Source organism: Rattus rattus, chromosome 3, assembly GCF_011064425.1.
Source record: "Rattus rattus isolate New Zealand chromosome 3, Rrattus_CSIRO_v1, whole genome shotgun sequence".
Classification (NCBI taxonomy): Eukaryota; Metazoa; Chordata; class Mammalia; order Rodentia; family Muridae; genus Rattus; species Rattus rattus.
Window position 1 is genome coordinate 37,197,666 of NC_046156.1, and position 108,465 is coordinate 37,306,130.

Sequence of the window (108,465 nt, forward strand, 5' to 3'; positions counted from 1 at the left end):
GTGGCACATGACAGTGTCGTGGGTAACCACAGGTTGTGTGTTTGATGGTGGTGCCCGTAGGGCGTTTCTCAGAATGCGTGCCCACTATTCGCTTACGGTTGTTTAAGTCCACTCTTTACAATGCTTCCCATTTCTGAACCTTGAATTCCAGTGGTAGCTCTGTGGTTTTTAGCTGCTAGATTTGAGAACCGTGAGGAAAATGTTTATTCACAGCGAGTTATTCCAACCAACATTCCTGAGGATGCCTTGCATTAGAGATGACCTAGGTGACATATAATAAACGACCGACTCCCTCAGAAATATCTAAGATCTGAGTTATATTGGTTTTGAAATGAGAATCAGAATCTCAGCTAAAATGGCTGGGAACACAACCCGGTAGCAGATTGCTTTCCTGTTGTGTAAGGCCCTAGGGTTGAGCCCCAGCCAAAAACCCTAATTCAGTTTGAATAGAGGACATGTGAATTGTGGATGAGGAGTGGTACCTCCCCCTGCCACTCCCCTCCACCCCCCAAACATTCTCTCTCATTCCAACCAGGGCAGCTATACGGAGCCTTGTGCTCCCTAAAGAGAACAACTCATGCCAAGTTACAGGTAGAACAAACAAATAAAAGCGTATTTATAGATGAGAACGCAAGCATGAAAATTAAATCAGCTCTCCAGAGCAGAGGGAGGATTGGTGTGAGTGTCAGGTTCTGGTGTGCCATCCCCTCCCCTGTCTGCCATCCCCCCCCCCTGTCCCCATCCCCCTCCCCATCCCCCTCCCCTGTCTGCCATCCCCTCCCCTGTCTGCCATCCCCCTCCCTGTCTGCCATCCCCTCCCTGTCTGCCATCCCCCCTCCCCTGTCTGCCATCCCCTCCCTGTCTGCCATCCCCCCTCCCCTGTCTGCCATCCCCCTCCCCTGTCTGCCATCCCCCCCATCCCCCTGTCTGCCATCCCCCTCCCTGTCTGCCATCCCCCCTCCCCTGTCTGCCATCCCCCTCCCCTGTCTGCCATCCCCCCCCCCTGTCTGCCCCCCTCCCCTGTCTGCCATCCCCCCTCCCCTGTCTGCCCATCCCCCCCCCCTCCCCTGTCTGCCATCCCCCCCCTGTCTGCCATCCCCTCCCCTGTCTGCCATCCCCCTCCCTGTCTGCCATCCCCCCTCCCCTGTCTGCCATCCCCCTCCCCTGTCTGCCATCCCCCTCCCCTGTCTGCCATCCCCCTCCCCTGTCTGCCATCCCCCTCCCCTGTCTGCCATCCCCCCTCCCCTGTCTGCCATCCCCCTCCCCTGTCTGCCATCCCCCCTCCCCTGTCTGCCATCCCCCCCCCTCCCCCCCTGTCTGCCATCCCCCTCCCCTGTCTGCCCATCCCCCTCCCCTGTCTGCCATCCCCTCCCCTGTCTGCCATCCCCCCCCTCCCCTGTCTGCCATCCCCCCCTCCCCTGTCTGCCATCCCCCCCCTGTCTGCCATCCCCCCTCCCCTGTCTGCCATCCCCTCCCCTGTCTGCCATCCCCCCCCCTGTCTGCCATCCCCCCCTGTCCCCCTGTCCCCTGCCATCCCCCCCTCCCCTGTCTGCCATCCCCCTCCCCTGTCTGCATCCCCCCTGTCTGCCATCCCCCTCCCCTGTCTGCCATCCCCCTCCCCTGTCTGCCATCCCCCTCCCCTGTCTGCCATCCCCCCCCCCTGTCTGCCATCCCCCTCCCCTGTCTGCCATCCCCCTCCCCTGTCTGCCATCCCCCTCCCCTGTCTGCCATCCCCTCCCCTGTCTGCCATCCCCTCCCTGTCTGCCATCCCCCCTCCCCTGTCTGCCATCCCTCCCCCATCCCCTGTCTGCCATCCCCCCCTCCCCTGTCTGCCCCATCCCCCCCTCCCCTGTCTGCCATCCCCCTCCCTGTCTGCCATCCCCCTCCCCTGTCTGCCATCCCCTCCCCTGTCTGCCATCCCCCTCCCCTGTCTGCCATCCCCCCCCCCTGTCTGCCATCCCTCCCTGTCCTGCCATCCCCCCCCCCTGTCTGCCATCCCCCCTCCCCCTGTCTGCCATCCCCCTCCCCTGTCCCATCCCCTCCCCTGTCTGCCATCCCCCCTCCCTGTCTACCCATCCCCCTCCCTGTCTGCCATCCCCCTCCCCCTGTCTGCCATCCCCCCTCCCCTGTCTGCCATCCCCCCCCCCTCCCCTGTCTGCCATCCCCCTCCCCTGTCTGCCATCCCCCCCCCCCTGTCTGCCATCCCCCTCCCCTGTCTGCCATCCCCCCTCCCCTATCTGCCATCCCCCCTGTCCCCATCCCCCCTCCCCTGTCTGCCATCCCCCCTCCCCTGTCTGCCATCCCCCTCCCCTGTCTGCCATCCCCCTCCCCTGTCTGCCATCCCCCCTCCCTTTCCCCCTTCTCTGGGTGGTTTGGGATGGTGTCCTTTGTGGAACAGGCAGATGCTTTCTCAATGAGGGGTTCACTGCCCTTGAAGTTGGGAAGTTTACTAGGGGAAAGGGCAGTGGTCCCTTGCACCTGCTGGGGATGGAGTTGAACTGCGACTTCAAATCAGAACACCGTCCTTTCTCCTATCTGGCCTTGGCTATCTACCCAGTGACGTCTCACTACCTTCTGCACTATCCCCGACTGCTCTGTCTTAACCCTAACTTTCATTTTAGCTCTAATGCTTGTTTTCAGTACACCATATCATTAATGTCCACTAAAGAAATGGTCAGGTATCTACTTAAGTGGTCTAAGATTTTGACAAGAAGGATGCACTATTGTGATGTATAGTATTTTGGGTTTATTTTAGTGTATGAGTATTGTATTTTAGTGTATGTGTATGAGTGTTTTACTTCATGCATGCAGTGCCCAGAGAAGCCAGAGTGCATCAGAGTCCCTGGGGCTGGAGTTACTGGCACTTGTAAGTGGTCACAAAGGTGATGAGAAGAGACTCGAGATCTCCTGAAGAGTGCGTTCTTAACCAGAACCATCTCCCAAGCTCCTCGATTCATGATCTTAAGTAAATTAATAATATGTGATCAAATGACAATTAATCACAGATGTTAGAACACTAGTAAGAAGCAAGGATTGAACTGGACCTGGTGGTCCATCCAGTGATTGCAGTAATCACAGTACTCCTTGGGCAGCAAGATCTGGAGTTCAAGGCCAGCCTAGGTGACTTGAGATCCTCTCTCTCTCTCTCTCTCTCTCTCTCTCTCTCTCTCTCTCTCTCTCTCTCTCACACACACACACACACACAGAGATGAAAATATGAAAGAGAAGCATGGGTTGTCATAATGTAAGGAAAGATTCTGTTAGAGTTGAAAGAAGATTGTAGTCTCTCAAAGCTGCTAGAGTCTGAATGTATCTCATGTTTGTGTTGGAAACAGGATCCTCCATTCAATAAGTGGGAGGCAATTAGTCATTAGGACTCTTCGCTTACCAGTGAATTAATATCACTAACAAAGGAATGGGGTAGTTAGTATGAGGGTGGGTTTGTTATGTAAATGAGTTTGGCCTCCTTCTGATCTCTTGCTTTCTACCATCCTGACACAGATGGCATAGCAAGAAGTCCTTTCCTATAGAACTGTGAGAGAGAAAAAATTGAATCTTTATAATTTCCCAGTCAGGGCTACTCTGTTAGAGCACCACAAACACCCAAGATGGAAAATTAGCAGGAAGCGTGGCTATTTGTATACCAAGTGCTCTAAAGTGAAGAAGTAGCTTGGATCAGGCAATGGATGGATGCTGGGCAGATTGGAGGCGTACGTCAGAGAGGTCCAGTCATGAATGGATAGTTGAGGGTGATTCTCTTGAAGGCTGAGAAGCCATCTGTAGGGAAAGCCTGGGACTTAAGGAGCCCATTTAAGTGGCCGTGGAAATATGAGCAGTAATGGCCACCCTAGTGAGGCTTTAGATTGCATTGAGGAAAAGGAATTGAAAACTGGAGCTTGGAAGCTGGAGTGACAGACAGCTCGATGGTTAAGAGCATTGGTTGCTTTTTTTTTTCCCCCAGAGGAGCCATATGATGGCTCACAACCCTTTGTAACTACAGCGTTGGGGATCCAACCCCCTTGTCTGGCCTCTGGGACGTGGCACACATGTAGTAGAGTAGTAGCAGTCATATACTCAGGAAACACACACATACACACACATAAACACACATATACACATACACACACGCATACACATACATGCACACACATGCACACATACACACACATGCACACATACACACACATAAACACACATATACACATACACACACGCATACACACACACGCACACATACACACACGCACACATACACACACATGCACACATAAACACACATATACACATACACACATACATACATACACACACATTCACACACATGCACACACATAAACACACATATACACATACACACACATACACACGCATGCACACATACACACACATGCACACACACACACAAATATAATAAAACACTCAAGACCATCCTTGTTACACAGTAAAGGACACGGTAGAAGTCCATTTATTTCCTGGATTTTAGGAAAGCAGAACTCAGGAGCAGTGAGCTAGGACATCTAACCCAGGAAATCGCTAAGCAACACAGTACTGAAGAGCTGCAGGGCTGCGTCTCACCACCCACAGCAGGATGAGCGTGGAAAAGAAATGATTTAAAGATGAGATTTATATAGCCAGGCACATATTCTTAATCCCAGCGTTTTCAAGGAGGAGGAGGAGGTGGGGGCTGGAGGCTCTTGAGTTCAAGGCCAGTCTGAGACAGTGAGTGACTATCTCTAAAGATTCGGCGGGCTGGGGGGTGGGGGGAACGAGGGCCGCTAGGGATATACTTAAATGGTGGAGTGGCATTTGCCTGGCATGTGCAAGGTGGGGTTCAATGCTCCACCCAAAAGAAGGTATTTATAATCTTACGGGAAGCAGGGCAGAGAGGTTTGGACAGTTCTTAACCTGGTCACGTGTCTTACTTTGTTTTCTGTGGCTGGAACTGAATACCACAGGTTAAGTCAGAAGCCTGTTGGTTTTTCCGCTCTGGTAGCCGGGAAGTTCAAGACAGGAGCAGCCACATCTAATGAGGCCCTTCCTGCCAGTGTTGACTCTGCAGAGTCCCAAGGCCATTCAGGGCATGGCATGGTAAGAGGGAGCAAGTTTGTTTACTTGGATTTTCTCCTCCCCTCCCCTCCCCTCCCTCCCCTCCCTTCCCTCCCCTCCCCCTCATTTTCCTTCCTTTTTTAAATCACATTTATTTTATGTGTTTATACATGTGTAAGTGGGCGCTGAGGCATGAGAGTGGAGGTCAAAGGACAATTTTTTTTTCTGTTTCTATGTTGTGAGTTCTTGGGATTGAACGGTTATCAGACTTAACCCTGCGCCATCACAGCAGCTTTCTCTTCTTAAAAAGTCACTAATACATGCGTGTGTGTGTGTGTGTGAATGTGTGTGTGTGGGGGGGGGGTGGGGTGTGTGTGAGGGTGTGTTGGGGGATGTGTGGGTGTATGTGTGTGTGTGTGTGGTAGGTGTGTGTGGTGTTGTGGGGGGTGTGTGTGTTGTGTGTGTGTGTATGTGTGTGTGTGTGTGTGTATCTGTGTGCGTGTGTATGTAAAAGTGTGTGTGAGTGTGTGTGTGTGTGTGTGTGTCTGTAATCTCACTGAGCCCCATTACCTCCAAAGATGCCACCTTCAAATACAACAATTGAATTAAGTTTTCATCCTTTGAGTACAATGGAGATTGCATTTCAACTTGAACTGTGATGAGGCATTCAAACCACAGCACCATGTAAACAAGTTTTTAAAAGCTGTCGTTTAGTAGAGAACATGAAGTATGTGGTCGAGTGACCATTCACCGGAGATTGCAGTGGGTAGAAAAAAGCCAGGTTCTATTCAAGGCAGTGAGAGATCGACCCTTACCATTTCGGAGGTCTTTCGACCTGCTCCTCCTATTCCCGGCCCAGAGCATCGGTCAGGGAGGATGGTTTGTCAGGCTGGGGTGAGCTAGGACCCTCTTAGGACTCTCTTCCATGCATTCCAGTGCAGTGCTCCTCAGCTTCCTCAGCTAGGGAGGGCTCAGGCAGGCCCTGGCATAGCTCTTGCCACTGTCCTACCAGACACAGAGGTGAGCGGAGCCTCGGCGGAGTTCACAAGGCATGAACTCTGCAGACCTGCATACTGCAAGAGCTGTAGAGCTATGATGGCATCCACTTAGATTTCAAAGAATGCCACAGACAGCCTGGAGTCCCAGGTAGAGACTTGTCACGGGTGTCGAGCTCCTGCTGAAAGCCCTTAGAGCGGCAATGTCCAGTGGAGACGAGAACCATTCACCGTGTCACAGTGAATTCTATCCTCTGAGTATACCAGCCATCGTTGTCATCAGAACAGCTGAGATTACTCACAAGAGAGCCCTGAGATCCGCCATGACTGCTGACTTTCCTCAGAAGAGAGGAAGGGTTGAGGAGGGCCACTGGACCCTCATCTGAGATTCTGGAAGCTCCCTCTGTGCTCCCAGACATTTATATGTCGTTCTGTCCAAATTACACATGGCCTAGTGGGGTCAGAAGGTGTCAGGACATACGGATGATGGATTGGCAGTGGGAGCCAGGGAGACACGGAGGGGATGTCTCTATACTGCTGTAGCTGGTTAAGATGTTTTAGTGTGACTAGTTTAACTAGTTTTAACCAGCGGGGGTGGATGGGGGTGGGTAGCCAGTCCTGTAAGCAGTAACTCCTCACCCATGCCCTGTGAGGGTTCACCAAGTTGGGCTTTGGTGGAATCAGACACTGGTTTGTCTTGTCATTGGGGTTTTATAAGGAGGAGTAGGTGTTTGTTTACATTTCCCCAGGGAAAAAATGCTGGCACCAGGCCACCCATGTGAAACGCCAGCCTGGGAATCCTACAAGTGGAGAACATGAACCCATGAGAGCTGATGAACAGGCCAGGCTGAACTAGGCCTTAGGAACAAAGTCCTTGGCAGCCATCCTGCGTGCTCAGCATGTGGAACATGGAATTAGAAGGAATCCCCCCACCCCCAGCTTTAAGACTCATTGAAGGGCCAGTGGGATGGCCCAGTGGATACGGGCACTTTCTGCAGAAGCCTGACAACCTGAGTTTAATCCCTGGGACCCACATAAAGGTGTAAGGAGAGATTTGACCCCATGTAGTTGTCTTATGACTTCTGCGTGCAGGCTATAGCATGTTTACCCACACGCATCAAACACTCGCATAGACATTAATTAATAAATAAAATTAAAAATGTAAAAGAGACTGACCGGCATCTTCCATGTCGAGCTTTGGGTAGGCTAGACTCTGTTAGTCCGTTTCCTGCCTGCCCTCCCTTTCTGAGAGAGAGAGTCTGTCTTGTCCTTAGCTCAGCAGATTACTTTGGTGTCTTCGTGTTTTGATTTCATACGATCACAGTTGGAGGAGAATCTGCCTTGGAATAAATCGCACGGCCTGAACGTAATTTTGGGGGCCAGAATGTTATTGTTTAATGTTCCTCAAAGTTTCTGTTAGAAAGTTAGACACTTAATTCCAAGGCAGGTGTTGCTGTTCGAGCCCGCAATCCTAGCACTCGAAACGCACGGGGCCTACCAAGAGTTTGGAGCCATCTTGGTTTACATAGTGAGTTCCAGGCCACCCTGCGCTACAGGGTGAGGCTTTGTAGGAAAGAAGAAAGAAAGACAATAAATTCCTGTAGGGAGAATCTCTTAGGGACTGTGTGGAATCCTCACTTGTCAATAAGAAGTTGATGGCCTGCTAGCTGAGGCAGGAACTAGAAGGCGAGACATTCTAGGTGACTTTCCCAAGATTCTGGGAAAGAGTAAAGATCTGGAGATTTCGCTCTGGGCTCTGGGGAAGGTGGACACATGAAATCAAGGAGATGTGACAGACAAAGATTAGAATAAATGGGTTATATAAGTTACCAGGTAGGCAAGAAGCCAGTCAAAGCCTATGGTCTGGGCATTCATTCATAAATAATTAAGTCTCAGAATCGTTATTCTGGGAACAAAGAGGCCGGGTAGAAAGGCTTGATACAAATTCCTAGTAACTAGTGCTGGTCTCAGTAGCCCAGGCTGGCTTCCAGCTATGTGGCTGAGCCTGACATTGAACACCTGATCCTCTTGCCTTTGCCTCTCAAGTGCTGAGACTGCAGGTATGTGTGACTATAGCCAGCTCCGACTGGATTTCCTAAAAGGAACACTGAGATCTATGTGTTGTTTTTGCAAATTGATATTCATACCTTAAAATTTGCCAATATAGATTATCATCAAACGAGCCAACAGGTAGGAGCAACCATTGGCGTATTTTCGTTACTAACCGGTGGAGGAGCTGAAGAGATGGCTGGATGTTTACAAGCACCTGGTGCTCCTGCAGAGGTTCCGGGTTTGGTACTCAGCACCCACTCAGAGCCACACCTGGAACTGCCTCTAACTCCAGTTTCAGGAGACTGAATTGCCATCTTGTGACCTCCAAAGGTACCAAGTGCATACATACATAAAAGCAAGCATACATGTTACATACACACAAGCAAGCATACATGTTACATACATACAAGCAAGCATACATGTTACATACATACAAGCAAGTATGCATGTTACATACATACAAACAAGCATACATATTACATACATACAAGCAAGCATACATATTACATACATACAAGCAAGCATACATGTCAGATAAAGTGAATCTTTAAAAAAAACATCCAACTTGTATAATTTTAAACTACTTTACGAAACTATAATAAGTGTCCAAAAATGGTAATATCTATTCAGGAGAGAATGTACATAAATATTTAACTTTTAAATTTTCTAAAGGTTATTTATTTTATTTTATATGTATTCATGTTTTGCTTGCATGTAAGTATGTGCATGCCTGGTGCCCAGAGGCCAGAAGATATTTGGTCCCTTGGAGCTAGACTTACTAATGTTATAAACTGCTCTGTGGGTGCTGAGAGCTGAACTGAACCAACTTTACCTGCAAGAACGCCTAATGCTTTTAGCCTCCTACTGAACTGTTTTTAAAACTGCACATTCTGTCATAGTATAGTCAAAAATGATAGACAATTCATCATAGATGTGTAGAAGCAAGTCACCTCTTTAGATAGACCTAGTCATTTTGATTTATATAATTCTGTTTGTTCTTCCTTCCTTCCCTCCCTCCCTCCCTCCCTCCTTCTTTCCTTCCTTCCTTCCGTTCATTTGATTTATTTGAGACAAGGTCTCCCTGCATCACCCTGGCTAGCCTGGAACTTACTGTGTAGATCAGGCTGGCCTTGAACTTTCGATGATCCTACGGTAATTCTCTTGCCTCTGCCTCCTGAGTGCTGGGATGGCACATGTACATCACCACGCAGGTATGGTTTTTTCCTTTTTGCAAAGTTTCATTAGGATCATTACAGGAGATGCTTTAACTGCATTTAATAATGGAAAATAGAATTTCCAGAAAGCAAAACATAGCCTGTCTATGCACCTTACTCTCTTTCTTCCCGTTTTTCTCCTTTCTCTAGGGAACCACCTTAAGCCATGCCCTTGAAGTTTGGATGTCTTCCAGTTCTAGCAATAACAGACAGTAGTGACGACTATTAACTAGCTACTGCCTTTCTTCCCTTGGCTGGCATGGAATCAGGGGCCTAGTAAGATTCTTCTTGTGAGTGCTCCATTGGCAGCTTAAAAAGCTTTTGACATTCTTCTTAATAAAGTTTTAGCTTGATTTTCAGGCCTACTGACAGACAGGAATTTCTGTCACCGCCTCAGTAGGGTTTTGTTCATTAATTTAAACAGGGTATCCTGCAGCTCAGGCTGGCCTCAAGCTCCTGGGTAGCCGAGGAGGACTTTGAACTTCTGATGCTCCAACTTCTGCTTCTGGAGTTGGGGAACTATAGGTGCATTCCATCTTGCACACTTAAAAAGTTTTCAGTTCTAGAAGACAGCCTGAGTATTTCTAATGAGAAGAGGTCAGTTGCTCCTTGCACTGTTTGCACTTTGGGTGGTAGGAATGGTGTATGATATTCATTCAGGATGGGACACTGACACATACATACTAAAGGCGGCTTCCCATACTCCAGACACCGAGTTGACTGAGGTTTTGTTTCTTCCTTGCAACCAAGGGACTGGAGGTTGGAGTGCTTGAACTAGTGAATTATTACATATTCACAATGCAGCACTGAACAACTGTGCTTTACACACGACTTTTTTTTTTTTTTTTTTTTTGGTTCTTTTTTTTCGGAGCTGGGACCCAACCCAGGGCCTTGCGCTTTTCCTAGGCAAGCGCTCACCACTGAGCTAAATCCCAACCCCTACACTAACGACTTTTAAAAAGCCACAATTTATTCAATGAAATTAGAAACTGGAAAGGGCAGGAGATCAATGTTTACGATGCGCTGGGATCACAGGGGAGCGTTACTTTGTGTTAGTTGGAAATAAAAACTTTAGAAGCCCACTCAGTGAAAACAGAACTTATAAGAGAGGCTTGTGTTTGAATAAATGTGTGATAAAAGAAAAAACCCACAACAGTTCAATGGTTGGTTATGGACTGGAGTTCAAAAAAACTGCACTCAAAGTGTTCCCCATATTGGGAAGGAAACAGTCTGTCAAGGTGTTGGCATCTCAGCCCTTCAGAGGCAGAGGCAGGATAACCAGGGGTTCAAGCCTTAATTAAAAACACACTCCTCAGAAGTGTTTTTCATAATGAGAAAGAAACAGTGTATCAAACTGCAGTAGCCCACCAGCCCTTGCGAGACTGAGGCAAGAGGATCATGAGTTCAAGACAGCCTGGTCCACTTTTTGGATGTCATTATGGCCTGTATAAGACTTCTTTTCTTTTCTTTTTTAGAAAGAAAGAATGAAAGAAAGAGAGAAGAGAAGTAGAGTAGGAAGAAAGGACAGAGTAAAAATGATTAAAATTGTAAAAGTGCCTTTGTAGTAACGTTTTTATAGTTTACTCATTGGAGTAAATATGTAATTTTTCCCTTGATTCTTAGTGTCACTTAGCTTCAAAATGCTGCAGTACGAAATAGGAACCATGATTTGGTTTCCTGCCAGTAGGTTAAGTAGCACAAAGGTACTGTTGACAGGAGTTTTGTAAAGTTTAGGCTTCAGGTAGAGCAGGGACGCCATCCAGAGCATTCAGAGTAGACGATGCCCTTGCTATACTAAAAATATTCACAATCGGGAGTTGGATTATGAATATGTTAATTTAACTACTTAAAAATGACGATGAAAAATTCCAAATAGCTTAACTGGTGTGATGTCTATTCCTGGTTGTTGACTTGACTCTATCTGGGGAACGACAATCCAGAATTGGGAGGGCTCACCTGGGATCCAGATCTTGAGGCTGGAAGACACAAGTTTCTGATCTTGCCATGGAGAGCTTGAGGCAAAGTGGCCATGAAAAGCTTAGGCCCAGACAAGGCCTTTAATCTCAGGAGACTGAGGCAAGGAGATCTCTGAGTTCAAGGTCAGCCTGGGACACAGCAAGTCCCAGGTCCAGGCATGGTGGTGCACACCTTTAATCTGGGCCATACCTTCTGCTGGAGGCCTCCATAAGGACACTGGAAGAAGGAGGAGTCACTCTTCAACTGCTTGCACTTACTTGCCAGCACATCTGTTGAAACCTATTCCTACAAAAGATAAGCTTAAACAATTAACCCTGTGGGACTGAGCAATTACTAGACTCTTGGACTTCTCATCCACAGCTGCCATTGTTGGGTTAGTTGGTCATCACAGTAAATTCCCTTAACATATGGAGACATCCCATAAGTCCTGTGACTCTAGAGAACCCTGACTAATGCAGCCTGCTATGCTGGGCTGCTGGGCTAGCTCAGCAGGCAAAGGGGACAGCTGTGCAAGTCTGCAGGCGTGCCATTGATCCATGGGACGCACGCACAGGGGAAAGAGCTGGCTCTACAGTTGTCCTCTCACCTCCACGTGCACATTGGAGCATGCACCGCCCACTTCCCCTCCTGTACACTGTGGTGGTTTGAATAGGATTGGCCCAGGGACTGGCAATATTAGGAGGTGTGGCCATGTTGGTCATTGTGAGTGTGGGCTTTAAGAGCCTCGTCCTAGCTGCCTGGAAGCCAGGCTTCTCCTAGCAGCCTTCAGATGAAGATGTAGAACTCTCAGCTCTGCCTGCACCATGCCTGCCTAGACACTGCCATGCTCCCGTATTGATAATGGACTGATCCTCTGAACCTATAAGTCAGCCCCAATTAAATGTCCTCCTTATAAGAGTTGCCTTGGTCATGGTGTCTCTTCACAGCAGTAAAACCCTAACTAAGACGCACACTTAACACACGATAATAATAAAACCCAAAACACCCCCAACAAAACCTCTGCGATATAGCATTTGACTGCATTACTCTTTGTGTGTGTGTGTGTGTGTGTGTGTGTGTGGTGTGTAAAACACCTTGTATGGCTAAATGTCAACTATTTTAGAGACAGGGATATATAGAGTATATGTTTTGAATTTTGATTAATATTAGAATTTAAAACAAAATATAATAGACACATTTATTTTTATATTGTAAGAACTTGCTCTTATTTTTGTGGTGCCCAAGATGTTGAGCATGGCAGACAAAGCTGCAGTAGTTAAAACTGATGATGTAACTAAGAAGAATTAGACCATGTGGCACAGGTGTGGCCAGCTGCTCCGGTTGTAGCTAATTCAATTCTAGGGTCTTGCAGTCTGTTTTGTTGTTGTTGGTGGTGGTGTTTTTTCAGAACTGGGGATTGAACTCCAAGCAAGGCCCCATCCATGCCAAGCAAGTGCTCTACCCATATCCTCAGCTCAAAATCCATTTTCACTTTTAAGACACTAAGTTGTTTAAATTTTGAAGTCATATTCAGAAGTTTTAGGGAAAACAATGACTCAGCTTGGAGACAAAACGTTATGCTTTATTGGGGAATTTTGTAGACAGTATAGCTTTAATGTGACCAATAATGGCTTAATTTACTTTTGTTTGAGACATGGCATGCGTAGCCCTGTCTGTCCTGGAACACCACATGTAGACCTGGTTGCCCTTGAACTCAGAGATTCACCTGCCTCTTCCTCTAGAGGTGTAGTTTTAGTTTGAATTATGGCCCTTATGTCTTTCTTAACTTACATGCCAGAGCTTCGGTAAGCTACATCTTAGCACTGGAATAGCTCTAAAGGAGACAGCCATTTATTAAGTACGTCCCACTACTAATTAGTTTAACCGGTGATTGCTACATAAATTCATATTATCTAGAAAGTGAGAGTGAGACCGGAGAGGTGATTAGCACTGTTAGAAGACATACTTTGAAAGAGGCAGGCCCCTCTTTCCCGAGGATCAGAGGTTTGAAACAGAGAAATATAGAAAAATATTGGAAAGAAATTTATTGCTTCGGATAACATTCTCTCTCACCCGGTCCCTCCCCTCCTCTCCAACCTCTGCACACTCTGTAACCCAGGCTAGCCTCCAACTCCTGTAGTTACGCCTTAGCCTCGCTGGAGCACTAAAATTACAGGTATGCGTCACCACACCTGGCTTCAGAGACGTTCAAAGAGCATTTTCGAAAACCGGCTTTAACCTAATTAGAAGAGAGTGTTCGTTTGCTCAGCCTACCTCAGAAAAGGACAGCAAAGACTTTGGTGAGTGGTGGCTAGACTGCCTGCAGAGCTCTGGCTACTTGCCTGGACTTCAGCGGGGAGCAGAACTAGGCAAACAGGAAGGTTGGGGCGGAAGAAGCTGGAACACCTGTGCCTGTCCTGTAGGGGAGGAGTTTCAATGCTGATAAGAAGTCTGTTGATGGGATGGGGTGGGGGCTTGAAGCATTCAGTTGTCATGACTCACTGAAGAGTACTCTACTAGTTATAGAATGAAAGTGTGTGTGTGTGTGTGTGTGTGTGTGTGTGTGTGTGTGTGTGTAGCGACAAGCAATTAATACTAAAGCATATGCTAGGGAGTTACTGAGCATACTGTACTCGGTATCTAGTAGCACCAGCCAAACTTGGTGACTGCCAGTGGAGGCAGGCTGGGGAAATAACTCAGCAGAGATAAAATCAAGCGGTGGTCTGCGTCCAAGATTCCTATCGGAGGCAAGAGATGCCCCAGGCTCTGAACAGGTTGTTTTGCACAGTGAGGGAGAGAACGGCGCCTGGAGGTGCCCAGCAACCTAGAATTCGGGCAAGCTCAGTGTCTCACCTCCTGCAGGTGTCAGTCGGGTTCGCTTTACACCAAGTCTTTTACCATGGCAACGTCCCCAAAAGATTACTGGATCGTCTGCCTCTTAAAAAAAAAAAGATTTCCCGAAAGAACTTACAATCAAATCAAAATGCTCTATTAAAACAGACACGTCGTGTGACACGTTGCATTCACTTTGGACGTTTGACCTCTACACACGTTTGTGATTCCCGAGGATCAGAGGCTGAAGCGCCAAGCCTGGAAGGAGAAGTACCTTAACAAGAAAGGTTTTTAGCTGAACACACGCTCACACCCCTCTGCTCAAACGTCTGGAGAGATTTTCTTTGTCAGTGGTCGGCAGGGACCGCTGACGTGTGGGGTCGCCTTTGAAGGGTCTCAGAGCAAGGCAGGGGCAGTGGGCGTCCTCCTTCGCTCTCCATCTTGGAGTGGGAGTCTGAGTGCGGCTTTCCCTGAGCCCCGCGGCCGGAGCGGACACCGCCGAGGGTCCGAGGAGTGCGGGAAGAGCAGCTTCGAGGGGACCCCGCCAGCCCCCGCGCGCGCGAGTGCGGGCCCGCCCCGATCCCAGGGTGCACCGCGGCCCGCCCCCTCCCCGCCGTCCCGCCTCCCCTCGGCCCCGGCCCCCTCCCTCCCCGCTGCCGGGAGGCGGGGACGCGGCGGCAGCTCGCTTCAGTCGTGTCTCTCTCACTCACTGGGGAACCCGGTGGTGGCGGCAGCTTTCGAGGCAGACACTTGCCGGTCCGGTCCTGAGGAGGGAAAGTCGGGGCGAGCGGACAGCGGGAGCAGCCTGCCGGCGCGAGTCGCCTTAGGTTCCGCCATGAGCTGGGGCACAGAGCTGTGGGTGAGTGTGAAGAGCCGAGAGGCTCGCGCCGTCGGCGGCGGGAGCCCCGGGGTTGGCGCGGCGCGGGGTTCCGCGCCTCTTTGTGCCGCGAGAGCCCGCTCGACTGCGGGGAGGCGACGGGGCGGCTGCTCTGTACTCCCTCCAAGGGGCCGGGCCGCAACCCTAGACGGCCGCCACGGTCCCCTCTCCCGCCTCCGCCTGACTTTGCAGACGGGCGCCCGGCCCCGCGCCGCGCCTTTGTACCCCGCGCCCGACGGCGGGGGAGGGAACTATTGTCCCGAAGGGGCGCCGCTCGGATCCCCGCGCCGCGCGCCTGGGCGACGCCCCAGTTCCAGGTAGGGGGAGCCGGGCGGCTTTGTTCCCTGCCCGGCCTCGGGCCAGCCAGGCCCAACCCACACGCCCATTTCCCTCTCTTGCTGCCTCCTTGCTCCGGACCGAGGGCGCCCGCGACTCGGCGCCGGCCAGCTCCGGTTGCAGCCTCTTTGGGCTGGCGGGTCTGCATTTGTGACCCGAATTAGGTAGAGGGATCGAGGAAGGGACGCTCATTTTGCCGAAAGGAGCGCGCGGCTTGCCGATTGCTTGATTTCCCTCTCGATTCTCACCTCTCTCTCTCTCTCTCTCTCTCTCTCTCTCTCTCTCTCTCTCTCTCTCTCTCTCTCTCTCTGTGTGTGTGTGTGTGTGTGTGTGTCTGTGTGCGTGCGCCTGTCTGTCTGTCCGAGCCCCCCCCCTTTTGGTCTTTCTTTCGTGCCTTTCCTGGGCGCTGGAGGCTACAGACAATACCCAATGCGCGACCAAGGTGCAGGCGGAGGGTTATAGGTCGGGGAATTCGCTCGGGACGCGGCCACCTGAGGGTGGAGGTGTGCAGGGCAGTGATTTCTCAGGTGCGGCCAGGAACCTTGGCGGCGTGGGGGCGCTGTCTCGAGCGCCGCCTAGCCTCTGCCACTCCCCTTTTTATCCCACCTGTGCATATTTTCCGTGCCTTTGTTTGGGAAAATCTCGGAAAATCTCTGTAGCGGGAGAGGAGAAACAAGTTTTGAGTATGTGCTCTAAACTGGGATTCGAAGCAGATCGTTTTAATCGGAAGGCCGAATGTTTTCTCTTTTCCCACGTGTTTTGTAGATTGGGGATTTTAGAAGCGACACTTAAAAGCTCATCTAGTCACCTACTTAACCCAGCCCCAGGAATCTGTCCTGTAACACTCTGCACAAGTGTTTGCCCAGTCTGCAAACATACCACCAAGACAAAATACCTCAGGAGCCTCTCCACTGATTGTTCTTATAATACTGAGCGTCATTTATAAACAAATCATGTAACATCAGTTAGATTTCCGGGCATTATTGGTCCTTTCCCGTTTGTTTTCGCGTTTGTTTGTTTGAGATAGTCACACTATAAACATGGCTGGCCTGGAACTCGACATGTAGACCATGCTGTGCTTAAACTCAGAGATCCACCTGACTCTCCCTCCAATTGCTGCTTCGATTAAGGTTCGCCCCCTTTTATTTGTACATTTTATGATGCATTACAGTGTCATCAGTGAATGGAGATGGGTATAGTTTTATTTTCCACTTACAAAATTTATTATTTATCTATTTGGTGTTGGTGATCGAACCCAAGACCTCACACACACATACTAGACAGGAACACTGCCATCAAGTCTTACCTCTAGCCTCTTATTTTAAATTTTAAATCATGTATTTATTCGTGGCTGAATCTGGGTATATCTGGCAAAGGAGCCAGAAGAGGGCATCAGACCCCCTGGAGCTGTAGTTCAGAATGAGGCTAATCACTAATGCTGGGAACCAAACTCAGGTGCTCTGCAAAGGCAGCAAGTGCTCTTAGCCATTGAACGAAGCATAAAACCTGGTTGGACTTTGTAGTCTTTTAAAAACAGTTATTTTTTAGTCTGTGTGTGCATGTGTGTATGCATGTGCATGCATATGAATGGGTGCCTAGGCTAGGAGGACGCATGATTCTTTGAAGCTGGAGTTACAGGTGCTTGCGAGTTGTTGGATGTGGGTGATGGGATTTGAACCTAGGTTCTCTGCAAAAGCAGTAAGTGTTCTTAACTGTTGAGCCATGTCCTCTAGTCCTTGTTTACAGCTTTGAATGAGGAGATTGTGTTTTCCGGTAGGTTGCAGTATAATACAAACACCTATACTGTCTGTGGTCATTGGGAATTTGATGTTTGGAAAATTTGCATCAAAGTTTAAATATAGAAAACAGTTGTCACATTTTATCTTTAGGGTCACATGACTGTCCTAAAGGTTTAATTATTGAAAATTCATTTTAAGAAAAAATGTGATGATATATAATTACATGCTCAAACTTGAGTCGTTTGCTGTAACTGGTGGTTTTTGCTGTTGTATCTTTCCTGTGTGTGTTTGCATGTGTGGGTATGCATGCATGTGGAGGACGGAGGTCAACCCGGGGTTTTTGTGGAGCCCTCCACCTTGGTTTTTTCTAACAGGATTTCTCCTCTGTTTTGAGCTTGCAGATTAGGTGAGCCTCATTGCCAGGGAGCTTCTGGCTCCTCAGTGCTGGGATTATGCCTGGGTGTTTTACTTACCCATTCCTTTGTGGATTCAGGTCTTTGGACTTGCCACTTTATCAACTTTCTTTTCAGCCCCCTCCCCCTTTGCCATTTTAATCTTTCTTCTTTAGCAGGGTTTCACAGTAGAGCCCAGGCTGGTCTTGACGTCCTGGGGATACAGGTGTACACTACCATAGCTTGCTTGTTTTAATGCTTCTTAAAGTTTTATGTTAAATTTTGAAATAAAGGTAGTCTATAAAACTGTTGTATTTGTGGCACTGGGTTTCAGAACTAACAGTAATTTGCTAAATGAATTAAGTCAGGCTTTTGTTGTGTATTTTTGAGGCTTTTTGCATTAACTGTATTAACTGTATTTGAGCTGTGCTTTAAGAGACTTCTAGTTTTAAATGAGCATTTAAGTGAGGTGGTGGTTAGAGTCAACAGCCTGCATTTTTTCCCAGGATGCATGATTAGCTGTGTGTGACATCTTGTGCATTGCTTATTATGTTGACTTCTTTATCATACAAAGAATGGAGGATCATAGCTAACTATGAACCAGTGATTTCACAAAGTATAGATTTTAAAACTTTTATGTAAATGAGTGCTTTGCCTGCAAATAAAGGTAGTCTATTCACCATGTGTGTGCCCGATGCCCTTGGAGGATGCTAGATCCTCTGGAACTGGAGTTACAGATGGTTGTGAGCCGGCCTTATGGGTGTTGGGAGTTGAACATGGATCCTCTGCAAGAGCAGTAAGTACTCTTAATTGCTGAGCCATCTCTCTACCCCCAAGCATAGATTTTGTAATTAATACCCCCCTTTTATAGCTAATGGAGTCAGAGAACTCCTTCATTTAGTCAGTAAGTTTGACTTGTCAGGAGGTAACATTTTAGCTTTCTGAGAAGTCAATTAAAGTTCAACAGAAAAAATATTTGTAGTGATAAACATGTATGTATATATGCATATACATGACAGAAACAGGTCAGACACATCACATGTATATGGTCTATTATAATTTTGCTACCTGGGTCAGGGAACATTGCTTAGTGGATAAAGCAGTTTGTTCAGGTGTGAGGACTGGAGCGAAGATCCCCAAGAACCCATGCAAAAGTCAGACAGGTATGGCAGCTGTTTGAAGTCCCAGTACTCAGGAGGCAGTCACAAGTTTCCTGAGGAAGATAGCTAACTAGACTGGCCAGAGTTGGCCATCCCCGAGAGACCCTACCTCAGTAAATTAAACTGAGAGCTGCCCTGTATTTCAGTTGAAGCCATGTGTATTAGCTCTCATACTAAAGGATGTGGAAAAGACTGGTGTTGGGCCATCCAACAGATTTTAATTTTGTGTTCATATGGTTTAAACAGTAATCTAGGCTTTGTGGATGTATACTACAAGAATCAATTGTATAGAAATATGAATCTCTAAGAGCTCATGTGATTAAGACTTACTCTTTTCTTTTCTCTATGTAGTTTGTCTGTACACCAGGATGTGTGCCTGGTATCCTGTGGCCAGAAGAGGGTATCAGATTCCTTAGAACTGGAGTTAGAGATGATTGTAAGCCACCATGTGGGAACTGGGAACTGAACCTGGGATCTCTGGAAGAGCAGCCTGTAATCTTAACCCCTGAGCCCTCTTCCCAGCTGTGACTTAAGGCTTTAGGAGTAGCACTAAAAGGAGTAGAAAGTGACAACTGAAGGTTAAAACTAATTTTTTAAAAAATTGCTTTTTTCTTCTGTTCATTGTAGGGAAAGTTTTAGGAAGATTGCGTCACTTCACCTAGGTTTTAGAACGGGAAGGGTTGTGCTTGTGGGAATTCTCAAGTTCCTAGAGGACAGAGATCATGTCTTACTCATTGCTCTTTCATTGTCTGCTTCATTACTGTTTCCTCAGTTATCAGCATGCTTTTGACAGAGCCTGGCACTGATGGACGGTGAATAAATGTCTTCTGGGCCGACCTGATCGTAGTGGTTAGGTTTGACTTGTGTTAAGTGTAAGAAACTTGAAAGCAGTGAGTCAGAGATAGGGACCAGGTACAGAGGTTGGTTTGGCTGACTGCTTGATTCAGGAACATGGTATTTGTGTGTCTGTGCACGTGTAGCTATGTATTAGCATAAAGTCAACCTAGTTTTTGAATCATTAAAAATCCACAGAAGGAAATCTTAATTTGCTTTAGTAGCAGAAATTACTTCTCCATTCTATGGTGAAAGGAAGAGGTATTCTTTTACATTTTATTTATTTATTTAAAATTTCTATTTTTATTTTATATATATATATGAATGGTTTGCTTGAATGTATATATGTGCCTGGTGCTTTTAGAGGTCAGAAGTGGGCACTGGATTTTCTGAAATTGGAGTTAAAGGAGTGACAAGTAGTTGTGAGCTGGGGTATGGGTGTTGGGCATTGAACATTGGTCCTCTGGAATAGCAGCCAGTCCTCTTAACTGCTGAGCTGTGTCCTCTAGGTTTTGGAAGATAATTGCATGTGCTTCATCACTCATGCAAAAACATTTGAAGTGTTGGTTCCTTCAGTACAGTAGTATGTTACTAGTTCTGAAACTGACTGTGTCTTCTTAACCTGAGTTATTACTACAACTTGTTCATACTGTTAACCCCTCCCTCTCTCCTCATCTGCCATTTGGTATTTTTGCTTCTGTATCACTTTAGTTAGCAGAGCTGTTTCTGGAAGTGAAAGACTCCTCAATGGAAAAGGTAGTAGGCTTGATTGTGGTACTTTGCTCTGTTTTGAATTTTGAGAGCTGATTTATGGACTAAGAATTTTCTCTTGTGTGTAATAAAATTGTTTTTTAAGTGAGACACCACTTTCTAATTAATGATAGAATGATAAATCATTTAATTTGAAAATTGTTTTTTGAAAATAGGGACTACAGATCTTTTTAAAATTGTCATTTGTGCTTGTCAGCATTTTCTTTTGTTTCTGAAATAACATTGTGGTAAAATTTGTGATTGCTTTTGCATAATTTGCTCTAACTAGTTCTTTGAAACCTCGTTTACTATATAAAGGAATGCTTTCGGGCATGATGTCTGATTGCTTTGTTAATATGGGATTCAGCACTTAGGGTTTGTATGGAGCTTTTGAGAAAGGCATAGTGAAAAATGGTTTATGTAAGATATTCCCACTGAATCCAAACTTATATTAAGATTTAGGGCTTAGAGGCAGTTTTTCCTTATGTTCTTTTTTGTTGTTGTTGTTGTTTGGTTGAGACATGATCTTGTCCCCAAATTGACCCTAAATTTTCTATGTAACTGAGGCTGATTTTGAATTCTAAATTCTCCATCCTCCAGTTCCCAGGTGCTGGGACTGCAGGTGTGAACTGCTCTGCTCCGCTTCTCTTTAATTTCCTGATAGGACGCTAATCAGAGTCTTTAAAATATTCAATGAGGGAGGGAGAGAGAGATGTGGCTCCCTGGTCAAGTATTTGCCTCATATCTTGGGTTTAATTTCTAGCACTTGGTGTGAAATCTTTTATATGCTTATTGCTATTATTGCAATGTTATTTCAGCATATATTTATAGTCAGATATCCCCAATTTTTGGCACATTAGCATTTTATTTTTAGGAAGTGAGCATACTTGTTTTGTTTCTGCTTTTCTAGACAAGCAGCTGGCTGTAGTGAGCTCTCAGAAACTCCTTGATTTTGTGGAGTAATCAATGTATGGCTGTGACTTTGTAATTGAAATATGATTTGGATACTAAGGTAGTTTTTCAATGGATTGCAATAACTTTGTAATTAAATTATGCTTTAGATACTAAGATAGTTTTTATCTCCTGGGTGTGTAATTAGTTGGCCTTCTCTGGGTTCTGTACCAATGTAGTGAGCCATCTGTGGTTTGAAAATATTTCAAAAAGATTGTATCTATATGGAACACCAAGAAACATTACCTTCACCCTCCTCCCAGGTTATTATTCCCTAAGCTATATAGTAAAACAGCTATTTACATGGCATTTATATTGTATTAAGTATTATTAGTAATGTAGAGATGTTTTAAAGTATGTGGGAGCATTTTCAGGGTGTGCCTGGGTTATACCAGATCTGGTGCCTTCTTGTAGAAGGGGCTTAAGCATTCATAGTTCTTCTTTCTGTGAGCTGTCCTGGATTCATTCCCTCTTGGATTCTGAGTAGCGTTATCTGTTGTATCTGTTTTAGCCTGAGGTATCTTTTTCATAACTTGGTATTGAAACCAGTTGTCTCTCTTTATATGAAAATGTTCTTGGCTTCTTTAGGCCCGGGAGTCTTGTTTCCTGAGTATTTGAGTACAGCTGATTATCTTTAATAGCATATTTTTGGGCCCTTCAGATTCTAAGGAGACCTGTGAGCACCCAGTTTTTTGTTAGTGCTCCTACGGCTGATGGATGTTAACTGTAGGGAAGGTCAATATGAATTAACTTAGTGAGCTGGGAAACAAAGGGTTGGTTTTCATATAAGTGCAGTGTGTCCTCCTGCATTTTTGTCCTTTTCCATTTTGACCAGACATCTATGAGAACTATCCGTCTATGGGCAGTTGCATACCTAGGAATCTTCTTTTGCTCTGTGTTTAAGATCACCACTAATCTGGAACCACCGTGAACCATGTTTAAGGTTTGAGAATTTACTTGTGGTTGTTAGATTTGCTTTCTCTTTCTGTGTTGTGTCTCTTGCTATTTTATTAAAACAGATGTAAAATTTCAAAATTGTCAAACTTCCTAGAACAGTGGTAGCTTTTTTTTTTTTTTTGCATCATACATTTCTGGATATTCTTTTTTTTTTTTTTTTTTTTTTTTTTTTTTTTTTTGGTGCTCTGACAAAGTACCTGACAGAATCAACTTAAGGGAAAAAAGATTTGTTTTGGCTTCTGGTTCATAAAGCACAATCCATAGGAGGAGGGAGGGCATGGTGGCTGGGGCGGCTCTTGTCAGTGGTGCTGGGAGCTTATGGTTTGCATGGTTTCTTTTACATTTCTGGCTCAGTACGCAGTCTAGCTGGAACTGGGGCAGGCTGGAGCCCTCAAGACCTACCTCTGACTGACAGACACACTTCCTCCACTAGACACTACTCCTAATGGTCTCTACTGTTTTGCCAAACGGCACTACCAGCTGGGGGCCAAGTTTTTAAACACACGAACCTGCATAGGGCATTTCACACTTAGAACACCTTGGTTTGTCTTTTGTTACTTTAGCTTATTTAAGATATATTTTATCCAGATTTTAATCTAGACTATCCTGTAGAAAAGTGACATTGATTTAAATAACCTAATTTGTCATGATTATGAAACCAGGATTTTCTTGTATTGAGATTTTAATATTTGTTACTATGTTCTTAATAGGTAAAAGCTGATTTATTGTGTGTGTGTGTGTGTGTATGTTTGAAATATATATATATATATATATGTATATATATATGAATGTGCTTTTTTGTTTTTTTTTTGGTTTTTTTTGGTTTTTTGTTTTGTTTTGTTTTGTTTTTTGATTAAGATCTCCTGTAGCTTAGGCCACCCTCAAACTTGCAACATTGCAAAGGCCTTGGACAGCTGATCTTCTATTTCCTGATGATGAGATGACCGTATCCACCATTACTTTTATTTGTGCTATGCTGTGTGTGTATGGAAGCCAGGACTTTGTGTACTCTGGGCACGCACTCTCCCAACAGACCTTCATCACCAATAGTATTGTCAGTTTGTATCCTGGAGGATATTTTCAAACACTCCTGTCTAGATCTTTGCTTCACAACCTAATGCTGCAGCCCTCTAAGACAGTTCCTCATGTTATGTGACTCCCAACTATAACATTATTTTTGTGGCTATTTTATAACTAATTTTGCTACTGTTATGAATCATAACATAAATATTTGTTTTCTGATGTTCTGAGGTGACTCTGTAAAAGGGTCATTTGACTTCCAAAGAGGTTTTGACCTACACATTGAGAAACACTGGTCTAGATCAAAGATAGGTTGTTTTTGTTTGTTTGTTTGTTTGAGAAAACCTCACTAGACCCTTACTTTCTACCATACCCCACCAAAAAAACCTAAACACTAAAAACAATAAAACTAAATGGAGCAAAGACCTAAATGGAAGACCTGGAACTATAAAAATACTAGAAGAAAACAAAGACAAATTCCATGACATTGGTCTTGACAAAGATTTCTTTTTTTAATATGACCCCAAAATTGTTGATAGCAAAAGCAAAATAGACACAACTCTACACAACAAAGAAAAGGTCTGGAGTGGGAGGATATCTTTTGGAAACTTATCTGCTAAGGGATACAGTACCAAGATAATACACGACCTGATCTTAGAAATAGACATACAGGGCTGTGGAAATAAATGCTTCTGTGCACTGAGGACTTGAGTTTGAATCTTAGCATGTGAAGTATGAACCTGAAGTCTCAGTGCTCTTATGGGGAGATGGGGGTGGAGATAGAATCTCTGAGCAAGCACAAGGCACATAATGTGGTATATGCAGAAAAGAACAACTCAGACCTCGCCTCAAGGTAGAAGGCAAGGACTGACACCTGAGGTTATCTTCTGACCTCCAGGTGTGTGCTGTGGCACATGTGTGCCCACACATGCACATCATTACATTACATACTTGCACATGTATGTACACTAGGCGATTGACCTGAATAAACATCACTCAAAAGTCTAGCACAGATATAGAAAAATGTTCAATGTTTAGCTATTCATCAGTAAAATGCAGACTGGAAACACAGTGAGATAATTACCTTGTATCTCATTAAAAATGGGTTTTAGCAAAATGATGAAAAAGTAAGGGTTGGTGAACATGGAAGTGTACCACTTTTGGTGGAAATGAAAATTAACATAACATGTAAAAATAATATGGACGTTCCTAAAATATTTAGGACTAGAACATCATATGATCCAAAAAAAAAATCTCACTCGGGTATATATGTGAAGAATATGACAAGAGATGTTAAAGAGATAACTGTATTCTGTATTTTACAGAATTATTCATAATAGCCTAAATATAGTTGGTTGGTATTTCCCTCCTCAACTTCTGATCTCCCAGTGCAACAGTAGTGGAGGTGTGATCTTTAGGAGATGACTGGGCCATGAGGACGTTGCCCTCATGGCGTTGGAACTCTTATGAAGGACTTGAGGGACAAGAGAGTCTCCTCATTGTGCCTCCATCTTCACCTTGTGACAGTACAGCATGGAGAGGCCATTTTGGAAGTAGAGAGCAATTTCAGCAGGCACCAGAACTATGAGAAATCAGTTCTGCTTTTTGGGTTTTTTCTTTTTTAAAAAGATATATTTTATTCATGTATATGAGTGTTTTACTTGTATGTACATGTGTTTTGGTGCTTTTGGAGGTTAGAAGAGAGTGTCAGCTCCCCTGGGACTGCCCCTGGGACTGGAGTGACAGATGGTTGTGAGACACCATTTGATGGCGGGAATTGACCTTGGGTTGTGTGCAGAGCGACAAGAGCTCCTAACCACTGAGCAGTCTTCATCTCTCGATTCTATTTTTATATAAATCACTCAGTCTGCACACCCATTTCAACCTGTAACCTTCACACTCAGACAGGAATTTGTGTGTACATGCACTTGCTTGACCTGCTCCCTTCCTCCCTCGGATTTTCCCTTCTGTCTATCCCTCTCTCTTACTCCCTCCCATTTTCCATGTGCTTTTATCTGTCCATTGCCTTCCCTGTCAGTGCTCTATTTCCTATGCTTTTTTGTCATGCCAGAAGAAAAGATATTTATTAAAAGTCAATTCTTTATTTTCTCCTCTTCACCTACCGACAGCCTTAGGAAACCATTCAGCTTTCTTTGCAGATTTATCTGTTATGAACAATCTATATAAATAGAATCATAAACTATGTGGTCACTACTGATGGGCCATGTTTCATTTAGCATAATGATACCAAAGGTCATCCACACTGTAGCATTTATCAGTGAGTGTTTCATTCTTTTTATCAAATAATATTAATTATGTATATATGCACATTTTATTAACCCTTTCATTGGACATTTGAGCTTCTTTGTTTTTCTATTATGAATAATACTGCTGTGAAGATGCTAAGTTTTTGAGTGGATATTTGATTTTATTTTATTTTTTTCAAAACAGGGTTTTTCTGTTGTTTCTCTTTAGTAGAGTTATAGAATCATTGAGTAACTGTTACCTGTTTCAAGAATCTCCTGCTTATTTACATTTTACATTTTTACAAACATTGTGTAAAGGTTTAAATTTCTGCAATTTGAAGATTGAGATTCAGAAGTAAGTTGGTTCTCTCCTTCCACCATGTGCGTTCTGTCACTCAAACTCAGATCCTCAGGCTTGGTGGCAAGTGTCTTTACCTGCTGCTAAGCCATGTCACTGGCCTTCATCTGCCTTTTTTTTAAAAAAAAAAATACAGTTTCGTTTAAGATCTTTTTATTTTTAATTATTTTTGTCTGTATATAGGAGTGTAGGTGCCCATAGAGACCGCTAAGAGGATGTCAGAACTGGAATTTCGGGGCTGGAGAGATGGCTCAGTGGTTAGGAGCACTGACTGCTGTCCCAGAGGTCCTGAGTTCAAATCCCAGCAACCACATGGTGTCTCACAACCATCTGCAATGATATCCAATGCCGCCTTCTGGTGTCATGAAGACAGCTACAGTGTACTTGAATACATAAAATAAATCAATTAATAAATAATTCTTTAAAAAAAAAAAAAAGAAAAGAACTGGAATTGCAGGTGATTTTGAGCCATCCAATGTGGATGCTATGAACTGGAGTCCTGAAAGATCAGTGTGCATCCTTAACTTCTAAGTCATCTCTCTAGCCCTTCATTTGCTTTTTTGATTATAGCCAAACTATCACAGTAGGTATAAAGTAGCACTTCACTGAGAATTGGATTTGTGTTTATCAGGTGACAAATGGTGTTGAGCATCTTTTTAAAACTTTGTTTTGATTTGTTTATTTCTATTTTATGGGTATGGGTGTTTTACCTGCATGTATGTGTCTGTGCATGCAGTGCCCATAGAGGTCATCAAATCTCCTGGAAGTGGAGTTATAGATGGTTGTGAGCCTCTGTGTAGTTATAGATGGTTGTGAGCCTCTGTGTAGTTATAGATGGTTGTGAGCCTCTGTGTAGGTGCTAAGAGTTGAGCTTGGTTCTTTGGAAGAGCAGCCAGGTCTCTTAATCATCAGACCATCTTTTTCTGTTCCTGTTTCCTATTTGCATTATTTCCCCCCAGTGCTATGACTGGAACCCAGGACCTTGGAAACACTTAAGAAGTCACTGGGCTATACCTTCAGCCCATTTGTATAACTTTGGAAACAATATCTGCTCACTTCAGTTAACTTTTAACTATGTGAAAGTTTATCTTAAATTCTTGTGGTAGTGTGTATCAGTATCAGGAATATATTGATAGAAAAGTAAAATGTGGATGAAGAAGTTTGAAGATCCTTGGAGAACCTTGACAGCATACTAAAGTCAAGAAAGAGGATACATTTGTTCTTGGTAGCGTAGCAGTGTGTCAGTTTACTATAAAATAGATACTGATAATACTGTCCACACTATATTGAGACCCATGGGAAACATTTTTCATTCAAAAAGATTTACTTATTTTTATTTTATGTGTATGACTATTTTGCCTGTATGTGTATGTGCACAATACATGTGTGCAGTGTCTATGGAGGTAGGAAGAGGGCATTGAAACCCCTGGAACAGTAGGTGTAGATGGCTGTGAGCCGTCCAGTGTAAGTGCTAGGAACCAAGCTTGGGTCCTCTGGAAGAGCAGACAGCACCCTTAGCTGCTGAGCTATCTCTGCAGTCCTAGAATGTCTTGCATTTTGTTCAGCATATCTTTGAACACACATTTCTGTTCTGCATTAGTCATGGAGCTGGTAGGAAATAGCACACTTAAAGGGCTAATGAAAGAACATTTAATAAAGAGACATTTTAGGTTTCTTGAGATGGTCATGTTACTCTGGCCTTAAACTTACCTTGTAATCTGTTGAGTTTTTCATCTTCTTGCTTTCACTTCAGAAGTACTGACTTTGCAGGAATGCACCACTATGCCTAACAATAAAGAAAAAGTACCAACAGTATAGTTGTCATGGTAACAATGTGAAGCTATTAGTACTTTAGTTTTTGGAGGGTTTTTGTTGTTATTTGTTCCTTTTGTTTGTTTGTTTGCTTGTTTTGTCTTTGGTTTTTGAGACAGGGTTTCTTTGTGTCACTTTGGCTGTCCTGAAAATAGATCTGAGGACCAAGATGGCCTCCACCTCACAGAGATCTGCCTGCTTCTGCCATCTGAGTGGTGAGATTAAAGGAATGAGGAAACAGTTGCCATGCACCTACATTATTTTGACTGAAGGGTGCCTGATACGACTTCAGTAGAGGAACATAGGAAGCTTGCAGATTCCTGATAGGCAGGTCACCAGAGGAATAAGAACCTTGACCTCACTTTTATCTTATCTCTCCTATAGCCCAAGCCCAAGGATGAAGAAGAAAACAAGAGAATCCACTGATGCAGTCTGTTGGGGTTCAGAAAAGCACAGTTGGAGAAGGGTTCTAGAGAAGATGGTGCAGACCAGAGACGTTGATCTGGAGGAAGTTTTATAGGGAGGGGAGGGAAGGGGAGGGGAGGGGAGGAGAGGAGAGGAGAGGAAGAGGAGAGAAGAGGAAGAGGAAGAGGAAGAGTGTGTGCTGCCTCAGTATTTGGAATGTATAAGGAGCAGCTACTGAATTACCTGTTAGAATAAAAACACCAAGGCAGTTAGTTATCTTACATACGTGGTGGAAGCCTCTATGTTAGTACATACATGGTCTATATACTGACAGGCTCTGTATGTTCATCCTCCAAACTTCTTGGTACTCCATACTTTAAATAATTCTAGTTCTCATTAAGCCTTTAAATATACAAAGCAAGTTAAGTATGAAGCTGGTAAAGTTAAGTATAGACTTCTAGATATGAGAGTAAAGGAAGAGTGCTCTAAATGTAAGTCAATTAGAAACTGAACATTTTACTTAGTGATAAAGGTAGATAAACAAGGAGACATTTTTTGTTTTGATATGAAAAATCATACTTCTATTTTAGATATCCTATTGTAACCTTCTCCTGTTTTAATACATTTTATGGTTAAAACATTTTATCTTATAAAGCTAAAGTTGAAAACGTTAATAATTTTAGTATTCTACGTCATCTGCTTCATCAATTTTAGTCCTTCCTTTAATTCTGAATACCATTCTAAGTAGAGACCATCTAAGTATTTTATTTTCAGAAATAAATTTCCCTTTTTCTGGTACTGGGAATTGAACCCAGGTTCTTATAAATGCTAGATAAGCACTGTACCACTGACCTACACCCCCCCCCCATCTGCCTTTTACTTTTAGAGAGAGAGAGGAGAGAGAGAGAGAGGAGAGAGAGAGAGAGAGAGAGAGATTGATTGATTGATTGATTGATTGATTGATTGATTTAGCTTTTTACTTTGCCTAGCCAGGTCTTGAACTTGTGACCCTCCTACCTAAGCCCCTGGAATAGCTGAGATTGCTGGTGGCACCAGACTGTTACAAACATATATATAGTTTGTGTGAGTGCATTTTTACTTTTGAAAGTTTCTAGGACATATACTAATTCACTTTGGTTTCGAATTAGCAAATGGTTTAATTAAGAATATTTTCAGTTAGAGATAAGTGGGGGGATGTGAAACAGAATCCAAAGTGAGTTGCAGGACTTTGCTCTTGTATTTTACCTTCTGAGTAGTTGGAGTGAGATTGTACACAATGTCAGTTTCCTCACAGAGTCAGAAGAGGTGATATCCTAGATCAGGGGTTGAGAATGTGAGTTTTGAGGACATCAGGAATGGGGAGTGGTAAGCCAGGGCCCAAATAGAGAATAGGATGGTTTCCACAGGACACTGTTAAATCAGACCACCAAGTCAATGACTGACTGAATGAGAGAGTCTAAGATATATAACCATTGTTGTATATTGGAGTCCAAATAGAGTAAGGAAGGCATCCGTACATGAGGGCAGTCAGCTGCAGGTAGTGGAACCAGCTGATGAGGGAGGGAAGTGTCCATAGATGGATGGGGGAAACAGTGACGATAGACTGATGGAAGAGGCCAGAGTAGCTGCACCATGTGACCCAGTACAGGGAAAAGGTGGCTGAGGGGGAGTGCCAACAGTGGCCCTGACAGATTGGTTATGCACTGGGGATTGCTCAAGTGAGTAACTGTATCTGAGATAAAATGAGCCAGAATTGTTTTCACTTCCGGAGAATGGTATTAGCAATATTCAAAGTATTATTAGATTGGAATCAGAGATTTTGCTGTAAACACCTTTTATACTTTTATATACATATACATAGGTACAGCAATACAATAAAGAAGTAAATAAATGTGTGTTGTGTGTTTATGTGTACTCTGATTATTGACAAGCCTTGTAAAAGAGATGTCCCAAACAGCAGTGAGCATACCTAGCATTAAAATCTTGGCTTCTGAAAATCTTCACTCACTAAAAGAAAAAAAGGATTCTTTTGTTTTGTTTTGTTTTTAGATATAATTGATGTTAGGTTAGTGCAGGGAAAAAAAAATGCAAGATGAACCTAAAATGAAGAATCTTATTTCAGGAAGTAAGAAAGTACTTTAAAGAATGAGGGAGATGTGTGGGTTTTGTTTGTTCTTAAGGTCATCTTAAGATGGCTTCCTAATCAAGTGATCAGTTGTGACAGGATGGTTGAAATCGTTTGCCACCTCCCTTGATGCATGCAAAGACACAGGGTGTTTGTGGCCCAGGAAACATGATCAGGGTTAAATGGGCACCAGACAGCCTAAAGTTGTTGGCTACTTTACAGAAATGGTAGTTTGTAAACTTTAAAAAAAAAAAAAAAAAAAGGAAGGCTACGAGAGTTAGGAAAGACAAGAAGGACTTCAACAGGACAATAACTGTGACATAGTCTAGATCTCATTTTTGTCTTTTTCCTGTGAAAGGTATTACTAGTCCAGTTGGCAAAATTTGAATTGATCTGAAAATTAAGTGGTAGGATTATATCAGCATTAATGTCTTTATCTTGATTACATATTTGTTATATGGGAGAAGGTCTTTTTGTGTACACTACACTATATTAGTTACTTTTCTATTGCTGTAATAAAATTCCATGGCCAGAAGAGCTTATAAAAGAAAGTGCTTACTGGGCTTTACAGTTCCAAAGGGTTAAAGTGCATGATGTCTCAGTTGGTCTTGCCACTGTGCCTTACTCACATCTCAAGCACAAACAAGAGGTAGAGAGAGCACACGGCATGATGCCAGGCTTTTGAACACTCAAAGCCTACCTCTAGTGACATAGCTCCTACAAGGCCTCACCTCCCGAGGCTTCACAGATAGTTCCATCTGTTATTGAAATGTGTGGGCCTATGGGGGCATCCTCACTAGGACCACCAGGAAGGCAACTGGAGAAGAAAAAAATAAATGCAAGGTATAAAAAGAGTGAGTACAGAAAGATAATTTATTGGAGAAAGTTGCTAATGAAGGAGGCAGAAGAATAAGGCTAGAGAGGAAAGGAGTTTACTGGTTTTATTATCATGGAAGACATTACAGGTCTGTTTATGAATGAGAAGGATCTAGAGAAAAGGGAAGATGATAATGCAGGAGAGGGAACTTGCCAGCGAACCCCGAGTATTGTCTGCCTCTTCCCTAGCACTGGCTTCAGAGTCTCAGACCTGAGTCTGAGACTGGCTTTACGTGGTTGGTCGGAAGCTGAACTCAGGTCCTCATGCTTGCAAAGTAAGCACTCTACCCACTCAACCATTATCAGCCTTTAAAGAATTTATCTTAAGAGCTAAGTAAAATTAATGCAGAGTAGAGGTTGGTAGCTTACTGATAGAAATGCATATTAGCCTTCCTCTGTAGTGACAAGTGCCTGAGATAAATCAAAGGGAGAGTGAGGTTTAGAGGTTTCAGCACAGAGTTAGCTGGCCTCTGGCCAAGTAGTGAGTAAGTGCATCATGGATGGAATGCTGGTGAAGCAAAGCTGCTAACCTCAGTTGGTCAAGAAGCAAAAATGAACGAAGCAAGAAGGAAGAAACTAGAGTCCAGTATTTCTTTCAGCGTATGGGCCTATGGGAGCATGCAAAGTCTAAATCACAACAATATGATTATCAATAAATTGATTCAGTTTTCCTAGTGAAAATAGAATCTAATTTACCAGATAAAAATGAGCAAAGCAGAGCTTTAGTGAGAACTTTCATGAGGAAAAGGAATTGACTTGTGTTTTTTTTTGTTTTTTTGTTTGTTTGTTTAAATACAGGTTTCGTAGCCCAGTCTGGTTTCAAACTCAGTTCTGTCGACTTCTGCCTCTCAAGTGCTGTGATTAAAGGTATACACCACCATGCTTGGCAATAAATACCCCATTTTTTGAAGAAAATAATCTGGGCTTTTATGAGATGTAAGATCCTTCCACTTGTTCAGGGCCTGGTAGAGTCCCTTGTCCCTAACCTCATTCTTTTGATTGGCATAGAGTTGAAGCTTGTTGTGTCTTTTCTTTATTGGTCAGCTTTGAACTTGAACTTTTACATGACTGTTAAGCACACTTATTTTTCAAGTGGGAAGAACAGAAAAAATGATGATAGTTTTACAGCAAAAAACTCCCATCAGCTTCTATTAGAACACTGTCATAATGGACAGCATGCTTAGTTTGTTACTGAGCAAGAGAATTCATTGACTTGATTGTGTCTCTTTCATTTGATGTCTTCAACCTTTATTGCAATCAAATTAGGTCCTATAAGAAAGGAAAATAGGGCTGGAGAGAAGGCTTGAATGGTAAGAGCACATGGCCACTCTTTTAGAGGATTCCCAGCACATATGACAACCTACTACTGTCTAACTCCAATTCCAGGAAACCTTATGGTTTCTTTGGGTTTCCTTAGGCACTGCATGCATGTGATACACATGCAGATAAAACACGTATACACATGAAATAAAAATAAGGTTTAAATAAAAAGGGAAAGTATTAGCTAAAACATGCATATATTTCTGTTTGGGGGTCATGAAGATGTTCCTAGGGAACACAGGATCATGATTGTGGATTCTTAGTCTGATAGATTAAACAAAAAAATTAAAAATGGACCCAGAAGGATGCTTGAGGACAGTTTATTGATTTTAGAAGAAGCAAAACAAAACAAAACCTGATGGGACAGGCAAAGTAGAAATCTGTTCAGGTCGCCAAAGGAGCTAGATGAATAGTAAGAGTCATGCTTTTGGAATAGAGGTTGAAAAAGCAGTTAGGTTTGGCATGCAGGTTCACAAGAAACTGCATGGCCAGGGATAGAGAGGAAAGGGAGAGCACAAGAGAATGAGAAGACATGTTCAGCCTATGGGGCAAGCAGCTTCTGATTCTGACAGGTGACGTGTTCAGCTGTGAGTGTCTTGTTAGAAACTGGATCAGGGAGGCACTACTGTGGTCCCAGTGTCGTTAAGGGTGTGCTTACTCTTCTCAGTGTGTCTTCAGGTAATCTTCAAGCTTCTGAAATAGACTGTTCTCCCAAGGGCAGGCTCCTCTTCAGGTGGTTGCTCATTTGAATTGACTTTTAAAAGGGGGGACAATAGTGTATTTTTGTAATCTGAGAATATTCTTTTGGATATTTTAGAATATCATGTGTTTACTCAGAGCCAGAGGTAGAACTCAGGTCTCATTCTTTGTATCAGAGTGAGTAGGTTAAAGAAAAATTTTAAAAAATATATAAAATAGATGTGATTGTTAATCTTGTCAACTTGGTAGTATTTAGAATTACCATGGAAACACCTCTGCATTTGACTAAAAGGCTATTTCCCCAAAGGCTTAGCTGACCTGTCCTAATGTGGACAGTGCCTTTTTGTGGTTTGGGTTCCCAACTGAATGGGAAGGAGAAAGTGCATGGAACACCAGTTTTCACTACTCTGCTTCCTGACACTAGATCCAATGTGACCAGCTGCCACACGTTCCTGCACAGTGCCTTCCTGGCCTTGAGGCGCTATAACCTCAAGGTTGGAGCCCAAACTTCCTTGAGTTGTTCTTGTCAGGCATTTTACAGAAATGACGCAAGTAACCATGTTAATAAGAATAATAGTGGTTATTCTTAACCAGAAGGAACAAACCTTCTCCAAATGAGCTTCAAAAAGCTGACTGGATGTCTTGGGGGTGGGGGTGGTGGTGGTGGTGGGGGAGTTGGTGGTGGTGGTGGTGGTGGTGGTGGAGGAATGGGGTGTGGATAGGAAGGCCAGTCCAACTTTTGATAACTTTTAAGCCTGTTAATTCTGACCAACTACCTAACAGACTCATCGGATAGATATAAATACGTGTGTATATATCCTCTGATACAATTTGTTAATGATAATTTCTTAATTGGAAATGTTAAGGCCTTCTAATAATACTAATGGAAATAATGCATAAAGTATTGTGTGGGTTAACTCTGCTTCTTCTAAAATATAGCAGCATATATGGATGGATCTCAATTATCTCAGCATTTAACCATAATTATATGGTAAGAGTAGCATGAGGTCACTCCTTGGAACTATTCCCAAGAATATACTAACAGCTAAGTATCACTTCAGATTAGATTAGCAACAGGAAGCCTATTTGATTTCTAAATAATACATGTAGCTTAAAAGTATTTATTTAACTAAATGAACTGAGTTGAAGCAAGAAACGGGAAATTAAGACTCCTAGATCTTTGACTTGGTTGTATTAGCTCTGTTACTGTGGGCAAATAGTTTCTGTCCTTAAGTTTTCTTATCTACAAAGAGTCTGATATTTAAAGGTTTTTCTAGTTATTAAAGGCCAATGATTAGATTTTATACTTACTTTCCACTTACCAAGGAGATTAAGAAACTCCTTTGAAAGGGAAAAAGGGAGAGGCAGGCCAGAGTGAAAAAGAAAATGAACCTAACAGAGAATGTCACAATTCAAAGAGGAGCCTGGAGAAGGAAGCTAGCACTGTTCTGGAGAGTTTTCATGTTAAAAATACAAAGTATACGCATAAAGAACAGCTCTGCTCTTGGCTTTTCTGTTTGCTAGCTAGTCTCACGGTAAAATGTCAGCTCCAGGGAAATGATTCAGTAGTCTCTTAGTGTTTGTGGTTTTATTTTCTGCAATTTCAGTTCCCAAGGTCAGCTGTGGGCTGAAATATTAAATGGACAAACTCCAGAAATAAACTATCTGCAAATGCGGAGTCGTGTGCTGACCCGCAGGGTAGTAGTCGGGGGCATCCTTTGTTTAGGAGAATGTCTATGCTACATATGCTGCCCTTCCCCGATCTCCCAGCCTCTCAGTGAGGTCATACTGCCTTTGTGTCCCAGTGCTTATGTTTATGTTCAGGGAAACAAAAAGGAGTGATGCTGGCGAGTCATACATACCAAAGAGAATCTAGAAAGTGTGTTCTTTAGGGGAGAAGGTAAAAGTTTTCAGTAAGGAGGTAGGGGGAAGTGAAGCTTGAGGTTGCTAAGATTTAGCACAGTAAGATTTTTCTTTTTGAGACACAGATTATATTCATAAATTTTGTGTGTGGGTGCACGTGTGTGTGCATGTGGTGGTCAGAGGACAGTCTCAGGTGTCATTCCTCAAGTTTTCCACCTTTTGTGGGAAACACTGTCTCTTTCATTAGCCTAGAACTTTGCCATGTCACAGATCACACACTCAGCTTTGTCTTGTGTGTGGGTTCTGGAGACGGGGCTCAGATCCTCCGGCCTTAAGCTTTGTGGAATGAACCGTCTCCCTAGCTCTGTCTCCAGTTTTGGAATCAGCCTCACTTTGTAGCCTTGAATTTATAATCCTCCTGCCTCGGCCTCCCAAATACTGAGATGATAGCCATTACAGACTAGTTGTGTAACTTTTATAATATTATGTTATAGTACTGTAGTTTAAGTTATGTGAAAACACAATTGAGTTTGCTAGAAGATATAAGACCCAAATCTTGACTGAGCTTGAAATACACAATCTGACCCCTAACTATTGTTAGTTAGCTATTGGTATTTCACACATTCTAGAGATACGAGCTAGTAAAATTAAATTTACAATTATTTGATTAATAGTGCTTCCTTTCACAGTGTGTTTGCTTACATCTTATGTGTTATGCCAAGCTCAGCATTATTTTCTTTTGATGATTTAAATGAACTAAACATCAATACCAGTGCCAAGTTCTATATTAAATTTTTTTCCCTTTAAAGCCATGTAATTGCTATAGTTTTGTAGATGTAAAATCTGAAATTCAGAAATCAAGAATAGGTAAGTGGGAACACAGAATTAGCAATAGTTCCTGTGAGCTTGGTGTGGGGGTACATGTCTGTAATCACAGTACTGAAGATAGGTCTGTGCGTAGGTCATTTGGCTGGAGCAGCCTATAGCTGAGGTGTTCAAATGTTTAGTTTGCAATAGAGCTTATAGAGATTGTACCTAAGGAATGTTTTCGCCACATGTCTTTGGTGGAACCTGTAGGATGATGTCATTATGCAGCAAGGCAGGTCCAGGATAAAGCAAAGCCTATCATTGGATGAGAAGGAAGGGTAGGCGGGGAAAAAGTCTAGGAAAGTATATAAGCCTAGGGATTTAAATGTTTTAACAGCTGAACTTGAGACTGCACTAGTTTCCAGGTAAGCAGAAGATAGGGAGTGTGCACAGCTGATCCAAAGAGGTAGACAAGACATGGGTGTTTGTGTTGGCGGTGAAAAGTCTTAAATGCCAGCAAAATGAAGCAGGAGCTTGATGCAGCTCTTGTTCTCTTCAGAGACTTCTGCTCAGACAAAGCTAGGGTTCTTGACTTTGATGCAAAAAAAAAAAAAAGAGAGAGAGAGACAGACAGACAGACAGACAGACAGACACAGAGTGAGACAGAGTTTTGGGATGAGCCAGTTTGAAGAGAGTTGACTTTATTAGGAAGGGAGATTAACATATGTTTAAACAGGAGGGAGTATTCTAAAGAGAAGCATTCAGGGAAAGGATAAAACACCTCCAAATGTGGGCATGCGATTCTTAAGTGTCCTAGGTGGTTTGGTAGCTTTCAAGTTATATTTCAAAGGCTGTAGGATCCTCTCACCTTTGACAGGTGAAATTATAGGACTGTTCTGGAGGTACTTGGATAGGATTTGTGTGTCACAAAAGATTGCTGAGGGTTAAGACACTTTTTTACTGTAAATGCAGTTCTTTATGAAATTCATATATATAAATGTGCATGTGTGTGTGTGCATAGCCCTTTAGCATGATTCACTGCTAAACATCTGCATCTCCATGTTGGTAGTTCAAAGCCCATGTTATTTTGCTAGCTTTCTATCTTTCTAACCTACCTCAGAATAGAAATCTTCAATTGTTCACTCTTTTTGTAAAGTAGGAAGTAAAGTTGTCTGTGAGCTGAATGGGTGGTTTAAATTTAACATAAGAGGATAAGATTATGAGATAACTGATTAGGATAAAGGGATAGTGAATGAATGGGCTTGAGCTAAGTAGCATTAAGGAGTCCTTACTTTAGCAGATGGGCATTTCAAAGTTTGACCAGTCAGCATGATTCTTGATCTTTACCTTTCTACAGTAGCATGAGGAAGGGTTTGTTTGTAAAACAAAAACCCCAACTGACTATAAGATAATCGTTAAGATTTGACAGTGACAAGGACAATGAGCAGTGTCTGCAAAGAGCAAATAATGATGACTTATGGAATCCAGCCCGTGTAAGATGGGATGAGGGTGAAGGGTAGTAATAGTACGTTAGTGCCGGTGGCTGTGCAGCCAAACAGTAGCGCACTAAAGTTTTGAGGGGAGGCAGGAAAAAGACACGCCTTCTAAGTTAGATTCTTGAATTCCCTTGTAGGTGTGGAGCAGGAGGGTCATGCAGTAAGTGTTACTGACAGTGGAAATAACCGTGAGAATGAGTAGCTGAGACAGGTAAAGGTTTGGCAAGGGCTAGGGAGAGAAGTAACAACGCAAATTATGGCAGGGATAGTTTGTATTGATACTGAAGTCGCTGTGAGTTTACTATAAAATTGAGTTGGAATTTGTAAGTTAAAAGATGCCCGAGTTGTCCAAATATACACTTTTTAATTCTACCTTAAACATGAAAGTAATAAAGTTATTATACAAAAGTACATTATTATTTAGGGTTTTTGTTTTTGTGGGTAAATGTTATTGACTGACCCTGAGCTGTAATTGCTTTCTTAGTTCCATGAGACATAAGCAAAAAGAAAATCTGCAGTCCATAGGAGTTAAAGAGGAGAAAAGTCAGTTGTGTCAGGTCTTTTTAAATGTCTTTAGTGGTAGTTTGGTATTCAGAAGTGCTGGAGGAACTCTGGCAGGCAAATAGAGCCATAAAGTACATCTAAACTAGGACAGCAGAGTGATTATTCAGCTTTCACTTAAAAAAAAAGTCTTCTTTAAATGGTGATGTCCCTTGGTACTTTACCAGAGTACTTTATTAGGACTTCATTTGGATGCAAGGCTGTATCAAAGTAATTGTAAAAACAAGAATTGCATATTTAAAAGTGACTTCTGAAAAAAAAAAGATAACATTTTGTAATAGGTGTTTTATACCGAATTGTATTTAAGGTATCTAGGTGAATATAGATTAAATAGATATCTTTATGAGCTAGCACATGTTATAGTAGATTATTGAAGAAACAAACATAATAGGAGTTACACTGCAGAGTGTGGAATATTTACATTGATGCCAATTCTAGCATTTAGAATATTTTCCTCTTATTCTGAGGTAAATTAGTGTGAGATATTTTAGAAAATTAAAAGAAGTACCAAAAAGAAGTAGAAGAGCTTTCTTGCACTTCATATGAGATAAGATTAATTTATTAATTTAGGGCACACACTAACAGGTGATTAGTGGTGTGTTTGAAAGGAAGGAAGAATGACTAAAGCAGGAACAAAGTCAGACTCAGCTAGTAATGTAGAATGGGATGTGCTAAGACAGCAAGAAGGGAGTGTGATAAAGTGCCCACTGTGTGGATTCAATAGTCTTAATTAAAAAATTATTTACAGATGTTTGTGGATGGACATGAGAGTGCCACAGTTTTCCTGTGAAGTCAGAGGACAGCTTTGAGAAGTCAGTTCTTCACTTCCATCACATGGGTTCTGGGGATCCAATGCAGGTTGGCAGGTTCGGTGTCAAGCACCTTTACTGGCTGAGCCCCGTCATTAGCCAGGATTCTTATGTCTAGCTTTAGATGTTTTCAGAGTGGCTTTAGCCATTTTTTATTTTGTCTCTATCCTTTGCCAAGTGTATTTGCAAGCTCAGAGTTACCTTACATCAAAATGAGAAGTCTGAGACCACCATGTACTAATAAATGCTAATTTTTAACCTTAACCAAATAATGACGTCTTGTAGTAGAAAGAAAATGTGACTTAGTGTGAAAATTTTTCAATTTTAGAAGCTTGATGGCCACATTTGTGAAATGCCGTGTTTGTAAATAAAGGCTTTCTAAGTGACATCTAGTAATATATACAAAAACGTAGTAAATTCCAAAGCATTTTGCAAACAAAGTGATTATTTAATTAGCAATTAAGTGCCTTTCATGTGCCAAAGTTTCAGATGAACTTTATTTTGTCATCTCTTTTGGTTTTATCATTTGCTTTTTAATTAGAGGAATGTATTAAATTATTTGATTGAACACTTATATAGCAATAAATAATAATCTTTGCTATTATTAACGTTGTTGAATTTAAAATAACTAGATCAACTTTGTAATTGGTACTATGTTTCTGCAAACTTGACCTGTGAGCTGGATTTGGTAGGGCATGCTGAAAATCCCAACTCTGGGAATGCTGAGGCAGGATTGTGAGATCTAGTTTCCAACTTCCATAAATCAGTTTCCAGCAACCACTGTGTTTTTGGTTCTGCTTAAAGATGATTTAAGTAAAATAATTAATAATAATTTTAAAAGACATTTAAAATGAGTATATTTATGAAACACTTAGGATTTGTGATATTTATGTTTGACCCATTCTATGTCGGTGCTGCTCCCACCCCCAAGACAGGTCTTGCTATTGTAGACCTGGCTGGCCTAGTATTCCTTATATACTTGGGGCTGACCTTAGACTCATTGTAATTGTTCTATATTATTTTCCCAAGTGCTAAGATTATAGGTTTTGTTTCTTTTCTTTTCCATCTTTATTAAATTGGGTATTTCTTGTTTACATTTCAAATGTTATGCCCTTTCCCGTTTTTTGGACCAATATCCCACTAACCCTTCCCCCTCCCTTCTACATGGGTGTTCCCCTCTCCATCCTCCCCCCATTACCACCCTCCCCCCAAGAATCCTGTTCACTGGGGGTCCAGCCTTGGCAGGACCAAGGGCTTCCCCTTCCACTGGTGCTCTTACTAAGCTAATCATTGCTACCTATGCAGTTGGAGCCCAGGGTCAGTCCATGTATATATAGTCTTTGGGTAGTGGCTTAGTCCCTGGAAGCTCTGGTTGGTTGGCATTATAGTTCATATGGGATCTCAAGCCCCTTTAGCTCTTTCAGTCCTTTCTCTGATTCCTTCAGCAGGGGTCCCATTCTCAGTTCAGTGGTTTGCTGCTGGCATTCACCTATGTATTTGCCATATTCTGGCTGTGTCTCTCGGGAGAGATCTATATCTGGTTCCTGTCACCCTGCACTTCTTTGCTTCATCCATCTTATCTAGTTTGGTGGCTGTATATATATGGGCCACATGTGGGGCAGGCTCTGAATGGGTGTTCCTTCTGCCTCTGTTCTAAACTTTGCCTCCCTATCCCCTCCTAAGGGTATTGTTCCCCTTTTAAAGAAGGAGTGAAACATCCCCATTTTGGTCATCCTTCTTGAGTTTCATGTGTTCTGTGCATCTAGGGTAATTTGAGTACTGCTCGATGAGTGCATACCATGTGTGTTTTCCTGTGATTGGGTTACCTCACTCAGGATGACATTTTCCAGTTCCCTCCATTTGCCTATGAATTTGATAAAGTCATTGTTTTTGATAGCTGAGTAATATTCCATTGTGTAGATGTACCACAGTTTCTGTATCCATTCTTCTGTTGAAGGGCATCTGGGTTCTTTCCAGCTTCTGGCTATTATAATAAATAAGGCTGCTATGAACATAGTGGAGCATGTGTCTTTGTTGTATGTTGGAGCATCTTTTGGGTATATGCCCAAGAGAGGTATAGCTGGGTCCTCAGGTAGTACAGTGTCTAATTTTCTGAGGAACCTCCAGACTGATTTCCAGAATGGTTGTACCAGTCTGCAATCCCACCAACAATGGAGGAGAGTTCCTCTTTCTCCACATCCTCGCCAGCATCTGCTGTTGCCAGAGTTTTTGATCTTAGCCATTCTGACTGGTGTGAGGTGGAATCTCAGGGTCGATTTGATTTGCATTTCCCTTATGACTAAAGATGTTGAACATTTCTTTAGGTGTTTCTCAGCCATTCGGCATTCCTCAGCTGTGAATTCTTTGTTTAGCTGTGAACACCATTTTTTAGTAGGGTTATTTTTCTCCCTGCAGTCTAATTTCGTGAGTTCTTTGTGTAATTTGGATATAAGCCCTCTATCAGTTGTAGAATTGGTAAAGATCTTTTCCCAATCTGTTGGTTGCCGTTTTGTCCTAACCACAGTGTCCTTTGCCTTACAGAAGCTTTGCAGTTTTATGAGATCCCATTTGTCGATTCTTGATCTTAGAGCATAAGCCATTGGTGTTTTGTTCAGGAAATTTCTTCCAGTGCCTATATGTTCGAGATACTTCCCCACTTTTTCTTCTATTAGTTCGAGTGTATCTGGTTTGATGTGGAAGTCCTTGATCCACTTGGACTTAAGCTTTGTACATAAGCATGGATCGATCTGCATTCTTCTACATGCTGACCTCCAGTTGAACCAGCACCATTTGCTGAAAATGCTATCTTTTTTCCATTGGATGGTTTTGGCTCCTTTCTCAAAAATCAAGTGACCATAGGTGTATGGGTTCATTTCTGGGTCTTCAGTCCTATTCCACTGGTTTATCTGCCTGTCTCTATACCAATACCATACAGTTTTTATCACTATTGCTCTGTAATACTGCTTGAGTTCAGGAATAGTGATTCCCCCTGAAGTCCTTTTATTGTTGAGGACAGTTTCAGCTATCCTGGGTGTTTTGTTATTCCAGATGAATTTGCAAATTGTTCTGTTAACTCTATGAAGAATTGGATTGGAATTTTGATGGGGATTGCATTGAATCTGTAGATCGCTTTTGGTAAAATAGCCATTTTTATTATATTAATCCTGCCAGTCCATGAGCATGGGAGATCTTTCCATCTTCTGAGATCTTCTTCAGTTTCTTTCTTCAGAGGCTTGAAGTTCTTATCATACAGATCTTTCACTTGCTTGGTTAAAGTCACACCGAGGTACTTTATATTATTTGGGTCTATTATGAAGGGTGTCGTTTCCCTAATTTCTTTCTTGGCTTGTTTCTCTTTTGTGTAGAGGAAGGCTACTGATTTATTTGAGTTACTTTTATACCCAGCTACTTTGCTGAAGGTGTTTATCAGGTTTAGTAGTTCTCTGGTGGAACTTTTGGGATCTATCATATCATCTGCAAAATAGTGATATTTTGACTTCTTCCTTTCCAATTTGTATTCCTTTGATCTCCTTGTGTTGTCTGATTGCTCTGGCTAGAACTTCAAGAACTACATTGAATAAGTAGGGAGAGAGTGGGCAGCCTTGTCTAGTCCCTGATTTCAGTGGGATTGCTTCAAGTTTCTCTCCATTTAGTTTAATGTTAGCTACTGGTTTGCTGTATATGGCTTTTACTATGTTTAGGTATGGGCCTTGAATTCCTGTTCTTTCCGGACTTTTATCATGAAGCGGGGTTGAATTTTGTCAAATTCTTTCTCAGCATCTAATGAAATGATCATGTGGTTTTTATCTTTCAGTTTGTTTATATAGTGGATTACTTTGATGGTTTTCTGTGTATTAAACCATCCCTGCATCCCTGGGATGAAGCCTACTTGATCATGATGGATGATTGTTGCCATGTGTTCATGGATTCGGTTTTCAAAAATTTTATTGAGTAGTTTTGCATCGATATTCATATTGGAAATTGGTTTGACGTTCTCTTTCTTTGTTGGGTCTTTGTATGGTTTAGGTATAAGAGTAATTGTGGCTTCATAGAAGGAATTTGGTAGCACTCCATCTGTTTCAATTTTGTGGAATAGTTTGGATAGTGTTGATATGAGGTCTTATATGGAGGTCTGATAGAATTCTGCACTGAACCTATCTGGACCTGGGTTCTTTATGGTTGGGAGACTTTTAATAACTGCTTCTATTTCTTTAGGAGTTATGGAGTTGTCTAAATGGTTTATCTGTTCCTGATTTAACTTCAGTACCTGGTATCTGTCTAGGAAATTGTCCATTTCCTCCAGATTTTCAAGTATTGTTGAATATAGGCTTTTGTAGTAGGATCTGATGATTTTTTTTTTAATTTCCTCTGATTCTGTTGTTATGTCTCCCTTTTCATTTCTGATTTTGTTAATTTGGACACACTCTCTGTGTCCTCTCGTTAGTCTGGCTAAGGGTTTATCTATCTTGTTGATTTTCTCAAAGAACCAGCTTTGGTTCTGTTGATTCTTTCTATGGTCCTTTTTGTTTCTACTTGGTTGATTTTAGCTCTGAGTTTGATTATTTCCTGCCTTCTACTCCTCCTGGGTGTATTTGCTTCTTTTTGTTCTACAGCTTTTAGGTGTGCTGTCAAGCTGCTGATATATGCTCTCACCTGTTTCTGCAGGCACTCAGAGCTATGAGTTTTCCTCTTAGCACAGCTTTCATTGTGTCCCATAAGTTTGGGAATGTTGTACCTTCATTTTCATTAAATTCTAAGAAGTCTTTAATTTCTTTATTTCTTCCTTGTCCAGGTTATCATTGAGTAGAGGATTGTTCAACTTCCATGTATATGTGGGCGTTCTTTCCTTATTGTTATTGAAGACCAGCTGTAGCCCGTAGTAGTCTGGTAGGACATATGGAATTATTTCTATTTTTCTGTATCTGGTGAGGCCTGTTTTGTGCCCAATTATATGGTCAGTTTTGGAGAAAGTACCATGAGGTGGTGAGAAGAAGGTATATCCTTTTGTTTTAGGATAGAATGTTCTATAAATATCTGTTAAGTCCATTTGGTTCATAACTTCTGTTAGTCTTTCTATGTCTCTGTTTAATTTCTGTTTCTATGGTATGTCCATTGATGAGACTGGGGTGTTGAAATCTCCTAGTATTATTGTGTGAGGTACAACATGTGCTTTGACCTTTAGTTAGGTTTCTTTTATGTATGTAGGTGACCTTGTATTTGGAGCATAGATATTTAGGATTGAGAGTTTATCTTGGTGGATTTTTCCTTTGATGAATATGAAGTGTCCTTCCTTATCTTTTAGGATGACTTTTGGTTGAAAATTGATTTTATTGGATATAAGAATTGCTACTCCAGCTTGTTTCTTCAGACCATTTGCTTGGAAAGTTGTTTTCCAGCCTTTTACTCTGAGGTTGTGTCTGTCTGTGTCTCTGAGGTGTGTTTCCTGTAGGCAGCAAAATGCTGGGTCCTCATTTCGTATCCAGTTTGTTAATCTGTGTCTTTTTATTGGGGGAATTGAGTCCATTGATGCTGAGAGATATTAAGGAATAGTGATTGTTGCTTCCTGTTATCTTCATATTTGGAGGCGAGATTATGTTTGTGTGCTTGTCTTCTCTTTGTTTTGTTGCAAAACGATTAGTTTCTTGCTTTTTCTAGGGTGTAGCTTGCCTCCTTCTGTTGGGCTTTACCATTTATTATCCTTTGTAGTGCTGGATTTGTAGAAAGATATTGTGTAAATTTGGTTTTGTCATGGAATATCTTGGTTTCTCCATCTATATTGATTGAGAGTTTTGCTGGATACAGTAACCTGGGCTGGCATTTGTGTTCTCTTAGTGTCTGTATGACATCTGTCCAGGAACTTCTGGTTTTCATAGTCTCTGATGAGAAGTCTGGTGTAATTTTGATAGGTCTGCCTTTATATTTTACTTGACCTTTTCCCCGTACTGCTTTTAATATTCTTTGTTTTGTGCATTTGGTGTTTTGACTATTATGTGACAGGAGGAGTTTCTTTTCTGGTCCAATCTATTTGGAGTTCTGTAGGCTTCTTGTATGTTTGTGGGCATCTCTTTCTTTAGGTTAGGAAAGTTTTCTTCTATGATTTTGTTGAAGACATTTACTGGTCCTTTGAGTTGGGAGTCTTCACTCTCTTTTATACCTATTATCCTTAGGTTTGATCTTCTCATTGTGTCCTGGATTTCCTGTATGTTTTGGGCCCGTAGCTTTTTCGTTTTACATTATCTTTGACCGTTGTGTCAATGATTTCTATGGAATCTTCTGCTCCTGAGAGTTTCTCTTCTATCTCTTGCATTCTGTTGGTGATGCTTATATCTAGGGCTCCTTGTCTCTTCCTTTGGTTTTCTGTATCCAGGGTTGTCTCCCTTTGTGCTTTCTTTATTGTTTCTATTTCCATTTTCAATTCCTTCACCTGTTTGATTGTGTTTTCCTGTAATTCTTTCAGAGATTTTTATGTTTCCTCTCTAAGGGCTTCTACTTGTTTACTTGTGTTTTCCTGCATTTCTCTAAGGGAGTTCTTTATGTCTTTCTTAAAGTCCTCCACCATCATGATCAAATGTGATTTTAATTCTAGATCTTGCTTTTCTGTAGTGTTTGGATATTCAGTGTTTGCTTTGGTGGGAGAATTGGCCTCTGATGATGCCATGTAGTCTTGATTTCTGTTGCTTGCGTTCTTAGCTTTCCTCTCACCATCAGGTTGTTTCTGGTGTTACCTTGTTTTTCTATTTGTGACAGTGGCTTGACTGTCGTATACGCCTGTGTGTCAGGAGTGCTGTAGACCTGTTTTCCTGTTTTTTTTTCAGCCAGTTATAGGAACAGAGTGTTCTGCTTTCAGGAATGTAGTCGTTCCTGTCCACTGGTCTCCAGCTGTCCCTGTGGGCGGGAATCAGGAGTGCCTGCCCCTACTTCTCCTGGGTCCCTGTGCATAGAGGGCCCATATGGTGTTAGGCATTTTCCTCTGGAGTCAGAAATGTGGCCAGAGAGTAGTCTCCTGGTTTCCCAGGTGTGTCTGCCCCTCTGAAGGTCTAGCTCTTCCTCCCACGGGATTTGGGTGCAGGGAGCTGTTTGACTGGGTCCATTCAGATCCGGGCACAGTCTGGACCACAAGGCTCCTGCAGCTTGACTGCCCCTATCTTCCTGTGCCTAGAGGCCCTATACAATTTCCTCCTGTGCCAGGGATGTAGGCAAAGGTGGGCAGAAGTGGTGGTCTCTCCTGCCTTGCAATTTCAGGATTGCCCACATGTCTGGGTGTTCAGTTCTCTCTCCCACGGGGTTTGGGAGCAGGGAGCTGTGGGCCTAGATTAGCGAGGTTTGGGCGTTAGGTAGAAACCAGAAGTGTCCAGTCCCAGAGGAATTTTGCCTTTGTGTGTCCTAAGTCCACCAGGCAGGTCACTTGGAGCAGAAAAGTTGGTCTTACCTCTGATCTCAGGTCTGAAGTCACTCCTCAGTGCTCGGTTTCAGCTCTCCGTGAAGGTAGCAACCAGAAGGACCTGGCTCTCCTTTTCCTGGGTCCCTGTGCACAGGGGCCCCAGGTGGCGCTAGGCGTTTTCCTCTAGAGTCAGGAATGTGGGCAGAGAGTAGTCTCTTCTGGTTTCTCAGGTGTGTCTGCCCCTGTGAAGGTCTAGCTCTCTTCTCCCACAGGATTTGGGTGCAGGGAGCTGTTTGACCCGGTTTGTTCAAATCCGGGTGCAGTCTGGACCACAGGGCTCCTGCAGCTTGACTGTCCCTATCTTCCTGTGCCCAGAGGACCTATACAGTTTCCTCTTGGGCCAGGGATGTAGGCAAAGGTGGGCAGAAGTGGCGTTCTCTCCTGCCTTGCAGTCTCAGGATTGCCCACATGTCTGGGCGATCAGCTCTTTCTCCCACGGGGCTTGGGAGCAGGGAGCTATGGGCCGGGATCAGTGAGGTTCGCCAGCCAGCCAGAAACCAGCAGATTTCATTTCTTGATGTATTGTAATTAATATGCCTATTTGAAGATCAAGTTATTAACTATCATTATGATATTAATTCAGTGGATTGCATGAATTTTACCATAAAAATGTTTTTTGCAGTTTAAATATAGTAACTTTTGATTTTCAGTTTGTAGATTTACTGTTTGAAGTAGAAGAAAACCTTTATAATTTGGTTATAGCATAGTTAGAATGTTTCTATCCCACACTGTCCCTGTCTTTCTGCTCTACTCTGATCTCACTCTTGCTTCAATGGTTATAATGCAAAGTCTGTTTCACTTAGAACCAACCTCATGTTTCTTACCTTCGTGCTGCTGTTTCCCACTGATTGCTGTTTTGTTGTTTATAAAGTTGGCTTTTATTTGGGACCTATTTACTTTAAAAGTGTAGTAAATCCTTAGAATATATTCAATTATTGCACCTTTAATAGTCTTTACTTGTTAGATGTCTAGTACCTTTGCTGCTATTTTGATTGGTCTGTGGTTTTAAGATAGGGTATTGTTGAGTCTAGGGAGATCTTGAACTCACTGTGTAGCTGGTCTTTCTTGAGCTCTGATCTTCCTTTAGTCTTCAGGTCCAGCTCTACAGTACTAATTCTAGGTATTTGCATGAGTAGTGGAAAGTTGTATGGTGAGGAATCTAGCTCGGTTGGTAGGTGCTCGCTTAGTGTGTGTGAAGCCCTGGATGCAGTCCTCATGGACATGGATTACATGGTGACATCACCTGTAATCTCAGCACTCCGGAGGTGGGAACAGGAGGATTAGAAATTCAAAGTCGTCCTCAACATAGTGTGTTTATCTCACTTGAACTATATGTAACTTTTTCTAGAAAACAAATTAATATCGTATGCATATAAATTTTTGTAAAAATTAATGTGGGCTAGAGAAATGTCTCAATGGTTAAGAGTATGTTCTGTTCTTAGCTCACGTGTGGAGGGCCACAATTGTCTGTAATTCCAGTTCTAGGGGGGATTTGATACTTCTGGCTTCTCTGGGCTCCTGTACTCACATGTACATACATCCCTAATTAAAAATAGTAAGTTTTACAAACTGGAAAACCTTATAAAAGGAAATTATAAGGTTCTAAAATTAGAAGGTTTTATGGCTTGTAAATTTAACCGTTAAAGGTGAGATGTGACCATGTTTTCTCAATAATCTGATTAGTTTAGTTTTAAAACTTTCATTTTTAAATATTTTAACATGATAAAGAACTCAAAATACCTTTGAGAAAGCTGGTGCTTCTGAGATTTGGTGTGGATCAGGCAGGTTCAGGGTTAGCACTGATGAGGGGAAAACTGATGATACTTACATCGAAAGACCATGGCTCTAGCTAGTGAAACTCTAGTGACTCTGACTATTCAAGTACATAATAATACATACTTTAAAAACAGTTTTGTTTGATTGTTGAGACATGATCTCCCTATCAGATTTATTAGCTTAGGCTGGCCTCAGTCTTGGTTGATTCTCCTGTGTCAGCCTCCTGAATGCTGGAAAAACCCAGTGATGTTTCAGTAGAGGAATAATGACTATCCACAGAGCAAACAGGCATAGCGTATATTTAAAGCAGGAATCTTAAGAAAAGAGCATACAAAGTGATCCACTAGAATTCTTTGTGTTGTCTAAAGCTCTACTAGTATGTAAAGCATGAATTGACATCAATGTCTTGGATTTAAAGAGATGTTGGGTAAAATTTAATACCTAAGCATAGGCAGACAATAGGAAATGGCCAACATAATGCTTGCTATCTTATTATATTTTTAGAAAAAAGTTTTGTTTTTTTTTTTTAAATAAAGAAAATGACTTACAAGTTCAAGGGCTTACCACTATAGGACTGACCCCACTTTAGTTGCTGTCCAGGCCTCTAGTACTTGAGGAAATGCGTTGCTTCTACGTCCTCCTCAGCTTTCATAATTCACTCTGCTGTCCCACAGGTCTCAGAGCATGTAACTGTTGCTTGATAATAACACGCAGATAAACATCCACATGAAGAAGTACATAAAATGAGGTCCAGAAAGGCTCAGAGCACAAGTATGACCTTTGGTCCCTGTGGCACATGGCTATGGTCAGCAACCAAGCCACTTTCCAAACACATTGTCTAGGGTTTTCATGGAAGTTCCATGGCAGACACCATTGAGTAAATCCTTGGTTATTGGTTATTTTAATCAATCCCTAGCCCCTCTTATTAGGAAGCTGAAAGTTTCAATCCTGTAGTAACAGGTTCCTTTGGTAAATAACCTCCAATCCAGGTCACCTCATTAGCATAAAATCGAGTATGGTTCGAGGGGGACTAGGAGTTTAAAATTTCATGAAGATAAGAGAAGCATGCCTTCTGTCCCTCGGGGAGTTATAAAGGTTTGCACTTCTTGCTTGCTCTCTTGTATTACAGATACAGATATCTCTAACACCACATATCAGCAATGTGGCAACAAGCTAAATACTGAAGAAGATGATTATAAAACATCTCTAAACAATTTCTGGGCCCAAGTTGTTCTTCTGCCTCTGCCTCCAAAGTAGCTGCTGTGAGAGGAATGCGTCATTTTTATTTTTTATTTTCAACAACAATAACAAAATATATAACAGTGTCGTCATATAGTTGACCATTTACTTTGATTAAAGTATAGACACTTGAGTATTTCTCAGCTTATGATGTCCGTTAGGTTCTGTCTCAATATACAAGTATATTTAGAACATCTTACTGTGTGTGCGAGCCGTTAAAGAAAAGATGTGTTGGACATTTCTTCTCAGTAATAAAAGACTCCAACAAAAACAATATTGTGTGAGATGACTGTGTTAGCTACCAGTAAAGCTCTGGTTTTTTTTTTTTTTTTTTGGTTTTTTTTTTCGAGCTGGGGACCGAACCCAGGGCCTTGCACTTCCTAGGCAAGCTCTACCACTGAGCTAAATCCCAACCCCAGTAAAGCTCTGTTTTGACTGGGATTTTTCTATTCTGCTACTAGACCTGTGCTTTGACTGGAAGTTTAAAAAGGAAGTTGAAATTTATTCATTTTGTTATTTATAGGTAAGAAGAAAATGAACGAGAGAGTCCATAGAGCATTTAGGTATATTGTTAAGTTGACCTCACAAAAATAATATTTTCATAGTATATGGAAGACAAGCTGTTTTCAGTGCTCCTAGTAGGAATTGGGAGGGACCCTTGAAAATCTGTTTCTCGTAAATTCAGTTTATCTTTTGAATATTTTAAAGTTGTTACCCTTTTAAAATAAGTGGTTGTCAGTTATATTCTCAAAATATGTAATTTTGAAAAGAGTATCTTCAAAAGATAAAGGGAAGTTTTAATGGTTAGTGATTAGTTGCCTTTTTAAAGAAATGTGAATTATGGAGAAAATATTTTGATAGTGAATGTTTAGAAATGTATCTATTACTTAACAATATCACCCATAAATTCCACTATTTATTGGAAGCAAATATGTCAAAAGACTAAAAAGTTAAAATTATTTATTTACTTACTTACTTACTTACTTACTTATTTACTTATTTATTTATTTTTCCCAACCAAAAAGAGCCCAGGACCAGATGGGTTCAGTGCAGAATTCTATCGGACCTTCATAGAAGACCTCATGCCAATACTGTCCAAACTATTCCACAAAATAGAAACAGATGGAGCACTACCCAATTCCTTCTATGAAGCCACAATTACTCTTATACCTAAACCACACAAAGACCCAACAAAGATAGAGAACTTCAGACCTATTTCCCTTATGAATATCGATGCAAAAATACTCAATAAAATTCTTGCAAACCGAATCCAAGAACACATCAAGACGATCATCCATCATGATCAAGTAGGCTTCATCCCAGTTATACAGAGATAGTTCAATATATGGAGATCCCTCAACGTAATCTACTATATAAACAAACTGAAAGATAAAAACCACATGATCATTTCAAAAGTTAAAATTATAAGTGACGTGATTTACGGGTCTGTATTTGGGCAACATTTCACTGCGTAAAACATAAGGAGTATGCTGGTCCCACAGACAGGGAAGGGCTGAGACGGCAGGATAGAGCAGAAGGCAGTTTCGGTGTTATTTCCTTGTGGAAGTCGCTAAAGTAGCTGTACAGCTCATCTCAGAGCTGGCCTGTTTAGGGACTGGGTTATTACTGTCCGCAGGTTTCCACTCTTCTCCTGCAGCTTGGGTTGGGCATGGTAGGCAGGGAACTTCAGCATGAGCTTAAGCCAGGACAATGACTGCTAAGTTTTGTTTTTGTTTTTTAATTTCATGTACATGGGTGATTTGACTGCATGCATGTCTGTGTGAAGGTGTAAGATCCTATAGAACAGGAGTCACAGACAGTTATAAGCTGCCATGTAGATGCTGGGAATTGAACCTGGGTCCTCTGGAAGAGCAGCCAGTGCTTTTAATCGCCCAGGCCAGGATACATACATACATACATACATACATACATAGAAAGATTTTGTTTTAATTCTTTGCTTTTTATTTGCTTTATTAACTTTACCTTCTTTCCTATGATGATGGGTAAAATTCTTCTATTGACAGAACTTGGACTGAGAGCAAAGGTCATGGGCAGCTAGGAACTGGGAACACAAGACTCACTTGATAGTGACAGTAAGATATTTCCATAGTAAGTGGACCAGGAGAGTCCAGCAAAAAAGAAAAGAGTAGAAACTACCTTTCCTGAGAGAGAAGCCAAGGCCTGAACTGGTGTTCTGGTGTTTAGGGAGCTCCCTTGTAAGGATTGTTAGGCATTCCTCAGCACACCTCCATGAATACAGTCTCATCTGTATCACCCATCCGCTTATCACGTGTGGCCATGGAAGTTAGGAACAAATGGTGCGCTTGTTTGTTGTTTCCTGGAGCCTAATGGCTTTCTTCTCCCAAAGGACAACCTCCCTTTCCATTCTTCTTTGACTGCTCCATTTCTTCGGTTTCCTGAGTCTGTCTTTACAGTTGTTTCCTCTGCTTCCTCCTTCCAGTTCTTGACACAGGGTGTGTGGGTCATTCTACAATCTTGGAAATCAGCTGCTTCTCTGTATGAGTCTGGTATTAGCCCTCTGTGCACAGGGTTGCAGGGAGTGATAATCACTATAGAGAGATTTCTTATAAATAATTGACTCACGTGGTTGTAGAGACTTGGCAAGAACAAAATCTGGAAAGGATCACACAGGGAAGAGCTACAGTTGCACACCAGTGGTGGGAGAGACCAGTATAAAGCAGAAGTATACTTTGTACTTAATTACTTCTGTACAAATATCAGAAACTGGTTAAAATGTTTGTGGCAACAATTTCAAGCTTGTTTAACCTGTTCTTGCTTTTCTTTTCTAGGATCAGTTCGATAGCTTAGATAAGCATACCCAATGGGGAATTGACTTCTTGGAAAGATACGCCAAGTTTGTTAAAGAGAGAATTGAAATTGAACAGAACTATGCGAAACAATTGAGGTAAGTTGGTTTACTTCTCACTTCTTAGAAATGAGGTTACACATTTAAACAGCTCAATATTAAAAACAAATAGTATTGTGCAGGTTAAACCTTGTGTTCTTTATCCATAGTGGTTTGAATTAGAGGGCTGACTAGTGGTTAATTTAGGTAAACCATTGCCTCGTACCATGGGGAGTATTGACTATCCAGATCATGAGTCACTTTGATTGTAGAAAGACACTTAAAATCCTTAAATCTCAGAGCAAAGAGGCAACCTGCTTAAGCAGCCAGGGCCTGCTGGCTTTAGCCCCTTTCCACCTTCTACCTGCAAGCCTTTAAATAAAATGGTTGGATGACTAAACAAGCAAGACCCTGTATTCAGTATTTTATACTTCTACTATTCGCTGATTTTTATTTATTTTTTTGAATTCTTCCTTATGTACTGAACTTGAGAATTCCTAAGTCTTCAAAATAGCTTGTGCCTGCTGAGCTTCTTTCTATATTTGTTAAAATATTATCAAAGTATTTGATGGAATTAATTAAGCTTTTATTGAAATAGAAAAATTATCATTGTTTAATGACAGTTTATCAAGGAACTTGATAAAAATAATGCTTGAAATTTGAAGAGCAGCCTGTGAAGTTTTAGCTAGGAGTTCAGGTGCTTCAGGCTGCAGAGGACAAAGTCCCAACATGAATTAGGCATGTGTGGTTGAAAAGTCCAGGCACATTTCCACTCAGGATGAAATGAGCTGCTCCTTGGTTCTTTGTATGTGAATTCTTTGAGCACACCCTCCTTTCTACTCCGTCACTTCTAGTTTTTTCATCTTCCCACTCTGGATCCTAGATTGACAAACCTTTGAGAGGGGAGACGGGAGAGAGGGGAGTGAAGAATAGAGGAAGGAGAAGGAAGGGTAGAAGTCTCCACCATCTTTAGTTTGTTTTGGTTTTTTTCAAGACAGAATCTCACTTTGTAGCTCTGCCTGGCCTCAAACTCACAGAAACCTGCCTGCCTCTGCCTTGTAAGCACTGGAATTAAAGACTTTCGCCACCACACTTCTACTTTTTTTGTAGATGTTCTAATAAGATTTCCTTTTGTGATTGACTTGAGTTAGGCTGTATGCTTATTGTGTAATTTATTGAAGTGGTGATGCTGGATTGACTTCTAGGTAGTGATAGAAGAAAGATGGCAGTAGACTCAGAAAGAAGAAGGAATAGGGATAAGTCAATTATGCCCTTGTAGCCAACTCACTGGGTGTAGGATGACCAAGGACTAGTATATCATTATACTAGATATAGATGACTATTCTGTTATTATACCAGTTTCCTGATCAGTTTTCTGGTGTTTCTTAAGGTGCTTTTCATATACGAATACAAATAGGGAGCTTGCCAATATCTCAGTGATAACAGTAATGATACTTTATCTGTTCAAAAGTTATTATATGGGAATCTTAAACATGAAGGACCTCTGGGAGGTTAACATGAAAAATGTACTTGTGCAAATTAAAAATGTCTGCCATCTTATTAAAAACACATTTATTTTATTATCCTTATTATTATCTATACCATGTGTATGCCCAATGCCCAGGAAGCCAGGAAAGGACATTAGATCTCCTGGAATTGGGAGTACAGATGGTTGCCAACTGCCATGTTGGATCTGGGAGTTGAACCCAGTCCTTTGAAGAGCAGTGGGTGCTCTTAACCACAGAGCAGTCTCTCCAGCTCCCTCATCTAATTTTGAATTTGTTCTCAATTCAAATAAATAAAAATTTATAATTTTGAGTTTTCAATACAAGTGAATTGAAGACATACATAAATGACAAATGATAAAAGAAAAGATTAGAAACAAACGAACTGGGGGTTGGGGATTTAGCTCAGTGGTAGAGCGCTTACCTAGCAAGCACGAGGCCCTGGGTTGGTCCCCAGCTCCAAAAAAAAAGAAAAAAAAAAAAAAAAAAAAAAAAAAAAACAAACAAACTGGGCTGGAGAGATGGCTCAGCGGTTAAGAGCATCAACTGCTCTTCCAGAGGTCCTGAGTTCAAATCCCAGCAACCACATGGTGGCTCACAACCATCTGTAATGAGATCTGATGCCCTCTTCTGATGTGTTTGAAGACAGCGACTTATATATAATTAATAAATAAATAAATCTTAAAAAAAAAAAAAACAAACGAACTAGATCAATATAGGAACAAAACACAGCTAACTACCTGGGGCCTCAAGAATATGACCACTGTGTCATAGCAAGCCAACAACAAAATGAAAACTCCTAAGAATGTGCCTGGGTCCTCAGGAAAAAAGTTAATCACCTTCTCTTCTTTCTTTCGAGACGACAGGGCATTTGACAGTGTGCCTCAAAGTACAATGGGTGTCTTTTAATCTAGCACTTTAATTTTTAAACTGTTTTGTAGGAAACATAAATATGTATGCACAAAATTATCATTGCTGAAAAACTAGGATTCCTTTCTAGAAATATCTACCAACACATTAATGATAAGAAGTATTATTGTATGTATCCAGTTTGAACGACCAGATATCCGAACTTGTTTACACGTGGAAGACTGTTCACATTCAGTCATCAGTGTGAAAAGCATGTTGCAGAGTGTAGATCTTACTGCTTGCCTGAATTTATATGTATAATTAGGTAAAAATTTGTGAAATTTGTATGAATCCTGAAGAGCTCTACAATTCCAAGTGTTTCCAGTTGTTGCTCTTGTGGACTGGGAGCAGGTAGGTGATAAGGGAAAGAGATTATTTTCACTTTAGGCATTTTTGTGGTGTTATTTTCAGTGACTCTATAAAATTTTGGTAATTTAAAACTCTTAAGCAAAGTGGTGGTATACTTGGAAAGAATGCTATTACAGATTGCAAAACAAAAAAAAGAGATAATTTATAAGATGAACTTAAACAACCTAGTGTATCCTAATTACCAGGGTAACACCCAGACTCAGGGTTGTGATGGCTTCAGTTTTGCTAGAGTAACAGGACTGACTCATCTAATGAAGTTGCAGGCTCGTTTGCTGCTGTTCCTAGACTGGTACCTCTTGCTTCACTTACTTGCAGGGGAGTAGGGGCATTGTATTGTATTGACTGGACCTCACAATTATTTATGAAAAAATCCAATTTTATAGGGCGAGATGGGATTTGTTATGCCCACTCTGTGTGAGGATTCACCTCTTTAAAGGAGTCTGGCACATGTCTATCCTAACAGAAGCTCTCCATGGCAGGGCTGTGGGATATTGTTGAGGTATTTGGGAGAAGACTTGGGAGGAGGCATGTTTAATTTGATGCTGTCTACTCCTTCCCTCTTTCTATGTGGAGATTTGCTGCTTTGGATGAATGACTGGTAAATGATTAAATTGTCAGGTGCTGTTTATAGTTTATTTTTTGTTCAAAGGGAAGAGGCTTGTCTTGTTTACTTCCTCTCTAGGCTAGCTCCTCCTATTGCTGATACAGAGGTTGACGTCATGTATAGGAGGAGACTAATGCTGCTGCTTGCTGAGGTTCTCTGTCATAATTACTGTATTCAGATTATTAAATTTTTCCCTTCTTTTCCCTAGAGGGGGATAGCATGCAGCATTTTGATACTTAGCCAATTTAGCTTCTAACCCACCATCCTTCTTCCTGCCTTTGCCTCCCAAGATGATACGTTTATATCATCATGTCCTGCTCCAGTTTAAATGCATTGTGAGATTTTAAAACATCTCTGATACCAAGTCATCCTGTGCCCATTATCTCCCCCTCCCTTTAAAATTCTTTTTCTTTTCTTTTTTTTTTTTTTTTTTTTTTTTTTTTTTTTTTTTGAGACCGGCCTGGAACTCACTCTGTAATCAGGCTGGCCTTTGATTCACAGAGCTCTGCTCACCTCTGGTTCTGGAGTGCTGGAATTAAAGGGGTATGGCACCTTACCCAGATGTTCATATATTTTGATAGTTTAGGCTTAACTATATTTTGGTGTTGGATAGTGATTGATATGAGAGTGTTTTTATTAGGGTTTTACTGCTGTGAACAGACATCATGACCAAGGCCAATCTTTTAAGGACAATATTTAATTGGGGCTGGTGGATAGGTTCAGAAGTTCAGTCCATTATCATCAAGGCGGGAACATGGCAGCATCCAGGTAGCCCACGTCCACAGTGACACACCTACTCCAACAAGGCCACACCTCCCAACAGTGCCACTCCCTGGGCCCAGCATATACAAACCTTCACAATCTGTATAAATAAAAGTTTAGAAAATAAAGACAGTTGATGTCCATTTTGAGTCATGCTAAATAATGATTACAGAGTATTCAATTTACTGATTTTTGTATTGACTGGTTTTGTGTGTCAACTTGACACAAGCTAGAGTCATCAGAGTTTCAGATGAGGAAATGCCTCCATGAGATCCAGCTATAAAGCATTTTCGGCTAGTGATCAATGCAGGAGGAAACTCCCACCACCAACCCCCATTGTGGATAATGCCATCCCTTAGCTGGTATTCTTGGGTTGTTTAAAAAGGCAGGTTGAGCAAGCCAGGGAAAGCAAGCCAGTAAGCAGCATCCCCCCATGGCCTGTCTGCATCAGCTCCTGCCTCCAGGGTCTAGCCCTGCTTGAGTTCCTGTCCTAACTCCCTCCAGTGAACTATATATAGATTTGGAAGTATAAGCCAAATATACACTCGCCTCCCCAACTTGCTTTTTGGTCATGGTGTTTGTCATAGCAATAGAAACTTGACTAAGACAAGAGACAACCCAACTGAAATCAGCCGATGTGTGTTTGTATGTGTATGCAGGGATCAAACACGGTGCCTTATGCATGCTGTGCAGATAGATACTCTGCCCATAAGTTTATCTCCAGTCCACCGATTTTAATAAATTTGTATTATGTATGGCAAGGATTAATTAAAATCTCTAAGTGTGTTTGCACAATAAGAATGCTAGGGTGCTGACGCAGGAGTGGATAGGTGAATGGAGGAGTACCCTCCTAGAGGCAGCGGGGAGGGAGCTTGGGGGTTTGTGGAGGGGAAACTGGAAAGGGGGATAGCATTTGAAATGTAAATAAATAAAATAACCAATGGGGAAAAAAAGAAATTGAAGTTTCAGTACTATTTTATAGATTTGGAAATGGCAACTGGTTGCATTTTATTTGTTGCTGCTGAGTGTGGGCCCCTGGGTATTATTGCTTCTCACCAAGAGATTCACTAGTTCTGTTGATTTCCCCACCATCACCACACAGCCAGTGCACACTACATCTTTATTAAGACTTTGCTGCATATAAGACTTTGCTGTAAATTAACCCAAAACTAACACACTTTTTCCAGCTAACTAATCCATGTAAATATAGCAGAGTAATAATTGTAGAAATTTCATGAAAATGTAAACTAGCATCTTAAGCATGGTGGCACATCCCTTTAATCCAAGCACCTGAGATCCAGAGGCAAGAGGATCACTGAGTTTCAGGCCAGTCAGGGCTTCATAGTGAGACCCTGTCTCAAAGGGAAGAAGAAATACAATTTGTAAGTTTGGTTTGGGCTGTGTATTTTTCCATGCAGTTGAAGTGGGGGGGGGGAAGCACTAGCAGTTTATAAGCCCTTCCTTTTAAGAAAATGTTTTTCTTATTAATGAAGTTTCATTAAAAACAAGTAACATTTCAAGAAGCCTGATTGTCTGAGGGACAGATTTGTGGTGGTTCAGTTGCTTGAGGTTTTAAACCTCATTTAAGTGCTCTCTCTCTCTCTCTCTCTCTCTCTCTCTCTCTCTCTCTCTCCTCTCCTCCCTCCCCTCCCTCCCTCCCTCCCTCCTTCCCTCCTCTTTCTCTCAGTAAATACTTTGGTTTCTGTAACCTGTTATAAATTACAGATAGTATTTTCCTTTAGTTTCCTCTGATATTTTTCCCCTTCAATTTTCTCTTAATTCTGTCGATTGTTTTCTCTTGATGCTGTTATCAGAAGAAACGTTTTCTTCAATATCTTGTAACTACGTCTTGAAATGTACAGTTGGGCCTCATTGAGCGGCCATCAGTGTGGCTGTTTGTTGTTTTGATCACTGCCTTCTGTTCCTGTTCTTAGTTTTTGCATGCCGTGGAGCTCCATTAACTTCCTTTGTTGTACCTAAGGTGGCTGCTCTTCAGTTCAACTGTCAGCCAATTACTAAGCTGGTGGGATTTGTAACAACTGAATTGTTGTTTTCAGTGTGATTAAACTGATGTCCCATTTAATCTTCACAAAAGTTTGATTTCTGTTACTTCTGTGGTTTTAGCACATACAGAGTACATGTATAGTAGCCTTCCATCTTGTACTTTTGTGGAATGATTCAGTAAGCACTTGTCATTTTTCTAATAAGATCAGGTACATCTATTTTCATAAGAACTGCAAGTCATATTCCTAGTTTACAAAAGTGTTTTCTTAGATTAAATGACCTAAACAGAACTTAGTAAGTAACTCATAGAACCTTTTAAAAACAAAAAATACACTCAAGCCTGTTGGGTTGAATGTCTTTTTGGTGAAATTCTCACTATTTAAGGACCTTATTGTTTAAACATTAAACTGAAAAAATAATTTATTTGTTCACAATATCAGTTATTTGTCCTTTATTCAGTCCTTTACCCTCTTCTGGCATCAACCCAGGGCCTTCGTCTGTTAGATAAGCACTCAAGTACTACGCTAGATAGCTCCCATTTGGACACCGAATCTGAATTCAAAAGGAAAACAAATGATCAAATTTCTTAGCAGAATTTATCTGGAAAACATAATACTTAAGTCTGTGGTATTAGTTTGTTTCTCAGTCTAAATTGAACAGGTAAAAAATTTTTCTTGTCTATTTTTAGCTTACTTGAAAATATTCCTCTAAAAGACCCACAGATTCCTAAAGAGCCCCATTGTTACCCTCATCATACAACAGTAGTGACACATTGCTAACATTTGTGAGTATAGACTGTGGGGTTGGTATGCTAACACGCATAGCTCACATTCATCCATAGTTTATAGGTACTATATTCTTGAGATGCTGAAAATAAAACTGGGGACTGGGCTGTAAAAAAATATATGAAAGACCATTTGTGTATCTTCATATCTTGGAGTTCCTTTGATTATTTTTTCTTTCCCTGAGTTTTTCAGGCATCAGTATTTAAAGCTTCTATCTTTCTTGTTGTCTGTCTGCTTAGCATCTGTCACTGGCATGGTGCAAACATTAACACTGAAGCATGTCTCTTTAAAACAGTATGCATAGGCAAACTTTGTTTGAATAGTAGTGAATGAGGTGATAGCTTATTTTTTAGTATTAAAAATTGAAATAATATAATAAAATTTGCCATGTTAGCCATTTAAAAGGTATAGTTAAGTACATTCATTCACATGACTGTGTAGCTATTGACATTATCCATCTCCATAACTTATCGTTCAGAAGAGAAATACTGTGCCCACTAAATAATCGCTTCTCAATCCAACTTCCTTTAACCTGTAACAACCACCTTTCAATTCATTTTTCTATGAATTGGAAATCTCTTGTAGACATTTGTTATTTTGCTCACAGTTTATTTCATTTACAATTATGTTTTTAATGATACATGTAGCATGTACTATGTTAGCAATGTTCATGCTGTAATACTTTTTAAAAATATATATTTCCAACATATTTTTTATAGATGGGAAAAACAGGTGCAGAAGTATGGAATAGAAAAGAGATAGCAACATGAGCTGCTTTATTAGTGCATAGCCACCAGCTAGTAATAGAGGATGTCCTCTTCAAAACACTTAAGATTCAGAGTGGAGTGTGTAGCAAGGCTGAAGAGTTCAGTCTCTAGTATTAAGAAGATAGGCTGCAGTTCTTATTTTTGTATGGATCACTGAGTGCACAGTCCTTACTTTTAATTAAATCTGAACAGAATCGTGGCCACGGGACTCGGGTAGAAGTAGATGAAGTACTTGGTTTCATGTGTCACATAGCAAAGACCCACCCCATGATGTGGTGCCAAGTGAGTTGTACTTGTGTACTGCTCTGAGAGGTGCTGCACTGCCATCTTCCTATAGTTCATCTCCTCAGTGCCCGACAAGCACACCCTACCAAGTTCTGTTTCATTTCCATGTCATGTTTGCATTTTTATCCCTAGATTCTGCTTTTATGTGACTACTTAGGAACAAGGGCTTGCTGACTTGCCGTAGGCTCCTGGAAGAGGTGTGGGCATTTGTCAGGCCAGAAAAGAGATGGTGTTACTACCTAAGCTATGGTACATCCCTATTTTCTTTTAAAGAATAAAAAACTCTAACCCATTATTTGTACATTCACGTTTTGTTTATTAGCTCATTTGTTTTTGGGAATTGGGTTGTTTTCACCTTTGATTATTACAAAAAGTATTACTGTGGATGTAGGTGTACAAATATCTCTTTAGGACCTTGCTTTCACATTGTTTTTGCATATCCAGAAGTAAAATAGTGAGTCCATGTAGTATTTCTGTCTATAATTTTTTTAATTTCAAAAACATTAGTTCTTTTAGAGCTCACACAACTTTGACCTTATTCGCCCCTCCTACAGCTCCTTCTAGATCTACCCCTAGTTCTCATCCACACAGATCTGTGCCTTTTTTCCTCTTAAAACTTTTTAAGGTGGGTTGGGGATTTAGCTCAGTGGTAGAGCGCTTGCCTAGGAAGCGCATAAGGCCCTGGGTTCGGTCCCCAGCTCAAAAAAAAAGAACCAAAAAAAAAAAAAAAAAAACTTTTAAGGTTATTTTTGCTGCTCAAATATTGATAGGTGTGTAGCATTCTACTGAGTGTTGTTGACTTACTAGGTCTACACTTTTAAAGAAAATTTGTCTTTCCCTCTCTTACAAGCTAACAGTTGCCAATACCTTCATAGCTAACGATCAGATTTTATGCCCAACTCCCTTTTCTGTGCTAGGATTTGGCCTAGCTTGGGGCTAGTGCAGGTTTTGTACATGATTTCTCAAGAACTGTGAGTTCATATTTGCACTTGCCTCTGTGTCCAGAAAACACGGTTTCCTTGTCATCAACTGCAGTCTTTCTGACCTGTCTCCACAATGACTCTTAGCTGTAGATGCATGTATATGGATGTGTGTAGTCTCTATATTCCCCATAAAGGCTGAACATTCTGCAGTCTATTCTCTGTCCCTTGGCAGGTCTTTATGTTAACTACGACCCACTGCAAATACAAGCTTCTCAGATGAGGCTTGAGAGATGCATTGATCTATAAGTATTACAATAAATCATTGGGAGTTGCTTTAATACTGTGTCCTTTTAGCAACATAACAGTAGATTTTTCCCTAGGCCTATGAACTGTCCAGCAATAGGGTTGCTTTTTGTTTGTTTGTTTGTTTGTTTTAAATCTAAGTAATGGTGCCAGGTTTAAGTTTCATCTTATGGAGTGGTGCTCTAATCCAGCCAGAAAGTGGTAGGTTATTCCCATGATGTTTATGCCGCTACTGCACCTGTGGGCATATCTTGCCAAGCAAGTCCTTATTGGAACCTGCAGGGTTTATGACTGGTGTCATTGGGTTGCTTTTCTTCCCCAGTATTTCATAGACCCCTGCTGCACTGTGGAAGCTAGCCAGTAGGGTGAAGCTTCAGGTGCCTGCCAGCTTCATTTTGCCATGTTTTATGACGTAAGGATGCAGTATGTCAGCAATGAGGCCTTACCATCACGTTCCAGAGGGTAACCAAAACAGTTAGTGCAGTAGTTTATAATGTTTGGAGGCTTATGGGACTTCACTGCCCAACAAGTCCAAAAAAGATAACCCATTCTTGACAGTGAGCTTTTTATTCTTTAGTTTCTAGTGGGCCATTGTTGCTGTATAGGAAGCTTCTACAGTAATGGACTTCCAAATTCATTTTCCATAAAGGTCTTTGGTGTTAATTCTCTCTCCCCATATCTCCTCTTCTGTCCTGCTCCTCGCCGTTCCTAGTCTTCCTATTCTGTTATTTCCCCTCAAAGCTTTATATCTGTATGTCCTTTCTCCTTCTTAAAAGTGATGGGACCCCTAAGTAATTCCTGACCTCTGAGGTATTCCATGTCAAACACATATCTGAAGATTGAAAGCTAACATGCAGAGATGAGAGAGACACACAATTTTGTTTCTAGCCCTGGGTTACCTCACTCAGAATGATTGTTTTCAGCTATATTTATTCAACTACAAATGTTATAGTTTTTTCCTTAATAACTGAATAATATTTTATTGTGTTAATATGCCACATTCTCAATGTCTGTTCATCAGTTGATGACATCTAGCTGTTTTCATTGTCTGGCTTTTGTAAATATCTCTAGGGTAGCATATAGAAGTTTTTGGGTATATATCTAAGAGTGGTATAGCTGGATTGTATGGTAGTTTTTGCTTTTTGCTCTATTTTTTGCTTTTTGAGGAAATGTAACAATAATTTCCATAATGGGAACGCCAATTTGCATTTCTACCATCAGTGAGTAAGTTCCCCTTTCCACATCATGCCAGCATTAGTCAGAGTGTGTGTGTGTGTGTGTGTGTGTGTGTGTGTGTGTGTGTGTGTGTGTGTGTGTGTGTGTGTATCTGGGGGTATCTGGGTGTCTGGTTGTGTATTATCTTGTCCATTTGGAATGGGGTGAATTTTTCATTTTCTTGATGGCTCAGTATATTGAACATTTAAAAAATGTTTCTCAGCTTCTGCATGTCATCTTTTGAGAACTCTGTACAGTTCTGTACTTCACTTTTTGATTGGGTTTGATTCCTTGTTTAATTTTTGGAGTTCTTTGTACACATTAGATTTTTAACAGTCAGGTGTAGCTGGTAGAGTTCTGGTTGTTTTGTTTTGTTTTGTTTTTCCCATTCTGTAGGCTGCTCCTTTTTCCAAGTGATAGGATCTTTTGCTGTACGCTTACGTTTTAGTTTCATGAGGTCCCCTTTATGAACTATTGATCCTAATGACTATGCTCACTTATTCAGAAAGTCAGTCCTTTCTCATACCAGCAAGTTCAAGTATGTCCATACATTCCCTGCTACAGAGTTAGGGTTTCAGGTTTTCTGTTGAGGTTATTAATCCAGTTGGAGTTGAGACTTGCAAGAAGGGTCAGAGATGAGAATCAAGTCTCCTTTTACATGGAGACCAACACTGTTTGCTAGAAGTGCTGTCTTTTCTCCAGTATTTATTATTGGCTTCTTTCGTTTTCAGGTGGCTACAGAGGTGTGGATTTAAGTGTGGGTCTTCAGGTCTACTCATTGATCAGTGAGCCACTTGCTATGCCAGTACCGTGCTGTTCTCATTGCTAGAACTCTGTAGTGGAACATCTGGATGGTGATACTGCCTCCATTTTTTTGTTGGTCAGAATTATTTTGGCTATCTCCCCCTGCCCCCCGTCCCCAGCACCATGAGATTTAATGTTGTTTTTTCAACTAATGTGAAGAATTGGGTTCGAATTTTGATGGGGCTGCATTGAATCTTTAAAATCATGGTAGAATAGACATTTTTACAATATTAAACCTGCCAATCCATGAAAATATGAGGTCCTTCCATCTTTATTTTTTTTTCTATGACTTAAAAGTTTTCATTATATAAGTCTTTCGTGTCTTTGGTTAGATTTCTTCTAATACACACACACACTTAGAATATATACATATAGAGGTGTAATTATGAGTGACATTTTCTTGAATTCTTTCTCATTAGGTTTGTCATTTGTATATATGAAGGCTAATGAAGCTTTGTGTTAATTTTTAATATCCTGCTACTTTGCTGAATATAGTTATTAGCTGTAGGAATTTTCTGTTGGAGTCTTTATGGCCTTTTTACATACAGAATCATATTATCTGCAAATAAAAATACTTCTGCTTCCTTCTTTCCTACTACTATCCCTTGGTCTCCTTCACTTGTCTTACTCTTCCAGCCCAGTATTATGTTAAACAGGAGTCAGGAGAGTGGACATTCCTGTCCTATTCCTGATTTTTATTGAAAATGCTTTGAGTTTTTTCTATTTAGGATGATGTTGACTGTGTGCTCCTTGTATATTGCCTTTACTATGTTGAGACATCCCCTGTATCTTTGTTCTCGCTAAGACTTTTTACCATAAATGGATGTTGGATATTGTCAAAGGTCTTTTCTTCAACTAATAAGATGAACATATGATTTTAACCTTATTATGTGGTGGATTATTTTTGTTGATCTCCATGTGTTGAATCATCTACCATCTATGCATCTCTGAGATGAAGCTCACTTGATTGTGATAGATGATCTTTTTGATGTGTTCTTAAATTCTGCTTCCAAGTATTTTGAGAATTCTTTGGCCTGCAATTTTCTTTTTTGTTTGTTTATGGTTATTAGAGTAATACTGGCTTTGTAAAAGGAATTTGTAAGTGTTCCTTCCTTTTCTATTTTGTGGAATAGCTTGAGAGGTATTAGTGTTAGTTTGTCATTGAAGATCTAATAGAATTCTGCACTGAATCCACATGACCTCTGCCACTTGCCTCAGGAACACGTGTCTGGTCTGCCTTTCTGTGTCCCTTCCTGTACACCCTCTTCAGGTAGGGAGTCCTAACTAAAGCTGGTAACCCCTTTACCCAGGATGCTTGCCCCATCCCTAGCAAGAAATCCAGACTTCCCCACTTCAGTTCCTCCTGTGAAAGTCTGAATGAGAATGACTCCCATCTTTTATGTTTAAATATTGGATCCACAGTTGGTAGATCTGTTTGGGAAGGATAAGGAGGTATGGCCCTGATGGAAGAGGTTTGTCACTGGGTCTTGCCTTTGAGATTTCAAAGGACCCATGCCATTCCTAGTCTTTTCTTCCTTGTTTCCTATGTGTGGATCAAGATGTAAACTCTCAGCTCTCCCTGTTGCCATGTTTTTGATCTGTCACTGTGAAGTCTAATCTTCTAAAACCCTAAGCCCTGAATTAAATGCTTTCTTTAATAAGTTGCCTTGATTATGGTGCTTTATATCACAGAATTAACAGAGTAACAAAGATACCACCCATTCCTACTGTGCATACCTGGTTTCTTATCTGGGCATATAACCACACTTCTTATGCCAACCACACTAATCCTTTTTGTAAGGGCCCCCTCCCCCTTTGACTAATTTCATACCAGCAAATCCACCCACCCCTGCAGCCTGCCTAAGGTGATGTGTTGTGCCTTCCTTCTAGTGCCCCTTCTCAAAAACAACCAAAAATCCTTTAGAGATTCCAGACTCATAGCATCAATCCTGTCAAAGCCTGTGGAAGAGTCTTGAGCACTTGCCCAGACACCTGAAGACTGGCAGTCAGGATCCTCTTAGTTTACTGGTCTATTTCTGGTTTTAGAAATCTCATGTAGCCAGATCTGAACGGGAATGACTACTCCTGGAATCTTATTTGACTATCAACACTGAATTTGCCCAAAGATAGAACCCTAAGTCTCATACAGCTGGTCAACTATTTGACAGATTGGGTAACAGGAAAAAGAGTTTCAGACAACCAGTCAACAAGAGAGACAAAACTTCTCTACCAAGAGACTATACCAACAACCTGAACTGCAGATTGCTTAGGCCCCATTGCAAATATACAAAGAGGAGTGACTAAAACAAGTCTCCACCTACAGTTAGTACTCCTATAGTAATTAATATTCCCTAAGAAAAGTGACTTAGATGGTATATAAGACATTGACTTCAGAGTAGCAATAATAAACATTATCAAAGAACTCTAAGAGACTATACATAAATGCTGGGATGCCAACTCTGATAAAACAATGAAAACAATCCAAGATTTGAAAACAATTTAATGAAGAAATAGAACCTTGGAACAAAAGCCATTATGAGATCTTAAAATGAAAAATTTGGGAATTCAAGCAAAAAATTCAGAGGAAAGCCCAAAATGTTAGTATATTCTATCAGTTTAAAATTTGTTATAGCAAGACGTAAGATCCAGAAAAATACACATCAGCTTATTAATAGTACTCATGTCTAGTGAGAGGAATTGGAAATGAACTCAAATTTAAGTTAAAATGGGTGAAGTGGAAGAAAAAAGGTTTTGAAGTCAAGGTTAAGGAATTGATCACTTTGTCAGAGAAAATGTCAAATCCAAGAAAACCCAAGAAAGGAATATGCTAGAACTCTGGAACACTATTAAAACAAAAAAACAAAACAAAACAAAACAAAAAAACCCAAAAGACTATAATGAGCAAATGAGAGCCAGGTCAAAGGCATAGAAAATATTTTCAACAAAATCATAAAAGAAAACATCCCTATTTTAAATAAAGATACTTATCCAGGTCTAAGAAGCTATAGAACACCAAGTAGGACTACAAAAAGAAAACATGGATAAAATACACATGGACATAGACACATAGGTAGAGTATCGCTGTATATCACCTCTATTATAATTTCTGTGTGTTTATAATAGTGTGTTTCTGTTAGTGCTTGGTCTGTAGTAACTTATCAGAACATGTCCTACATGCAAATTGATAACTTAGAGAATCTCTGTGCCTATGAGAGATAAACATTCTGAAATATAAGTGCAGATTTTTTAGATTTGCTCAATTTTTTAAAATTTAGTAACAGCTTAAATACCTACATGTGTAAAACAAGCCAAATTATAATTTATTTGAGCTATTAACATGTTCAATGTGAAAAGCCGAATTTATGAACTTATTAACTATTTTCTCCATGGAGGTTGATTTCAGTTGTCTTTTTTTTTTTTTTTTTTTTTTTTCTTTTTTTTTGGAGCTGGGGGCCGAACCCCGGGCCTTTTTCTTTCTAGGCAAGTGCCCTCCCCCTGAGCTAAATCCCCAACCCCGATTTCAGTTGTCTTTTAAGTAAACCTAAAGTTAGCAGAAATCTTATCAAACAGGGCAGGAACCTGGAGGCAGGGGCTGGTGCAGAGGCTGTAGGGGAGTGTTTGCTGGTCACTTGCTCAGCCTACTTTTCCAGGACAACCAGCCCAGGGACGGCCCTACCCACAATAGGATGAGCCCTCCCCGTCAGTCACTAAGAAAGTCCTACAGGCTCGCCCGCAGCTGGATCTTAGGGCCCTTCTCTCAGTTGAGGCCCCTCCTCTCTGACGACTCTAGCTCTTGTCAAGCTGGGACAAAATGATCCAGCACAGTAGACATGACTACTCATAGTAATTTGATGTCTATTTTTCCAGAGCTTATATTTTGCTACAATGGACATTTTAATTTGGTGGACTTTGCCATAGTTTTCCAGTACCAGAGAAGGCTTGAGTTGAGTGTATTATGATTTGTGTATAGCATCTGGGGTTTCTTCCTGTCTTCTTATCTGTGTTCTTTCCTTAGAAATTAGAGTTCAAATGAGTGGTATTTTTCAGTGTTTCGGCTGTGTTGAAACTTTGGAGGTTAACCTGTTAGGTTCATTTCAAGTGTTAGAAGCTCAGCTTAGATTGTGAAAAGCAAGCAAAGGAACTAACTGGCTGACTCATGTGACTGAATTATCTGTGTGTCTAGGTGCACAGAGAAGTATCTAGGTAATTAGTAACATTCCATTGCTCTGTTTTTGGGGTTTCTTTTCTTAATGTTGGTTTGATTCCCAAGTGGTCTCTTCTACATACAACTGTAAAATCATATTGTTAATATAACAACTTCACAAAGAGAACATACCTTCCCAGGAATTGTAATAGGATTGACTTTCATTGACCTGGATTAATAGGCCTGGATCATATTAATAAATGTTCACCTATATTATGTGGCTATCTTCATGACTACATGAATGAGATATATTTGAAAACATTCTAGCTTGTACTAGAATAACAACTTCCAAATACCAGAAACTACATAACTAACTGAAAGTTTACTTTGTACTTATGCAGTCTGCTTTAAGTCCATGGGACTGTAGGGTATCTCAGGAACTCACTGTTTCCATACTGTTCTCATCCCAAGGCTTGTACAGTTGCTTCAGCAGGCATCAAGAGAACAAGCTTCAGGTGATAAATAGATCAGGACTCACGGCCCATTTTATAGAATTGGCCATGTGATCCCAATGAACTGCAAGGAAGCTGGAAGTGGCCTGGTAGAGGCAGGCCACCCCTGTGAGTTCCACAACAGAAGCTACATAGTGAGAGCCCCTTTCAAAAAACAAAAACAATAGAAGAGAGAAGGGTGGAAGAAACATGAAAATGTCGGATGATGACCAAATGCTACCTTCATGGCTCACACCCTAGGTTGATGGTTGTTTTATTTATGTGAGAAAAAAAAGGTCTGAAAACAAGATAAATTCTAGTCACTGAATTTAACGTACCCATTGCAGGTGGGCATTTACTCAAATAGTCATTCCTTTAAAACAAACAAACAACTGTTATAATTAAATAAGCTGCTAAATATAGTCCATATTAGAGAATTTATCTGTTAAAAAACATAAATTGAATGCTTTTTTCGGTATAGTCTCAGTTATATAGCCACCATCTCTGTCTAATATTAGAACCATGTGTATCTGTGTGTGTGTGTGTGTGTGTGTGTGTGTGTGTGTGTGTGTGTGTGTGTGTGTGTGTGTGTGTGTATACAGGGTCTCACTATGAATCTCTGGCTGGCCTGGAACTCACTGTGTATGCCAGGCTGGCCCTGCCAGGCTCCTCTGAGTGCTGAGTCCTAAGGGCTTCCCATCTTATTCTTTGAGTCATCTCTGACTAAATCTTGCAGTAAGCTTGCTGATTTGGCTAGACTGACTGGCTGGCTACCAGCAAGCTTCAGATCTCCACTGCGCGCCTCCATAGCAGTGGAATTGCAGGTGTGCCTTGCTCCACATGCCTCTTTTTACTTGAGTTCTTGAGATGAAATTGTGGTCTTCATGCCTCACAGCAAACACTTCAGGGTTCAGCCATCTCCAGAGCCCTGTAATTTTAGAACATTTTTATCATCACAAAAATAAACTTTGTACCCATCCCTAGTAATTTCCTCTTTTTCCTGGTTTGGGCAACTACTTATCTATTTTTGTTTCTCTGGATTTGCTTATATAATTAACCCCTAGATTTGTCATCTCTTTCTCATATCTTCCCTTTTTGGGTTCCCTTTCAGAATGACTGTAGGTTTTGCATAACTACTAGTTTGATGGTTAGGACTCTTCTGTTGCTCTGATACCTGAAATAAATGATTAGCACTTAATATCTTTGCTGGTATTTAGGTGAACTGTGAAATTAATCTAGGCACTACAGGGAGTTTCGGTTATGTTTCTGGTATTTGACCATAGTTAAGAGTATAAGTGTTCATTAATATGAGTAGGATTTTTCCTATGTTCCTCTTTTTCCTTTCTACCTTGGTGCCAAACATTCTCTGGTTCATTTTTGATGTGCCAGCAACATAGAGCCCACTTAGAGTTCTTCATGAATTTCCTTCTTGCTTCTTGCTCTCTGCTCACTGTATTTAGAATTCCCCCTCAGGGCTTTCCAATTTCCTAATTTCTATTTAGTTCTTTACACAAATTGTCAGAGAATTGGAAATTTTAACCTTTCCTCTTTACAAAAAGCTGTTTTAAGAGCTGTGTAGTCTTTTCACATAATACTGTTTAGAAATATCTATATTTTACCAGTCTAGATCAGTAATATTATTTATTAAAATGTTTGTGCATGAGCTTGTATAGTTGTTTAGAAATTGTGTGTGTGAGTGAGAGTGAGTGAAAATATGGTGATGGTTAGTTTCAATTGTCAACTTGACACAATCTGGAATTCCCTGAGAAGTGAGTCTCAGTGGTTTGATGTGGGGGTTGTCTTATTACATTAGTTGAGGCAAGAAGGCCTGGCCATGGTGGGTGGCATCATCTCCTGAGTTTGGGTCTTGGACTGTATGATAGTAGGGTTGAGATGAGTGCTGTGCTCCGTGATCTCTTTGCTCTTGATTGTGATTGTCTAACTGCTGCAAGTTCCCAGCTTGACAGGACCTGCAGTTGTAAACTGAATAAACCCTTTCTCTCCTAGTAATTTTTCAGGGTGTTTTATCATAGCAACAGAAATAAGACTCATCATTTCTTAAATATTCATATTTTGATTAAAATCACACGTAAGTCCTGGTACTTTCAACCTGTACTTTCCAATGATGACTGGTTTTCTTGATGACAGGCACTGAACTTTCTCCATTTTCCCCTCCATTGGAGGTGGCTTTTCTGTCATTGCACCTTCTCTGTACTCTATCACAGGCCTTGCCGTGCTATACTTCCTAAGTACTGGTATGCAGCCGCCTTATTTCAGGAAGGCATCTCTTTCATTTCCAGCACTCCGGGAGCTGGCATAGCAGCTGATACATAGCACGTAACTATTTGTGGACTCAGTAAGCTGAATTATAAGTGAAATTAATTTGTGCTGAAAATAATTGAATGACTATGTTTAAATCATGATGATAGGCTAGTTTCTTCTTAGTTTTCATGCCATTGTATTCTTAGACTTTTGGGAAATACAATATAAATTAAATACCAGAAAATATCTTAAGAGATTTTTTTGAAAAATATAGGCCTTGTCTTTTTAATTTTTGATTTAGCAGACACAAAATTTCTCTTTAAAAAGTCTGTCAGGGTGGAGAGATGGTTCAGTGGGTAAAGTGCTTGTTATTCAAGTGTGAAAACCTGAGTTTGAATTCCCAGAGCTGATGTTAACTGGACATGGCATCCCATGGTGAACAAAAGCTTGTCTGTCAAACGAGCTGGAAGGAAGGGAGCAACACAGGTGTGCACCTGCACTCACCTACACACGTTTCCAAAAATCTACCATCAGTGGTCCATATATTATAAAGCAAACCCATTATATATAAAGCACTGTGGGCAATGTTTTATCTCAGTAACTTCTCAGAAATCTATGGAGTAGGCACTGTTGACACCATATAGGAATATGAGGAACAGAGAAATTAGTGTAAATTGCTGTGGGTCATATAAACATCATTTAACCAGGATTCAAGCCCATATATCCCAGTCTACCTCCAAAGTCTCTGTGCTGGCATATAGCTTTTTCATATGTATGAAATAAGGTAGTATTCTAATATAAGAATGTTATGGATAGATGGGAATGTACACACATATAGTCAGTCATAAGTTAGAATGTGATTATTTGCCTAAAGAAAGGGAAGCTATAGGACAAGGGGGTGCGGGTGCTGGGTGAACATTTTTTAGCATAGAAGAGGTCCCACACCTTAAAATGGGGACTGAGTCACATGATTTTCATAGAGGAATAGCATGGTAGAGGGTGGAGGCCAGCTGCTTTTTATCCCCTTAGTCAACGTCTGTTTAGATTTTGCCTCAGTTACTATTAAAATATCTGATTTGTCAAGCAAAGAGAGTGATGGTATTTCTTTGAAATGTCTCTTTGTTTCATCACTCAGTTTCATATCCTGAATATTGTTTTCATATTATTCCTTTTAGTTTATACATAATCTAATTGTAATTATAATACCATGAACAGAAATAGTGTTAATATTTTAAGAACAAAATGGGGTTGGGATTTAGCTCAGTGGTAGGCGGCTTGCCTAGGAAGTGCAAGGCCCTGGGTTCGGTCCCCAGCTCGAAAAAAAAAAAAGAAAAAAAAAAAAAAAAAAAAAGAACAAAATGTAAATAGTGATCATGTATTATTATGTTAATGTTTGAAGATGACCATGTTGTTGTTCTTAGTGTTTTATATACAATAGTCTTTTCTTAAATCAGTAATGAAATTGGTCAATTTTAGGCTAAAACCTTTTATTTGAAAAGTATTTATGAAATCAAAACTTTTCTTCCTCTAGAAATTTGGTTAAGAAGTACTGTCCCAAACGCTCATCCAAAGATGAAGAGCCAAGGTAAATCTACCTGTTGTCATTGCACGTCAACAGTGCTCAGGACATCACATGTACACTTCATTACTTTGTAAAATAGACTGTCATAATCTCATTGAGTTTTCTTTAAAGTTTTAATAAAAAAATCACGATATTTATAAAAAAGAAGAAACTACTATTTATCTTTTTTTGAGGACAGATAATTTAATAAATTTAATAGATTTGCTTTTCAGGATAATGAAAAATGATGAAATTTGGGGAATAATTTTTGAATCCTGAATAAAAGATGAGAAATTTCTTTTTGGAGATCTTAATATGCAGGTGGTTGTAAACTGTAGAAATTAAATGGGATTAAATTCAAAGCTTTTTGTATATGTTATTGGTTCTTAGCATTCTTATGGGAGCCAGCCCTGTCTGAGCCCTCAGTTTAAGAATGTTCCTTGGTGTGTTCCAAGTAGATATATACATTTTAACACAGTAATTTTCTTTGTTTCTCTCCTTCCCTTCACACACATTTTTACCCTTATTTTTGCCCCCTTTATCCCTCTTTGGTGCCAACCATAATGGTACATTTCCATTCAGGATGTGGGCAGGCATACAGGCAGCTGTATCCAGAGCTGATAGCAAAGTTCTGTAGCTCCGCTATCAAGATGCACTTGAGTGGTATGATTGGCAGGTTCTGTCCTCGAGAACAAGCACATCATCTCTGCAACAGGTTCAGCTCCAAGCCTAGGAATCCACCCAAGTGATTCCCAAGCTCAGGCCAGTCAGTTGGCAACCTAAAGAGTCCACTATGTCCAAAGAGCCTGCAGGTAGTATTCTTATTGTATTTTGACCCCAAATATCCTGTTATTATAAATTAAAGGCTATGTAAAGATCCTTAAACATGTTCAACTTGAGCTTAATGCAGGTTTTTCCCCATACGTAGTTAATTTAGAACCAGTAGCTGGGATTAGGTTGAGTATATTAAAGCTTACCAACCTTTAGACACCAAAATTATCTCACCAAAAAACTGTAATGGAAGCAAAAGTAAATCTCATTATTTTTAATATGTTTTGCCAGGTTTACTTCATGTATCGCCTTTTTTAACATCCTTAATGAGTTAAACGACTATGCAGGACAGCGAGAGGTAGTAGCAGAAGAAATGGCACACAGAGTATATGGTGAACTAATGAGATATGCCCATGACCTGAAAACGGAAAGAAAAATGGTAATATCTATAATTTTTATCTAATTACAACAGTCTTATGAAATGGTTTCAGAAAATAATTATATTTCTTTTTAGAACTAAAACTGGTTTTAAAACTAGTTTTTATATTACTAAATTTCCTTTAGTTAAAAATTGTAAGATGAGAATATACTGTGAAAAATACTTTCAGGAAAACAGAAAAACTAAGATATGGTTACCACTTTATAATCTGAATTTAAGAGTTTGGCAACATACAGTCCACAGACCAAATACAACCTATCACTTATTTTTGTTTTCTAGATCCTATAACTAACAATACTTGATATATTTAGGTGATTGAAAAAGAATTAAAACGTAAATATTCTGTGACATGTAGAATTTTATAAAACTTGAATTTCAGTGTCCATAAAATTTAGTTTGCATTCATTGAGTGTGATATTTCCTATGGCTACTTTTCATTGTGTAGACTGAACACTGTTTGGCTTGCAAACCTAAAATATGTATTACTTGTTACCTGACTTTTAATAGAAAAGTCCTATGAGGATGATCATTATTTTCTTTAATAGTATGCCTGTTTTAAAGGTTATTTAAAAAGTATTAAAGTAACCTATAAGATGTATTTTAAGTAAGTTTTTTACTCTCTTCCTAAGTCTAAAGATGCATAATTACATATGCATATATATATTTTATCACTTTGAAAATAAAGTTAAGAGCTTTTGAGGCTGTTGGAATTTTCTTAGTATGTAAATGTAATTATTTTTGTTTGTTCATTTGCTGATGGATATAAACTTCAGCATCTTCAAGAAGGACGAAAAGCTCAACAATATCTTGACATGTGTTGGAAACAGATGGATAATGTGAGTAACAGTGTTTTCATGGTTAATCAGAAATGCACAGACTGACTTACCTTAAACCCCACTAAGCTTTACTTCTGAGTCTCATGTTTCTCAGTGTAGTAGGTTTGGCAGCAAGTACATTTCCCACCTGACCCCCCCACCACCACCCCCAGAGGGTGTGTCAGGGTCTTATTCTGTAGGCTGTGTAATAGGTGAGTTATTATTAATCTGCCATTTGTTTTGTTGTATAATAACCAAGAAATATAAATGGAGGGTTGAGCTCATTTCTTCTTCCTTTTTTCCTATGTAAATAGTGGGACAAATTCTCTAGGCTTTGTATTCTGATAAATACTAGAGATATTTATCTAATAAGTGGGGTTTGGAGAATTAGGAAACAGTTATCTTGGGAGACTATTTGCCTGAGAGGAGAGAACTATAAGATTGTGGTTTTTGAATGTTTTTAAGGACTGGATTTCTCCTGACCTCTTTAGCATATGAGTAGAGAAGAGCAAGGATTTCCTTACAGGAAGTGTTTCTTCTAGCTCAGTAGTCAAGTAGTTAGTTACATAAGCTTCTAATTGCAGAAAAAGAACTTACAGAACAGACTTAAAAAACATACTGTCTACTTAAAATTCCCCTAAGGTCCTTTCTGATGTGAATTTTAAAGGTTTTGTTATATATAAACAAGGTGTCCACATAGACACTGTAGTCTTCTTTACTGGATATGCTGGAGAATAAGTTAGACTTTTTAAATGTTCAGATTGCCATGTGCTTGGCTCTTTGCTAACATTTTTACAATAGTTCTATAGTCTTTATTGTGCTGAAGAAAGTTGTGTGTTTGTGTGTATTTAATTTGTCTAGTTGTGGTTGTCAGAGGCTTGGAGACTGAAAATGTCAAGTTCATGCCAGGCCCTCTGGCGTCTCTTCATACTGTGTACATCCTTGAAAGCTCATGCATGTATTTGCTATGTTTTTATGGTTTCCTGTTAAAATGAATATTTAAAACTTAGATTCTATTTCTATTTAAGTGATTTTTAATCACTAGTGCTGATTTAGAGTTCTTAGGTATATTAGTAGTCTGTTTTCATTTTCTTTATAATTGCTTTCACCAAGACTTTAAGGGAGGATTTTTAGTTATTAAAATTTAAATTACTGTCAGTGGCATCCTTAGTATCTGCCATCTAATAAGTATGAGAGAGCGTGTGTCTATTTTCATTTGCACAGAATAACACACTCCTATGCTCAGGGGGTATTCGTTCCTCTAGAAATGGGAGTTGACATAAATCTGTTTACAGTATGTGCCGACTCACCTTTAGAACAATTGGCAGTTATTAGGAAAAGATACAGAGGTTATAAGTAAGACAGAACCATTACAAAGGTCAAGTATTTCAAATAATGTATTTTTTTCAAATCATTAACAATATTATGAAGTAAATTCAACCCTAGTCAGCCCTTTACATGCACTAGTCTCTGTATGTTCGTAAGAAAACATGACATGGCTTTTATTTTTTGTAGAGCCTGGAATCCAGTGAAAGAGATCGATGTAATTTATATTTAATATATAGAAACAAATACAGAATCATATTTCCTAATTCTTTTTCTTTTTAGTCAAAACCAAGTTATAGAAGTCTACTGTGTCTGAACTAACTGAAAGGAGCTATAACAAACTAGGGAATGAGGAACTTGAACCAGTTGAAGGAAGAAGTTGGAAGACGTCACTTCTCCCAGGGTGAACAGTGGCATTTAAAAGGGAGGCAGAAGAGTGGCTGTGAAGGAGATCTGGATGGAGTGGTCAGAACCTAGGGAGATTAATGTTAGATGCTCCATGTAGCAGTCAGGAGGCTCCAGGTGACAGCTTAAAGTTTCCTAGGAATGCAGCTCAGAAGCAGCAGCTCTTGTAGTCAGTGGTGGGGTGAGGTCACTAGGGCCACATGTCCTCTGTGCTTACTTCACCGCAGCGTGCTGGTTCCTCGTCTTCAGCTGTGCTGCACCAGGGTCCAGGAAAAGGGAACATTTCTTTTCTCACTGCTCTTTTTTAATGAAGGACATAAAACTGGCAGAAAACCCCAGCAGACTTCCTCCTAGGTGCCTTTGATGAGCCCGTGGGGAGACTTGGGACAGCAAGCCAGTTATTAACAGCCTCTGTATTGAAAGGCAGGTTCTGCTACGGAGGAATAGGGACTAGATGTCATTTTCTATAGTGCATAATTATACATGGGGAAAGGAAGAGTTTTAATTCTTTTGTACTTGTGATTACTTTGCTGTTCCAAGAAAAGTATGTTTTTTTCCACAAAAAAGAAAAAGAGATACATAATAAAAACAAAAACAAAAACAAAAAAAAAAAACCACTTGTTTGTAACTAGCCTCAATTTGTGTCAAAATTATTAACCCATAGCCACTGGACCACAGTGGATTGTATAAATACAAAATACTCAAGTCTTCTGCTTTCTTTTCTGAGAAGTTCTCAGAACACAGATCATAAAGCATTTTTCCAGACACAGACTTAATAGAGGCTCTCTCTGGGGATTCTTACAAACTTGAATCACAGAATCTGGGAATTACACAGGGTTTTTCCAAGGAAACTACCTGGCTGTTTCACTCCAGAGGGAAAGACCAGGGTTAGCCAGCCCTACCTAGAGTGTATTTAATGGAAGTTTAAAATAAGAACACACAGACAATGATTCCCAGACAGTGAAAGAAAATATCAGATCAGAGACCACAATAATATATATAAGAAAAAACAACTTAGAAGAAACAGCAACTATGAAAGGTAAAAAGCTTAAAAATAAGAATAACCAAAGCTGGGATTAATTTTCTCTGTGGAATAGAGGAGATGCTATATCCATGGAAATAAGGTAGATACTATTAAAATTGAGGGTGTAAATAACAAGAAGAACATCATATAGGGAGAAATGAAAAGTCCATGAGGAAAAGACAAAATTGAAGACACCTTTTAGAAAGTAAATAAGAGGTTTCAAATACAAAACAACATAATAAAATTAGAAAATTTCATTTAGCAGTTTCTTTTCAAAATAATATTCATTTAAAAAATGGCTAAAAGTAAGTCAAGGAAAAACATGCCTTAAATGTAGAGTCCTGCATTTCTGGAGGAAAGATTTGCCAGCATCCAGTGCTGTGAGCCGTCAGCACGTATCCTCATAGGAGCTGCCAAGGTGGCTCAGCACTCGGTCCCAGTGCTGACTGTAACCAGGGGTGGACGGGGATAGCTGACTCCTGCGCATTCACCTCCACCTCAGCAAGTGCACACACGCTTAAGTAATATATAAACACATGCTGTAGCCTCTCCTGAAGCGCTTACGTGTGTGACGTCTCAAAACTCCTAGGAGAGGTTCCAAACACCTAAGAGAGAGAGATTTAGTCTCAGCACCAAAATGATGCCACAAAAAACAAACAAACAAACAAACAAACACGCCTTTGACAATGAATCAGGAATTAGAATAGGATTAGGCATATCTCAGCCTACTTAGATGCAAACCAGACAATAATAGAATAGTACTTTGAAGTTTCTGAAGGAAACTGTTTCTGACTTCATTCTTAACCACTTAAAAGTGGTGGTGAAGAGCTGTCCCAGTGGCATGGGATTCAGAAAGCCTGGACACGGTGGCCTGGGAGGGGAGGGGATGGGATGGGTGGTGACAATAAACACAGTTCTCACCTCAGAAATTAATGCTTTACAGACCTTGAAAGCTACTGCTAAATGTGATCCCGCAGAATGATAGTGAGCCTAATGTATCCCAAGGCATCCTTAGAGTGTAGGGAAGGGAGACCCCAAGGAAACCGCTGTCTACTGAGATAGCTGGTCTGAGTTCAAACTTATACAGGTCAGAAATTTAGGAGAAAATGAAAACAGAGAACAAAATTTGATAGATTTAAATAATTTGGGTTGAATTAACAGTAAGTGTATATTGAAAATCAAACTTGTGTGTACGTGAATATATCATACCTCAGTTGTAAATAGCTTTTAAATTTTTTATTTTTTATGAATGAGTATATTTTTGTGAATTCTATGAATATATGACTTTCTGTGTATGTTTTTATGTGCGTATGTGTGTGCCCAGTGCCCTTGGAGGCCAGAAAGGGGTGTCATTCCCTGGAACTGGAGTTACTGGACCACAAGTCAGTCTTGTAGATACTGCGAACCAACCCAGGTCCTTGACAAGAGCTACAAGCACTCTTAACTGCTGATCCATCATGAATAGCTTTTTAAAAGTAATAGTATTAGAATTAGATAAAACTTGGATGTGGTGACACACGTACCCTAGTACTCTGAGGTTGAGGCAGGAAGATGAAATGTTCAGGACAGGTTGGTTCAACTACACAAGTGGATTCCAGGCCAGCTTGGACCACATAAGAAAACCCTGTTTCTGTTGGTTTAAGGAAAAACTCAACACAAAAACAAGTAGTCTTGTCTCCCTGCTGATAATATTCCTGAGATATCTGACAAAAACAACATAAAACCACTTTGAAGGGATATTTCCATGTTAACTGTGTTGAGCTCCTATAAAAAAGAGCATGGAAGCAACAGCAGAGCCAACCAATGAAGACTCATTTATAACACAGTTCCCTTGTTATGGACAGAGATTTAGATGTTTTCAGTATTGGTCATGTTCCTGTTATTTTTCTTTATTGTCAGTAACTAATAACTGATATTTAAGATAGAAATATTAGAATCAATATAAGTTGGTTATAGTAACTTATATTTAACTTTCCAAATTTGGACACATTTTACATACATTGTTTAGTTCATTTTTATATAATACACACTGGTAACATTTAAGCTACTTCACAAATAAGTTAAAATTTTCTTTACAGAGTAAAAAGAAATTTGAAAGAGAATGTAGAGAGGCCGAGAAAGCACAGCAGAGTTATGAAAGACTGGATAATGATACAAATGCAACCAAGGCAGATGTTGAAAAGGTAAGAAACCTAAACTTGCTTTTAAAAAATATGATTACCGGTGCATATTCATTGCATACAGTCAATAATCCTACTTTGATAACCACATATTGCATGCATGGAAAGAAGGCACACCTTTTGCATCATTATTGTATCTAAATCTAAAATATGCAGATGTTGCCTACTTGGTCTGAGAAGGAAAAACGATAACTTAATGCCTTAGTTGCAGTCATAATGCTCAGGAGAAACTGGCTACTAGGATTCTTTTCTTCCCTATTCCTAAACTGAGTAAAAAGACCAAGAGAGAGCCATAAAGTGTGCAGTTGGGTGTGACCAGTGTACCTCAGCAGCTCTACAGAGCATAGCACCGAACTGTCACCTTGTCACCTATTGCTCAGTGAAAGTCTTGTCACTGACTCTGAGCTGGCTAGCCTGGAGTGTAACCTGCTGCTAGGTCTGATAGTCGAGTTGGTCTTGTAACTGCTGTTCCTTAGTGTCCTTTGTTAATTGATAGAGTGCAGTTAACCCCTCTCCCCCTTCTTTATTATTTCCTTAGATAGGCTGTACTCTCCTTAACATTTTGAGTTACATAAACAAATATCAAATACATTTTAAATAATTGTTTTGAATAATAATTCTGAAACTGGCTGTAATATGTGTGGTCTGATCAGTTCTGATTTTTATTACCTCCCTTGTCTGAGCACTAAGTTCTTGCTAATATGGCCTGAGTGTTTATGGTCTAGTAACCGTGTTGTGTGAACTGACTCCTACTGAGTTCATGATTATCTGGAATCCTTGTCTTTACATGTGTGTTGGTATGAAGATGTGCCTCTCATGACTTAGCCTGTATCTGAAGTTTGTATGGGCACCTTTATCCATTACTAGCTTTGATCCTGCTGTTTAAGTTTTTATATCCTAATTTTGATTATATAATTTCCTTTTCAACATTATGCCATATTAATAATTGAATAACGTGTTACTTGATAGTATTGTGAGTAACATCACTATATTGTACATGGGACACGCCTCAAAGGTTGACATTCTCTTTTAAACACTTCTTTGAGTCATTATCAAATAATGGTTATTCAAATTTATGTCACAGGCAATTTAAAGTTACTTGTTTAGTGGACTCACATTTAACATCTTCAATTTGTCCACAGGGATTAGCTTTGCATATTCACTAAGCATCTTGAAACATAGATATAATATGGCTCCTAGTTAATTTGTCCTAACTTTTTCAGAACTTCAGCATTCATGGTTTAATGTTCAGTTATTTGAAATCTATAATTGTCTGAGCTTGTGCCCTCATTCCTTTATATACCCTGCTGAAACCTCCATCCTAGCCCAGGGAATTCACAGCCAGTAGCTGGGACCTGGACGAGTTCCCCATGACAGTTGAGGAGGACTTGAGGCTAGGACTCAGAATCTTTGTCCCACTTTGTGGTTTATTGGAGAAGGAGAAGAGAGATGAGTGTGAGGAATCATTCCAGGCTGGAACCTCAGGTTTTGCTTGTTTCACTTTTTTCTCTGTAGAAGTACTTTGTGTTTTGGTTCATAGTCTTTAGTTCTTACAGTATTTACTTGCAGGAACTTCTAATGTGCCTTTTATGAAATAAGGTTTGTGACTTATCTATGGTCTTGGCTACCCTGCTTCCATAGTCAGTTTATTTCTGAGTTAACAAGGTGTAGTTATAGACTAGTGTGAGAAGCTAAGTAACTGTATCTGTAAAAGTTAGCATCCTAAGAGTAAGTGAGAGATAGATAGGGCTGGGAATGAGGATCACGCCAGAGCACTTGTCAGCAAGGGTAAAGCCTTTATGTTCAATCCTTAGCAAAAGAAAGGGAAAAAAAAATAGTGGGACTTATTAATACCCAGTGTGCTGTGTAATTTATAGCCCTGATGTGTACATAGCACACAAGGCACTCGCACTTCTTCCCACCCTCCCTCTCTTCCTCTCTTTTTGCTATGTTGTGCCCAGGTTGCGCTGCTACTCTGACCCTCTGGCCTCAGCCTTATGTCTATGTGAGACTGCTGGTTTGCAGTGTTGAATCCGGGGAGCCAATACTTATTTTGTTTATTTCCTATTTTAGATCAGTGTCTTAGTTAGGGTTTTACTGCTGTGACCAAGGCACCTCTTATAAGGACAACATTTAATTGGGGCTGGCTTATAGGTTCAGAGAAGTTTCGTCTATTATCATCAAGGTGAGATCTTGGCAGCATCCAGGCACACATGGGGCTGGAGGAGCTGAGAGTTCTACATCTTCATCCAAAGACAGACAGGAGAAGACTGGCTTCCAGGGAGCTAGGATGAGGATCTTAAAGCCCACGCCCATAATGATACACTTCCTCCAACAAGGTCACACCTCCTAATAGTGCCCTGTGCCAAGTATATTCAAACCAGCACAGTCAGCTAGGGAGTTTGTTTAGCTTATCCTCATTGTATTAGAACTAACAGTCTTACTTATATTCTTGTCAGTGAAGATAATATTCCTTTGACTTATGCAGAACTATTTTAAATAAGTAGCTCTGGTTTTACAGAGATTGAAACACTGTTGAGTATTTCAGTGCTCAAAATATATTTTAATCATTTATATGTATTATGATTTTAGTTTCATAATTCTAATAGGGCAAAGAAATGTTTCACTACTTTTTATAATCAGAAATAATTCTAGTTTCCTTCTGTTTAAAAATGTACTGTTCAAGGTATAACATCATTTATTATTTTCTGTGTGAATATTATAAGTAGACTATCTAGATTATTGAAAAGAAGAGAACTATTATGGGGTGGGGGTTGTTGTCATAGGAGACTGTGTAAGATATGACAGCATTAGCTGTCGGCTGTCTGTTGACAAAGTCTAGATTTGATATAGTTTTCAGAAAAATGAATTACTTTGTTTTTGGCAATCATTTGGACCATTTTTGTCTGTAGGCCAAGCAGCAGCTGAACCTCCGCACGCACATGGCTGACGAGAATAAAAACGAATACGCCGCGCAGCTGCAGAACTTCAACGGGGAGCAGCACAAGCATTTCTACGTGGTGATTCCTCAGATTTACAAGGTGAGGGCACTCCAGTTGACTTCAAAGGAGTTTTGAGACAAGGCTTCACTGTGTCTGTTCCCTGGTTGACCTGAGCTCACAGAAACCTACCCCTGCCCCTGACTGGGATTAGAGACATGTACCACCATGCCTAGCCCAAGAGTTAATTTTAAGTTAGAAAAATTTTTTTAGTTTGGAAATGAGACCTAGGATTTTACATGATGTAAGAAAGCATTTGCACTGTGATACACCTCCAGTCCCCAGCTCACATAGTAAATCTTAGAAATCTGAGTATTTCTAAGTTCACTAGTTAACGAAATTCACCAGTGGTAAATTTTATTCTAATTGTATGTGAAAAGTAGATGTCCTTATTTTTGAACCACAGACTTTTCTATATGTTTATTTTAGTGTTATTGTCTCAGTTTGGGGTTTTATTGCTGTGAAGAGACACCATGACCAAGGTAACTCTTATAAAGGCAAATATTTCATTGGGATTAGCTTACAGATTCAGAGGTCCAGTCCAATATCGTGGTGGGAAGCATGGCAGCCTGAAGGCAGATTTGGTACTGGAGGAGCTAGAAATTCTACATCTGGATCTGAAGGCAGCGAGGAGACTAATTTCCACACTGGGTGGAATTTAAACATATATATGCCTTCAGAGCCTGTGACAGACTTACTCCAATAAGGCCACACCTACTCTAACAAGGCCACACCTACTCTAACAAGGCCACACCTACTCCAACAAGGCCACACCTACTCCAACAAGGCCACACCTACTCCAACAAGGCCACACCTACTCCAACAAGGCCACACCTCCTAATAGTGCAGCTCCCTGTGGCACTACTTAGGGAACAAAAATGCACCTGATAAGTGAATTACCACTCGTGTTTGGGAGCCACTTTGGAGCTTGCTTAGGGCAGTCTAGTCATTTAGTGGTCAAACAAACAAAAAACCAAGGTCTCAAAATAAGTCTCCAGACTTTAGAAAGTAACACCAAAAAGTGATCTGACGTAGAGTTTGACGAGGTGAGGAGAAAGGCCAGTGCTGGCTGAGAACAAGTATGCAAAGATGACTTTTACTGACTGCACCTGTCTCAGCACATTTCCCATAGTGATTTTGGACATGGGGGATTTTACACATGTGCTGCTTTGGTGACGTGACTTACTGTTTGCCTTTTATGCTCTCAGCTCTGAGCTATAAACTGTACTAAGGTCTGGGTACCTGTTTGTGTGCCATCAACTGTGATCCTTCATCAGCTAGGTCTTACTCACGCCCTCTGAACCAGTTTAAGGACTACATCTTAGACTTATGGACAGTTGCTTTGGGGGCAGGGAGGGACAGGCAAGGATTAATGCTAGAGTTTGGTGTTTAAATGGAGTGTTTCCTGAAAGCATAAAACTACCCTGATTCAAAAGAAAAGGGTGAGTGAGGTATGGAGAAGAGACCTGGTTGCCAATTATGTAATTTTAGATGATTTTTAATATCAGTATTAAAAACCTTATATTCTCCTCTTTTTATTATTTAACTAATTAAATAATAGAGTATAAGAATTGTTAAGTCTATATAGCACCATTGAAAGATCTAAAAATAAAAGTTAATACAGAAGAAATATTTTGGGGTTGGTCACTAATTGTTCTCCTTCAGAATAGAAAATTTAATTTCCCTCCTTGTTTGAATTCTGAATTATTAGCAACTACAAGAAATGGATGAACGAAGGACAATTAAACTCAGTGAATGTTACAGAGGGTTTGCAGACTCAGAACGCAAAGTTATCCCCATCATCTCGAAATGTCTAGAAGGAATGATTCTTGCAGCAAAATCAGTTGATGAGAGAAGAGTAAGTACTGTGCAGTCGTCTCCGAATTGGTGCGTGCGTGGGGCTGTGCATCTGAGTCAGTGAAGTGGTTCAGGAAAGGAATAAAGTAACATAAGGAACTCTTGCTTCTCACTGTACTCTGTATGAGAAGTGGTTCAGGAAAGGAGTAATGTGAGGAGCCCTTGCTTCTCACTATACTCTGTATGAGAAGGCCTTGCGTGAGTTAGACTCCTACAAGAGCTTCAACTCTAATTCTTATTCTTTATATAAACTTGCAGCCCTCTCCTTTCCATTATTTTTTTCTAATCCAAGATTATAACCTTTAAACTATGTGTTTAAATTATTATTATTATGCTATTCTAATGAAAATTTAAAGAGGGATGTGATTAGATTGATCTCATGTTGTCACATCGATCTGTGTAGTCAGTCTTGAATGCAAGAGTTGATGCTTGAGCTGATCAAGAAATATAGTGTAGAATAGTGATCATAAGGAGGAGGAAGAGGGGAGGGCATCAGGAGGCAAGGACACAGCCCAGTCTTGTTCTTGAGAACATAGAAACGTCACAGCTTAGCCAAAGGGTAGCATAGTCTTGGATCTGGTTATTTCTCAGTAAATGCTGACTGAGTTACAAAGAAGCATGGGCAAGTAGACTCTGACATTCCAAGTGGAAAACAAGAAAAAGAAGTAATATTGGGAGAGTGTCAGATGTGTGTCATGTACTTTAGTCTTCACAGCAAGTCATTCAGTCAGTGCTAGCAAAGAGCCTATCTGTAACTAACTGAATCCCCAAATTTAACAAAAAGGAAAAGGCCTTTTAGTTTCTTTAGTTGGGAGTTTCAAAGTGTGTCTGTATGTGTGTTGTATTTTTTCACTTGGGATTGATATATTGAATGCTTATTCCAACATTCAGGGAGAAAGGATTTTCTTTAAGCCTTTGGTGATTACTGTAGAACTTTTTCTTTAAACTTTAATTTTTTTTGAAAGGTAATGTACTGTTAACAAAGTTGTTTCTTATGTACAGGACTCTCAAATGGTAGTAGACTCGTTCAAGTCTGGCTTTGAACCCCCAGGAGACTTTCCATTTGAAGATTATAGTCAGCACATTTACAGGACGGTTTCTGATGGGACCATCAGTGCCTCCAAACAGGAGGGTGGCAAGATGGATTCCAAGTCCACAGCAGGGAAGGCCAAGGGCAAACTGTGGCTCTTTGGAAAGAAGCCAAAGGTAAAAAATTATAAAGTCCCGATACACTAATCAAACTCTTCTTAGCAAGTTGAAAAAGACATTGAATGGATAATAATTTGTGACTAAATAGAGGAATAATTTCAGTCAGCTTCAATGATTCAATTGATCTTTCACTAATTAGAAAAGTCTTGTACCTTGAGCACTTAATGTGGAAGAATATTAACTAAATTTTAATATCTGAAGTGTCAGAATTCTAAGGCAGTATTTTACTGTTACTACTTACTGCAGTGGAGAGTCTTAGTTGGGACAAATGATTAAACTCACTGATTAGCAGTGTCAAATTACAATTATCGCTCACACTACTACAACCTTTTATTATCCACATGTGATTTTGATGAGAAGGGCTTAGTGTTCTTGATTGACTTAAGCTTTTAGGAACCTCTAGTTCACTAAGAGAATCTTGCTCTTCTTGTCAAACTCCAGATTTTGACGTACTGTTAATTTTTGGAAGCTAAACAAACAACAGCTGAACACATGAGCAAAGGAAGCAGAGCAGTGCTTTGCCTTTCTTGTCAATTCAGTGATTCTGGTGGACCAGCAAGGAGAGCTGTATTCCTTCTGTCTCATACACTGTCATTTTTAAAGTGCGCTTATTTAATTTAGTACTTAGAACTTGGCATATGAAAGTATATAAAACTGAACTCAAATTATGTAACTGCTGGTATCCTTAAAAACACATTTATTGGTAACTCAGGCTTTACCTATGCTTTTAATAATACTGTGCAGTGAACAGGTTGGGCGGTGAGACCTTAGAAAGATGAGGATCCCAGTGCTTGTTTCCAAGGAGATGGCCTGAGGAAAGCTAGGGCGTGATGGGAAGCTTTTTGCCTACTTATGGTAATCAGATAGTTTTGGAAGTATTTTGTGTGATAACTATAACTGTAGTTGATGCCTTTATCTCTTGACAGGTACAAGTTAAATATAACCTGTATAGAATTCGTCATGATGCTAGCATGCTAAAATCCAGAAAACATTTGTTAGTCTAGGTTATATTGTTCTCTCTAACATAATCGGTATATACTCTATATTTTAATCTGTCAGTTTGTTAAAGCAGTAAAATGGTATTGTTTAAAAGTAACTGACTTTTAAAAGATAATAGCTTTAGCAAAACTATGTTTACTCTCTATTTTCATAGAAAACTTTATTTAAAGTGTATTTTGTGAAAATATGTTGCCAGAAATAGAATTTTCATTTAGGACAAAAACCTATGCACATTTGGCTTATTGATTCCTTTCTTTATTTCCATATTAGCCACAGTCCCCACCCTTAACCCCTACTAGTTTATTCACATCCAGTCCTCCTAATGGGTCCCAGTTTCTCACACTCTCCATTGAGCCCGTGCATTATTGTATGAATGAAATAAAAACAGGGAAGCCCAGAATTCCTTCTTTCAGAAGCCTCAAAAGAGGGGTAAGTTTAATAATGGGTTGAAATGCATGATGGCCTAATTGTGTGTGTAGTGTGGCTTTTCAATACTCTCCACCCTCATTATAAGGCTCTCCTATAAAGACACAGTTTAAAATCACCTCAGAATTAAGTATAGATGCCCTCAAGTAAAAATCAACTCCTCTTTATAACATTTGAAATGTTCAACCATAAAAAAATGGTATTATAAAGAGGGTGCTGGGTACAGTCATATTTTAGCTTTTTTTGTTTATGTGAAATCATATGTCCACCATTGTCTCGTAATGTATTTACATTTTTAAGACTTTCAGTAATTTGTCACTGGAGTTGCTCTTGTAGTGATTTGTCACTGATGCTGACTTCACCTACCAATTTTATAAAATCTTGTTTTGTTGACAGTAAGATGTCAAGCTTGATTTTTATACCCTACTTACTTTTAGATGCATAAAATATAATTTCTAATACCTTAATAAAAAAAAATACAAAGCCGATGTGAGTGAAATACAATTTTATAATTCCAGCACCTGGAAAGCTAAGGCAGAATAGAATTTGAAGTTTAAAACCAGTCTTAGTTATACAGAGAAATGATATCTCCCAAAGCAAGAAAGTAAAAGTATAAAAAGAAGATAAGTATATTAAATACAGAATCTTATGTCAAATTAAATACTAGAAAGTATTATTAAATTATAAAGCTTCATTTTCTTAAACTAAATATAAACCTTTTTACTGGATTTTCCTTTTACTCTTTTTAGAGTGACCAGCCTTAGACATCTAGTATTCCTGATAGTCCTCTGCAAATGGAAGTGTATAGACTAGAAAAGTTCAAATGCAGTGCCTTTTAGCAATGACCGTTACAGTACTAAGGAATGGTATGTCATTGTGCTAATAGGATTAATCTTTGTTTTTCTTGGTTCTGAAGATGGAACCTGGGTCTATGTGTACATGAAACACTCTGTCATTATGCTACTTCTAGCCCGCTAACTTTGCACTTTCATATCTGAGTTTTAGGTAATGCTCTTAATTATACAGCTGCAGCTTAGGTGAATTCATAGCAGCTTGGTCATTTGAAAGACAGGTGTGATAACCGTATATAGCATCAGATTGTTAACAGTGACATATGAACAGTGTGCTCTTTCCTTTCCGTTCAGTAGCCATTCCCAAAGTTAAAGTAGATTTTAGACACCCGAAGAACAAAATGTACTTGTTTAGGGCAAGATCACATTTTTTTATTCTAAACTATTAAGACAACGTGACAAACTTCCCAGATGGCAGTAATAACAGACCAACCCAGTGTATCAGCATTTCCTTCAACTACCCTTTTACCTCTCAGCTTTCCTAACTGTGTGGGCAATTCACGACCCTTAGGAAGGAAAGTTGCTCACAGATAAGTTTGTTTTGTGGACAAGCACCCTGGCTGTCACTTTGTATTCTTGTGTGAGAGACTTAATTTGCCGTGTCTTTTGCCTTAATTATGAGGTAGAATTTTTAAGTTGCTTCTCATAGAGATACATAGTAAACTTAATTACATGGTAAATTTAATGCATTTTAGAACTATAAGGTCTGGAGAGAGAATCTTAAATGTGTAGCATTCTTATTGAACAATTTGCAGTTAGAATTTTGCAACTGCAGCACTTAAAAATTGTTAGGTAACCCATTATTAGGCTTATTTTCATATGTTGCTTTAAATCGTCACACATTGTTTTTATAATTCTGAAAAACTGAAATCTCCCTCCATGTCTTAGTTGCCATAGTAATTAACTAGAAGATTAGAGGACAGAACAGAGAGGAAAGTGCTTATCTTTGGGATTGAAATTTTTATATTTTGATTGATCTTTCAAAATTTACTAGATAATATTTGAAAATTGATACTAGAGATGTTTTCTTTCCACTCAAGAATTCCACAAAGAAAGTAACCTTTAAAGAACTGTTTTTTATGTGGATTTACATGGATTTTTTCAGTCCACTGAGCTTACTATGAAGGTCTTGGGAGAGTTTCTAGCCGCTGAGTTGTACCTTCAGTTCAGAAGCTGCTTCTGTCTTGTTGGATATTGTGTTTCCTAAGCAGGTTCTCTAAAACACATACATATAATGTACATATGTTTACTTTTAAAGACAAACTGTTGTATGCAGTCTCATCCTTAAGGATGTGAAAAATGTTACATCAGAACCATGTTTTTCAGTTTGACAATTGTGCCACTGGATCTATTCCAAGGGATAAGGTTCTATAATTGCTCTCTGTGGTCTCAAGTTCTAAGTGGGTGTTTGGGAAATACACCTAAACTTGACTGCTTAATACACAAATTAGCATTTTTATCTCCATAACTACTTTCTTTTGTTTTCATAGATACTCCTTTTTTTTTTTTTTTTTTTTTTTTTTGGGGCTGGGGATTGAACCCAAGGCCTTGCACTTGCTAGGCAAGGCCTTTATCCCTGCGCCCAACCCCCAACCCTAGATACTCCTTTTTAAAATAATGGAATTACCTTGCTTATAATAGGAGTTCATGTTTATGTTTTAATTATACATAATCCGACAGAGTTCAGAATACAGTTCCTGGGGTTTTGGCCTATTTTAAGATGAAACACACCTAATTATTTTCATTCCTTTACTTAATGTTAGTTCTCCAGTATTTTGTACTACCTTAAGATGTAGTAGTTATATGACATTTTCTAATTTGTAAACTTTCTATATGAAAATCTGATAATTTTACATTGAACATGTATTAAAACCAATATTTATATTCTTCTTATAGAGAACTTTTTCAGTGACTTTAAATTTATTTTCTACTTAGTAAAACTAGATAAGCTAAAATAGAAACATTTGATATTTCAGCTATAATTCTATTTTTTTCTAAAAGATTAAAATATAAATTAGGAAAGTAATATCACTCAGTAGTGAAAATTACTATAAAAGATAAGGCAACTCAGTTAATTGTTTTATTCCTTGTCATATACAATTTTGTTAGTGTTTAAGAATTCTATGGATATCTTTTCTTAATTACCTGTTTTTCTCACTGTGAATTTTGTGATAGCAAAATAAACTGATTTTTTCCTATTTCAATACTGAAGTCTAAAGAATGTTAAGTGTAGTTAGGAAGACAATGGGTAGCAATTGTCATCTTTTTGTCATGATCATTAATAAACATGGCCAACTCATCAGAGATAAAGGGTAGATATTTTTGCTAGATATTTATTAAATTTCTTTAAATAGTTTATGTGAAAATTTTATCTGACATGTATTATCTTTCCTTAAATTATGATTTAGAAAACAGGAACTTTTTTTTAATGAGGGATACTGAGGATTGACCCCATCCCCATGGCCTTGCACGTGGGAGGCAGGTGGTCTAGCACTGATGTGTGTCCCAGGCCCCCTAAGTGAGGACATTTTAAGACTAGCTAATTGTGATGAGTGTGAAGATTTTTAAAGCTTGATGCATATTCTAGACCATTGTGTGTATGTGCACTTGTGTGTATGGTCGTGTGTGATCCATTCTATGCCACTTGCAGAATTCTGTTGTCACAATGGTATGTGATATGTTATTTATAAGAGCACCAATAGTTGATCTCTTCAAACTCTGCTCATGCCTCGTCTTCTGAAAGGGTAAATCTGGAGTCAGGTTGCCAAGGTAAAGTTATACATTTAGAGCTATTTTTCAGGCATGATGATTTCATAATAAAACCTAAAAAATAGAAAACTCAACCTATACCTTGTGTTTAATAACATATAATGAGAATTTGATACTGGGCACCTCATTTGTTATTTTTGTTTTTCAAAAACAACACCTTAAGAATGTTGCCCTTATCTAACATTGATATATTTAAATCCAAAATAGTGTTTGGATTATGAAACTTCAGGAATGATGTTTTCTGGAATGCAATGAGAAGGATATTCTGGTTTTTAAAGATTTCAGAAATTTCCTTGAATGGCTAGCGTTAGATCTTTTTCAGTTAGCACATTTCAAATATCAGTGCTTCTGAAAATGAATGATCAGAATAGACCGCCATAAAATTCTCATTCAAAGAAAACATAATGGTAGGACGATGTACTTTCGAGTTTTAGTAAATTTAGAAAATATCTGCCCATTATCAGTGTGTGCTTTCTTTTTTTTCTTCTTTTTTTTTTTTCTTTTGCGTGTGTGTGCAAGTAATTTGCTTTCCCAAATGTGCTTAATATTTTTTTTCTGGCATAATTGTTTGGATTGTAAATTGTATAGAATTTATTTTAATATTGTAAAAATATAGGTTATTGCATCTTCTGTATTATGATTTCATGTGAATAATTTACCATTTCTTTCTGTTTTCCATTGAACTATTCAGTGGTCGATGAAGATGGTAAGCCCTGTGTGCTGATCTGTATACTATACCAACATTAACTATTCTGAAACATTGTTTGATTTAATTCAGAACACGTGTTAAAGTACATTCCACATTTCAACTTGTATGATTTTTTTTTTTAAATAATTTAATCCATAGTCCAACAAATGCCAATACCATTGGGTGTCATAGATTAAATAATAATGTGCTTAACTGTCATCAACCCATCAAATTCTTAAATGTTACTCAATAGAGTCCATGTCACGTTAAAGAGAATTAACTTTTTAAAGTTTCATGGTAGAACAAAAGTTGATGGTTTACAGAAGTAAAATTTAGAAAAATACATTTTTAAAAATAACTTTAAAAGGTCATACAAATTTAATGTTTACTTTATCATAAGAACTATTAGGTTTTTCCAGAAAAGAAAAAAGTTTTGCTAATTTTATAGTGGGTTCTGTTCTTTGTTGGGAAGCAAAAGTAATCTGTTTTGTGTGATAGTGTGTGTGAGTATGTGTTTCCCATCCCTCTGTGTGTGAGGTGTTCCTATATGCATTTTATTTCATACAGATTAATGGGTTTACATTACGAAGAATTAACCTCCAAATATTGGGTGCTTGCATAGAAAGCTATGCTCACAGATGTAGAAAGCAGATTACTGTTTTAGACACTGCTGTTGAGCCTTGGATGAGACAGGTTGTTAAATGTCTTGCCTGGCTTTGAAATGAGATGTTAGGAATGCAAGAGCCTTGATTCCTATTGTTAAAATATTAGATATCAAATATCAGGTAAGGGCTACACAGATATTTGGAGATTTACCCATTGATAATGGCCAATTATAACTCCCCCCCAAGCCTATTAAACTGAAACCTGTGTTTTTATTTCCTTAAATTATTTTCAAAATTATTTTTCAAAATATAAAGTATCTTTGTACTGTGACATGATAGTGTAATCCCTGAACCCCAAATTAGAACGAATCTAGTAAATTACATTGATCAGGGCATTTTATATAGGAAATTTTGCTATTCCATCATTTAGTTTAGATTTGGTTGATTGACAGTATGTGATATAAAACAAAAGTCACTTAAACAGTGGTCCCACTTTTAGTTACTATGGGTGTTGAATGTCCATAGTATATGGGCCACCATGGAAAGATTCTTGGAGGTTCTTGTTATTAATTAATGGTAACATTTGATCATGGTTTTCCTGTAAGTGGGTTTCCTCTTGTTTAAAGTAAATGATGCAGGTGTGGAGAGGTGGCTTGGTCATTAAGAGCACTGTCTGCTCTTACAGAGAACCAAGGTTCAATCCCCAGCACCCACATGGTGGCTCACAACTGTCTGGAACGTCAGCTCCAGAGAGTCAGTCCTATGCTCTATCTCTTGGCCTTTGCAGTAACAAGGTGTATAGACATAGATGGAGGCAGGAAAACCACCCATTGTTCAAATATAATAAGTTAAAAGTGGATAAAATTTCCTTGTAACTGGTACAGCAAGCTGTTAAGCATCTGTTAAAGATATAAGTAGTCCAGAAAGGAAGAACGCATTTTATTTTGTAAGCTTGTCTCAGTAGCACTTAAAAAAATCAAGAGCAATATTCATATTTGACCATTTTGAGAAGAAAAATGAAGGATAAATACGAAGTTTTGGATTGTGATATGTAAATACAGGTTATATTAAATGGATTCAGTAGTTAATGGTTCTATTATAATCTCTATATAATGTAGCTGAAGTAACAATGACGAAAATGACATTTAAGAGGAAAATGGAACTAAATGTGGTGATGCACTCTTGTAACCCCCCAATGCCAGGAAACTAAGGCCGGAGGCTGGGAGTTCAGGACTGGGCCACACAGTGAAGCATGGTCTTCATGAGAAAGACACCATTATAATAGAAAAATCTGCACCATTATGATAACATTTAGTTTACTTAGATTCAAAGGCATTGAAACCTTTCTGATCAGGAATCCTCCCTAAAGGATTGTGTCAAGGCTGGGCCTGGTGTCTATACTTGGAACGGTAGTACTGGAGAGACTGAGGCAGGAGCATCAGAGTTTAAGTTACAGACTATAGTGGGAGCCTGCTGTCTCACCCAGATAAGAGGGAGAGAGAGGCAGAGAAGAGGGATTATATCTTTCAGAAACAGCTGAGGTCTGTCATTTGGTTTTACATAAGACTGGAAGTGTATTCCATGTACATAATTCCTGATCCATAAACTATACCTTTAATTTTTAATGATCAGATTTTATTTTGTTTCCAAAGAGTGATCTAAAAAATATAATTATTCAAAAACTAACTGCAGTATTGATGTATACTTTAATTGTCTTCATGCGGTAAGTCGGTTATGTTGCTCAGTTATGAATTTCATATTTTTATTTTGCACATTCATGGTATTCTAAATGTCATGACTGGAATTTATTCCTTAAGATTCTATGTAAGAGTACATACAAAGTAGTAAAATACTGTAAATGAGGAATGTTATGTGTTCCCATTTTGTTGTTGCTGTAAGAAGACTTGTGTGTATTCATTTTAACTGTCAAGACTTGAAATAATGTGATACAGCTATTAATTACCTGTATTTGGTAAGATTTTTTTCTGCCTATTTTCATGTTTTATAAACATGAAGTTTAAGCTTTGAATTTTACTAATACATTTATATAGAGGTTTTAAATGTTGAAGCTAAATAAAGATTGAAGTTAGTTACTTAATTTATAAAAAAGGTAAAGTTAAAAAACAAAATATCTGAAAATGTCTTAATAATGATTTAGACTCTCTTTTCAGGGCCCAGCACTAGAAGATTTCAGTCATTTGCCACCAGAGCAGAGGCGTAAGAAGTTACAGCAACGGATTGATGAGCTTAACCGAGGGCTGCAGAAAGAATCAGACCAAAAGTAGTGTTCCGTTGAGCCCCTCACTGCTCTCCCTTTCATGAACTAATGAATCATGTGCACACTGATACATAGACTGTTCCCAAATCGTTCATTCTGGACTGGGGATATAGTTCAGTGCTAAGAGTGCTTGCCTAACATTCATGAGGACCTGAGTTCAATTCCTATCATTCCTCCTAAATCATATATCCCAATTGAAACACTTTTTAAAACTTTAAAAATATATATATTTTATTTCGTTATGTGTAAGTGTTTGATCTGTATATATGTCTATGTACCACCTGCATGCCTGGTGCCTATGGAGGCCAGAAGACCCCTAGAACTGGAGTTAGAAATGATTGTGCGCTCCCTTGAGGAGGCTGGGAATAGAACCTGGTCCTCTGGAAGAGCAGTCACCTCTCCAGCCCCTCACACACCTTTGTTTGTTCGTCTTTAGGGAAAAGTACACTACCTAAACTAGAAAACTGTATAGCTTACATATTATATAAGTAAAAATCAAATGTCAGGTTTTGTTTGTTTGTTTGGCACGTTGCTTTTTGTTTGTTTTTTGTTTTAATTATAGTATTTTGTTAGTCGCTATTAGAATTCTACAAATTTGTAAAAGCAAAACAGAAACCCAAAACATGGTGATTGGTTGTCAAGAGTAGTTTTGCCAGCACCAGCCATCTCCTCTGTTTTATATACTTTTTAATGTATAAATTGAGCTCAGTAAAGTACTGGTTGAGGGATGGGTTATCATATAACTACACATCAAGCATTTTACATGAAGCATGTCATTAAATTCTTCAAAGTAGACATTTGAGGTTGTTCCTTCTGGGTAATGGAGAGATAGAACTTGGTTAGAAATTGTCTAAGTGTAGTAATAGGATAATGGGGAGTATGAGTTAGGAAGTCTTAACTACTTGTACCTTTCTGATGGTAGTGGGGTCGGTCTTTACAAGTGTCAAGTGGGTGACAGCACATTAGCACCTGTTCTAGAGGTCACTGGAATCTGTATATGAGTAGATCAGGGATAAGGAGAGGAGACAAGGAAAGTTGTTAGGAAACTAACTTGTAGATACTGAGAGAGCTACAAAATTAATTGAAAAAAAGAGGAAAAGTCAGTTTGGGTGGAAGTAAAGCTTTTGCTTACGTTTTGTGAAGTGTCTAGTTGAGTGTGGAGCTGTACATCTAGAACTTAAAAACTGGAGACAGACACTGAAGAATCTGAAGATCAAAACATTCTAAAGAGGTGTGTAGGATGAGATGTAAAAAACTTCTTGTCATTTATATAACAGACATTTAAAAGTTGAACAAAGAAAAAGCCAGTGAATGATTGTTAAGAACGCAGAGGCGAGGAGGAGAAAAGGAACATAGAACCCTGGGTTAAGCAGGAAGAGAGTATTAAGGAGTACTAGTCAACAGTGCTGGGTGCTAGCATCAGAGAGAACTGATTGGGCATAACCTTGGGTAATGTGACTAGAGAGGAGGAGGTAGGCTAACAGGAACTGGCAAATAGCTGAAGGGGGTGCACAGTTAAAGATGGTGTTACTATTTCCAGCACAGTTGAGTAGGAGGACAGTGATGCTGTGGGAAATGAGATAAGGAATGCTGGTGGAATAATGTTAATAGGAAAATAAGAGTTTGCTTTAGAGTCAAGCGTGGTGGCACAAATTTGTAACCCTAGCGCATAGGAAGATCAAGACTTTAGGGCCAGCCTGGACTACCCAGTGAGACCCTGTCTCACAACAAAACAAACTAATGAATTTGATTTGAGAAACAATGAACGTAAGAACACTGTGGAATATTCTACCAGCTGTTTACTAAGCCCATGTGTGTATAAGTTATATAGTAAGATATGAGAAGTGTTTCTAGAAGTCTTTTAAATGTAAACATTCAAGCAATACACATTTTAAAAGAGTCCTTAAATTACTGGCTATATATACATAGACACACACACACACACACACACACACACACACACACACACACACACACAGCCTTGCACAAATTGTCTCTAATTAGGATATATTTGTCCAAACTTAGATGTGTAACTTTTTAAGGTTCAGATAAACTTTAGTCTCCAAAGATAAATGGAACTCTAAAAGCACATGAAGTGGATGTTTAATTTTGTGGTTTCTTTTTGTTTCTCAGAGAAGCACTCAACAAAATGAAAGATGTATATGAGAAAAATCCACAAATGGGGGATCCAGGAAGTCTGCAGCCTAAATTAGCAGAGACCATGAATAACATTGACCGCTTACGAATGGAAATCCACAAGAATGAGGTAAATTTGTTAACTCAGCAGACTGAGTTGAAAGTGTATTTTTAAATGTTTTATAAACTTTATTGCAATAGATTGGATTTTGACAGACTTACATACTGATATTTATATTTAAGTTTAGAATTTATTAACTGAAAGATCATTGTTATGATATATAATTATCAAATTAACAGTCTACTCACTTTGTTATTTGAACTTTCATATAAAACTAAACATACTGTTTTTAAAAATCAAGTATAAAAGGCCAGGTAGGGTGGCACACATCTTTAATCCCAGATTGAAGCGGGTGGATCTCTGTGAGTTTGAGGCCAGTCTGGTCTACAGAGTGAGTCCCAGTACAAACAGGGGTACACAGAAACTCTGTCTACAAACAAACGAAACAAAAAAGTCAACTGTAAACTCAATCCCTGTATATATTGGAATAAAATTTGTCTAAGACTCATAAAGTCTCAAAGTACATTTAAATTCAGGGCGCTTTAGGAACTTTCAGACTTACTGACCCATCTGGGTTTTGTTTTTCCTGAAGGCATGGCTCTCTGAAGTGGAAGGCAAAACAGGTGTGAGAGGAGACAGAAGACACAGCAGTGACATAAACCATCTCGTGACACAGGGGCGAGAAAGGTCGGGGCTTGTTTTAATTTTTATTTTTAACTTCAATAATCATTTAATGTTCATCTTTTTTTCTCAATTCTCTCCCCATTACTAAGTTTATCAAATAACTAGTCTTTTGAAACTGCTCTGTATATTAGGTAATGGTTGTAGGTATAATATTAAATTTCACCCTGTTCAAATCTAGTTTTTCATATCCATGTGCACCTAAGAATAAAAAACAACAACAATATCACAAAACAAAACAAGAAAAATACCAAAAAAGAGTAAATGCAAGCAGGCCTAGGAACCTCAGGGATGGGAGAGATTCCACTAAGTTTTATGTGGAACTGGATAGCTTATGATAAAAAAAAATACTGTCAAATTGCTTAGAGTTTTAAGAGGAAGAAAAGGAGTTATGTCTTATTAGTTTGGACAGTTTTCAACTTAGCTTTTGCAAGGTCTGCTTGTAAATACTACTTGTGACATTCCTTCCTTAGTATGATGTAATTAGTTTTGGTTTTTCCTATCATAAAATAATCAGTAAACCGTGCTTCATCTTTAAGAAAATTTGACCGGCTTAATATCAGATATTGGTCTAATCATTACAGTATAATTTGAGCAAACTCATTTTTTTTATATTTCCTATCTCAAATTTTCTAAAAACACAAAATGGAAGTTCGAATGGCCATTGTAGAGAGTTGTTGGTGCTAAAGGAAGTGGTACAAGGGTCTAGTGGTAAAAGCCTTGATCGTGACATGCATCTCAGGTGTGAGGACCTCCTAGCCAGCTTCTCTCATTTCAGGAAAGACTTCTTATTTTTAGTTAACCAAAAAAGAACCACAGATAACTGGACTTTGTTACTAGGTTAAAACTCGAGGTTAAATGAGTGTAGTTTTTATAGTATGTGTAATTTAAAATGTGGCTTTATAATTTACCTAGGTATGCTGCCAGGGTGTTGGAGGGAGAGGGGTGCGCACACACACTGTCCATTCTTTGGGATTCTCTAACATACTAATTTCCTTTCATCAATAGGAAATCCTTTTATTAGAATTTAGAGTGTTGGTTTTAAGCAAAATGAATCCTTGTACTGTTTTGGAATAAAAATTTGGACCCTTGTACCACTTCCTTTAGCACCAACAACTCTCTACAATGGCCATTCGAACTTCCAATTATTAAATGATTTAAGAGATAACGTAGATAATAGTCATAGAACTCAATTTTTTCTTTACCTCTTGGCTGTTTCTCCTTCGGTGCTGTATTTAAGGCTCATCTGATGTTTTATTTTATTTTATTTTATTTTTTTAAAGCTTGCAGTTTGCGTCCAGGTTAAAGGAGAAACGGAAGTGAGCTTCTCTTGAGCAGGCCTGGGCAGTCCCTTCTGTCTGCTCTGCAGGACCACTAGTGATCTGCTTACCCACATGCACGTTCTGTACCCAAAGCTTCTCATGAGCTGGATCACAAACAACATCACTGTGGACTAAACATAGACCGGGGTGATTCTGCTAAGGATTCTCTGACATTAGAAACTAGTGTCTACTACGTTGTTCCATGTCCTCCTTAGATCCTGTAATAGTGAGGTGTGTTTACTGAGCATTGCTCTAAACATGGTAGTCTTCGAAGTGTTTACTTCAGGAACTTAAGCAAAGAATCAATTTGTATTACCACAAGCAATTTACATAGTTAATGTTTGAAACTAGGCCTCAATATCAAAATATGTCACTGACACCTAATTTCTCCTGAGATCAGCTTATAAATAATACACAGAGTTCTCATGTTTGTGAACCTGATCAGAGATACTTTAATGGTTTTTAGCCCTGAGGGAAGTTATACTGATGATGCAAACCAAGAAGTTCGTGGGCCACCGCAACAACATGGTCACCACAGTGAGTTTGATGACGAGTTTGAAGATGATGATCCCCTGCCTGCTATTGGACACTGCAAAGCTATCTACCCTTTTGATGGTATGATGCTCTAGTATTATTATTAAGGTGTTTATTTACATCCTGATGGCAGCTTCCCCTCCCTCCTCTCCTCCCAGTCCCTCCCTCTCATCCCACCTTACCTCCACCCCTCCCCCTTTCTCCTCAGAAAAGGAGAGGCTTCCCATGGATATCAACCAGCCTGGGCATAGCAAGATGTAGAAAGACTAGCCATATGTTCTTTTATTGACCTTAGACAAGGCAGCACAGTGAAGGGAATGGTATTCAAAGGCAGGCAACAGTAAGAGACGGTCTGGATCCCACTGTTAGACCCAAGATCAAGATCCCACTGTTAGATCCCACAGACCAAGCTGTTACTTATGTGCAGAGGACTTAGGTCTCTCCCATGCATGCTCTCTGGTTGGCAGTTCAGTTGCTTTGAGCCCCTCTGAGCCCAATTTAGTTGATTCTGTAGGTTTTCTTGTGGCGTCCTTGACCTCTCTGGTGCCTTTAATCCTTACTCCCCCCTCTTCTAAAGGATTCTCCAAGCTCTGCCTAATATTTGGCTGTGGGTCTCTACATCTGTTTTCACCAGTTGCTGGGTGAAGTCTCTCTAATGACAGTTATGCTAGGATCCTGTGTGCAAGCATAGCAGAGTATCATTAAAAGTGTCAGGAGTGGACTCCCTCTCATGGCATGGGTCTCCATCTGTAATCTCTCCCTCTGTCCGCATCCCCCACCCCCACTTGATCCCTCTTTTCCCATCCCAACCCTTTCCCCTGCATAGTTCCCTCCCTGGTGTGATGTTCATAATATATAATATTTGGTAAAATTGATTCTTCAAAGTCAAAGTAAATTATCACTTACTTTAGTATCCGTAGCTAAGTGATACATTGTCAGAAAATTACATTCCTGGTTCAGTAATTGTATAGTTTTGTTTTAACTTTGTTATAAATATCTCACACACACACACACACACACACACACACACACACACACACACACACACACACACACACTGAATTGACAAAATTGAAAAAATTCTATGCTGCCAGATCCTAACATGGGTGATTACCTACAACTCTGGATCCTAGATCTTACTGGCACTCGGATGTGCATAGCAAATCTGTGGCAGCTGGAGCATGTAGCCCAAGCCAGGAGCAAACAGCTTGAAGATGTCATTTTATGTTCTCCGTTGCTGCTGAGTGCTAGAGAGAGGCATAAGGCACAGCCTAATGCTATCGATTGAATGTTGATTCTGCAGGCTTCCCTTCCCGATGAGAGCAGTGGTCCCCTCTGACTGAAGTGCCTTCTCCTGCAATGTGGCTGGAGAATGGGCTGGAGTGGGAAGAGGTGGGATGGCTCTCTCTGCAGTCGTTTAGTTTTTTCCTCTCTAGGACTCTTAAAAACAAAGTCTTCTCCATCAGCTAGCAGAAGAGTAGAGAACACCTCCATCAACAGTTATAAAGTGCTCTGTAATTTATCACCGTTCTCCATGTGTGACAACTGAGTGACGTCTTCAGTTACTCTTTAGTTTTAGAAAATATATTTAAAGGGATAGGGAGCTCTCTCAGTGAGTAAAGGCCCTTGCCGCCTTTACTTTGGACCTAAGTTTGTTCCTGGGAGTCAGAGAACAGATACCTGAAGGTGTCCTCTGATCTCCACACTTATGCCCTGTCACATGCTCACTTGCGCACGCACGCGCGCACACACACACACACACACACACAATAGGCTTTCTGTTTTCATGTGTATGTGTGGTATACATATGTGCATATTTGCACATGTGTGTATGTGGGTGCTTGTTCATTTGGAGGGCTGAGACTGATGTCAGGATTCATCCTCAGTTGTGCCTGACCTTATTCAAGAGTCCAAGTAGAACAGTTTACACAGATAGAGCCCATCTGGCTAGCCAGGAGGAGCACCTCTGCACGTATTATTTCCTTCACCCTCTCTCATCTCTACTATTTTCAGATTCATACTTCATGAAGTTTTTAGATAGGAACGTGACTTAAATTTGGGGAAAGAATTAGAATTGTGAGATAGTGATTAGACTACCCTGCCAAATTCCATAATGACTGTGTTTGTTACGTAGTGCTCTGCCCAGTTGCTGAAAGCATGTCAGAAAGGGGCTGCTGTGGTGATCAGTGGGCTCTTGCGTCTGGGTCTGGTGACGCGAGCGTTTCGTGTCTGATAGTGCGTTGCGTTTGTAACTTGTTTTAACGTTCGCACAGTGCTTTGATGCTGCTTCTACTTTGAAAACTTTCCACCTAGGGCACAATGAAGGGACTCTGGCAATGAAAGAAGGGGAGGTGCTGTACATTATTGAGGAGGACAAAGGTGATGGATGGACAAGAGCCCGGAGACAGAACGGCGAAGAAGGCTACGTTCCCACAACATACATAGACGTAACTCTAGAGAAAAACAGTAAAGGTGCAGTAACTTATATCTAAACTAACCAGGCAGCTTTGTGCCATGTACACATAAAATGACAACACATTCAACAGGTCAGAAAAACCAAAACGTTAAGGCATCCTGACGCATGTTCACTGTGTGAGCTGAGTGCAGGCTTGGTCAGAGAGAGAATGCTGCCACCAGAGACTCTTTGACGCCTTACTGTTCAAGGGATGCTGGTGTGGAAGCTTAATCGATGCCTTTCGCTTTCTGTCCTGCCTAAGTGTGTGTAAAGGATGTGTGCTTTTCTGCCTTATAAATAATAGATTTGATTATTAGGCAAGAATCATAGGTAGAATGTTCCCTGCCCCCTTCACCTCAGAAACAACAGTGACTGATGAATAAAATAAACAAATCTTCTCTGAGCGCAGAAAGCTGATCCCCAGGAGCAGCTCAGCCTAGGAGCTTGGGTTTATAGCTTCAGGTTCCAGGAAGAAAAGTAATGGTTGGATAATTAGGTAAAATAACAGTCATTTTCCTTGCTATTCTTAACTTGGTTTCCTAAAGAAAGAAAACGAATACCTGGTATATAATTTATTTAATATGAGCTCATCTGGGGTCGCAGGATAAGTCACCTGGTGGAGCTTGTATGTGAATGAAACAGCATTGAGACCTGGAAATATTTTCAGGTTTACTGGTAATTTTCAATGTTGTACAAAGTTCATTCCAAGCTAAGCTCATGCTTGTACTTCTCACTCGACAGTCTTAGGGACATTGCGTTAGTGCTTATTTAGTTTCTGCGTTCCTCACAGCAGAGATTGGCTCTCACTCAGTAGACGTAAAGGACAGTCTGCAACAGAGGAAGAAAGGGCTGATGGTGGTGACTGTTAGAGGAGAAACAGGAAACCGTTTTCTCCTGAGATGAAGCAAGCTCTCTACCACCACCGAGGGCTTCACTTTAGCTGGATCATTGACTGTCAGAGTAGCTACTTGTCCAGGGTTGCCAAGAGCATCTGTTGTAGTCATTGCCCAATCAGGAGCTGTGCAGTGCAGTAGTCGTGTGACCACATCCTCCTTAGTTGAGCGAGGAGACAAAGGGAGGAGGCAGTAGCACTGGCCTTTGATCATCTTGTTTCGGAGTTCCCTGGTGTTTTTAGTAGCTGGCTATAAAGTAATTTCAGGTACATTTGGGACAGACACTTTAAACTGAATGCCCCTTTTGGTCTTACCAAAGGTCTTCAGTAATTGTTTTTTTCTTTTTCCTCCTGGACTGCAGGTTCCTGAAGAGGGTTTCTGAGGAAATGGGCAAGATGTTGAAGGAGGTTACATGCAGCTGCTTGGGGGAGGGTATTAGACTTGTCAGGCTGAGAGAGAGTGAGAAAAGCAAGTCGCATGAATGCATGCAGATTGTTTTACTAACGTCATTAGCATTTCCATACATTAAAAAGTCATTATAGTACCAGTCCTTAAATCCCTAGTTCACAGTTGTTCACATGGAAGAAGGAAAAGAAAAGCCAGCAATGGCTGACCTCTTTTTTCATTAACTGATACCAAGTCAGAAAAAATGCAGAGCTGTCCTAAAGTTTGTCTTATTTGGGCTGTCCAGTCGGACTGTCTTCATTGAGCTCTGTTTTAATTGGCTTTTAGACTCCTCGTCTGTTAGAACCCTTGCCATTTGTCAGTGTCTGCCTGCACCACCTCTGTGCTTGCTTAACATCCTGTTGCATGTCTAGAGTGCTCTGGGCTTAGAGTTTTCAGGCATGTCTCTGTATTCCCCTGTTCTTGTCAAAGCTTTTGTTTCGTTTCGCATTTGTAGCGCAGATCACTTTGTCAGCCATCTCAGCACTAATGTCCCATCTTAGTGTTTGTGTATGCTGCTAAAACTCCCCACTGCAACATTCCAGTTTTCACATGAAGACATAGTCTGTGAACCTGAAGTATTTATGATAAGAAAAAGAAAACATCTCTGCTCTAGCCTGCAGCCCAGTTAAAGACTCTGTGAAATGTGACACATCTTCAGCACCTCAGTCTGGGAGAATCTGGTCAGCACTGAAGTCCTGGCATAATAACACCGAAGGGACCGTTGTCAAAAGTCAGCTGCTTCCATTCAAATGCTGCCTTAAAATCGAGTGCCTAAACCTGTCCTTGCCAACACTACCACTACAGTATCCCACCAAGGGCTTAGTGCAGCTCAGTGCTCGCCTCTAACCGGCACCTCCGCAGCTGTGATGTAGCCTCGGTCGGTGGCTTCTAGAGCTGCCATATGCAGTGGTGCATCTTCAATTCACGGATCAAACTAAGACCTGTCTGAGTCCATTTTACTTTCATCAGTGTACTTATGAGAAGTTGGATGGACCTTCCCCCTTCATCTTTTACCAGAGTGGTGACGATCTCCTTTGATTGTTTTAATGGTAGTCTGTTTCCAAGTGATGCTTTTGTTTGAACCAGATACAATTTAGTGAAACTTTGTAATGATCTCTGTGCACTTTTACTTGTAAAATGGAAACTTCTGTATGTTTATACTTGTAAATACGATTGTCTGTCTTAGTGCCCTCATCGCTCCTGTTGTCCTGCCCCACAGCATTCGTGATTCTGTTAATGACGTGTATCTGAACTAATTTCTTAGTGGTCTTGTAACAGGGAGGTGGGAGGGCTGGGAGGGCGATTTGTACCACTGAAGCTCTAATAATTTGGTTCTTTACTGTTTTGGGGGGAGAAGAAGAATGTGAAGTGTTCTGTGTATTATCGGATTTCAAGCAATATTTTAGAAACCGTGTGACTGCTTTAATAATTTTTTCCAATGCTATTTGAATCATGCTATCAGTTATACTAAAGCTGAATGACAATTGTGTGAACATTAATGCCTTCATAAGATCAAGTACACCACTGTACGCAGCTGACATATAGTATATTACCTTCGAGGCTAGTAAACTATACAGTTTTAGATATTAAATCTCGTTACAGGGTTATTTATATAATGTGACATTATTCTATACTGACAGACTACATGGAGTAGTTTTAAAAAGTAGTGCTATTTTTATTTCAGAAGTTAGCAATGAGAAGGAAATGTGACCTGCCTGTGTTTGTCTTCTGTACAAAGACTGAAGTGCTTATGTTTTTCTGACTAACAATTGCAGAGGGCAGAGTTCAAAGCTTTCTTGTAAAGACTGTTCTTTTCGGGCTACTGTGTGTTTTCTAATGCTGACGTGTGCTTCCATAGTAGGCAAGTTCCTTCATGTGGAGTAGTGCGACCTGTATATGGGTTGTAACATTTGAAAAAAGACACCTGTGCTTGCACAGTTTTTAGTCATTCTTAAATCATTCTTAAACTCTGAACGTGTGAGCTGTCTAAAAGAATCTCTTAATTTCACAGTAATTTCCACTTTGTGCACATATTGATTTCTTAATGGTAAAAAGCCTTGTTTATGATAGTGTTCTCTGTTGAGAATATTTTCATGGAATAAAGCAATCTTTTCATGGTCAGTTAAGATGTGTGCTCATCTTTTACTGCTGTGTGAGCGATGGAACCCAGGTCATAAAAGTAGATGCTAAGCTCCTAAGGTGCAATGGTCTTTTGGGGAAACCATTTTGGGCACTTTATTCTGGTTTTTAGTTTCTCCCAAACTTTGCCAAAGGAAAGAATAGATGCTTAATTAGGGTGAATTTAAATCAGCTGTAATCATTTGAATTTACTCAGCTATGTGGCACGGACGTCCCTTGGCCTCATCATCTTCCTGCATCTATCTGTAAGAGCTGTCCCCAGACCAGCAGTCTGATCTGGCCACTGCACATGGGCTAGCATTTCCTTTCTGACCAGCGGCAGAGCATCCAGGCTTCCTGGGAAAGGAGAAGGCTTGGAAAGACAACATTTACTGTCACTAGTGGCAAATTATCTGTAACTTTCAGGAAGTCTGATTTTAGAAGAGTCACCTCTTAAAAGGCAATTGCCCAACCATGACTACAGGTTCTCAGAAGCCCAGAGGGTATAAACTTCAGGAGAGATTCGGAGCGGTGAGAAGGTAGGGCTTTCAGATGATGAAATGAAAGATCAGCACCAAGTTTGGAAGTAAACACATGCAGATCAATGAAAATAGCATCAAATGGTGTCAGTCTCTACAGCTTATAAAGGAGCAGAAGCTTAAAGGAGGGGGCAGGGGGAATTGTCCAAGACCGTGAAAAAGATGTTGAGCTCAACAAGTCAAATCTTACTTCTTGGGAAAGAAAACAGCTTTATAACAGCATTAACAAAAGGAGAAGAAACCCAGCCCTGTGGAGAAGATGGCCCTGTATTTTCAGGTTTCTCTAGAGGATCAGAACCCATGGAGTAAAGCTGTGGTCTGCATCAAAAGGGGATGCATCAGAGCGGCTTTACAGGTTGTGTGTGGTCTGGCCACTCCCAACAATGGGTGTCTCTCAGTGGAGAGGCCAAAATCCAACAGCTATCTGTTCAGTGGGCGCCTCAGCATGTCTTTGGTCTCGGCTGGAATCCTGAAGTAGTAGGTTCTAATCCTAGCTAAATGCCTCAGCAGCAGGAGTGAGGAGAGCAGCCAGTGAGAGTGAGGACAAACAGACAAAAAGCAAAGGCTTCTTTTGTCCTTTTATGTGAGCTGCCACCCGGTGTGACCCAGAGTTTTGGTTCCAACCTCAGATGATCCAATCAAGAAAATTCTTCACCCTGGTGCCAAGCTGCCTGGATTTACCCAGACTCCAGATGTAGTCAAGTTGACAAGCAAGATCAGCCGTCAGTTACTGTTGGCAGTTATAGAAATCATAGAAAATTGAAAGACAGCAGGAGACTAAGAAATGGGCAAACATAAGTTTTGGAGAGTAATTTTAGAAATGTTTGACGACCACCCTTACAGGTACTATATAATGTCAGCATTCGGGTGAAATTTCATAGGCAACTGGTCTAGGTTCCTAAGAAATCAAAGCCTCATTGTCTGGTACAGATGAATTCTAAGATGCTTATTACCATCCTGATTTCAGCACCGTTTCATTGTGACAAGACTTCTCATTTTTGTGAGATGATATAAGAATGAGAGCTTTTGTAACAAGCTCATTTGGCAACCCAGCATGTCAACCCTCAGCAGAATCTCTAAGGGAAATGTGTATGTCTAAATTTTGAGTCATAATGAATAAGCATCTATTGTGCAACTTAGTAGAAAAGTATGACTGCCACCTCTTCTGTGAAGAACCATTAAGGACCATTATAAAAGAATAAAGAGGGGGGATATGTTCTGTGGAGGTGTAGTCAGGTTTGGGGAAGGGGGTGCCTCGGCAGGCACTGGAGGCCCCAGCCACACAACAGTTATAGTATAGAATAGAGTTTATTCAGGGCATGCAGTGGGAGTCAAGAGGGTAGTAGAAGCAGAGAAAGGCAGAGAGTAGAGAAGTAGAGGCTGGCCATAAGCACGTGGAGAAGAGTGGGGAAGGGAATGGGGAGAGAGCAGGAGCAGGAAGACGAGCAAGAGAAAACAGGAGAGTGAGGAGGGGGAAGCAGCCCCTTTTATAGTGAGTCTTGCACAACTGTGAGGGGAGAGCATTCCTGGCTGTTGCCAGGTAACTGGGGCGGAGCTTAGAATGCTAACAACCATTATCTTTTGCGTTTGGGTTTGGATTTGGGTTGAGGGAGGGGAGTTGAGGTGTGGTCCCAATGAATTCCTTTTTTATTGTACCTTGGATCAATGATTCTGTAGAGATGTTCCATGTGAGCAGACTCAGTGTTCGTGCTGCTTAGCTTTCATGCATAGCCATATACTAAATGTTGAAACACTCCATGCTGCTCAGTAACTCAAAACTCATAAAATGAAGCATGTAAGTCCCAACTCGTGTGATCCAGCCCACCACATAATGTACATAATACCCATTTCCTCAGCATTTCATGTGTAAACACTGGACACAAAGCGAAAGTTCACTGGTTTACTGTTACTTCCTTCACATGTTGAGCTACTCTGATGTCATAGATCCTTGGGAAGGAGGGCCCAACTCTGTCCACCCCACAAGGAAATGCCTTGTCCTGCTCCAGGGGCCAAAAGATGATGTCAGCTTGCATTGCAACTGGAGAGAGAGAGAAAAGGAGCACAGGCCTCTCACACTACAGTGATGCCCCTTAGAAGGGTCTTCTAAATGTTTTGCCTTGTTTGTACCTTAATGTGTACAGGGGAGAGCCAGCCCACCCCGCCTTGGGCATTTGTGTCTACTTAGAGCTCTTCAGGTGACATGGCACTTGATTGGTCTCCAGAGAATTCTGTCTCCTTTAAGTCCACCTCTGCTCACTTGCTGAGAGGACCAAGATGATGTGGTTCAGAACCAGAGGAAACCCTTTTGCCCGGTGTGTTTTCCTTCAGACTTTTTTTTCCCCTTTGGCATTTGTCCTGCATCCCAGCAGCTATTTGACAGCTCAATGGCTTCCTGATTAGCCAGGGCAAAAGTGCAGTCTGGGTGTGAAACGAGACAGGACTCAAGCAGATTAGCGTCCACCATTCCCGCCACCTCTCCCCCCACTGCTTGTTCTGGCTGTTGCTCTGCCCATGTAGTCAGCACCAAGATGGTCCTATGCTGTCTGGGGGCATTACTGTATGGCTCCTCTCTGCAGGTGCCAGACAGCACGTTAGGAAATCCACGCGTAAATTCAGAAGAGGAAGACACTGGGAAACTGGTGGTTCCCCAAATGGAGTGTCAGCCTTGTGCTGACCGTTGCGAACAGGAGTCTATTATCCACTGGGGAAACAAAGGATCTGAAGATGACTGGCAATTTGGGGTACTTTTCTCTCTTGATAGTTTTATCATAGTTTATTAGAGAAGTAAAAACTCATTTGATTGTCCATTGGTTTACATACTTAATTTGTATATTATGGATGTAATGGATATATTAACAACTCACTTGTTATATACTTTGGGTATTCCTGTGTCTTAAGATTGATTTTGTTTTCATCAAAGGTTCCTTGTGAGATTAAACAATCCATGGATATCATTGGTGTGTATGGTCTCCTAGTATCCAAATAGACAATTTACCCATTATCTTGCTAGACATTTTGGCTATTTCCTGAACTTTGTCTAATCTAAACAGTGTTGCTTGAGACTATTCACATATGTGTTGATGGACACGGGGCTTTTTCTGAAATCTATACCTAGAAGTAGAAGTCCTAATTTCTATGGGTGTAGGGGGTTGAATGACAATGATCTCCGTAGGCCCACGTTATGTGAATGCTTGGTCCCTAGTTTGTGGGCTCTTTAGGAAGAATTAGGTGTGGCTCTAGGGATGGGCTTGAGGTTTCAAAAGCCCATAGCAGGCCCGGTCTCTCTCTCTCTACCTGCAGCTTACAGATCAGAATATGAACTCTCGGGCACTGCTCCAAGCATTCTTGCATGCCTGCTTTTGGCTGTGGTGGTCATGTTGTAACCTTCAGAAACTGTAAGCAAGCCTCCAGCTAGATGCCTTCTTTTGTAAGTTGCCTTGGTGATGGTGTCTCTTCATTGCGATAGAACAGGAAGATAGTGTTAAATTTTCAGTTTTATAGACAATGCCACTTTTAACCTCCAAAGTCACTGTCTTTTATATTCTAGTAATGTTGGTTACCTGTTCCACCTCCTGACCCACTCTTGTGAGTCAGGCACTCTGATCTTTCAGTTCAAAGGATATCAAAGTCCATTGTAGTTTGGGTTTCTCATACTGGGTATCTTTACATGTCTACTGTATTTCCACTTCTGTGAAAAGCCCATTTTTAATCTTTGGCCTTTCTTTCCCGATGGTCAGTTGTCTTTCATCAGAATTCTCAATGTACTGAGGGTGCTACTTGTATCATTTGTTTCTGCTAGGAAACACATGGCAGCCAGATACATAACATAGATGCCTGGTTTCGACTCAGATAGTCTCATGGGTTGCATTTAAAGGCTTGCCTGGGGCTGAGAAACCCACTGCAAGATAATTCTTAGATTGTTGATAGGGGCCAGTTCCTTGCTGGACTCTGGACCCTTGTGACAGTGTCACTGTGACATCTTAACGGTGAATAGTCCAAGAGAACAAAGAGCCACTAGAGACTGAAGTCTTTGTACCCTAATCTCAGGTATGACATACCACCAAATCTCTCCCATGCCGCAATCACCATGACCAAGCCCAGCATAGTGTGGGTGGGACATACATAGTTGTTAGTA

General features: G+C 40.2%; 1 protein-coding gene across 4 annotated transcripts; it reads left to right on the plus strand.

Annotated features, from left to right (window-relative positions):
- Positions 1–4,959: 4,959 nt before the first annotated feature.
- On the plus strand, positions 4,960–103,799 carry Fnbp1l (formin binding protein 1 like). Of its 4 annotated transcripts, XM_032897381.1 has the most exons (17): positions 4,960–5,088; positions 51,755–51,870; positions 71,474–71,527; positions 72,566–72,713; positions 73,487–73,549; positions 78,362–78,466; positions 81,376–81,504; positions 83,174–83,320; positions 84,322–84,525; positions 85,798–85,956; positions 90,265–90,279; positions 93,038–93,147; positions 95,278–95,410; positions 95,934–96,028; positions 97,811–97,959; positions 100,192–100,350; positions 101,588–103,799. In XM_032897381.1, exons 1-17 carry the CDS (start codon positions 5,086–5,088, stop codon positions 101,593–101,595), a joined length of 1,797 nt encoding a protein of 598 aa, XP_032753272.1. In that variant the 5' UTR covers positions 4,960–5,085; the 3' UTR covers positions 101,596–103,799. The 4 variants fall into 4 exon arrangements, with proteins under 4 accessions (XP_032753272.1, XP_032753271.1, XP_032753273.1 ...); XM_032897380.1 differs by having other exon boundaries at positions 100,192–103,799; XM_032897382.1 differs by lacking the exon at positions 90,265–90,279 and having other exon boundaries at positions 100,192–103,799.
- The last annotated feature ends 4,666 nt before the right edge of the window (positions 103,800–108,465 follow it).

What these genes read in the sequence shown, in the direction of transcription:
- Fnbp1l (XM_032897380.1), top strand. An exon ending in TGAAAACGGAAAGAAAAATG is followed by an intron (nt 72,714 to 73,486) that starts GTAATATCTATA and finishes TATAAACTTCAG; the next exon opens with CATCTTCAAGAAGGACGAAA. An exon ending in AATCAGTTGATGAGAGAAGA is followed by an intron (nt 83,321 to 84,321) that starts GTAAGTACTGTG and finishes TCTTATGTACAG; the next exon opens with GACTCTCAAATGGTAGTAGA.